This window comes from Rhineura floridana, chromosome 4, assembly GCF_030035675.1.
Source record: "Rhineura floridana isolate rRhiFlo1 chromosome 4, rRhiFlo1.hap2, whole genome shotgun sequence".
NCBI classification, from domain to species: domain Eukaryota; kingdom Metazoa; phylum Chordata; class Lepidosauria; order Squamata; family Rhineuridae; genus Rhineura; species Rhineura floridana.
In genome coordinates, this window is record NC_084483.1 from 92,402,994 (window position 1) to 92,547,172 (window position 144,179).

At 42.1% G+C, this 144,179-nt stretch overlaps 1 protein-coding gene and 1 pseudogene across 1 annotated transcript; one reads left to right on the forward strand and one right to left on the reverse strand.

The window, feature by feature from the left end:
- Nucleotides 1-6,605: 6,605 nt before the first annotated feature.
- RFX6 (regulatory factor X6) lies at nucleotides 6,606-84,961 on the forward strand. The gene is made up of 20 exons (XM_061626306.1): nucleotides 6,606-6,990; nucleotides 7,101-7,197; nucleotides 25,820-25,976; nucleotides 28,729-28,852; nucleotides 32,321-32,382; nucleotides 45,403-45,480; nucleotides 47,035-47,062; nucleotides 59,357-59,464; nucleotides 61,329-61,406; nucleotides 61,499-61,612; nucleotides 62,328-62,377; nucleotides 64,174-64,333; nucleotides 67,703-67,847; nucleotides 70,660-70,769; nucleotides 74,387-74,504; nucleotides 75,759-75,881; nucleotides 77,719-77,928; nucleotides 78,127-78,642; nucleotides 82,052-82,264; nucleotides 83,933-84,961. The coding sequence occupies exons 1-20, from the start codon at nucleotides 6,679-6,681 to the stop codon at nucleotides 84,106-84,108; spliced, it is 2,979 nt and encodes a 992-aa protein (XP_061482290.1). The 5' UTR covers nucleotides 6,606-6,678; the 3' UTR covers nucleotides 84,109-84,961.
- Nucleotides 84,962-114,440: 29,479 nt separating this feature from the next.
- LOC133384388 (keratin, type II cytoskeletal 8-like) lies at nucleotides 114,441-115,524 on the reverse strand (annotated as a pseudogene).
- Between the last annotated feature and the right edge of the window lie 28,655 nt (nucleotides 115,525-144,179).

Genomic DNA, 144,179 nt, shown 5'->3' on the forward strand with positions numbered 1-144,179 from the left:
GGGTTCTTGGCACAAGGCTTGCTTCAGTAGATCAAAAGCCTTCTGACATTCATCCGTCCATACCACACGCTCAGAACACTTCTTCTTTGTTAATTCATGCAAGGGGGTTGCTATTTCCCCAAAATTTCTCACAAACTTCCTATAAAATCCAGCCACACCCAGAAATGCCCTTACTTGTTTTTTGGTTAAGGGGATCGGCCATGCTTGTATTGCCTCCACCTTGCTCCATAAGGGGGTGATTTTCCCACTCCCCACCTTATGTCCTAAATAGATTACTTCCTTTAGTCCAAACTGGCATTTCTTAGCTTTTATTGTGAGGCCTGCTTTTCTTAAGGCCTCCAATACTGTTGTCAGGTGTTGGACATGCTCAGGCACCGACTTGCTAAAAATGGCCACATCATCGATATAGGCCACTGCAAAATCTGACATGCCTCGCAACACAGTATTGATTAGCCTCTGAAATGAACTTGGTGAGTTCCTTTGTCCCATGGGTAAGGTCACAAACTCATATAACCCATCTGGTGTACTGAAGGCAGTTTTGGCTCTGGATTGCTCATCTAGTTCCATTTGCCAAAATCCTTTACAGAGATCTAGTGTAGAGATAATGGTTGCTGCCCCCAATAGCTCTAACATTGCGTCTACCCTAGGCATAGGATACGCATCTGGGACAGTAATTTTATTGATTAGCCGATAATCAATGCAAAACCTTGTCGTTCCATCTTTTTTCGGAACCAGGACAATACTTGAGGCCCAGGGACTGATGGATTCCCTGATCACTCCTAATTCCAGCATATCTTCCACCTCCTTTTTGATCTCATTCAAAACTTTCCCATTCACACGGTACGAAACAGATCTGATTGGGGCATGATCTCCAGTATCAATGGAATGTCTGGCTATACTGGTTCGGCCAGGTTTGTTGCTAAAGAGATTCCTATAGGTTTTCAAAACTCTCAGAATCTCTTCTTTTACTTCCTCCTTTACCTCCTCTGACCATTCCACTTGATCTATCCCTCCTTTGTCTTTGCTTTCCTGTACCAAATCTGGAAGTTCAGGCCCACTTCCCTCAGGGAATAAGGTAACTTGCAACACCTGTGCATCCCTGGTATGGTAAGGCTTCAACATATTTACATGAACCACTTTGCTTTTGTTTAATTGGTCTGTGGTGATTACATATGTCACTGTGTCAAGCCTTTCTCTGATGGTATATGGTCCTTCCCAGTTAGCCTGTAATTTGTCATGTTTCCTGGGTATGAACGCCATAACCATATCTCCCACATCATACACACGTTCTCTGGCTGTTCTGTCATACCAGTAACTTTGCTTCTCCTGTGCATGACTCAAATTCTCTTTCACTATTTCCATCATTGATGTTAATTTATTGCGGAATTCCAATACAAAATCTACTACAGAAGTTTTGTACTCTCCCAGAGTTCCTTCCCATGAATTTTTTAGCAGTTCCAAAGGTCCCCTCACTTTTCTAGTGAACATGAGTTCAAAGGGTGAGAAGCCTGTTGACTCTTGAGGGACTTCTCTGTATGCAAACAAGAAGCATCCCATCATGCCCTTCAAAACTCCATTAAATCTGGTTCTGTATTTGCTAGGTACTATCAATTGCTTCTCTGGTTCACATTCATCCTTTCTCTCAGCAGGCATCCACAATCTATATAAAATCCCATTCTCATACACAACTTGATTCCTCAGTTTGTCAGTGAAAGGAATCTGTTGGGTCAGAGCTTGTTCCTTTATCTGCTTCAAACTTATATCTTTATGCAGCTCTTCCCTGAATTGCTCTGCTTCTTTCCCAGAGACCACTTGATACAGTCTGTCTCCTTCAGCAGGCCTGCTAGTGGTTGCTATGGTGACCTGAGGCTGGCTAACAGATTCCACCCTGTTTGTTTCAGCCCCCCTTAATATGGCTTCTTTTTCTCTGCCAATTTGCTGTCTGGTCACTACATAGATCTTTCCTTGGGCGCCCATTACATCCCTTCCCAGTATTACTGGTTCTTGTTGCTGGGCATTAATGCCTACTTTATATTGGCCCTCTCGGCCTCTCCAAGTCATTTCCACCAGGGCCACAGGCAAACTTTCTGGTTGACCCCTCACTCCTTGGATAGTCACAGTTTCCTGAGGTAATATTACCTCAGATTTTATTAAATCTGGCCTCAGTAATGTCTGAGCGGCACCACTATCAAGCAATGCCCAATAATTTGCCCCTTGTACACTCACTTCCTCTCTCAGACTTGAATCAAGGTCTGTTACTTCTGTCCAGTTTATCTGGCAAAACTGAACCTTTTTTGCTGTTTCTAAAGCCTTGGGCTCTGTTTTCACTGCCCTTGTCTGAGCAGGATTACTACTGGGGTTGGCAACCTCACATTGAAAACGTAGGTGCCCTGGTCTACCACATTTGTAGCATAATTTCTCCTCACTTTTAGGGTACACAGATCCACTCTGGGGTGTCCTGTGCCCTTCAGGTTTTAATGGAGGACTCACTCGCTGTGGTACCACATCCTTTCTGCCAGCATTATATGGTCTGGGTTTAAACTCTCTTGATGTTTTCCCCACCCAGCCAGTTCTATTGGAGGCGAAGTGATCCGCCATCTCTGCGGCCTCCTGCACAGATGTAGGGGAACAGTCTTTGACCAGGAGCCTTACTTCTGGTGGTAACTGATGGTATAATTGATCCAGTATCATGAGGCTTTTCACCTCTTCCACTGACTGAGCTTTGGCACTACTCATCCACTTTCCAAATATATCCATCAACTTTGCTCCCAGTTCCACAAAATACCTCCCTGTCTGTATCTGGCAATTTCTGAAAAGCTTTCTAAAATAATCAGGCCCCAGTCTGAATCTTTTAAACAGTGCTTCTTTGAATTCAGCATAGGTGATGGGCCTGTCCGAGGGGAAATATTGGTATACCTCAGCCAATTCCCCTTTAATCAGGTTTGATAAATACTGCATGTATTTATCTTCAGGTAGCCCCCACAACTGAGCTGCTTTTTCAAAGGTGCTGAGGTAAATTTGAGGATCTTGACCAGGCTCATAGACAGCAAAGTCCTTTGGAGTAATTTTTATTTTTGCTCCATCTCTGTCCTTTCTTGTTTCATCAGAATGAAACTTCTCTCTTTCAAATTTTAACTTTTCTACTTGTAATTCGGCATCCACTGCTCGTTGCTTCTCCTTCTCCTCAAACCCCATTCTCATTCTCTCAGTTTCCATCTTCAACTTCTCAGCTTCCATCCTCAATCTCTCAGCTTCCAACTCTCGCTGTTTATCTTTTTCCTCAGCCTCAAAGACCCGCTGCTTTTCTTTCTCATCAGCCTCCCTCCTCAATCTCTCAGCTTCCATCCTCAATCTCTCAGCTTCCAACTCCCTCTGCTTGTCTTTTTCCTCAGCCTCCCATCTTAACTTCTCTCTCAAGTACTCTATATAAGCGGGATTGCTTAAATATCCTTCTGGGGTCTCTTCCCTGACAGGTTGTTTTTGCTGGGCAGTTGCAAATCCTATAAGTGCTACCCTCAATTCATCTACCCCTTTACCCTCGTGAGGTAAATTGAATGTTACGCACTTCTCCACCAGCTCCTCTCTTTTCATTTTTATATATTCAGCCATGGTGTTTGAGTTCACTCACTCTTTGCCACACACTCTTTGCCAGTCACTCTCACAAGAAATCTTGTTTTGTTATTTCTGTTTGCCACACCACTGTATCTGGATTCTCTGTTGTTCGTATCCCACCGCTACTGACACCACATGTGATGCGTCCTTCCCTGGCTCTCCCTGTCAGGTTCCTACCTGCTCGTGGTTACTGCCTGTCTCTAGGCACCACCAGGGACTCCACCAGTCTGGACCGCACTCACTTCTGGTTTACCTATCCACTCTAGCACAGATCTCAACAGATCCCCCTGCTAGGCAACCACCAGTAACGTCCCAATACTAGTATTCCCAGAGACTCTGAATACTGGTATTGTTATTCTCTTCACCGCTGCCACCATTTGTTACAGTTCCCCTTCAGCCTTGGTCATTACCTTACCCTCCCTTCTGGTCTGTGAAACCCCAGCCAAGGATCAGGCCTTTGGTAAACCAAATTAAGTATTTATTACAGATAACAAAGCTAACAAGATTAACAAGATTTCTTCTTAAGGCACATAAGCATATGGTTTTACTCAATACTAATCCGAACTCTACCCCCCTCCTTCTCCACTCTCTCCTGGCAAACAACTCTCTCAAACCCCACCAAGCAATCCACTCTTTCTCTTCTCCCCCCCAGATTCCACTCTCACTCTTCCTTTTATACATTCAGCCATTTTAAACACTCAGCCAATCATCTCACATTCTACTGCCCATTCACTCCCCCTCTTTCACTCCACTTACCATGTATCTTCTAAACAACCAACACTTACCATATATACATTAATATAGGAACATCACAGTCTCCGGAGCACAGTCTGGTCATATTTTGTTGGATGAGTTTCAATTGGTACAGCTTGAGGACGTTGACAAGGTGCTTGGACTGGTGCGTGCAACCACTTCTGTGTTAGATCCTTGCCCCTCCTGGCTAATAAAAGCTAGCAGGGTGGGCACTGCCGGTTGGGCCAGGGAAGTGATTAATGCCTCACTAGGTGAGGGAGTGGTCCCGCACTGCCTTAAGGCGGCGGTGGTGAGACCGCTTTTGAAGAAATCTTCCCTGGACCCAGATAATTTGAATAACTATAGGCCGGTAGCAAATGTGCCATTCCTGGGCAAGATTCTGGAGAGGGTGGTTGCATCCCAGCTCCAGGCACTCTTGGATGAAACCGATTATCTGGATCCATTTCAATCGGGTTTCAGGCCCGGTTTTGGTACGGAGACAGCCTTGGTCACCCTGTATGATGACCTGTGTCGAGAGAAAGACAGAGGGAGTGTAACTCTGTTGATTCTCCTTGATCTCTCAGCGGCTTTTGATACCATCGACCATGGTATCCTTCTGGAGAGGCTTGCGGATTTGGGAGTTGGAGGTACTGCCTGGCAGTGGTTCCGCTCCTATCTGGCAGGCCGTCTCCAGAAAATAGTGCTTGGGGAGCATTACTCGATACCCTGGGCGCTCCAATATGGAGTCCCACAGGGATCAGTTCTGTCCCCCATGCTCTTTAACAGCTTACCTGAGGAGATACGCCTGGCGCCTACGGTACTTTCTTTTAGGCGCCAGGTTAAGACCTGGCTATACTCCCAGGCATTTTAATGTTTTTACGTTTAATTTTGTTAGTTAACTTGCTGCTATGTGTTATTGATTTTATTATATTATTGTATTTTAATCCAGTTTTGTACACCGCCCAGAGAGCTACTAGCTATGGGCGGTCTAGAAATGAAACGAAATAAATAAAATAAATAAAATAAATTTAACATCTATATGAAGCCGCTGGGTACGGTCATCAGGAGTTTTGGAGTACGTTCTCATCAGTATGCTGATGATACGCAGCTCTACTTCTCCTTTTCATCTTCTTCAGGTGAGGCTGTCAAGGTCCTAAACCGATGCTTGGCCACGATAATGGACTGGATGAGAGCGAACAAAGTGAAGCTCAATCCAGACAAGACTGAGATGCTGTTAGTAAATGGATCCCCTGACCAGTTGGATGTTCGACCTGTTCTGGATGAGGTTACACTCCCCCTGAAGGAGCAGGTGCGTAGCTTGGGAGTCCTTTTGGACCTGTCCTTGTCACTTGAGGCACAGGTGACCTCGGTGGCACGGAGTGCTTTTTACCAACTTAGGCTGGTGGCCCAGCTACGCCCGTATCTGGACAGGGAACATCTTACCTCAGTTATCCATGCTCTGGTAACCTCAAGATTGGACTACTGCAACGCACTATACATGGGGCTGCCCTTGAAGACGGTTCGGAAACTGCAGCTTGTGCAGAATGCAGCGGCCAGAGTAATAACCAGGTCCAAGCGGTCGGAACATGTGACACCAATTCTGGCCGGCTTGCACTGGCTGCCTATATGCATGAGCTGTAGTTTCCAAACCGTCTTCAAGGGCTGCCCCACGTAGAGTGCATTGCAGTAGTCTAATTTATTCAGAAGGAAGTCCCACTGGACTCAATGGGACTTATTCCCAGGTAAATTGGTAAAGGATCAGAGCATTAGTATATCAGTAAGACACACATGGTCTGGGAGGTGTAACAAAATAATTATTTCCTAGTGACTTTTGAAAACAAAGCAGCCATTGTTTAACTGCAGCTGGGTAAGATTTCTTCAATTTGGAGGGGAATTAAAATATCAAAGGTATGACATGTTGGTGCTAGGAGCAAATAAACTATCCTCAGCACCTTGGCATGAGTTTCCTACTCTGTTTGCTGTCTGAGAGATATATCAGAGTGCCATACAGTTCAAAATGACCAGACACTTGGTCATCATGTCTGAATGCTGAAGATGACAGACAGCTGCAGAGACAATTTGCTATAAAATGAAGCTGAAACTGAAATGAGGAAGATGGGTTGGGGAACCACTGAAACAGCCACAAGTTGTAGATCTGCAGAGCAGAAGCAAACAGTAAATGTCATGTATATAGCATCAACAGGCCCACATGACAGGAAGTACGTGCTACAGGCATTTTGGCCACATGTCTTGGATGCAACTGGCAAAATGTATGTATTATTCCCCAGCAAGAGAAGCAGCTGAAGTTTCCATCTGGTGTTTAATAAAGGAGCCATGGCATTTATGAGCTACGTGCGAGGAAAGGGTTATACCACCACCACCTCCCATCCTATCAATGGCTTGCATCCTAAAGGGCTGTTACTAATCTTTCTGGGACTTGCAGTGTTTGTGTCTTCTTGCCTTGCAGCAGTCTCTTTCTACTATGTTACTGCACTAAAATCCGAGCTAGCCATGCTGAACAGCAAGCTGAACTGCAGAGTCCAGGCAAGGACATCATTTCCACTGTCCTTGGGGTCTTTGGAAAAGAGCAAAGAGGCCAGCCCCTTCCTTCCCCACTTGAAGGTATCAGAAGCTGCTCCTAGTCAGGTAAGTTTTAGGGCTCTCTGAGAACCGGCTTGCCTTTGGGGGATATTAAAGGGACAGGAAAAAGCTAGAGACACAACCCTAATTTTGACTTTGTGCATCTGTTGTTGCAGGGAGTTGCTTCTGGACCACATCGAAGTAGTGAAGAGGTAATGTGGAGTGGAGACAAACACAGGGGGAAAAGGTCTCCCCAGCACACAGGTGAAGCAGGTAAGTGAGAGATTTGAACAGAGAAGACCAGAAGAATGTGCTGAGAATTGTGAAAGTCAGAGATGGCATGTATAGGGAACTAAACTTGCTGTTGCCACGATTGTGCCATGGAGCCAAAAATCTGGTTAATTATAATGTTACTGTGAAAAAGTATACATTTGTACTTATTTTTTCTGGGAGCAGCACACCTATGGTCTATACCGGGGGCTGAGTGGCTGATCTAGCCACACACTCTCTCTCCAGGCCGCACCCTCGCCCACTCTGATCTCTCCCTTCCTTGAGTGGTTTTGCCTGGCTACAGTATGCACTTGAGCTGTGATAATGCCACTTGCTTGCCCGACTGCCTTGATCTCCACACATGGAGAAGGGTGTGTGTGTGTGAACCTCTTTTGTGTGACTGGAGTGGAACCTAATGTATTAAGGTAAGAGTTGCATCTTTTGCTCCCTCCACCTTTGCCGCTGGCCCTCCCCACGCATGCCCTCCCAAAGATTGCCGGGAGGAAATGCAGCCCTTGGGCTGAAAAATGTGCCCCATCATTTATATGTTTAATTATGTTTAGGTATTTTTGGTATAATTTTTAAGTTTAATATATGTTTTTAAATTGTATATTGGATGTTATATGTTGTGAACCACCCAGAGAGCTTCGGCTATGGGGCGATATAGAAATATAATTAATAAATAAAATAAATAAATTTAAGAAACAATAAAATTTGTTCTTTCAAACAGAAACAGCAAAGAAAGGAATACAGCATTAAACATTGCCACCTACTGGTGATGTTTTCCTTCAGAATAGCACAGTGAATCCAATGCATGTCTACTCAGAAATAAATCCCATTAGGCTCAATGAAGCTTAATCCAGGTAAATGTGTGTAGGGTTACAGCCTAAGCAATCCACTTTCTATAACAGAATGTATTTTCAAAGTAGGACAATTGCCTGCAAAGTAGGAGAAGGGAAAGGCACAGTAGGCCAGAGTTTCTAGAGATACATTGATCATGAAATGGAAATGGATTGCCTTCAGGTCGATTTCAACTTATGGCGACCCTATGAATACGGTTGTCATGGTAAGTGATATTCAGAGGTGGTTTACCATTGCCTTCCTCTGAGGCTGACAGGCAGTGACTGGCCCAAGGTCACCCAGTGAGCTTCATGGCTGTGTGAGGATTTGAACCCTGGTCTCCCAGGTCGTAGTCCAACACCTTAACCACTACACCACACTGGCTGTCACATTGATCATGGTAGTGGCATTTTGTCCTTGAGCCCAATTCCTTATTCTCAGTAATAATTCCCTGAGAGATTGAACTGGTACTGCCATAAGGGCAAAGCTTTGGGGTCAGTCATCAGACTCAGAAAGGACCCCAAATGCAGCAAGGTTGGCTCACCACATTTTGCAGTAAGTGAAGCAGTACATCGAAAGAGCCCCCCTCCTCACCTGTAGAAGACCATTGTCCAAAACACCTAACTGCCCCAGCAGACTTAGCTGTCCTTTAATTTCCAAAATGATCGTGGTTGTGGGGAACAGGCTCAAAAACAGCATATTTATTTATTTATTTATTTATTTATTTTATTTGTTAAATTTTTATACTGCCCCACTAGCATAGCTCTCTGGGCGGTGTACAACAAGAATGCAAATACATAACAATAAAATTCCATAATATAATACAACAAAAACATAAATCAAAATAATAAATCAAAATCAATTACAGCAAACTTAAGAACTAAACTAAAATTAGATTAAAATGCCTTAGAAAAGAGGAAGGTTTTAACTTGGCGCCGAAAAGATAGCAATGTCGCATACTCTTTGACATGCTGAGACCAGATCCCCTTGCCCAGGGCTGGGGAACCTGATCTGGTCAGTGGGCCTTATCCTTATTCCCCATACCTCTTGTGGGCAAAATTTGACAGTGGGTGTAGCCGCTCATCTGCCAATCACCCAACATCACAATGTATGCTTTAATTTGGATTTCTGCATCGAGCAGGGGGTTGGACCCGATGGCCTTATAGGCCCCTTCCAACTCTACTACTCTGTGATTTAAAGTGTTGATCATAGAACTTCAAAGCACCGCACAGAGCTTTGAAAGAGCCCTGCTCAGTGCCTTGAAGTGCTACTGATCAGCAGGCTTGAAGTGACCATCTCTCAGCTGAGGGGTCAGCCTGCTTTCCAGGACACTTGGCCACGCAGCCAGCCCAGCCACATCTCTGCCTGCTTCACATCTGATATCATATATGGCATCAGACGTGGAGCCAAGTGGGCAGGGTGTTGGGTGAATGGCCTTGGGAGCCAAATGGATTCGCGCCGGGCCAAATTTGACTTTCAGGCAGGAGATTCCCCAACCCTGTCCTTGCCCCAAAGGTCACCTTAGGGATGAAGAGGTTGTGCCCTCCCTTTGCACCAGAAATGACCATGAATGGGGGTGGAAAGAGAGACTGAGCTCAGAGTCAACAAGGAGAAGGCAGGCAGGCAAAGGAATATAACAATTCCTTCTCTGTCTGTCTCTGTCTCTGTCTCTGTCTCTGTCTGTCTGTCTGTCTCTCTCTCTCTCCTTGCCTCCATAATTCCTTGCTGGTTCCCACATATACCATGTGTATGAAAGGCTCTAACAAAGATGATCAAATCAAGTACATATTAATTCTGGTAGGAAGGGCAGAATATTTGCCACCCTGGGCTCCTGCTGGGAGGAAGGGCGGGATATAAATCAAATAATAAATAAATACATAATAAATACATAATGCATGCAAGAGTGAAGTGCAAAGGAGAAAGGCTTCTTGAAAATAGGGAGGGTTATAAAAAAATTGTAATAAGCAGTAATATGGATAGCAGGGTGTGATTTATCCTGGGGTTCTTAAGAGAGTTCTAACCTTTTTCTGCACCTTAGCATCCCCTGGAAGACAAAATTAGCTGGGCATCTAAGAGACCAGTGTGATGTATTGGTTAGAGTGCCAGACTAGGACCTAGAACAGCATGGTTCAAATCCTAGTCATCCATGAAGTTCAATAGGTGACCTCAGGTCAGTCGGTCGCTTATCCTATCCTACCTCACAGGGTTGTTGTGGGGATAAAATGGGGAGGGGGAGAAGCATGTACGCCACCTTGAGCTTCTTGGAAGGTAAGGTGGATTTAAACATGACTAAATAAATGAATGTCACTATGGATTAGCTCAATGGATTATCAGTTGCCACCACCTACTCAGTTTAGAGCAGTAGGACTCTACAGAAGCTTGGCTGAAAGGTCCAAGGCAGGGATGTGGGTTAAAATACCCAAGGTTTTTCAGAATCTTAAAGGGATCAAACCACACCAGCTGTATTTGAACCAAACAATTCGATTTATTAACAAAATATACAAAGCATGGGATTGCAGTCAATTTCAATAAGCAAGAAAATGGGTGTTCTAACTTCTGAACGTGCCTGAACTACTAACATAGGCAGGCTCCTCCTCTTACAGGCTACAGCACTGCAAGACTGAGCCTGGAATCAGCTGTCATCCCTTTCTACTCTCCTGGCAGGTGAAGCACCAGCTTCATGGAACTTCTTCAGGACTTGACTAAGCATTTATAGATCTTTGCCTGTGAAATTGACACAGTGGCCCACAATGCATCAGGATGTTGGCAGGCAGCAATATAAAGGTCAACCTTGACTGCCCATTCAGGAAGGAAGGGAGAGAAAGGATGGCAGGAAGGGACACTGGGGCCTTGGGGTGCAACAAAAGGCCAAACTTATAATAATTTTAGGCGTATTGTATAATGTAACACTAAAGTCCCAACTGATTGTGACACAAGAGGGCACCTCTGTCCTCATCCTCTGCCATGACACAAAATTCATGAAGAAGCTTCCGCACAGGTCTCATTGAAATGAACCAAAGCTTAATGAGAGCACCAGGAGGCAAAACAATATGGCTGCCTTGGCAGTGCATTTTGGTGCCATTAAAGAGTAGGAGGAAGACATATTGGGCCCATGGGTCACAATTCATTGGAAAGTGCTGGTGCAGAAGCCTCATAGAATAGAATACCCTTAATGGAATCCACACTCTGTTCCTAAACACACTTACTAGGAAATTCACAAATTGCTGAAAATGTGGAGAATTGAATTTAAGATGGGGAAAAATGAGAATCTGAGTGAACTGAAATTGACAGATTCTTCCATCCCCACTTGTGAGTGAACAGAATGAAGAATGCTGCAGCACCATAACCACTGCTGACAGGAGTGAGATCTGCACTGGCTGTTGATTTGTTACTGGACCAAATTCAAGGTGTTACTATTAGTATCATTGGCAATCACTCGTGGCCAAGTAAGATTGTCTTCCAGGGTAAGGTCTTTAACAGTGGGTCCGTAAGTGACTGTGGAGGCCAATTCTGGATCCACACAGCCTCCCACAGTGAGGACATAGGTTTCCAGATGGAAGATGGTCACAATGAGGATTTGCTTCACGTGCCTTCTACTTAGCTCGTTTGTCCCTTTCGCCCTGTACTCATGCTTCTTCAAAGTCCATAGCACCTTTGATAATGGCCAACCTCCAATTGGGATGCTCATGGACCAAGGCTTCCTAGTTCTTGATGCTCATGTTACATTTTTTTAGATTAGCTTTGAGAACATCTTTAAACCTCTTTTGCTGTCCACTGATATTATGTTTTCCATCCTTAAGTTGGGAGTAAAGTAGCTGCTTTGGAAGACGGGTGATCAGGCACTCAAACAACATGGCCGGTCCAGCGAAGTTGATGTTGGAGGATCATTGTTCCAACACTGCTGGTCTTTGCTTCTTCCAATACGCTAACATTAGTCCGCCTATCTTCCTAAGTAATTTGCAGAATTTTCCGGAGGCAGCGTTGGTGGAATCTTTCAAGAAGTTGGGAGTGGCGTTTATAGATGGTCCATGTTTCACAGGCGTACAGTAAGGTCAGTAGTACAATGGCTTTGTAAATAAGCATTTTGGTCTCCCTGCGAATATCCCAATCCTGGAACACTCTATGCTTCATTCGGGAGAATGTGGCACTCGCAGAGCTCAGACAATGCTGAATTTCAGCATCGATGTCAGCTTTTACAGAGAGATGGCTGCCAAGATAAGAAAAGTGATCGACATTCTCCAGCGTCACACCATTAAGCTGGATTGATGGCACTACAGAGGTATATAAAGCGCTCAACCACTTGGGGCCAGTTTTACTTGAAGGATAGAAACCTTACTCCAAATAAATACATTTTGGTAGGCAGTTTTGACAAAGGTACACATTTTTGCAAGCCATTTCACATCACTTCATGCCTTTTTGCATGTTACTTTCACTCATGTATTCATTTTTATGCACACTTTCCGTTAATATATGCATTTTTGTAAATGTTTAGTTGGCGAACTGCATCCCAAAATTCTAATAAACGCAAATTTTGAAGGATGGCTGTGTTTCAGTTCTCATATTGTTTCAGAAAGTGTGAATTTGATAGATGTGGCTTGAAATGTGAACTGAATTGAAATTCTCACCCATCCCTGCTTGCTAGCAGTCCATCTTCCAGGAAGCATAGCTCATGGTCCCAGAATCTAAATCTTTCACGCCGGCACCACCTTCATAGCCAGTCATTCACCCAGAGTACTTTTTCTTTCCCTTCCTACTCTTCTTCTAAGTACTGGAAAGATGGATGAGAAAACTATTTGGCCCCAATGTCCTTGAGTTTCCTTCCTAGAGCTTCAAAGTCTAACATGATTTCTTTGTAGCTCTACTTGCCAGTATCATTTGTCCCCACATGGATGAGAAGAAAGGCATACGTGTCAGTGGGCTTTATAAGTGATGGCAACCCTTCCGTCATCTCTAATCCATCCTCCAGTGAGACAGCATACCTGGTGAGTCCATGGGTCTTCTCTGCATATTTGGGTTTCAATCCCACGCAGTAGGGAGTCTTCCACTACTTCTCCCCTTCTTCTTGACATGGGGTGTGGTTTCATTGCCTGTGCTTGACTGAGCTTTAGCCATGCTCGCTGTTGTGTGAGTTCTCCTTTGATTCTTCCTCTGGAGCCAGTCTTATCCTCAAGTGCCTGAAAGCGGTTCCATAGCTCCCCCAGTGAAGGGTGTCTTCTAGCTCTTCTGCTCCTTTCCCACAGAGATTCCTCCACTTCTTTGTTCCTATCCACAACAGTCTTCTGTTCTGCTTCAACATGCTGCTGGTCTTCTATCTCCTGTACTTCTCTTTGCTGCTGTTGTTCCAGTGTTCTGTAAAAGTACTCTTCATCTTCTCTTATCCTCTTCAGTGTGGCCACCTGCCACTCCAGGCCTCTCACTTTTTCTTCCAACAGTGTCACCAGCCGGTACTTGTTGCACATGTATGCCATGTTGTCCTCAGGCAAGAAAACAAACATTATACACACCTTGCAGGTCACCAGCACTGGAACGTCCTTCAGATCCATAGTCTCTACTACCTTTTGTTTCTTTCTTTCATCTTGTATTGGAATGGTGCATGCTTTGCCCTGTCCTACTTCAGGGTAAACAGGAAAGTCCCACTGGTATGTGGTGTGCGCTACAAGAAAAAAAAAGTTAGGGATCTTCCCCTTGACCTCCCCCACCAAACTCCTGTTAGCTCTCCCTGTTCACTCACTCACTCTCTCTCTCTCTCTCTCTCTCTCTCTCTCTCTCTCTCTCTGAGAACTGGCTTCTTTATATATCCATGCCCCTTCAGCCAACAGCTATCAGGTCAAACAGGAAATTAAAATATTTTGTCCTCCCCTTGCTGCTGACACAAAGTGGCTATATAAATTGGACCAGGATATGGAATGATACAGAAGTCCATTCCCAACATCACATTCCACTCTGACAGGTGAAAGGAGACCTTGAAGGTGCACCAAAAGCCAAATGAGATATGACACTTGTTGTGTAGGGTTTTATGTATTTGTTTGTTTTATTTTATTTTATTTATTATTTGATTTATATCCCGCCCTTCCTCCCAACAGGAGCTCAGGGGGGCAATTTTTAAAAAAATTAAAAAGCCTTCTGGGATGGGTTGGATTTAACCATTTGTCCACACTGTGATCTCAGTCAGAATTGCATCTCCACCCCCTCTCCCCAGTGGAAGGAAACCCTTCATTCTCTCCTTCCTGATAGTAGATACTGATTTGCAGAAGATGGGAAGCAGCTTTCCAGTTTTCCCCACAACCAAGAACTCTGTTCGGGAATAAGGAGAACCACTTGCTTATTGTTAAGCAACAATCTCAGGGCTCATCCAGACGACTGTAAAATGTGTGACATGATTGCTTTGTGTTTTCATTATTTTTCGGTCGTCCATATGACGCAGCGTGCTTTTGTGCATTTTCGTGCAGTTAAATCCGCTCCTGCAATACCGCAAATCATGCAATTTGGGGCTCATCCAAATGGAGTGGGATAATCCACATTTTCCATATCCAGTTCATCATCTGACAGTCCTCACTTTGCCTGTTTGTTCGCTCTTTCCCAATAAAAAAAAATTTTTTTTGCGCCCACACACGCAGTGAGAGGACCCGTACTTCTTCTCGCTTTTTCCCAGCTCCGCCCATAACACTCCCCCCTATCAGCCACTTGGTCCACAAAAATATGACGTATGCTCCTCTCCCCCTTTGCAACAAAGCACAACAAGGTGCATGCGCTTGAACGTATGAGCACAAAAGTTTGAATTTCCTGATGGTTTGGTAGTTGTGCCTGTAATGGAATTCCTTGTCGCTCACCACTCTGGAGCAGCGCCGGCCGGGGGTGTGTCTCCAGGTGCCCCTGACCATCCAGGGGGATTGTGGGCAGTGCAAGGGATCAGCGCTTGTAATTGCCGGGCAAATCCCCCCGTAACCCTTGAGCTCATTCACTGCAGGGTTCAGCCCCAGACCGTTATGCAGCTCGGCGGCAGGAATGCTGCCCCTGAGGGAAGCAAACAGCCCCCCCCATGGGTGGCCGCTCTTAGCTCAGGCAGGGAATGCGGGCAAACAGCCCCACGTGCTGCTGTGTCAATCTGCACTGAGCCATCCAGCACAGGCTTTGTGGTGTTCCCTCTGCTAAAAGAAACATGCAAACCACTTATATGCCTATAATTCCTGTATTTTTGTTTGTTTGTATTTGCAATATTTCGCAAAACCGACTGTATGCTTTTCTACCTTTATGCATATTAACGTTTCTGGAGATACACTTGATTGCAATTCCACTTATTTCTCCAGAACAGCAAGTAACAATGTGTTATGTCTAGGAAGGTAGACCACCAGTCTCTATGGTTGCGGGTGGCTGAGACGCTCTAGCAAACCACTTATATGCCAATAATTCCTGTGGGTTTTTTGCTTGTATTTGCGATATTTCGCAAAAGTCACTGTATGCTTTTCAGCTCAGCTGGGCTGCAGAGAACTTGCAGGCTGTGGTTGAAATTGACAAGACTCAAAGAGATTAGCCTTGCAGGCAGGAAAGCGAAATTGACTAACGGTGCATGAGTGTCTGTAATCCAAGAGGAAAGCCTCTATTTCTCTTCTCCCCCCCCCCTCCCTGGACTCTGGATGCCTGGAAGCAAAGGTCAATACGTTCAAGAAGGGCATTTGATGCAGGGGTGGTGGTGGTGAGGGATGGAAGGTGGAGGTTAGGCAAAGATAAATATTTTCTCCCTTGAAAAAGTTTACAAACAACCACAATTGCAGATCTCACCCTGAGCAGCTGCCCAGTTTGCAGGCTGGCTAAAAATTAACCGCTGTTGCTGCTTCTGCGCAAATGCGCTTTTTTACATCTGCGCAGTAGAAGTTGCGGGGGGGGGCCCAACACCACACCATTGCTCTGATAGGTTCCTTTTTCCCAGGCTTTCCCCAGACATTTGTGCACATGCACAACATTGGAAATACGTGATTGGCTGAGAATGAGGGAAGGAATATGGGGAACTGCCCAAGAACCGCCCATCAAACGCCCACAGCTGTATTGCATCCAAGCGCCTGAAGGTACAGTGGATGATTCCCAGTTTAAAAAAGCAAATCGCATGATTTGCGGTATTGCAGGAGCAGATTTAACCGCACGAAAATGCGCAAAAGCACGCGGCGTCATACGGACAACCGAAAAATAATGAAAACACAAAGCGATCATGTCACACATTTTACAGTCGTCTGGATGAGCCCTTGCTTTCTCTTTCAAGAGAACCAGGAATTTGAAAGTCATCTTAGTCAGAAGTGATTTCAAGGAAAATTCATATCCAAGCACAGAGGTCCTTCCAGGTACCACTGCACCTAGGGGTCACCACCCCTGTGGTCACTGTGTTTTTTGCAGATACACTTGTAAAATGATGGAATTTACCAATCCAGTCAATCACAAAAGACACACTCTGAATCACTTTTCAACTTGTAACACTGCAAGAATCATTTACGTGATACAGTGTGGCTGCTTAAAAATGCATGTGGGTCAGACTTCAAGAATGATTAAAAAACGCATAGGAGAGCATCTTAGCAACTTAAGGAATAAAAGGATGGGAGCCCCTCTAGTGGGCCACTATAGCCAATGCCCACATTCCACAGCTGATCTAAGATTTTGGGTTTTGGAGAAAGTGTACGGAGAGAACGAAGACATTCTATTGAGAAAAGAGTTATTTTGGATATTTACTTTAAAAACAATGGCCCCTAGTGGTTTAAATGAAGATTTTGAGCTTCTTCCCCTACTGTAAATTTTGAAAATTTCCCTTAGTCCCTCATTTGTTCCTTGCATCCAGGTGTAAGCTGTTCCTCATGCAAAAAGGAAACATTATTGCATTCACCTGTACTTCGCTTTCGACTACTTGTGTATATATACAGACAATCCATTGTATTACTCATTGAGACATTTGATATTAGCACAGTACAGAAAGCGATTTGCTTGTCTTATAATCTTATGCTATTATGTGAGTATTAGACTGTTCAAAAGACTTATATGTATTATGTATATATGTATGATTTTATATGTGTGTAGAGTTAATTTGTCCTTTTTGTTTGGTTTACTATAGCCCCTGATGAAGGCCTGTAGATAACAGGCTGAAACGCGTTGGGTTTTATTAAAAATAAAAGTTCCTTTCTTCAGCATCTTGGTCTTTGACCTCCTCTTTTTGATTTCTCATTTGGATGCTAGCCACCCTCTGCTTTTTTTCAATTTCAACCATAGCCTGCAGGTATGCAGGTATGCCTGTAGGTACCCCGGTCTACCACATTTATAGCATAATTTCTCCTCCATTTTAGGGTACACAGATCCACTCTGGGGTGTCCTGTGCCCTTCAGATTTTACTGGAGGACTCACTCACTGTGGTACTACATCCTTTCTGCCACCATTATATGGTCTGGGTTTAAACTCTCTTGATGTTTTCCCCACCCAGCCAGTTCTATTGGAGGCAAAGTGATCCGCCATCTCTGCGGCCTCCTGCACCGATGTAGGGGAACGGTCTTTGACAAGGAGCCTTATTTCTGGTGGTGACTGATGGAATAATTGATCCAGTATCATGAGGCTTTTCACCTCTTCCACTGACTGAGCTTTGGCACTACTCATCCACTTTCCAAATATATCCATCAACTTAGCTCCCAGTTCAACAAAAGACCTCCCTGCTTGGATCTGACAGTTTCGGAATAACTTTCTAAAATGGTCAGGTCCCAGTCTGAACCTTTTGTATACTGCCTCTTTAAACTCAGCATAGGTGACGGGCTTGTCTGAGGGGAAATATTGGTATACCTCAGCCAATTCCCCTTTGATCAGGTTTGATAAATATTGCATATATTTATCCTCTGGTAGCCCCCACAATTGAGCTGCCTTTTCAAAAGTGCTGAGGTAAATTTGTGGATCTTGTCCAGGCTCAAACACAGCAAAGTCTTTTGGTGTAACCTTTATCTTTGTTTCATTTCTGTCCTTTCTTGTTTCATCAGAATGAAACTTCTCTCGTTCAAATTTTAACTTTTCCACCTGTAATTCAGCATCCACTCTCATTCTCTCAAATTCCAACTCCCTCTGCTTACCTTTTTCCTCAGCCTCGCTCCTCAATCTCTCAGTTTCCATCCTCAACTTCTCAGTTTCTAATTCTCGCTGTTTATCTTTCCCATCAGCTTCCATCCTCAATCTCTCAGTTTCCAACTCATGCTCCCATCTTAACTTCTCTCTCAAATACTCTATATAAGCGGGATTGCTTGAGTATCCTTCTGGGGTCTCTTCTCTGACAGGTTGTTTTTGCTGGGCAGTTGCAAATCCTATTAGTGCTACCCTCAATTCATCTACCCCTTTACCCTCGTGAGGTAAATTGAATGTTATGCACTTCTCCACCAGCTCCTCTCTTTTCATCTTTATATATTCAGCCATGGTGTTTGAGTTCACTCACTCTTTGCCACACACTCTTTGCCAGTCACTCTCACAAGTAATCTTTATTTGTTATTTCTGTTTGCCACACCACTGTTTAGGGACTCTCTATTTCGTATCTGGACTCTCTTTTGTTCGTATTCTCTGTTGTTCGTATCCCAGCGCTACCACCACGTGTGACGCCCTTCCCTGGCTCTCCCTGTCAGGTTCCTACCTGCTCGTGGCTACTGCCTGTCACTAGGCACCACCAGGGACTCCACCAGTCCAGACTGTCCTTTTTATGGTTTCTCTCTCCGCTCTAGCATAGACCTCACCAGATCCCCCTGCTAGGCAGCACCACCAGTCACGTTCTATAACCAGTATCCCCAGGGACTCTGCCTGAGTCTCTCTCAATCAGGTTACCTCTGTGACTGCATGCTTAAGCTGTCCCAATCCCTTTGTATCAATGCAGATAATTCTGGTTTGCTCTGAATACTTGTGGTGTTATATTCTCCCCTTCACCGCTGCCACCAATTGTTACAGTTTCCCTTCAGCCTTGGTAAGTACCTTGCCCTCCCCTCTGGTCTGTATATTCCCCAGCCAAGGATCAGGCCTCCGGTAAACCAAAATAGTGTTTATTAAATATTAGAAATAACAAGATTACTTTATAAAGGCACATAAGCATATGGTTTCATCTATTCCTGTGATACTTGTCTTAGTATTAATCCGAACTCTACACTCTCCCCACATCCACCAACTCTCCGCACAATCTCCTCTCAAAAACCCCACCAAACCCCTCTCAAACAACCCACTAACGTCCACCAACGTCCACCAACGTCCACACACGTCCACACACGTCCACCCAGATTCAACTGTCATTCTTCCTTTTATACTTTCAGCCATTCAAACACTCAGCCAATCATCCAGCATTCTCCTGCTCATTTACTCCCCCCTCCTCTTTCACTCCACTTACCACATATCTTCTATACAAACAGCACTTACCATATTTACATTAATACAGGAACATCACACTCTGCAGCCCAGCTGAGCTGAAAAGCATACAGTCGCTTTTGCAAAATATGGCAAATACAAGCAAAAAACCCACAGGAATTATTGGCATATAAGTGGTTTGCTAGAGCGTTTCAGCCACCCACAACCATAGAGACTGGTGGTCTACCTTCCTAGACATAACACATTGTTACTTGCTGTTCTGGAGAAATAAGTGGAATTGCAGTCATGTGTATCTCCAGAAACGTTAATATGCATAAAGGTAGAAAAGCATACAGTCGGTTTTGCGAAATATCGCAAATACAAACAAACAAAAATACAGGAATTATAGGCATATAAGTGGTTTGCATGTTCTTTTAGCAGAGGGAACACCACAAAGCCTGTGCTGGATGATTCAGTGCAGATTGACACAGCAGCACGTGGGGCTGTTTGCCCGCATTCCCTGCCTGAGCCAAGAGCAGCCACCCATGGGGGGGGCTGTTTGCTTCCCTCAGGGGCAGCATTCCTGCCGCCGAGCTGCATAACGGTCCGGGGCTGAACCCTGCAGTGAATGAGCTCAAGGGTTACGGGGGGATTTGCCCGGCAATTACAAGCGCTGATCCCTTGCACTGCCCACAATCCCCCTGGATGGTCAGGGGCACCTGGAGACACACACCCCGGCCGGCGCTGCTCCAGAGTGGTGAGCAACAATGAACTCCATTACAGCCACTACTACCAAACCATCAGGAAATTCAAACTTTCGCGCTCATACGTTCAAGTGCATGCACCTTGTGCTTTGTTGCAAAGGGGGAGAGGAGCATACGTCATATTTTTGTGGACCAATTGGCTGATAGGGGGGAGTGTTATGGGCGGAGCTGGGAAAAAGCGAGAAGAAGTACGGGTCCTCTCACTGCGTGTGTGGGCGCAAAAAAATTTTTTTTTATTGGGAAAGAGTGAACAAACAGGCAAAGTGAGGACTGTCAGATGATGAACCGGATATGGAAAATGTGGATTATCCCGCTCCATTTGGATGAGCCCTCAGTGATAGATGGGAGGGTACGGAATGTACAGTAGAAAAGTGTAATGTAAATTTGTATAGATATTAGCAGAGATTGTCAATGGTTTGAGATGCGTGTGTGCCAGAGTGTGCGTTTACCTAAGAAAGCAGGCTTTTACCCTGCATTGAGATCACTGAGACTTAAGACTTAGTAAAATAAGAAAAGCTACTTTATTTATAGAAATACATAGTAGATAGGAAAGGCATACCTAGTTCTAACTAATTAAAGTTGGAGGTGCAATGCTCAGGTTTGGGAGTTGCCCTCATGGCTCAGGAGGGAGACAGCAGAGACAAAGGTGTCTCCTCTCTCTCGGACAATCGAAGAAGAGAAGAAAGGAAAGGGTGGAAGGAGGAGGGGCAGATAAGCTTCCCTAAGACATATCAGTCTGGACGGAAGGAAGATAGTCAGAGCATCACAGGTAAAGGTAGTCCAGCCTAGCTATCTGGAGGACCCTAACTCTATCTCCCTTCTGGAACATAAACAAAAGAACAAAACAGGAGTTGCTCTTGCCCCACTTCCAACAAAAAAAACCTGAGAACAAGCTGCCCTACACTGACTCGGACCATTGGTCCACCTACTTCAGTGCTGTCTGCATTTCATTGGCTGGCAGCAGGGTTTTGGAGAGTGGTCTTCCCTAGCTCTTTCTGGAGATGTCCAAGATGAGCCCTGGGACCTTCTGCATGCAACGCATGTGCTCTGCCACTGAGTTTCAGCACACCATAGCTCAACCATCCTTTGGGCTGGGAAAGGATGGGACTCTCCATCTTTTCCATACAAAGCAACAACAAAGGACACTTCTCATTTAATGATAGCAACAACTACTACAACAATGCCATATGAAAAAGAAAATGTATTGTTAATTTTTTGTTTTGTGTTTCCATATTTTAACACACTGTAGCTCCTTTTCAATGACTCTGTGTGCGCTTCCTTTCAGTTCCTTATATTACAGATTCAGATTATCACTAACGTTAGGATAGGGGAGTGAGATTCACAACCTTCTGAATAGTCTGTTTTTCATCATTTCTGTTCAGCAAAAGGAAAGGGCAATGCGCAGTTCATATTCACTTTTTAAAAACAACTTTTTTCATCATATTGAGAAGCTGAGCTTCTGTGTGATGCATGTTTTCATGTACTCATAGGCAGCTGCCTTATCCCAGACAGATCAGACTGCTTCCCCATCAAACCCAATATTGCCTATTCTAGCTTGGATTTCCAGGGCCTCTGGCTGAAGTTTGTTCCCATCACCTATCCGGTCCTTTTACCTAGAGAAACCAAATACTGGATCTGGAACCTTTTGTAAACGATGGAAAGGGCTGTAACTCAGTGGCATAGCATCTGCTTTGCATGCAGAAGGTCCCAGGTTCAATCCCTGGCTGGGAATGTACCCTGTCTGATACCCTGGAGAGCTACTGCCAGTCAGTGTAGACAATACTGAGCTAAATGGACCAAAGGTCTGACTCGGTAAAGGCAGCTTCCTGTGTTCCTAAAGCATTGTTTAGATGGGCCTGTTTCTTTGTTATCTGTTGCAAAAAAAAAAAAAGCATAGTTTTTGTACAATGCTAATAAAGCCACTGGTAAGTCTTTTACAACTTTATAAAGTGGAAAATAGGTGGATATTTATAATACACTATTCATAGGGCCTGCTTGCAGGCTTCCCATAGGCATCTAGATGGGGCTTTGGTCTGATCTGACAGGCTCTTCTTACGTTCTGATGACACAGACTGGGGCAGGGGGAGAGACCTTTTATAAGGAAGTATTTCTTCATTCAGTGCTTCGCTAACTTTTGGAATTCACTGCCACAGGACATGGTGATGGCCACTAGTTTAGATGGCTTTTAAAGGGGATGAGACAAATTCGGTGACTCCAAATTCAGGGACAGCATGCTTCTGAACACCCCGCTGCTGGGAAACTACAGCGGGCGTGTGCTATTGCTTTCATCCCCTGCTTGGGGAAGAGGCCATAACTCAGTAGCAGAGCATCTGTCTTTCATGAAGAAGGCTCCAGGTTCAATCCCTGGCATCTCCAGCTAGGTCTGGACAGAGTCCTTCCTGAAACCTTGGAGAGACACTGCTGTCAGTCAGCGTAGACAATACAGAGCTAGATGGACCAATGCCTGACTCAGTTTAGTGCAGCTGCCTATATTCCTACGCTTGTGGATTTCCCAGGGGCATCTGGTTGGCTACTGAGGAAGGTAGGATGCTGGACTACATCAGCCTTTGGTCTGATCCTGCAGGCCTTCCTTTCTGCAGTGGGCTTTCTTCCCCTTTGTTATCAGAACCTCAGTGTCTACCTAACGTAATATGTGGAGTCAGGATGCAAAGCCTCCTGGGCTCGCTAATGACCTTGTTGGTTTTTATTGCCTTCTCCTAAAGTCTGTGTGAAATTGATCGTTTGCACCTGAGCCTGCCTCTTCTCTGCATACCATCCAGCTTGGTGCACCTGCCCTCTCCTGGGAGTGCACAATGGCAGGGATTTATTCATCCTGTCTGGGCTGTACAGCTTCACAGACTGACGGCGAAGAGCTGCATGTTTGAATGTTACCTCGTTTAAAAAATGTCCACACACGCATATGAAAGTCTAGCACTAGTTAGATTTTCACAGGAAGGGGGGTATGGGTGTTGCTGTTGTTAATATTGGGGGACAGTCTACCAAATCAACCCCCCAAGCAGCAGACTGAAATGGTACATTCTGAGCTGGCTATACAATATTTTTTGGGGCGGGGTCTGAATGTGAATTGGTAGTAAACATCAGCTATAAAGTATACCTGGGGACCACCCCTCCCGTCCCCATTTTTAAATCAAAGATCCAGTAAACAACCCACTTTCATTCGTTGGAGGGCGCTGCTGAAAGGAGAACTGTCTGGCTCCTGCCAGTAAACTGTGCCCTGTGTTTTGGAAGACTGATCTTTTTAGTGTCGAGATAGATAGGCACCTACTACGGTGACTCAGCCGGTAAGAGCCCCACTCTGCACACGCTCAAACGAACAGTCATCTTTATTAGAACTGTCCCTCTTCTAGGGCTGAGCCCTGGAGTGCAAATGAGGGTTGGAGCTGAGCAAAGAGCACTTCCTGGGACCCTTCCAAGGGGAGAAAAAGAAAAAAGAGGGGGTGGGCAATCTGGTGTAGGGAGCGGGTGCAGAATTAGTGACAATGGGTGGGCAGGGCTTTCCTCTGTCCCCAGGCAGGCAGTGATCAAGGGGGGCGATCTTGATGGATCTCCTCCTCCCCCCAATAAAGGAGCTCGGGTGGAGCGCGCTTTAAAAGCCTCCCGTCCCTTGGCTTTACGTGTACCAACCAGATCTCGCACCCCTTCACCGCCGACAAGTCTGCCCTCGGATCGCGGTTCTTTCCCTCTCCCGTCAGATCTCCGCCTTGAAGCCTGGGGTGCGTGGGTGGGTGTGGCTGTCGCCCTCTCCTGGTCCTCCGGCCCGGACGTCTCATGGACGGGGAGGACGCCGAGCCGTGAGGATGGAGAAGCTGCCCAAGGCTCCTGCCAGGGGCGAAGGCGCCTTTGCGCCCGGCCAGCTGCCGCCGCCACCGCCGCCGGAGGAGGATTGCTACGCGGAGCTGCTGGCCGAAGGCTTGCTGGAGGCGTCGCCCGGGAGGGAGGCGCTGCCCCCGGCCGGCTTGCTACAAGGAGGCGCACTGCGAGGCGGGGACCAGGAGCCGGGGCTCCGCGCGGGGATCAAGGCAGGTGAGGGGGGCAGCTTCAGCCGAGCGACCCCAGGGGGGTTGGAGAACGTGCCGCTACTGCGGCGGCCGTTGTTGCGAGAGGGCAGAGGCTGCCTGGGGGCGCCCCCGGCAGCAGCAGGCGGGCTCCGTTAGAAGTCGCAGCTGGGGCGCCTTGGAGAACCCCTGCCCTACGGAGGGCTGTCTAGTCGGGGGCCGAGTGTTGCAGGGGCGGTGGGGGCATCCTCTGATCCAGAAGCCCTTCCTCCTCGTGCCTGATGTGTGGGGAACGCGCTCTATAAATATGGGGGGAAATGCACTCTGCACCACCTCCGGGGATTCCCCCCCCCATCTATTCCTATTGTATTGAAGTTTTGGCACTGCAGACAGAGGCCGGTGTTGAGCCCTGGTGAGTCGCGGCAACAACTTGAAGTCCTTTGGTGTAAATCTGCCGATGGGATGCTCCAATGTTAAACTCATTGGCTGGGCAGAGAGAGAAGGACAGAGAGATGCGACGCGACCGTGCCAATTGGCGTTTTTCTTGTTACAGGGCAAAAGTGACACATATGTAACTTCCCCCCTCCCCCAATTTGATGAAAAAAGTTTGGATCAGTTCAGTTTTACGGAATCCTGCAGTTTTCCGTATCCACTTAACTCAGTGGGACTGATTTCCAAACACAGGGTCTTCCTAGTTGTACAAGGACTTCCTAGAGTGACATCAGAGTTACACAGAATTTTGCATCAGGCACCTCTACCTATCTAATATATTGATGGCGTCCTTTCGTGGTGTAGTGTTTGAAGTCTGCTCCTTTGGAAGTGACCACAGAATTCATTCATCTGAGTGTCTACAGATTCAAAACTAGCCAGTTGACGTTTCCTGGAGTAATTTCCATTGGTGTAAGCAGGTTAAGGTGTTGGACTACAACCTGGGAGACCAGGGTTTGAATCCCCACATAACCCAGTCACTGCCTCTCAACCTCATGAAAACCCTATTCATAGGATCGCCATAAGTCGGAATCGACTTGAAGGCAGTACATTTGCATTTTAAGTAGGGTACCAAAATTCAACAGTCTGCCCACATCTGTGAGATATGAATAAAAGAGCTTAAACAGTGGCATAGATTGAACCAATTTATGCCGGCTACGGCAATATTTTTGTTTTCAGTATACTATCAGACATTTTTTTTCCCTTTCTCCCTCTCCTGTCTCCCACATACCTCCTCCTCTCTCACACATACAATTTAGGTGGAATAATCTTTAACTGGGTCAAGGTTTTTTTAATGCAGTGTTCAGAAGGATAGTAACAGTGATCTTTCCATGCCTTTTTAATCCCACATTTGTAAGATATGAAGGCAAAACTATGTGAAGTGACTGTTTCCTTAAAACAACAAAGCAAACCAAGCCAGAACAGCAGCCCTGGGGGTGGTGTTCATGTTGTCCTGTGACCATGTGTGTACAAGGGGTGGAGAGGGCACAGAGGTGGCTTTTTGCCTTTTGCCGTACTCCTGATCTACCCCATGTGGCTGTGCTTGGATCAAGAGAGAAGCCCCCATCCAGTAACCCAACCCTTACATTTTATGTAGTTTCCAGCAACCTAACAAAATGACACACAACCCAACTCTCCAGAGTTCGCTGTGATTCATTGTATTTTCTTTTTCTTCCCCCTTGCACTCAGAAATCCATTTCAGCAGCGAACCCCTTTCCTCGGAGGAGGAGGATGGAGAGACTCATGAAAGTAAGATAAAAACTCTGAACAAACACTTGCCGCTGAAGAAAACGATCACTCAGATTATGAAGGATAAAAAGAAGCAGACACAGCTCACCTTGCAGTGGTAAGCTTATTAGCCATTGAAGGGTTCAGGTTAAGGCTTCCAGCCAATGCACGCTTACCATCCATTGAACCCAGCGGGACTTGCTTTGGAGGAAGCATACACTGTTAGTGTGCCCTTTTCCTGCTACACCAGGAGTAGCCAGCATGGTGCTGTCCACATGTTATGGACTAAAACTCCCATCATCTTAGCCCATTGGCCATGTTGGATGGGGCTAATGGGAGTTGTAGTCCAAACTACCTGGACGCCACTACATTGGCTACCTCGTGCTATACAGTGCTATTTCATTTTCTTTATTTTCATGGGGGGAGAGAGGGAAGCATCACCCGCAAATTACTTCAAAGCATGAGCAAAATATCCATCCTGTTGTATAAAATGTGCCTTGTGCCAACTCAAACCAGCAGTCAAAACTGAGATTCCAAGATTAAAAGTTAGACTAATATATAAACAAAATATATACATTTTGTTAATATTTAGCCACTATATCTCTTAACTAGATTACAGGTTTTGTGGAATGAGTTGTAGGTACATTGATTTACCAGACCTTTTATTCAGCTGCCTCATTCAAACATCTAAAATGATACCAAAGTAAAAGTGCAAAGATCCCAAGATGCTCAGGAAGCTGGGAAGAGAAGATGGAAAGAATTCTTTTATCAGCTGAGCACCTGATTGATTGATTGATTGATTGATTGATTTTTATTTACAGTCATAGACCAAACTGAGCACCTGTTACCTTCAGTAAAATCCAATACAATTTCATACAATGGATGGTATTACATGTTAGTCCTACTCAGAGTAGACCCATTAAAGTTAATAGATACAATTAACTTAGCTTCACTAATTTCAGTGGGTCTTCTCTAAGTAGAACTTAGTAGAATACAATCTAATATAATTGCCCCTGAATTTTCAGCATTAATCTCCTATCATGTGGATGTGTGTAACTAGGACATATATTTGTGAAAGGATGTTTTTTAAATTATCATCCTGTGAATTTGGAGGTATCAACATGTAAGTAGATGTTGACTGCTATGCGCTAGGCATAAACAGCTAGTTACTGCTGGGCCGACTGTAGCCCATTGAGAGATACCATCTTCCTCCCTCCAACTGTTGTAAACCACCCAGAGTGCTTCGGCTATGGAGTGGTATATAAATGTAATAAATAATAATAATAATAATAACTGCTAACCTGAAGGCAAAAGATGTGTGACAAAGTGGCAAGTATGACACACACACTCATCCCAAGTTGATGGCAGGCCACTTCAGGAAACAGAAGTTGAGGTGCTGACTCATCAGCAGAGTGACCCTCTAGGTCTTTAAGCTGTTAGACATTTTGAAATCAGACCTTTAAACAAAACTGAGCTATAGTTCACACTTTCATGAAATAAATTCTGCAAAACTACATATACATACAACTGTAGGAACAGCATATGCTTATATTCTGATTAGGAAACCAGCTTGGAAAGGTTGAAGAATGGCACCCTGAAGCTAAACACATGACCCTAATTTGTATGGAACTCGATGCACATACAAGGAATAGTGTGCACACAACATGGGCTGTTTTCCTGCACATATGTTTCTGTATGTTTCCTCCTGGAAGGCACATAGCAGTTTCAGGGAGCAATTTAGATCAGGAAAATGGCAAAGGGGAAAGGAAGAGCCTTTCCTTCCTAAACGCTATAACCTCAATCCAATGTGGGGATTACTCTTAATTCTTTTCACTTTTAAAAAACTTGGGAGACCCCATCTTATTTAGTTTGGTCCTCAATTACTCTGCTTTCAGCAATGGGAGCTGTTGGAGGAAAATGTGGATGCTGGACCAGCTCTGGCACCACTATTTGGTGAAAATAAAATCCATCTACTTCCTGGGCAGAGCTCTACATAAGCCATCACCCATCCCACTTAACGTTGCAGCACCTCTTTAGCAAGCAGGGATGGCTGCCTACAAACTTTGGGATGGCTTTTTTGGATTGGTTATTTATGCTGTGCTATAGATGCTTTGGCGTGATTTTTAAAATATATTTTATGCTTGCAATGTCATGTTTCTTCATTTCATTTGTCCACTTTTCCTTAGACTGGCCTGGTTTGCATGTCCTGGTAAACCAAACTATGGCTTACTGGAACCATGTGAACCTGCTGGCTCCTGGAAAGGAGCTTGCACTCACTTTACTCCTTCCAAGTCCTTTCAGGTTACCATTTTGTCAGAATGTGGGATTGCAGTGATGTTCTTTCCTCCTTAACCATGATCTGTAGCCAAGAACAAACCAATCAGGATGACACATTAAGCCAAAGTTTGGGTGAGCTGCCTGCTGCACTGAGCTAAAAGGACAGCAAAGCAGCTCTGATTGCTTTCCTGGGAGCCAGCACATTTTTGCATTCTTGCTAAGCCATGGTTTGGCTTAGTGTTATGTGTGCACGTGGTGATCTAGTGGGGAGCAGGACTATTGACATTTAGGAAAAGCTGCTGTAAGACACCCTGAGCCCACAGGACAGAATGGCATAGAAACTGAATAAAGAAAAAGATAAGTGCCACCAATTCCAATGGGACTTATTTCTATATAAGGATTCTTAGGACCACAACCATGGATATTGAGCACTGAGGAATGATTGGAAGAAAGTGGTGGAGGTATTAACACAGTACAAAGGTCCAGGACCTTATTTCAAATTGTGAATGGGGCAGTAATTAAAATAGGTGAAGAAACTAAGATTAAGTATAGGACACAGCACTTTCTGTTATTGGCTCATTTTTCATCTGCAGGCTGGAAGAGAATTACATTGTATGTGAGGGGGTTTGTTTGCCAAGGTGCATCCTTTATGCACATTACCTGGACTTCTGCAGGAAGGAAAAACTTGAACCTGCCTGTGCTGCCACATTTGGGAAGGTAAAGAATGCATTTGATCCACCTGTTTTAATGTTATTTTCTTTTTTAATAAACAAGATCATTTATTACATTTTCCTCAAGAACCATACAGCTTGAATCTCTGCATTCTTCCTTGAAAACAGAGCTGAATAAAGCTAATGGTTTCAACTGAAAGGTTATTTTAAATCCAAGCACAAGTGGGTTATGCTCAAGGCTCTTTTTGTTTTCTTTTGTTCTGTAACATGGAATGGAGAGGGAACAGTAGTAAAAGCTGGAGATTTGAAACAGGAAGGATAGAATGCATCTTTTACCTTAGGGAGTGGTGAAGTCAGCAAAGTTGAAAGGAATGGAACTTTTGTAATAATTACTGTGAGAACAGGGTGCAGTTAATGAAAGAGTCTGAGAAGGATAAGGTTGCTTGTAGATCTTTCCTCCCCACCCCCCAAATTGACAACATCCACCCATGCTTTAATGCTGAAATCGTTTAATCAAAGTGAGAGGTGGGCTTTCCAAATTAAATCCAAACTGCTAGGAACTGGTGAAACTAAATACCAAGAAAGCTCCCGAGCTCAGCTTTTGAAAACACCCATGATCTCTCCCAATTGCCTTGAGGAGCTGAAACACATTAGTTTAATGAAATTTGGGGGTCCGCATCTCCCTATGATATTAAATGACTTCAGTACCAAGAAGAGTGAATTAACCTTAAATATTTCCCCCCCAACTGTATTATTTCCTCTTCCAAACTTTGGTAACAATGGGGTTATCTTTTTCTGTTAGATGCTGGGCTTTCTGGCTCCAGAGCATTTGCTCTGCTGTTGGCTGCTGGGTTGTGATGTCTAAAAATAGAGGCAGGGACTTTTGTCAGCTCATCTCACCCTCAGTTGCTTTGTTTCAGAAGTCAATTCCAAGGAGTGGCTTTCAAAACAAGATTAGCAATACTACTGAATTAAAAAAAACCCAGAATCATCCAGAGGTGTAGTTGTTCAGGGTCTTGGGAGGGCCTTAAACCCCTTACTCTTTTGGGAGCCAGGTCCCAGCAAGGTCCCTATGTCTCCAGCATCCTGTGATCCAATCAGCACAAAAGTGGAGCATGTTAGCCAATGAAAAGAGTCTTCTAACTTGCTTCCTTGTTGTTTCCTGCTGACTGGAGCCAATCAGATTGAAAGGAGTTCCTATTAGTTCCTACTTCAAAAGCCAAGTTGTGGAGAGTGAGAATTCTGTAATTGCAGAAGAGACAGTGAATCCTGATGATAGCACCCCACCTACATCATCAAGCAGTTTGGTAGCAGCAGGAGATAAATGTGTAGACACTGAATTCAGGAATTAAAGTATTATGTCTTGACAGTGAGAAAGGACAGTCAAATGATGCCAGTAAAAGAGAAGCGGAAAGCAGTATTCGGGCCTGGCCAGATTACTCTATAATCTTAGAAAGTTGTATAATTTAGAAGGGGGAGCGTGGCTGTGATTATCATGAAGGGACCCTGCACTTCTGAATTTGCCACTACACTACTGGGATCAACACATCCTTCGATTTCGGAGTCCCTTATCTCAATCAACATTGAAATATGGTTTCAACTTTGTTTTAAAACTGTACCCACGCGAATAACAGCTCAGCTGCTATTCATATGGTGTAATGGTGTTGCTGATGCTTCCAGGGCAGTTTCACACAAGATGCTAAAACTACCATTGGACTTTTCTTGTGCTGTGTGTGCAGTGTTGTTCGATCCCTTGTTCACGTGGCATAGAAAGTGGAAGAAGGCAAATATTATTAAATCAAATATGAATGTTAAGCCAAGTAGGTTTTACATTCAAGTTTCATAATGTGGGATTTTTTTTAAAAAAAAGCTAAACAATAACACAGTCTTTGCCAACCTGCTGCCCTCCAGATGTTTTGAACTGCAGCTCCCATCTCAACATTGGCTGGGGCTGATGGGAGTAGTATTCCAAAATATCTGGAGGTCATCAGGTTGATGAAGGTAACAATTCAAAAATCACGTGTGAAAATACCCCTGGAGTCTCTGGGTGCATCGGTACCAAAACTTTAAACTGGATTGATAGCCATTCCTTTTCTCCCTGGGAACTATAGTTCTGTGATAGAAGTCAGGGTTCTCCAACAGAGTATCCTGCAATTTCTAGGATTCTTTTGGGGAAGCTACAACAGTTAAACTGGCATAAAATTAAGATACACTTGGAATGCAGATATGTCCTGTTATTGCAAACCAGCCATCTTTTATCATTGCAACCCTGGTCCAAATGCCTGATCTCCCATCCTTCTTATCCCCCAAAGTATTGTGCAGTTGCAGGGGTACAGCCTATGAAGTTGTTTGTTGTTGTTGTTGTTGCTATTATTGTTATTACCTGCCTTTACCAGTAGGTCCCAGGGTGGGTCACAACAATATAAAATACATTTTTAAAGCAGTTTAAAACCAATTACACTTACAACTAGAGAAGGTCCAAAAATATACATCTCCAGTGTCAAAAGCCAAGGTGAAGAGGTGTGTCCTCACTTTCAGTTCTTGGAGAAGAAAGGAGGCATGGTTATGGATTATATGTTCTGTTTCTAATATTGAAGGACCCAGTCTTATTTATTTTAAAAAATTATATACCAACTACTCAACAGAAAACAACTAAGCAGTTAACAAAAAATACTCTGTTTTTATGAGCTTTATGAAAGTATTATTTTATGTATTTATTTGTTAGATTTATATCCCACCCTTCCTCCCAGTAAAAGCCCAGGAAAGTAGAGGGTGGAAGAAGTGATGTGTGATACAGACATCTGGGAGGCCAAGCAGACAATGTGAATTGTAACAGTTCACTGTTTTTGCCTTTTTAACGCTACACGTATGACCCCACTTGTTTGAGCAGCCTCGGAGGTATTCTATATATAAAGACCAAATTGAGTATGGATGATTGTGTAGCCAAAAAGCACTCTCCATGCACAAGAAGGAGGTATCACTAGATTTGGAGCTCCAAGGTTTTACAGAAGTATTTTTTAAAAAAAGAAAAAGGAAAAAAGGAAAAAGAGGTAGTTGGGTGGGGAAACCTATTCAACAAGCAGCTCAAAGAGGACCGAGCATACTGAAGGACCACAGAATGATGACTGACTATTGGGAGAGGCATTGGGAAAGTGAGTAAATTTAGAACACCCTCCAGCATGCCCCCAATAGGAGGGGTGTGTGGCCACTGTGTGAGTGATGGGGTGGGGCTAGGCTGGGTGGCCCTGTGACTCCCCTCCTTAAATTCTTTCAATATGTGTGTGGGTTGTATGAACCCCCTCGTGTGAAATCTGTAAAAGGGCTATGAAGGTGCCTAGGGAGAATCCAGATAACTAGACATCTCTTTATACTCAAGATACTAGTAATAATACAGTAAGGTTCCCTCATGTGTACAGTTATTAAAATTGTGTAGATATAAAGGTTTGTCCTTTGGTTGATATTGCTTTTTGAACTTACTGGTTCTAGATATTTAATATTTGGCATTTCACTCTAGACTATTCGTCAGAAATTTCCTCTTCTCACCACAAGGCGGCTGGGCACAAGAGGCCATTCAAAGTAAGGCATATTCCACATCTAGTTCTTAGGAGTTGTGATTTCTTAATCTGTACATGTCTATATTATGCTGTAAGAACTTGAATCAGACCATTGGAATTCTTGTATGTGATGAACTAAAAAAAAATATTCAGAACAGGGTGACCTGTTTCAGCCATACACTCTTTCAGGGCCAGCGTGACAGCGATGGGTGGGGCCCAGACACAAGTGGGTATGTTGAAAGCAGGCAGGGCCAAAGGTGCCACACACACAGAGAGAGACCCTCGTTTTCTTTCCCATAGCAATCAGGCTTGAAAAAAGTATGTTAGGTTTTAGAATTTTAGGGGGGTTTCCAAGGCTAATTGCCAGAGAGAGAAGCGATGTTCATGGGGATTATAATTAGGGAGAGCAGGATTAACCCTCCCCCCCCCCAGCTGTACTCTCACGAAGTGCCCTCCCAGGCTTGAAAAAAGCCTCCTACCCAATTGCAGAATTGGGAGTGATTGTCAAGGAAGAGGGATCACACTACAAAGGGTACAACAAATCTGGAGCCAACCAACAAGGGGAAAGCTATGAATTAAAAGGTCAGTAGCCCCCCAAAGCTTCAGTTGCACTTGACCAGTCCATACTTGACAGGTTGGTGCAGCAAATCTATTTTAAAATTTGAAAAATTCACTCATTAGATCTGAAGAAAAAAAGAAACTAGAACTTCAACATGGAAAATGCTGGGATGTTTTTTGTTATGTGCCTTCAAGTCAATTATGACTTATGGTGACCCTATGAATCAGCAACCTCCAGAGCATCTGTCATGAGCCACCCTGTTCAGATCTTGTAAGTTCAGGTCTGTGGCTTCCTTTATGGAATCAATCCATCTCTTAAAGTTTGGCCTTCCTCTTTTTCTACTCCCTTCTGTTTTTCCCAGCATTGTCGTCTTGTCTAGTGAATCAGGTCTTCTCATTATGTGTCCATTTGTAATGATGCCATCTGGATTCTCTGGGGAAAAGGTGAATGAAAGATATCCATTCCAGACTGAATGGCTAGTGTGGAAGTACGTAATAATGCTACTAGGATGGTTCATAAGTGCTCGGCACATGGATTTTCTCCTTTATTCTGCCTCCCTGTCATCCCCTGTCTTTACTTATTTCTGCATTGAATGACAGTGATCTCGTAATGGTGGCTGTGGGTTCACATGCTACCACCAGCACCCCTACTGTGTTGAGAGGACATCGTGTCTTGACTTGTGACAAGGAGGACAGGAGGAGAGGTTGTGTTGGAGTAATATTGGCACAGGAGTTGGATTCTTCCTGTTGCTGGAGGAAGCAATCATAGAATGAAGCTCAATGAAATGAAAGGGAAACATACTGTAGCATGTCATGTTTCTGCCGGTGGATAAAGGAAACCATTTGGGTACAGGCCTGTTCCTGCTTAACTTGCTTTTGGACCTCTGTAGAGATGGTCCAGGCATGGTAAGCACCGATTTGCACTGTTCATTTGCTCCCACACCCAAGGAATACTCAAGACACAGAAATGAGTTGATGTTATATTTTATTGAAATATAACATGTTTTTGAAGAACCTGCATTCCAATCCCATCAAATTAACTGAATTTAGCCAAAATCCAACTGTCAGGGCAGGTGAACTTAACTCCATCTCTGGGGGAACACCCTCCTCAACCCCTGGGCATGTTAGCAGCAATAGGCTATGGCTCCCTAACCAAGGATGAAGAGGAATTAACCCCCTCCTTGTTAAGCGAGCCTAGGGTGTGCACCCCACCCACGCACCCAGGCCCTGCTCTACTGGCATTCACCCAAAATGTGCAAGTAGGTCCACCAAGGGCAGCCCCCAGTTTGCCCTGAGACGTGAAGCCCTGGAAGATCCCTGGAGGGTGCCCCTGTCCCTGAAATGCCTCAGTATACCTAATTTAAGCCCCAACCTGTTCACCTACCCAGACTCCACACCAACCTGTGCGCAACACCACCACTCCCAAAGCCAAATGAATTAAGCCCTGCAGTATGGAGTAGGCAAAACAAGAGGGATGCCAAACCCAAATCCCCCCCCCAAGTTCCTACTCAGCCTCTATAGTGACTGGACAAGCCCATACAGAAAGGGTGGGAGGGTGGGTGCCGCCAAAGAGCAAAGAGGAGAAAACTGGGTGCAGAGCCGGCTTTTAAGCAGGGCTCCCACCCAACCCTGATTGGCCAGCAATGGCTACATGATCCACTCCCCTCCCCCAGGACCAAACCACCTCTTGTCTTCCTAATGATTGGGGGGGAGGTAGAAGCAAATCCACCCCCACTAAAAGCGGGAACAGCGTTCCCAGGTTTTGTAGTGGTTTTGCAAGAAACACCCCCACACCTCCTGAAACTGTAGTTTTTCATTTATTTTGCTTATATGCTGCCTTTTTGCCAAAGCGATTTACAATTTTAAAATACTAAAACAAATGAATGGGTATAACATCTGGAGCCACACAGTCTCCTCAGCCTGATTGATGGCCTTTTCAGTAGCTGGGCCACAAGCTTCCTGGCTTCCGTTTCCTTGCTTCTGCCTTCTCTCAGGTCTTTCTTAAGCAGCCCCAGGGAAGGTTTTTGAAATAATAATACATGGATCTCACTACTGGCCAGATCAATGTTCTCCAGAATCAATTTTTATAAATACACATGTCTGAGACCAGATGAGATTAATGGGATTTCCGCCACCGTCTCGGGTGATGGCAAGTACGTGCATGCAGAGTGGTGACTCAGCGACACAGCACCACAGGAAGTTGCGTGGCCAGCCTATTTATTTATTTATTTCCATTTATACCCCGCCTTTCTTTTCATGCTAAAAACCCAAGGTGGCTTAATATGGTACCCAGGTAGTCTCCCATCCAGGCACTGACCAGACCTGACCCTGCTTAGCTTCAGCAGGGTGCTGGCCTCATATGCCTTCAGCCTACATCGACAGCGGGGCGTGTTTCCTTGGCAGCGTTGCCCACTCCACAATCCATTCCAGCATTGGGTCACAGGGCACACACTCCACGACCCAATGCTAGCGCAGATCACAGAGCAAGAGCTACACCTGCCCAGTCCCAGCAGCAGAAGCCCCTCACAGTGCCAGGGGCCTCTCTCAGTGTCAGGGGTCCTCAGCCAGGGCCCAACCTGGCCACCTGCTGGTGCCAGGCCTGGCCATCCATGTTGGCTCATCATGGCTTCAGCATGGCTCTAATCTATGCATCCAGTTTTAACCTGCCTGCCATATGTGGGCCATATACAGGCCCAATACAGGCTCAGCTTTGACCAGATTAACACCTCATTTAATCTAATGTTTGGTGAAAATGCTGAATAAAGAAAGTGCTTTGTGAACAAGAGGGAGAGGGAGGGAATGCAGAGTGAGAGGGAAGAGGACAGAGTAAGGCTGCATACACACTAGGGATGGATAAGAAACTTTTGATTCAGTTTGCATTTAAAGGTGAATCTATCAAATCTGCACTTTCCAAAACAATATGAAAACTAAAACACAGCCATTCTTTGAAATTCCCACTTATTCAGATTTTGAAATGCAGATTGCCAACCAAACAACGTTTACAAAAACTCATATGTTGGGGGAAAGTGTGCATAGAAATGAATGTATGAGTGAAAACAACCTGCAAAATGCATTACATAATGAGAAATTGCTTGCAAAAACGTGTACACGAGTGAAAACTGAAAAATGTGTTTATCAGGAGAAATTCTTATTGGAGAATTTTCACAAAGATTTTTTTAAAAAATCACACATTGCTTCAGAATTGTGGAGAACTGAATTTAGGACTGGAAAAAGGAGAAACTCAGAGAACAGAAATTAACAGCTCTTTCCATCCCTAATACACACCATACATTTAAACCACATCTCCCCTGAAAAAATCCTGGGAATTGTAGTTTACCCCTAACGGAGCTACGATTCTTAGCACGCTTACCAAGCGACAGTTCCTAGGATCCTGGGGTAGGGGGGATTGGAAATGTGCTTTAAATCTGCTTTCAGTGATTGTATTCCTGCAGCTTAAGTGTAGTGGAGCAGCAAGAGTGATGGAAAGCCAAGGAAGAAGAGGTTCTTCCACATCCTGCTGCCTGTGAAATTCCATAGCAATTAACTTAGAAACTAGAAACCATTTTAAAAAATGGTCCCTGTGCAGAGAATGTTGGCTATACATAAACCCTACTGAAACCAATGTGACAAATAAATTAGTTGTGCCTAAATTAAATCACAGGATGTAGCCACACAACTAGCTTTCTCTGGATCAGGGCCAAGGTCTGCGGTGCAGCTGCATCTCCTGTTGAGAGATGACATGTGTATGTATCATGGAGTACACATGCCATGGGCTGTTTGAGCTCAAGTTACCGTTTAATTTCTTTGTAGACTTTGATCAATGCTCAATCTGAGCTTCCCTCCGCCATTTCTGAAAGGCATTATCTTATTTATTAAAAGTGATTTAGTGGGTTAATAAAACTGATATGGCAGCTGGCCTTGCGATAATGAGTTATTGCGAGTGCCTGAGCAGCTTAATCCTATCATTGCGCTTATCAGCCATCATTTGTGTCAGCATATGCTCAAGACAGGGCTACTTGCTGTACGGGAACATATGTCAATGCACATGAAAAAGGGAGGGTGAAAAATATATATAGCTTATTCTGTTTCTTCCTGTAAGTCCTGGTAGAGAAAAACAACAACCATCAACAAAGATTATCACAGCTTTTATTTATTTTCAGTACAAAACAAACAATTAGACACTAAACAAACAGATTCCATATATCCAGTCCATCCTATAAATCAATTGGCTCTATCAGCACACTGCAACCTGATCCTCTGTCTTTTATCATACTATATGTTATAATAATTTTATATTTTTATGTTACAGATAGCAACATAACATGTACAGGGTGCTATGTGTATTCAATAGCTAAACTTCACTATTTATATATCGGAGAACATGGTGTCAGAGAGAAAGGTGAGCTCACTTCTGCTTACCTTGGATTGGAAATGAGCTGAGTTTTGTTTTTAAAAAAATCAAAATAAATTGACTCATTTTCTGAACCAAATTGCTGTTCAGAAATCCTCCCACCCTTGCAGTCATCTCTCCCTGAACCCCAAAACACTTTCCACCCCCCCTCCCAAATCTTCCAAATACAATCTTCTTCCCCTGACTCACCTGGCAACAGCAAGAACAGTCATGGCATGTGGGCAAAGGGAAAGAGGAAGGTCTCTTCCTTTCCCCCTTTCCGCTGCACTGCTATGCAATGGACCAAGAAAAAAGCCTCCATGGCCCTTGGTGGATGTACTACAACAGTGAGGGAGAGGGGAAAAGGACAGACCTGCTTCTTCTCCTTTCCCAGTACATCATCATTGCTTCCCACATTACCTAGTAAGACTTTAAGGGGGGAGTTGTAGGGAATCAGGACATGGGGAGGCTGTTTTAGGATTGGAAGGACAGATGGGAATGGTGGAAGAGAAGTCGGGGGTTCTTCTCTGAGTTAGATTTTAATCTGAACCTGAGAAGAATTTCAGGGTGTGCCCTAAACCTTATCTTATCTTTGAGGCAAGCTTAATGAGCCCTGGATTTTTTATCTGAGCCTGCTCAGCAAGCTTTGCAGCATATCTGTTATGGTTTGATACAAACATTTGATCAAAAATTGAGAACCTGTGAAGTGCAAAGGAGCAATATGTATGATATACAGACATTGTGAAGGATATTGTTTCATTGAAATCTGCAAAACATGAAGCCCTACATTTGGTGGAATAGTGTTCTTCAACCTTGGGTTCCTAGATGTTGTTGGACTCAGTCTTCTCCCAAAAAAGGGTCTATGACCCTCCCGGGAAACACAAAGTAGAAGGGGCAGGATTGGAGCTTGAGATTGATAGACAAACAGTCAAGGAATACCTACTCACTTTGAACGAGTTCAAATCGGCAGGGCCCGATAAACTGTATCCTGGAGTATTGAAGGAACAGGCTGAAGAACTCTCAGAACCGCTGTTTATTATCTTTGCGAAATCGTGGAGAGCTAGTGAAGTGCCGGATTACTGGAGGAGAGCTAATGTTGTCCCTATCTTCAAAAAGGGCAAAAAGGAGGAACTGGGGAACAACAGACCAGTCAGCCTAACATCAATCCCTGGAAAAACTCTAGAGCAGATTATAAAGCAATCAATCTGTAAGCACCTTGAAAACAATGCAGTGACTACTAGGAGCCAACATGGATTTATGAAGAACAAATCCTGCCAAACTAATCTTATCTCATTTTTTGATCGGGTAACCGCCCTGGTAAACTGTGGGAATGCTATGGACACAATATATCTCGACTTCAGCAAAGCTTTGGACAAAGTGCCCCATGATATTCTGATTAGAAAGCTAGCTAAATGTGGGCTGGATGGAACAACTATCAGGTGGATCCACAGTTGGCTCCAGAATCGTACTCAAAGAGTGCATATCAATGGTTCCTTCTCAAACTGGGCAGAAGAAACGAGTGGGGTACCACAGGGCTTGCTCCATTAATGACTTGAATGAGGAGGTAGAGAGCACGCTTATCAAATTTGCAGATGATACAAAATTGGGGGGCACAACTAATACCATGGAAGCCAGAAACAAAATTCAAAGGGACCTTGATAAGCTGGAGCACTGGGCTGAAAACAACAGAATGAAATTCAACAGGGAGAAATGCAAAGTTCTACACTTAGGAAAAAGAAACCAAATGCACAATTATAAGATGGGGAATACTTGGCTCATACGACATGTGAGAAGGATCTTGGAATTGTCGTTGAACACAAGCTGAATATGAGCCAACAGTGCAATGTGGCTGCAAAAAAGGCAAATGCTATATTAGGCTGCATTAACAGAAGTATAGTTTCCAAATCATGTGAAGTACTAGTTCCCCTCTATTCAGCGCTGGTTAGGCCTCATCTTGAGTACTGCATCCAGTTCTGGTCTCCGCACTTCAAGAAGGATGCAGACAAACTGGAACAGGTTCAGAGGAGGGCAACAAGGATGATCAGGGGACTGGAAACAAAGTCCTATGAGGAGAGACTGAAAGAACTGGGCATGTTTAGCCTGGAAAAGAGCAGACTGAGGGGAGATATGATAGCACTCTTCAAGTACATTAAAGGTTATCACACAAAGGAGGGCCGGGATCTCTCTTCGATCATCCCAGAGTGCAGGACACAGAATAATGGGCTCAAGTTGCGGAAGCCAGATTTTGACTGGACATCAGGAAAAACTTCCTAACTATTAGAGCCATGACAATGGAACCAATTAGCTAGAAAGGTAGTGGGCTCTCTGACACTGGAGGCATTCAAGAGGCAGCTGGACAGCCATGTGTCGGGAATGCTTTGATTTGGATTCCTGCATTGCACAGGGGGTTGGACTTGATGGCCTTATAGGCCCCTTCCAACTCTACTATTCTATGATTCTATGGCTCCAACCCCCATCATCCCCAGCCAGCTTAGCCAGTGGTCAGGGATGATGGGAATTGTAGTCCAACAACATCTGGAGACCCAAGGTTGAAGTGAACAGTGAAGCAGAGCATAGAGGCAAGCCCTCTGTTACCATATATGGTGCCTTCAGTGAGATCCAGTGAAAGGGCTATGCATATAAATGCATAAACGTCTGAGATCAGATGAGATTAGGTGCTTTCAGGTGGTATAGCCATAGGCAAATGCATAAGCAAATAGGCCCTATATGTAACATCTGCCTGTCACAAAAAAGGTGTGGTGGGTATTATTATTATTATTATTATTATGCCAAAAAGTGGTTTCCAAGTAGTTTAAAAAGTATAAAAAAGTTACACAGATATTAACATATAAACATCTATAATTACAATACACAGTAAAACAATCCGTTAAAACAGGAGGAACTTGTGGTCCTCCAGATAATATTGAACTCCAGCTCTCATCAGCCCCAGTCTGCATGGTCGATGGTCAGGGATGATAATGAAGGGAGTTGTAGTCCCACAACATCTGGGAGGCCACATCTGCATTAAAACAACACAGCAATTAAAACAGGAGCCTCAGGGTGAGAGATCAAGGTAATGCATGTGTAAACAGGTGCATCTTCATAAAGGCTTAACTGGAGCTCACTCCAGTGGACATATATTAGGATCCAAAGTGTGAGCTGGACTTTCCTTCCAATGACATGGGCTTTACAACTGAAGCATTAAATAGTTAAAATGTCACTAGCACTTTAACCTGATTCAAATGTTAATTTCAAATGACTTGCTGACTTCAGTGGTATATCTGCTTGCAGTGACAGGATCCTTCTGAGGTCATTCCCTTTCTCATCAGAAGGCACAAACAGTAAACTTAACCTTACATATTCCAACACAGAATGTTATAAAAACCTAATCTATGGGTACTTTGGCTAATGAAGTTCTTCAGTTTTCATATAAAAAGGGACATTTCCAGATGTTAAAAGAAAAGCTGACAAATCATCTGGCAGCCGTTCACCAGCTCCCTGGGTCTCTGGCAGTGGTCTTTCCGATTACTTGCTCCTGACGTCTTTAACTGGAGATGTCAGGGATTGAACACGAGCCCTTCTGCATGCAAAGCTTCCCTCAGTTTCTCCCTTTTTCCATCTTAAGTACTTTTAATCTCCAGTTCTTCACATTTCTGAAGCAATTTGCATTTTTTTAAAAATAAATCCCTATAAAAATGTGTCATTTTGGTGTGACTTTCTCATAATAAACACATTTTTGTATGCAGTCCGCACATGTGAACTTAGGATTTGTTGTCCCAAGGTATACCTCCTCACGTTGAACTGCATTTGCCATTTTGAAACCTGTTTGCTCAGTTTGGAGAGATTCTTTCGGACAGCGGTAGCCAGCATGGTACCCTCCAGAAGGTTTGGGCTACAACTCCCATCAGCCCCAACCAGCATTGCTAGTCATCAGGGATGTTAATAATTGTAGTAGAAAAAATGTGGAGAGCACCTTGCTGGCTTTCCTTGCTTTTGAAGCTCTTCTCAGTCCCGTTTTGTTTTTATCATCCCTGAACAATGTTGTGTCATCAGCCAATCTGGCCACCTCACCGGTCATCTCTAACTCCAAACCACTTATGAACAAGTTTAAAACCACCAGTCCTGATACATATCTTTGGGGGACTTCTTACAGCCTTCTGTGGTGAAAACACTCAGTTTCGTCCTGCTCTCTGCTTTCCTCCTATTTAACAAGTTACTGATCTAAAGAGGGCCTGTCCTTTTATTCCATGAGTGCTAAGCTTGCTTTAGTGAGGGACTTGATTAAAAGTTTATTTTAAAGTCAAAGTACACCAGGTTCCTCGAGCCATAGCTAAGCAGGAGCCACAGCCTACAGGTTCAGTCCATGATGTTCAAGGATCTAAGTAGCAGAGTGCAGAAAAATTGTTTGAGAGACCCTAAAGAGACACTTTCAGTTTCAGCAAAGACTACTGTGCTAGAGGGATGAATGCAAGGGACCACAGCTCAGTGGCTGAGCGCATGCTTTGCTTGCAGAAAGTTCCAGTCTCAGATCTGGCCTTTGCAGTTTAATAAAATGACAAAGTAGGAGGTGATGTGAAAGATCTTTGCCTGACACCTTGGAGAGCCTTGCCAGTACCAAACTAGTTGGACAAAATGCCTGGCCTGGTATGAAGCAGCTTCCTAAGATCTGAGGACTGACTCAGTAAGGCAGGTTCTTAGGGCCATACTAGATAGCAGGATAACCATGGAGCTGTTACCCAAAGTGGAAGCTGTGTGCCTAGCCCATCCTCCTATTCCCTAATGTCCTAATGTTAAAACATCATTCATTTCCCCACCCTCTGCTTGTTATCTTTGGTTGTTGGCAGCTGGGCTTGGGAAAGGTAAAAAATAAGCTGGACCAGACATGATAGAGGGGAATATTCCCGTATGTTGTGGCTGACCTATGGGCACTAACGGTAGTCAAACAGGAGCTAGAAGACATAGCCTGGGATTTGGTAGCCAGGAGTGAGAGCAGGAAGCCAAGCCAAAACCAGTAACTTTATTTATTTAAAAATCATTTGTTGAAATATTTTTAAAAACTGCCCTTCATCCTTCTGGATACCAGGGTAGTATACAATAGTTATATTAAAATGTAACACCTCAACACTACAGAACTGCAATCAATAAAAACAGTTTAAAAGAGCAGTTAAAACAATAGAGCATGCCAACAGGATAACCAATGCTTATGATTATTTATTTATTTCATTTATGACTCTCTTCCCATGAGGCATCCTGAAGTGACTGATGATATAATAACATACAAAAACAGTTACATATATTATTGATTACTTTATTTATTTACTTACTGAATTTATATCATACCCTTCCTCCCGAAGTTAAGACAATTGCATCCAGAAAAATAAACAATTGTGTCGTATATGTTTTATACAAAATATAAACTACACACACAGAGAGGTTTTTGGCCCTTAATCTGAAGGGCTTTAGGTATCAATGGCTTCTTTTCATGTGGCAGGTCTTGCAAGACCTGCCTTTATTTCTGCTGATCTGTTAGGTTTTATTTATTTAATTATTATTTGATTTATATCCCACCCTTCCTCCCAGCAGGAGCCCAGGGCGGCAAGATTGTGTTGTATTCATTCTTTTAATTGGTTTGTTTGTCATCATTGGTTTTAAGCTTATTATTGCACATATATGTGTATATATATATGTGTATATATCATTTTCTCACATAAGTAAAATCTCTGCGCTCACTCTCTCTCTCTCTCTCTCTCTCTCTCTCTCTCACACACACACACACACACAGAGAGAGAGAGAGAGAGAGAGAGAGAGAGAGATTAAAATAACAACAGCACATATATAAAGTCAGTTCAGGTCCAATACAGCTACCAAGTGGGATAAAGAACTCCACTTAGAAGGCTTGTTGAACGCCGAAAATGCCTGGCCAAATAAAAAGCTTTCTTTCTGTTGCCAAAAGCAGTGTCAACACCAGTCATACCTCTATGGGGAGGGCATTCCCCAGTCATGACATCACCATAGGGAAGGTTCTCTCCCTTGTTGCTTACTAGTGCTGTGCCAAAACTAGTGCCTCCAATTGCTGAAACATTCTCTTCTGTGAAAGAGGCTTCCATTTTTTCTGCATAATTCTCAGGATACTTGAAAATTTCTCTAGAATTTTGGTGGGGATATGGGGTTGTGCTTCTTATTGTGAGGTGGCCGAGAATGGTATGTGTGTTTCCTTTCCATTAAACAATTCTGTGGCTTGCCCTGCTGCCTGTGTTTCCTGATTTGAAAATTACTGAAAATGATGTCTTCCCGTGAGTGTTAATTGATGCATGAGAAGCTGGGGAGGCTGACCTCCGAGCACCTGAACTTGGTGGGCTTGCTGGTTTTGTTTTTAAAGAAAGTCCTTCCTTTAACACTTTAAAAAAAGTATTCCAACACTAATTTATCTAAAACTGAAAATAAGACAAAACAACACTGAATACTTGTCAGTCAAACAGAGGGCAGCCTCCTCACCATCCTGTTCTTACAGGAAAGCCTAGCTGAGGATGCCATGGGGATTTCAGCAAGTGCAGGCATCTGGGAAAGCTGCAGAATATAGAACACTGGAGATATGAAGTGAATGCATAACCAGTGTAGCTCTTTTAGAATAGGGGTAATATGATTCCAATTGGCTGTGCCAATTAAAATTCTGGTCACCACATTCTGCACTAGTTGCAGCTTCTGGCTTCTCTTTAAGGGCAATCCCATGTATGTGCACTGCATTACAGTAATCCAACTGGGAGCTTACTAGTACATGGATCACTGTAGCCACACCTCAAGAGACAATGCTGGATCAAAGAGTTACACCCAAGCTACATATCCTTTTGGGAGAGATGAAATCCCATCTAGAAGTGGCTGTACAACTATTTCCCAGACAAAAGGACCACTTACCCACAGTGCATCCATCGTGTCAAGATTCAACTAGATTTTATTGGCCCTTGATCATTACAAAATCCAGACATCAATTCATCATTTGCACACCCTCTCCTGACTCATATGGCAGTGAGAAATAGAGCTGGGTGTCATCAGTTTACTCCAAACTCTCTGATGATCTCACCCCGTAGCTTCATAAACCCACTGGGATAAGATAGACTCTTGTGGTACCTCACAGCACAAGTACCATGTGGATGAACAGGACCCCCCCTCTACTTTCTGAAAATGACGCTGCATGTAGGAGTGGACTCACTGTGCTCCCAATCGACAGGGATGGACCAGCAAGAAATTATGGTCTTCCTCAAAATAGACCAGTTGAAGTTCCTGGAAATGACTAACAGGTTCATTAATTTCAGTGGGTCTACAACCCTATGGTTTCTGCTTAGTTTATGCTATCAAAAGTTGCTGAAATGTCAAGGACCACAACCTCTCTGCCTGTGTTCCAATAGAAGTCATCCATGAGGGCAGCCAAGGCTATTTTGGTGTCAAACGCAGACATAAGTCTAGACTGAAATGGATCTAAAGAATCCACTAAATCATCCAAAGGCTCCTGGAGATGAACCACCACCACCATTGTCTTGAGTATTTTGCCCAGTTAGACTACAGACTATAGTTGTCACTTCAGCATCTCAGTCTGAACAGAAAGTTTTTATTGTTCTGCTAGGTGAGTGAGCCAGTGGTCACTCTGGATGGGTAGATTCAAAATAATCTTTATTGCCCATGAAGTACTCTAATTGGTAGCTTGGTGGTTCACCATATAGGGCAGCAGTTTTCACACACCTGGATTCCTGTTTTAAATGTTGATTCCTCCTAACAAAATGACCACCATGATAGAAACTACTCTCTAGTTTTGCTTGCATTTGCTTATGGGCCTTAGGGAAAGACAAGTACTCCTTTCTCCAGAACTTGGGTAAATCTCTTATTGCACAATGTTTTGGGGTCGTTCATCGCATTGGCAAGTCATAGCCTTTAGTCTGAATCCTGACTTTTAAAAATGTAATGGCAAAAAAATTTCCTATGGATTATCTTGTGGGACAGGATTACTGAAACATGACTATATAATGAATAATAAAGAAATAAAACATTCTGGTTTAATAGCATGTTTAAATAATTTGTTGGGTTCCTCCCCTCCCCTTACAGATATCACTATTATGGAATTGGGATTAAAGAAAGCAGTGCATACTATCACTCTGTGTATTCGGGAAAAGGTTTGACAAGGTATGATAATAAGAACTTTTGAAATATAGCTGAGATATTGTTGGATGATGTTCAGAGAACAATTTCACTTAGGGCTAGTTCACACATGAACATACGTTTGATTTTTCATCACTTGATTACTATACTTTTGAGGCATTCACCTGAACATGCAGATACTCGAAGTGTGGACAGGGGCAGGGGAGTTAAAACAAAACATCTTTAAAATCTCCTTAAAAACATGTTTAAAAACAATTCCAACACAGATGCAGACTGGGATAAGGTCTCTACTTAGAAGGCTTGTTGATGAATATGATATAGAGATGACATGGAGATGACGCTCCCTGAAGACCTTCCCTGAACAATATGTAAAGGACAGAAGCTATGGAGGATGCAATATGTGTGAGGACATTGAGGATGTGGCTTGTGTCGAAGCTCCTGCCCCGTCTACACTTTGAACATTTGTGTGTTCAGGCAAATGTCTTTGTTTGCTGCTAGCTACTACTGACTCCACTGAAAAAATAATGTGATTAGCCATTCTGGGACTGAGTTAGGGTGTTTCAAGATAGAGGTTTATTGTGGAATCCATGCTGCTCATGCACAGTATGGTGGTGCTGTCATCAAAATGCCAGATCTTTCTGTCTGTCTGTCTGTCTGTCTTTTTACATTTAATCCAGATTTCCACTGAATGCAGAAAATCTGTTAAACAGAAAATAGGAAAAGTAGCCCTCAATAATCCACAGTCACCACCAGCATGGACGTTAGCTTGCACATTGGTTTTGGTGGGTGGTTTGTCATATGTGTGGTGATGTTTCAGTCTCTATCACTATACTGCTACTTCTCCTTCCTCTTCACTTGAGCACAGTATAGCTATTTTATTTTTGGCAGCCCAAACAATATGAGTGTGTATGTTTCAACCAACTGCTGCATACTGAAGGCGGCACCAGAATTTCAGCAACCCAGTTCAGAGGAGATATTCTCTCCAGTGCCCAATACATCTAGAAGATAACTTTGGAGACTGTCGTTGCAGGGCAGACAGTAGGACTTTTTTTAAAAAAGAGAGAGAGAGAGAGGTCTTGCATACAACCACTTCATCTGAATTTAGGTGTAGCTAAATATAATTCTTGTACAAGATCACTTAATTTTTTTTTAAAAAAGAACAAATGTAAATGGGTGTTGCCCCGCCCCCTGAAAAAACCACAAGCTTTCATTTTGTCCATTGTGAAACACAACTAGCTTCCCACAATTACTTCTGCTTGCCCTGCAAAGTCCAGCACACATTCAGCTCTATATAGACATTGTTATTTTTTTGGCATATTTTCCCCTAACCTTCCCTCTCACTCATCATTTTACCCCTTGGATTTCCATGTTTTCTTTCTTCTCCCTCCAGCCCTCTCACTTTCCCAAATCAGAGAAATCAGGCAGATGATCTGCATTTTATTTTTAAGAATGTTAACAATCTCTCTCTCTCTCTCTCTCTCTCTTTATATATAAATATTACTGTATTACTAGTACATTTATCAACATTTCCTAAATATTACTTCCTAATATAAAAATGAAGTATCTTGGTTTTCAAAGGTTTTCTGGAAGCAAGTTGAAGAATGAGGTGAGTAGTATGTCTTCTGTTTTCTTCGATCCGTTAGGTATGAATGCATTTGTAATGGTGGGAACAACAGTCTTTGAAATTTGTGCAGCGAAATCCCATGAAGTCCCGGTCATGTCTTTATACACCTTTTGAAAACTGGAAAATGCATTCTTTTGATCCAGAAGGGGGAATGAATCTAAAATAGAGATTTTTATGGTTTAATGCAGAAGTCAGTGATCTGCAATCTAATTTCAAATGTCCTCTGTAAGCAAATAGTTGAGATCACTGGCAAGTGATCTGTCCTTTTCCTGGTAATTTGCTGGACAGGAATGGAGAGAGAGGATGGGGATATCATAAGAACATAAGAACATAAGAAGAGCCTGCTGGATCAGGCCAGTGGCCCATCTAGTCCAGCATCCTGTTCTCACAGTGGCCAATCTGGTGCCTGGGGGAAGCCCGCAAGCAGGACCTGAGTGCAAGAACACTCTCCCCTCCTGAGGCTTCCGGCAACTGGTTTTCAGAAGCATGCTGCCTCTGACTAGGGTGGCACAGCACAGCCATCATGGCTAGTAGCCATTGATAGCCCTGTCCTCCATGAATTTGTCTAATCTTCTTTTAAAGCCGTCCAAGCTGGTGGCCATTACTGCATCTTGTGGGAGCAAGTTCCATAGTTTAACTATGCGCTGAGTAAAGAAGTACTTCCTTTTGTCTGTCCTGAATCTTCCAACATTCAGCTTCTTTGAATGTCCACGAGTTCTAGTATTATGAGAGAGGGAGAAGAACTTTTCTCTATCCACTTTCTCAATGCCATGCATAATTTTATACACTTCTATCATGTCTCCTCTGACCCGCCTTTTCTCTAAACTAAAAAGCCCCAAATGCTGCAACCTTTCCTCGTAAGGGAGTCGCTCCATCCCCTTGATCATTCTGGTTGCCCTCTTCTGAACCTTTTCCAACTCAAGAATATCCTTTTTGAGATGAGGCGACCAGAACTGTAGACAGTATTCCAAATGCGGCCGCACCATAGATTTATACAACGGCATTATGATATCGGCTGTTTTATTTTCAATACCTTTCCTAATTATCCCTAGCATGGAATTTGCCTTTTTCACAGCTGCCGCACACTGGGTCGACATTTTCATCGTGCTGTCCACTACAACCCCGAGGTCTCTCTCCTGGTCGGTCACCGCCAGTTCAGACCCCATGAGCGTATATGTGAAATTAAGATTTTTTGCTCCAATATGCATAATTTTACACTTGTTTATATTGAATTGCATTTGCCATTTTCCCGCCCATTCACTCAGTTTGGAGAGGTCTTTTTGGAGCTCTTCGCAATCCCTTTTTGTTTTAACAACCCTGAACAATTTAGTGTCGTCAGCAAACTTGGCCACTTCACTGCTCACTCCTAATTCTAGGTCATTAATGAACAAGTTGAAAAGTACAGGTCCCAATACCGATCCTTGAGGGACTCCACTTTCTACAGCCCTCCATTGGGAGAACTGTCCGTTTATTCCTACTCTCTGCTTTCTGCTTCTTAACCAATTCCTTATCCACAAGAGGACCTCTCCTCTTATTCCATGACTGCTAAGCTTCCTCAGAAGCCTTTGGTGAGGTACCTTGTCAAACGCTTTTTGAAAGTCTAAGTACACTATGTCCACTGGATCACCTCTATCTATATGCTTGTTGACACTCTCAAAGAATTCTAATAGGTTACTGAGACAGGACTTTCCCTTGCAGAAGCCATGCTGGCTCTGCTTCAGCAAGGCTTGTTCTTCTATGTGCTTAGTTAATCTAGCTTTAATCATACTTTCTACCAGTTTTCCAGGGACAGAAGTTAAGCTAACTGGCCTGTAATTTCCGGGATCCCCTCTGGATCCCTTTTTGAAGATTGGCGTTACATTTGCCACTTTCCAGTCCTCAGGCACGGAGGAGGACCCGAGGGACAAGTTACATATTTTAGTTAGCAGATCAGCAATTTCACCTTTGAGTTCTTTGAGAACTCTCGGGTGGATGCCATCCGGGCCCGGTGATTTGTCAGTTTTTATATTGTCCATTAAGCTTAGAACTTCCTCTCTCGTTACCACTATTTGTCTTAGTTCCTCAGAATCCCTTCCTGCAAATGTTAGTTCAGGTTCAGGGATCTGCCCTATATCTTCCACTGTGAAGACAGCTGCAAAGAATTTATTTAGCTTCTCTGCAATCTCCTTATCGTTCTTTAGTACACCTTTGACTCCCTTATCATCCAAGGGTCCAATTGTCTCCCTAGATGGTCTTCTGCTTTGAATGTATTTATAGAATTTTTTGTTGTTGGTTTTTATGTTCTTAGCAATGTGCTCCTCAAATTCTTTTTTAGCATCCCTTATTGTCTTCTTGCATTTCTTTTGCCAGAGTTTGTGTTCTTTTTTATTTTCTTCATTTGGACAAGACTTCCATTTTCTGAAGGAAGACTTTTTGCCTCTAAGAGCTTCCTTGACTTTGCTCGTTAACCATGCTGGCATCTTCTTGGCCCTGGCGGTACCTTTTCTGATCTGCGGTATGCACTCCAGTTGAGCTTCTAATATAGTGTTTTTAAACAACTTCCAAGCATTTTCGAGTGATGTGACCCTCTGGACTTTGTTTTTCAGCTTTCTTTTTACCAATCCCCTCATTTTTGTGAAGTTTCCTCTTTTGAAGTCAAATGTGACCGTGTTGGATTTTCTTGGCAATTGGCCAGTTACATGTATGTTTAATTTAATAGCACTGTGGTCACTGCTCCCAATCGGTTCAACAACACTTACATCTCGCACCAGGTCCCGGTCCCCACTGAGGATTAAGTCCAGGGTTGCCGTCCCTCTGGTCGGTTCCATGACCAACTGGTCTAGGGAATAGTCATTTAGAATATCTAGAAACTTTGCTTCTTTGTCATGACTGGAACACATATGCAGCCAGTCTATGTCCGGGTAGTTGAAGTCACCCATTACTACCACATTTCCTAGTTTGGATGCTTCCTCAATTTCATATCTCATCTCAAGGTCTCCCTGAGCACTTTGATCAGGGGGACGATAGATCGTTCCCAGTATTAAGTCCCTCCTGGGGCACGGTATCACCACCCACAACGATTCTGTGGAGGAGTCTGCCTCTTTTGGGGTTTCGAGCTTGCTGGATTCAATGCCTTCTTTCACGTATAGAGCGACTCCGCCACCAATACGTCCTTCGCTGTCCTTCCAATATAGTTTATATCCAGGGATAACCGTATCCCACTGGTTTTCTCCATTCCACCAGGTCTCGGTTATGCTCACTATATCAATGCTCTTCTCTAAGACCAAGCACTCCAGTTCTCCCATCTTGGTTCGGAGGCTCCTAGCATTAGCGTACAGGCACTTGTAAGCAGTGTCTCTCTTCAAGTGTCTTTGGCACTTGTGGTTAGGCCTGTGGTAATTTTGCTCTTCTGAATTTATATGCTGTGCCCCTGCTCTCACAATGCCTACTTCTAGGCCTACCCCTTTTAAAATTTCATCATTTCTTTGGTTTTTATCCCAGGGGGGAGGTTTATTCCGAACCGGACCTTTCTCAGCTCCTGTCGGGTTTCCTCCCTCAGTCAGTTTAAAAGCTGCTCTGCTACCTTTTTAATTTTAAGTGCCAGCAGTCTGGTTCCATTCTGGTTCAAGTGGAGCCCGTCCCTTTTGTACAGGCCTGGCTTGTCCCAAAATGTTCCCCAGTGCCTAACAAATCCGAACCCTTCCACCCGACACCATCGTCTCACCCACGCATTGAGACTGCGAAGCTGGGCCTGTCTGGCTGGTCCTGCGCGTGGAACCGGTAGCATTTCAGAGAAAGCCACCTTGGAGGTCCTGGCTTTCAGCATCCTACCTAGCAACCTAAATTTTGCTTCCAGGACCTCACGGCTGCATTTCCCCATGTCGTTGGTGCCAACGTGCACCACGACCACTGACTCCTTCCCAGCACTGTCTACCAAACTATCTAAACGACGGGCGATATCCGCAACCTTCGCACCAGGCAGGCAAAACACCTTGCGGTCTACACGCCCATCACACACCCCACTGTCTATGTTCCTAATGATCGAATCACCCACTACAAGGATCCCTCCAGCCCCTGGAGATATATCCTCAGCACGAGAGGATAGCTGCTCATCCCCCAAGGAATGGGTCCCTTCTAAGGGATCGTTTCCCTCTTCCTCAGCTGGATGCTCTCCTTCCCCGAGACCATCGTTGTCCATGATAGCAGGAGAGCTATCATCGTTGGAGTGGGACACAGCTATAACGTCCCTGAAGGCCTCCTCCACACACCTCTCTGCCTCTCTCAGCTTTTCCAGGTCCGCCACCTTGGCCTCAAGGAAATGAAGTCGTTCCCGGAGAGCCAGGAGCTCATTGCACCGAGAGCACACCCACAACTTCTGTCCAACAGGCAGATAGTCGTACATGCTGCAGGCGGTGCAAAACACTGGAAAGCCCCCACACCCCTGCTGGCTTCTTACCTGCATAGTTTTGTTTAAGGTTTATTACGTCAATGGGTTGGAGACTGCGGTTTAGTTGAGGTCAGGGAACAGACGGGCAGAGTGGGGGGCCCTGGCCTCCTTGCCCTGCTGCCGAACTCGCTCTGCTGCTTAACTCGCCTTGACGCTTTGTCAGCTGGGGCTCCCTCTAGCTCGTGGAGCAGGCTCCCTCGCTAGGGTGCTCTGACTTTATATGTGTGGCTGGTTCCTCCCAGCTACTGCTGCCAGCCAATGATGTGTTACTTGATGCTGATGGCTATCAGCTGGGGCTTAACTCTTTAGTATTCTCTCAGGCTTCCTTCCTTCCTGAGCGAAGGGCGGGGCTGTTTAAGCTTTTGGCTGCTTTTAATCTAATCAAGGGGCTGCGCCTTCCAGGCAAGTCTTTTGTGTTTGTTGTTTTCCCACCTAGAACAGCCTGACCTTTCTTTAACCTAGGGAAACAGAGCTTGTGGTTGTGTTTCAGGAAGGCTGAAGCTGCCCTTTTTAGCAAGGACTGAGCTGACTCTCTCTCTGTATGTGTCGGTGGAGTTTCCTTTCCCCCCTTCTCTCCGACTGGAATTTAGCCTTGTTTACAGTGTCCCCTGAAGCTTTCCTGCTAGGGTGGTGTTGAAAACTAGCTTTCTATGGGCTTCCTTCTCCTAGGATCTGTCTCCTAAGATATAGGTTCTTTCAGGATTTGGCTCCTAGCTCAGGGTGACCTTGGGCTGCCCTTATTACTTATTGCTCTGAGCTGTTTTACTTCAATTTAATAATGGAATAAATGGGAGCTACTTACCCTCTTTTCGCTCTGCTGCTTAACTCGCCTTGACGCTTTGTCAGCTGGGGCCTTGACGCTTCGTCAGCTGGGGCTCCCTCTAGCTTGTGGAGCCAGAAAGACAGAAAGAGAGAGAGAGTAATCCCACCCACATTTGGCTTTGACCTCACCTACTGCTGGTTACAGGCCCCACCTACAGTCAGCGTGCAGCTCCTCAGGGACAGAAAAAAGGTGCCCACCCCTGGTTTAATGCCTGCTGAGATGATCCTGTCATGCTTGTTTAACTGATTGATTGTTGTTTTATGATACATTTTGCTGTTTAGTTGTTTTGCTGTTCTGGAACATCATCTGAGAGATCTACTATATATTTTGGAAAGTTGTCTATTCTCTATGCATTTGGATGTCTCTTAAGATATTGAAACCAAAGTTTGCATGTTGGTTCCCGAGTTCAAGGAACAGGGTTTCATCTATGCTTGAATATAATTGAATGCCATTTTGAATCAAGATGGCAGACTGAACCTTTCAAAACAGCACATTTTTTGGTTTCTTAGAATTTCCAAGCAAGACTGGGTGAAAGGCTGCTAGTAAGCTATAAATATGAGAAACAATTATAAATAATAATCTTTATCCAGAAATAATTCCAATTGAATTTCAATGTGAAACTCGTGTTAGTATGGGCTATAGTGGCAGAGCATATCCTTTGAATGCAACAGATACCAGGTTCTGTCTCTGGCTTCTCCAGTAGGTCTAAAAAAGATTCTTCTTTGAAACCTCCAAAAATTGCAGCTATTCACGGCAGGTAATACAGATCAAGATGGACCAATGCTTTATGATGTGACTTGCATCCTTGTGATTTTCCTAGGACTGCAGACTTAAGTGAGATCTTGAAGCACTCTAGCACTGAGTTTGGTACTCTTAAATCGACTGAAATCAATAGTCATGCTAAGGCATTTGATTGTGCACGCAAACACTGTATTTGTGAATGGCAGGCAGGGGCACATGTGCAAGCCCTGCCCCTTATGTCCCCATACAACTGACCCTGTAAGCTCAGTCTCCAACTTTCCCTCCGTTAAGTGGGGTGGGTCTGTGGGACACTAATACTGAATATAGCTCTCCACATGATTGGGGATCCTGATAAGGATGGGGAGGCACATGAAGAGTTCTACTTACATTCAAACAAAAGTGGGTATAACCCCCCTGCAATTTTACCCCACTCAACACAATCCTCTCCCACTGGACACAATGAAGGTTGGGGACTGAGCATAAGAGGAGCACCCTCCTCGACAGGCAGTGGTGGCTGGTGACTCCATATCAGTGGGGCAGTGAAATCTGCTCCATGTTTTAGTCTGAACTTTGAAGGAGCTGTCCAAGGTGAAGGTGAACTTGCATTATCCAACTGTGAAAGCTGACAATCCCTCTAAATACCAAATCTTGCGCTTCTGTATTATTGCAGAATGTACATAGCTCTGCCCACAACCTCTTTTGCTACACTGTGGCACACAGGTTTGCTGCTGGTATTTTTTCTGAAAGCGGCAATATCAGCACACTCTTTTATCTAAGGCATTTAGCGCACCATTAGAGACTGTGTGATTAATTAGGCCAATACTATTGCAGTCATTGACTCTCACATTAAGTTGGCTTCCAACAAGTACTTTTGCAGTAAAAGATACTCATGGCAAACAGGGAGCTGAAACATAAGCCTCTAAACGGCTGTGTACACACCATATGTTTAAAGCACATGACTCTCCCAAAGAATCCTGGGAACAGTAGTGTGTTAAGGAGACTAGGAACTGTAGTTCTGTGAGGGATAAACTGCCATTCCCAGAATCTTTTGGGGGAAACTATGTGCTTTAAATGTATGGTGTGTACACAGCCATGAATTCATCATGAGACTGTTTCCTTTGCATTCGACATAAACTCACACACCACACTACCTCCCTCACTTAGCCCCCCATTGTCCTTATTTTCCTGAAAGGTTTATATATATATATATTTAATGGGTACTTGCATAATAATGGTTCACAGATTGCTCTTGTTATCATTTTTTAAAAACAACCACCAAATGCTAATAGGTAATTGTTCAACTGCAGCCATATTGACTTATGACAGTCTTTTAAACCATCTAATGTTTATGTCAATACAGAATGTGAACACACATCACTTCTTTCATTTAGCTCTTTATCTGTGTTTGGGTAGCCTGATATTTAGATGTAGTGCAGCCTCAATATCTATATTTATATCCTTGTTTTCTTTATTTTAAAAGAATGAACAATTGTTGAAAATCTAAAACATTAATTGAAAATTATCCATGAATCATGAAACTGGCCATGTATAGAACCAATTCAAAACTGTGATCATTGGAATAAACAAAAGATGTGATGCTGAGGCCAAACTGGAGTTTAATTTTGCATTGTCTTGTCTTTATTCAAATTATGTGCATCTTGATTCATGGTGTAACTGTGTGGTCTTAAACATGAGTTCCAAACACATTTATCTTTCAATAGTCGCCAACACATAGGTACCAACTCTTTATATGAACATAAGAAGAGCCTGCTGGATCAGGCCAGTGGCCCATCTAGTCTAGCATTGTCAGCTCTACACTGCATCAGCAGTGCCGGTGGGGGCTGGAAATTCCTGGGTGGTTGGCAGGGAAGCAAAGTCCTTAGCCAGCAGTCTGGCCATAAATCTGCCAGGTCTAGGAGGAGGGGAGCTGATAAGGGCCAGGCTTGTCCGAAGCATACTTGCCGAGTCAGGAGTCCAGAAGCGAGGTCAGTAGAGGTCCGGGATCAAGTGCCAAGGGGTCAGTCCAAAAGAGGTTGCACGGAAACTAGGAACACACAAGCCACGCCTGACGTTGCAGTCAGCAACAAGCTGCAGCCAAGGTGTGCCTTATAAAGAGCAGGGTTGACAGCAGGTGTGAGCCCTCAGCGTTTGGGCCTTAAGGAGACAGGCCTGCCTCTCTTCTGCCTGACCTTCTGCTGTCTACGTTCTGCAGGTGAGGGGGGAGTATCCTGTGCACTGTCTGTGTCTGGCTGCAGGGCCTCTGCTGTATCTGGGGTGCTCTGCAGCTGAGGGGCAGAAGGAGCTGGATTCTCAGGAGGCTCCTCCGTGTCTCCTTCTGAGTCTGCTGCTCCTGGGTCTGCTGCTGTTACTCCCAAGTCGTCCTCATCTGAGGAGTCCTCTGACGGGGCCATGACAAGCATCCTGTTCTCCCAGTGGCCAACCAGATGCCCATGGGATGCCCGCAAGCAGGACCTGAGTGGAAGAGCACTCTCTCCTGCTGTGGTTTCCAGCAACTGGAATTTAGAAGCATACCGGCTCTGACTATGGAGGCAGAGCATAGTCATCATGGCTAGTAGCCATCGATAGTCTTACCCTATGCAATATAACTATCCAATATGTGAAGAAGTATTTTCTTTTGACTGTCCTGAATCTGCCAACATTCACCTTTATTGAATGTCCACAAGTTCTAGTGTTTTAAGAGAGGGAGAAAAACATTTCTCTATCCACTTTCTCCATGCCATCCATAATTTTTCTATCATGTCACCTCTTACTTGCCTTTTCTCTCAACTAAAAAACCCCAAATGCTGCAACCTTTCCTCATAGCGGAGTTGCTCCATCCCCTTGATCATTCTGGTTGCCCTTTTCTGAATCTTTTCCAACTGTACAATATTTTGAGGTGAGGTGACCAGAACTGTACACAGCATTCCAAATGTGGCCGCACCATAGATTTATATGGCATTATGATATCGGGGTTTTTATTTTCAGTACCTTTCCTAATGATCCCTAGCATGGAATTTGCCTTTTTCACAGCTTCCACATGCTGGGTAAACATCTTCACCAAACTATTCACTACAACCCAAGATCTCATTCTAGTGAGTCGCTACCTGTTCAGACCCCAAGAGTATAGATTTGTTTGCTCCAATATGCATCACTTTACACTTGTTTAAAACTGAATTACGTTTTCCATTTTACTGTCCATTTGCTCCATTTGGAGATGTCCTTTTGGAGTTTTTCACAATACCTTCTTGTCTTAACAACCCTGAACAATTTAGTATCATCTGCGAACTTGGCCACCTCACTACTCACCCCTAACTCTATATTGTATATGAATAAGTTAAAAAGCACAGGTCCCAATACTGAGCCGTACATCCCTCAATTGAGAGAACTGTCCATTTATTCCTACTCTCTGATTTTTCCAGCCAGTTCCTGATCCAAAAGAGAACCTCTTCTCTTATGCCATGACTGCTAAGCTTAGTTAGGAGTCTTTGGTGAGGTACCTTGTCAAAAGCTTTTTGAAAGTCCAAGTACACTATGCACACTGGATCACCTCTGCGTATATGCTTGTTGACACTCTCAAAGAACTCTAATAGTTTAGTGAGACAGGACTTACCCTAGAGAAGCCATGCTGGTTTTGCTTCAACAAGGCTTGCTCTTCTATATGCTTGGTTATTTTATCTTTAACAATACTTTCCACTAGTTTTCTCAGGACAGAGGTTAAACTAACTAGCCTGTAATTTCCAGGATCCACCCTGGATCCCTTTTTAAAGACTGGCATTACATTAGCCACTTTCCAGTCCTCAGGTATGAAAGCAGGTCTGAGGAACAAGTAACACATTTTTGTTAGAAGACCAGCAATTTCACATTTGAGTTCTTTGAGAACTCTTGGGTGGATGCCATGTGGATCCAGTGATTTGTTAGTTTTTATTTTGTCTATTAACCCTGGAATTTCATCTCTCATCACCACAATTTGCCTCAGTTCCTCAGACTCCGTTCCTGCAAAAGTTAGTTCAGGTTCAGGGATCTGCCCTATATATTCCACTGTGAAGACAGATGCAAAGAATTCACCTGGAGTCTCCTTATCCTGCTTTAGCACACCTTTAACCCCCTTGTCATCCACCCTAGACGGCCTTCTGCTTTTAATGCATTTTAAAAAAAAATTGTTGGTTGTCTTTATGTTTTTAGTAGTGTGCTCCTCAAATTCTTTTTTAGCATCCTGCTTGCATTTCCTTTTGGCCAAAATTTGTGTTCCTTTTTATTTTCCTGATTTGGATAAATTTCCATTTTTTGAAGGAAGCCTTCTTTGACTCTGCTCATTAACCACACTGGCATCTTCTTGGCCCTGATGGTACCTTTCCTAACTGTGGTATACATTCCAGTTGAGCTTTTAATATTGTGTTTTTTTTTAAAAAAAGCCAAAGTTATTTATGGAGTTATTCCACCCTTTGGACTTTGCTTTTCACCTTCCCTTTTACCAATCCTCTCATTTTGGAGATGTTTCTACTTTTGAAGTCAAATGTAACAGTGTTGGATTTTCTTGGCAATTGGCCATTTACATGTATGTTTAATTTAATAGCACTGTGGTTTATAACAGATGCTATTGGAGGTTGCTGATTCATAGGGTTGCCATAAGTCGAAATCGACTTGAAGGCACATAACAACAACAAATGGTCACTGCTCACAATCAGTTCAACAACACGTACATCTTGCATCAGGTCCTGGGTGCTACTTAAGATTAAGTCCAAGGTTGCCATCCCTCTGGTTGATTCTATGACCAACTGTTCTAGGGCATGGTCGTTTAGTATATGTAGAAATTTTACGTCTTTGTCAAGACTGGAACACATATTGGCCAGTCTATGTCAGGGCAGCTGAAGTCACCCATTACTACAACATTTTCTTGCTTGAGTGTTTCCTTGATTTCATTTTTCATCTCAAGATCTCCCTAAGCATTTTGATCATATGTCCCAACATCTGGTGGGGGGGCGAGGAAACTGAAGGGAGCTTTTGATAGGATTACCAGTGATGGGGAATGTCACCCTTTTCCGTTCTAACTTCTAATCATGTCACTGATCCCACCAAAATCCCCCTTACAACAAAAAAGTCTTTAAAAGCTACAGAATTAATAATCTGTACATATCTTACAATCATATATTATAAATTATTCTGAGCAAGTTTCCTTGATGTGGAAAGTATTTTTTTTCAATTCCACAGCTGGTATAGCACAGTGGGGAGGAGAGCCTGGCTGGGAGTCCAGAGTCTGTGAGTTCAAATCCCTCTCATGTCTCCTGGGTTTCAAGGGCCAGCTAAAGATCACCCCAACAGTGAGTGGCTCAGGGGTTATGTGCCCTGCCAGCTGTGTAGCTGTGGGCGAGCTGCATAGTCCCAAGGAGCCCAGTTGCTCCCACAGCTGGCAGTTGCAGACAAGGAAGGGGCTGGCTTGTGCAGCTGTGGCAAGCTGAGCAGGCCATAGCCAGCTGGGGAGGACTAGCCTCAGAGGGAGGCAATGGTAAACCCCCTCTGGATACTGCTTACCATGAAAACCCTATTCATAGGGTAGCCATAAGTTGGGATCGACTTGAAGGCAGTCCTTTCCATTTTCAAAGTCTTTTTAAAAAATACCGCAGAAAGAAAAGCAAATTAAAATATAATGCATACATTTTAAAGGGTCGCTCTTAAAAAGAAAGCGAGGAGAAAGTGAAAGTGTTTCAGAAAGAAGCATCGAGGTTTCTCATCTTTTGTAGCCCCTCCCCCACCCTTCTTTCCTCTTAGCTGTTAGTGCTGGCAGAGAAACATTTGCAGGTGGGGAGGGGACTTAGGAGCTGTGTGGCCTGTCCAGAAAATGCTTGGGCAGATCTGATTATTATTCTGAGAAGTGATTTTGACAAATCATGTGTGTGTGTGTGTGTGTGCTAAAGCACCACCACCTACTTACCTGGGAGTAAGTCCCATTGAACCCAATGGAACTTACTTCTGAGTAGACATGATTGAATTGGTACCTTAGCCACTTCATATAAACAATCTCTAAGTGGTTAGCGAAGTAGAAACTGTACAATCACAAAGTTAAAATGCAAATAAATGAAAAAAATAGTGTTCTAAAAAATACAGAATGAAAATACTAAAACAAAACATTGAGCAACAACAAAAACAAGCACAAGCTTCATAACTCCGACTTCACAATGCTGACCAGTCATCAGTAGATTTTTGCAAATCGGTGTGGCCAACCTTGATCATGCTAAGATTGTGGCTGGTTATTGGCATGAAGTTGTAAAGTCTTTTTCCCATCTTATAGGGCGGATTTACTCGGAAATATTCCCTGAGCTCAAAAACTGGGACTCTCCTTCCAGAATTCCCCAGTGCTCAACATCTTGTATTGGATGGGTGCATTTCTAAAGAGAAGGTAAAATGTAAAGTGACAGCATATTGAACAAAATCAGCACTTTTTATTCTATCTCTGCTCTCAAAGGCGTCATAGAAGTCATGACATGAAACAGCTAGAAATGTTTGTAATCAAACAGACTTGACTGATTTATAGCAGGAGCAAACCACTACTATCACCTATTAACTGGCTCTCCATTGGAAAAGTGGTTAAATTATTTACATATTAACTTGCCTAATATTTTACAAACAGATGGTATTTGCCTTAAGAAGGGCAAAACAAAGAAATAGTTAGGAGTCCTATCCATTCCAAATACCAATGGATTAATTTTGCACTGATAAGATGGGAGCAAATGATTTAGGGCAAATTATGAAGTGGATTTTTCCTCCTGCTTTGTTTTGTCAATGAACAAAAGATAGTACTTTTGTATTTACTGATTATTTCTTTAAAAAACATGTGTATGTGGGGTTTACATGTCAGTAGAGAGTATTGCTGTTTCAATTACCAGTGTAGGGTCATGTCTGTGTAGAATTTTGGGAATAATCACAGGAAATGTTTAACATTTTTTGGAAAATCTAGGCTTTTGTGTTAAAATGAGAATCACATTAATCAACAATACATTCCGAAACATGTTTCCTCAAAGATGCAAGTTCACTGAATTCCACAGGAATTTCTCCCAATCACTGTGCATAAGACTAATGCCTCACAATTTTGCTTTTTAAAACATTAAATGTCAAACTTGGGAAATAATATAAGAAAATTCAATTTCCTTCCCCATTTTTGGTCATTTTTAATTCAAACTGCAGCTTTGTTTTCAGCCCTATTTTGGACTGAAAGAACAACAGCATACAGTTTAAACTTTGTTGTTTGCATTAGGAGTTAATGCTCTGGAAAGATTTACGCTTTTGAGAACCTGCTGTGAACAAGTTCAGACAAGGCTATCCATGTTAAATCTGCAAGCAAGGGATCGTGAAAGCCATAGCTGATCTTTATGGAATAAAAGAAACATAACCCTCCCCCTCCTCCCCAGGAAGTGGTAACTTAGCTCAGTGGTTGATGGCTTATTGTCCATTTGATCAATAGGGATCACTTTCCTGATTTTCACTAAAAAGTCTGAAATATAAGAGTCCATGATCATTGAAATGCTGTGGGAACAATTTAGCCTATTAAGCTATTAACTCTACCTTAAGCATACACATGGACTTGTTATACTAGATCCAGTCTATGTTTAACAGGCAAGTTAGCATTTAAAAAGTATTTTACAGCTTTGACAAAACCTTCACAATGCTATTTAGTTGTTTTTGCAACTGATGTTTTTGAGATCTGGACAAGAAATAGTTGCTTGATAGGGTTATACATATCAACAATTATAGCAGATGGTGTACAACATTTCATGTGTTGGACTTCAGATATCAATTATCAAAATATCCATTTTGGAGATCAAATGTGGGGCAGAAATCAGGATTTGATTTTCAACAGAAGTACCCAACATGGAACGTCCAGTTTTCAAATTCTAGTATCTTCCTGATCCTTTGATGGGGCACTTTATCTCAGTTAAAATATATTGCTGTATATGCTTAACTATATTAAGTGTTACATCAACAAGAAGAAGCAGAATACTTAAAAGTGTTAGCTATTACCTGTTGTTGCAGTGGGTAGTACTGGACTGAAATTACTGCTTAGCCATGAAAAATCACTCTTTAGCCCTCTTAAGCCGTTTATCTCCATGTGATCAAAATCAAGGAAAGACTTCTGCTGCCAGTCATCATTGACAATACTGAGCTAGATGAACCAATGGCCTGGCTTGGTATAAGAAAGTTTCCTATGACCCTGAATTTAAATTTTATTTAATTTATATTTTTATAATTTTTTATTGCTGAAATAGGTGGATACCCTTATCATGATGTATAAAACGCACTGTCAGTGCATCCTTGACAATGCTATTAACGGAAACTTTGAAGAGGTAATGCTGCTTTAAACATGTGCTTACCAGTTACATGCACAAGGGCATGGCATTATATAATTCATATGTGTGCTCTACTTGCTCCTTCCTAGATCCAACATTTCCTATTACATTTTTGGCAAGGAATGCCTGACCACCTTCTTCCCCTGCTTGAAAATCCTGTGATCATTGACATTTTCTGTGTTTGTGACTCAATACTATACAAGGTGCGTTCCATGTTAACTAAATTGCATAATGGAAATCTCTTCAAATGCCTAGTTCTCACTAACAGAAGAAAACAGTGTCTCGGCTGTGCCCCTTCAGACTGCATGTGGGGTTCACATGACTGAATAGTCTTCCATACAAAAACAACGCTGCACGTAGAAAACAGGAGTGTCAGGATTCCTTTCACTCAGACATCTAGTTTTCTATGTGGAACTAACTTTTTAGGGAGGAGCATTTGATCATGTGAGTCCCACCTGCAGTCTGAAGAAGAAACAGCCCAGATACAGTTTTTACTGACTCAGAAGGCCTGTTGTTTCGCTATATATCCAAGTAAAATGCTTCAAAGGGATGGAACAAGAATCAATTCCATCTCTAAATAGCATAAAGTTATAAAGAGATGGAACAAGAATTACTGCTCTTTGGACTCTTTTGATTGGTGCATTTCCTTGTGGCCTTTGAGCAAGTTGATGTAGCCTGGAGATAAGTTGATGGGCAGAGTGTTTGGAAAGTGAACAGCCCAAGCTTTTAAGTGAAGTGCTGTTAGTTTCTGCAAACTCTTCAGTCTATTACTTTAATGAATGTAAGTGATTGTTGAAATAATCTCTTAGGTGCCCACAAAGTAATTTTGGGAAACGTCCATAAGCATCAGTTTATTCCTCCTATGTTTGAATGTGTTGACATTAAAGAAATTTTCATTTTCCTGCTCTTTCATTCAAGGTCCTTACAGATGTACTCATCCCTGCAACTATGCAAGAAATGCCGGAAAGGTAAGTAATTACTTGCATATGGCATAGTTGATTGAATCATAAGGATGCACATCATGATAACTGACTTCTAAGAAAAAAATAATTCACCCATTATTTTAAATGGTGACCCTTAGACACCTAAAGATGTAAATACCTGTGCTTGCACAGAGAGCAGCTTGATGGACAGTAGAATTTCATTTGATAATTTCAGTTGCATTTATTTGTCTGTATCCAGCAAGGGCAATCAAGTCCTGTATGCACAAAAAAGCCACTATGTAAGTGGTTCCTTTTACTGAAACTTTACTATCAGCAGACAGGGCTGTATATACAAGTTTCTCCTTGCTGGATTTGGACTGTGCAAGTAGCACCGAACAGATGGCTAGCACTGTCAGTTTTGACAATGCTGATTACCAGCTAGGGAAAAATTGCATCTAGCCTTCCTTCCCTAAACAGCTGTTCCATTATTTATAGTTATATATACACAGTGAATGCACACACAGAACCTTTCTGTACACTGGTAACTTAGTGTTCATTTTGTTTTTAAATTCTATCTCTTGGCTGTACATCTCTGGCCTGAATCCTCTTTTAATTGGAAGGATTTGCCTTAATTCATGTTTTTCATGTTGTTTAATATCCTATCAGCTATGACCAAAGGCTTAATATAACTGCAGGATTGCAGTAGCAAGGACTGATTTCACTAAAGCCAAAATCCATTGCGCAATTCTGCTCTGCCATGCTGGACAATAGCAGTAACGTTGACCCTTGAACGTTGAATCATAACACCATCAGCTTTGATATTTGCCATTGTGGGAAGCCTTGTTCCCAGTCTTACACATTTATCTGCAAATGCAAGAGCTTTCTAGTTCTGTCCAACACATTTCTTTGCAAATACCTTTCCTGCTCTATGCAGGGACACATTTGCCTCCACCCTTCCCTATAGAGAGGAGAATCAGTGGTTCGTTCCACTGGGGAGGGGGAGGTTACATGGGCCCCCTGGCCAGCATTGGGAAGGGGGTGTGAGGTAGGGCTTAAAAGCTAGCCCCACCCCAAACTGTCTTCTTTGCCTTGTTTTGCTGTGCCTACCCTCCCACCCTTTCAGTATGAGCTTTGCTAGTCGCCATTTAGGGGCTGAGTAGGATTTTTGGGTGAGGATGCACAATTTGATCTCTCATTTTGTCTACTCCATACTGCGAGATTTAATTCAATTGGCTGAAAGAGGGTGTGGCCACTTGCGTGTTGGTGTGGAGCCCAGGCAGGTGATGAGGTTGGGGGGAGGGGTAAAAAGTAGGTATACTGAGACATTCTGGGTTTAGGGGCATCATTTAGGAATCTCCCACTGCTTGATGCCTAGGTGGACCGGGGGGGTGCCCCTTGTGGCTTGGTTTGTGCATTTGGGTGAACAACAGTACGGCAGAGCCTGGGTGCACAGGTTGGGTGCACACCCAAGGCTCGCCTAGCAAGGAAGGAGGTTTTCCTACTTATCCAGAGTTAGTAAAAATATCACCAGTCCGGAGGGCTTGAATTTGGTTAATTCGGTTCATTTGGCCTGCATATTCTCCAAAATATGTTATATTTAAATAAATATAACATTATTCCAAATGTCTGTGTCCTTCTTTTTCAGATGTGGGGACAATGCAATTGCTGTTGCATTCTGTCCACATGGCTTTTCAGACCTCAAGCAATGAGGTCTGTGTTGTGTTGGTTTATCAAGTATATGGATTGGGCTCTCCAACACATTTTTGTTTGGCCATGCCAGATGAGTATATCAAAGGTCAATCCATACATTGATTCCAGGCTGTTCTTTTTCTTTTCATTAGTTTATTGGCTGACATAAGAAATTTTGCAAAAAACTGGGAACACTGGATTGTTTCATCGCTAGAAAATCTACCAGAAGACCTTGCAACAAAGAAGTTACCAATAGCACGAAGATTTGTATCTTCGCTAAAGCGTCAGACATCCTTTTTGCACTTAGCCCAGGTAAAGCGGGAATAAAGATCGTAGTGTAGCATGCATAATAATGCAAATCCAGGGGATTGATAAAATTTTGTGCCTAGAAGTAAACACTCTTAAAATATGCTCAGGGCCAAGCAGCTAGCCCAGATAAAGTGAAATTAATGCTCACTTAATGGCCCAATCTCCACGTAATGCTAAACCAAACCATGTCTTAGTTCTGAGTAGCACAGCAGCAACAGGATCAAGGGAGGAGCAAAGCAGCCACAGTTTTTACTGTGAGTACTTGAATGCCCATGCTTAGCCATGACTTAGAGGATATCTTCAAATAGAGGCCTGTCCTCTGACAGCTCTTCAAGATAGAGGACTGTCCTCTATAAAGTAGGGCACATGGCGACCTGAGCCACATTGAACCTAGTCCTTGCTAGCTGTCCCCCGATTGGTTGCCCTTTCTTATCTTTAGAAAGGCCTTTTCTGCTTCTGGGTGCCACCATTGCAACCAGAGCTCAGACCTTTTCCAGAGGGAGAAAAGGCCCTTTTTTTAAAGAAGAAGAGGGCTTCCCTGCCCCTGTTTTTCCACCCCATCTTCTGCTGATTGCAAGGGAGTGCTGTCTGAATGTGTCTGCTCTATGTGTGGCAAGTCTGTGGTCTGTATATGCATTGGAGGCTGGTGGCTCTGATGTCAGTGGAGCAGTGAAACTGCTCTGGATTTTAGTCCAAGCTGAAAGCACTTTGGACAGCTCCTTGAAAGTTCAGACTAAAACCCGGAGTGGATTCACTGCCCCACTGACATCAGAGCAATCAGTTGCCACTAGTGTGTGTGTGTGTGTGTGTGTGTCTGTGTGTGTGTGTACATGTACAAGGCATGCAGATGTCAAAGGTTGGCCAACCCTCAACCCTTGCACTTAAAAAGGATAGCTACCCCTTCTATACATGTAGTACTTGCATGTGTTTAGATCAGAGCTTGGAAAAGTTACTTTTTTAAACTACAACTCCCATCAGCCCAATCCAGTGGCCATGCTGGCTGGGGCTGATGGGAGTTGTAGTTTAAAAAAGTAACTTTTCCAAGCTCTGGTTTAGATTCACAAAGCCTCAGATGAATATCTGTAGGTTGGGAGAATTCTCCCTCTCCATGCATTCACCGAATGTGTGACCATGGTTATACTGTTAGGGTGTAGAGAGGAAGGAACAGTTCTAGACAGAAAGGGTAACAAACCATCATTGCACTGATGCTGGGGCCCTCTTCCCTCAATGGAGCCCTCTATGCTCCTTCCTCTCTTAGTTGGTCCTGGGGTGTGTACCAGTCACAGCACACTGGCAATTTTGTATAACAGGATTTAAGAACACATCCCTGTCACCAATCCACTGCCTGTCCTAGGGCTGTAGATTTACATGCCAGAGATGGTTAGAACAGTTGCTGCCATTTATCAAGTGTTTTCAGGCAATCTGGACCTAGTCTGTGTTTGCTGATGGTGCAGCTTAACCCCAGCTAATTTCATTGCCTCTCAAACTCAGCTATAAATCTGACTAGTTATAAGAACTTGGCTTGCAATTTCAGTGTTAATTCCATTTCCACCATGTCACACAATATTAGGATTTAAGTGGGACAAAAAATATTAATACCATACAGTCTTCTGAACATAACCATCAAGGGAAACATTTTTTCAATGTTTACAAATTAGAAGTGCAACCTTAAGGTTACTAAGATAGTATGGACCCGTATAGAAAAAAGCTACTTTTGAATATCTAATGACTCAAAATGGAAAAAAAAATTAAGTAAGTAGTACAAGATTATTATACATGTGGATATGGCTAATAACACCTACCAAAGGAACTGGGAGAAAGATCTTGGGATGCAAATCCTAGCAAGAGTTTGGATATGGCAGCATATACCGCAACAAACAATCAGTATAAATATGAAAGAGGACTTTTATGTTCTGATGGTATTTGACACCTGTAAGGCTAAACTATATTTTGTTGTTATGTGCCTTCAAGTCGATTACGACTTATGGCGACCCTATGAATCAGTGACCTCCAAGAGCATCTGTTATAAACCACCCTGTTCAGATCTTGTAAGTTCAGGTCTGTGGCTTCCTTTATGGAATCAATCCATCTCTTATTTGGCCTTCCTCTTAACATAAGAACATAAGAAGAGCCTGCTGGATCAGGCCAGTGGCCCATCTAGTCCAGCATCCTGTTCTCACAGTGGCCAACCAGGTGCCTGGGGGAAGCCCGCAAGCTTTTTCTACTCTTTTTCTACTCCCTTCTGTTTTTCCCAGCATTATTGTCTTTTCTAGTGAATCATGTCTTCTCGTGATGTGTCCAAAGTACGATAACCTCAGTTTCATCATTTTAGCTTCTAGTGACAGTTCTGGTTTTATTTGTTCTAACACCCAATTATTTGTCTCTTTCGCAGTCCATGGTATGCGCAAAGCTCTCCTCCAACATCACATTTCAAATGAGTTGATTTTTCTCTTATCCGCCTTTTTCACTGTACAGCTTTCACATCCATACATAGAGGTTGGGAGTACCATGGTCTGAATTATCCTGACTTTGGTGTTCAGTGATTCATAAAACTATATTTATGGTAATGCTAATAACTTATGGTGGAGAATGTAAATTTGTAAACACAGATATGGCCCATATTTATTGGTCTTGCCCTAAAATAAATAACTTCTGGATAAATTATTAGACAAAATTGAAATAATAACAGGATACAGGCTTCCATACAACCCTTTGATTGCACTTTTTGGATTTGTAAAAGACTTAATACACCCTGTTGACAGAGAAATGGTAACAGAATTCCTAATGGCAGCTCAAATGCAGATTTCATTAAACTGGAAACAAGCAAGAGTTCCAGCTATAGAGGAATGGACTGTTATATTATGGGACATTGTGTATTTAGCTAAACTTAAGGGTTAGAGAAGGCAGAATAATTTGTTTGTAGAGAAACTGAGTTTCTTATGTGTTGGAGCAATAAGGTTCATGAAACTATATGGCCATTTACTTTATTTGACTTATTATTATGTATATATTATATTGTTTTATGGTTTTGACTTTTAAAAAATATGTGGTAATATTACTGTGTGGAAAAATAACAGTGTAAATAATAATGGTCCCAGTCGATGGTCTGAAGGCACATAAGGCCAGCTCCCTACTGAAGCTAAGCAGGGTCAGGTCTGGTCAGTGCCTGGATGGGAGACCACCTGGGAACCATATGTAAGCTGCCTTGGGTTTCTATCATGAAAAGAAAGGCAGGGTATGATGAAATAAAATAATAATAATAAAAATAATAAAATAACAACAACAACAACTGTAAAGGGAAACAGTGGTACCATCACCCCACCCATCTCCAATAGCAATTCTGGCATGTTTGTCTCTGTTGCCTATTCACAGATTGCTCGGCCAGCTCTTTTTGATCAACGTATAGTGAATGCCATGGTTACTGATATTGAGAAAGTAGATCTGCACAGCATTGGATCTCAGGCATTGCTCACAGTCTCGGGAAGCATGGACTCTGACGGGGAGGGCTACATTGAATGTAAGTCTGTGGTCAATTAAGAAAATATTGCTGTTCCACACTAGGGGAACTTCATTTAAAATGTGTTAAATTAAAAATCACATTTCAACCTCTCTCGTGCCTTTTCTATAATTTAAGAATTGCTTCACGGCTTAGAAATTTTGAAATATTAAGTGGCATATAAAAAATTTAAATAAATAAATAAGAAGAATGCTATTAATGAAAAATCAAATGAGCATCCAAGGCGATATAGGTTTAATTCTGCATTAGGCAACAGCTTAAACCAAATATGGTTTAACCCTCATGTATGAAAATAGGCCATAACCTGTAGATGCTTACTAAAGACATCTGAAACTCCATGCAAGCAGGAACTTCTCCGTTCACTTAAATGTTGGGAGAAGCTCCTTTTCCTTGCATGTATGTAGCTGTCACTGATACTGAAGTACCTAGTTTCTTGAGCTGAATGCTTATGCTTTGGAAAGTGATAGAGGTTTAGATCACAGCAGCTGATTGCATACAAATGAAAATATTATTTGAAAGTTTAGCTTCATTCAGTTCCCACCTCCACTCCCAAAAAAGACACATTGACATTTCAGACTTTTGGTGATATCATTACTATACTGTTGACCTTTCGATTTTCTCTCTGGTGATTGGCTGGCATGGTGACTTGGCTAATTTTTCCTTGTCTGCCTATACTCTTTGATTCTTTATGTGGCCATGAAAGTAATTAACCAAGGAATAATGAGTTTCAGGGTTTTTGAACTGGCTTTTGTTTCCTTTTTAAAGTAACATATTTATTCAAATATGCTCAAAGACATATTTATATCTTCACTGTGGTTTTCATCTTCCTCTTTGTTTGTTTTTTTACTCCATTCTTGTTTGTTGCTTGCATAGATTTCTCATTGTTATGAGACAGGCAAGGACTGACTAATCCACAGGAGAATAATTCTACAGGTTGCATGCTGTCCCACTGTTGACTGCTGAGGGAGATTACTCTACAGCAGGAGAGGGTAACCTTTTTTAATCTGAGGGCCACTTTAACCCTCTGGAAGCCACACAACAAAGTGGATTGGGCTGAAGTATAATATGGGTGGGGCAAAAACATAAAAGTGGGTGGGCTTTACAGTCTAAAGTCTACTTAGTCAGAATAACTGATATAAGACAGGCTAAACTACTAAGAGTTTATGGTATTTAACTCCTAAATTTCTCAAAACTGCTATAAGGGTGTGCACCAAGGAACAGGTAGAGATACTGGATTATATCCAACTAAATCAAACTTAGAGTAGACCCATTGAAATAATTGGACTTAAGTTAGCTATGCTCATTGATTTCAATGGGTCTACTCTGAATGTGACTTAGGTGGGATCAATCTATTCAGTTTGAACATATTTTAGCCAGAAGTATTTTAAGTCCTACTAATTTCAGTGGGAAAGTTTTGCATCTGCCTTAACTTCTCCCATTGAAATTAAGAGACTTTAAAATGCCCAAATTTCACTGGATCATCATACTTTTTTTCTTCAGTCAATCTTAGTAGAAAGAAATTTTATGAAAGGAGAAAGATTTGATGAAAACTAGCTAAGCAAAATCCAGATTTACTGTCAACTTGCAAAACATTTTCTATTTCTATTGCACTTGTTACTGAGTCACTTCTACCCCACAATCCCAGCTGCCTTCCAGTACAAGGGGAAGGCATGGAAACACCTCTGGCTATTTATTCACCCGTAAGTCTTTCCTCCAGCCTTTGCAATCAATCAGGACACATGGAGGATAGCTGGTAGAGCAATATTCTGACCTCTGTGTTCAGCCACTGCTTAGTTAAGTGGCAGACAATGCAATATCTTGGGGAGGCTTGCATATCCCTTACTGATCACTGTAACTAGTTCCTCTAGCCAAGGGCTTTATGTATGATCTTAACCTATGACAAAAAGTATTGGAAAAGAAATTATGAAGAGCTGATTTTGTTATAAGCCATTATATCAAAAAGCAAAGACAATCTTAAAGATACAGCGTCCAACTCTAATGGTCTTTATCTTCAGGAACAGCCAGTTCAGGATAGGGCCGTTTTGAGCAGAGAAGTGGTAGGAGGAAGGAAATGATGAACTCTCAGCTGCGTCTCTACTACAAATCCACCTGCCCCCAGCTCATTTTCTTGGGGCTGCTGAGGTTTAGTTATATGTCTTTCTGTGTAACATATAATGAGGCTCTGAGTTGGCATATTTGTCATAGTCCCAATGGCCAGTACCCCAATCCTAAACATATGGACTAGGATAAAAAGGAGGAAGGGAGGGGGGAACTGTAATATTTCAAAAGAAAGAATATGTGTAGTTTGATCAATGTTATACATTGCTTATACCCATACCAACCATTATAATTCCATTACAATACATAGCAGCACCAATCTTAAAAATAAATGGCATATTTGAAAAGATTAGGGCCCCAGTCTATAGTCTGGAGGCACATGAGGCCACCACCTTGCTGAACCTAAGCAGGTCTGGGTGGGTCAGTACCTGGCTGGGAGATCTCCCGAGAGCAACATCTACACCATGTTGGGTTAGATGAAAAAAGAATGGTGGGGTAGAAATGTAAATAAAATGAAAGAAAAACAATGAATTAATTAAAGGAAGTCTCATTTATTTATTTATTGTAAAATAAACCCAGCAGTTAGCTTGAACTCAAGAAACAATCTTCTCATCCCCCACCCGCAGCCCTGCTACTGTTCTAATTCTTCCTTTTCCTTTCCTTTACATGCTACAAAACTATCAATGACTGGTGAGTGGCTTTATCTCCTGTTCAGAATAGAATGCAACCACATATTTTCCTTTTTACATGGTAGATGACTCTATTACAGTGTTCCAAGAACTGAAGGACCTCTTAAAGAAGAATGCCACTGTGGAGTCATTTATTGAATGGCTGGATAATGTGGTTGAACAAAGGGTTATCAAGGTAAGCTTCAAAAATTCCACCTGAATTGAAGTCTGAAATCAAATTCTTCCAGATGAAGTTTATTCTCCTTGTGATCAGCACTCTTCCTCCTGATGGTACTCAACTGGCACCTTCTCTTCTTGTGGGGTGCCTCTTATATCCAAATGACTGAGCCTCCTTCCCATGTGTTTGCTTAATTCACAAACAATTCTCAATGGTTTGGGTGTGTATGTGTGATAAGGCCTCAGAAAGATCATAGCTTGGATTCCTGCATTGAGCAGGGGGTTGGACTTGATGGCCTTATAGGCCCCTTCCTGCTCTACTATTCTATGATTCTATGATTCTAGCTTCTGTTTTAGAAATGCTTGTTTCTGACATGCTATGTTTAGTCACAAAATTCTACACAGAGTTATAAATGAAGGGATCACCTCACTCTAGAGAATGAATGGGTATATCTCCATGCCACCCAAATCAATCCTCAGTAGTGTAAATACTAAAGCCTAGGAGATATATAAATTCATCACTGCACAATACTATAGTATACTACACTATTTTTTATTGTGATTTGTTTTGTCATTTTTTAAATTTACTGCTTTAGATGTGACCCTACTGGCAGAGAATGTGGTATAAACTTTTAAATACATACATACATACATACATATTTATTTCAAATATGAGTGACCTTAAATAAAGGGGTGGGGTGTTTATAGCAATTGGTATTTTCATGGGAGATACAGTGAGTTTTCAAATATAAGTACAGAAAAAATGTTCTGATATATGGTCTTACCTTGAAGGTGAAAAGCAATATAGTTGTTCTTCCATAATGGTATGTGAGAAAGCAGCTGGAATTGTTACATGATTTTAAAGTATTACTGAAACAACATGAGTCAAGATAATTTTGAGCCAGTAAGCTTATAGGTATAGGTATATAGATACTTATAGGTATTTTCATTCACTATGTACATAAAAGCTCGTTCATAATTATCCCAGAACCAAGACTTGTGTATGTGCACTCACTCCTCTTCAACTCTCACACATCTTAATTCAATACTTCCACGATTTCTAAAACTGACGTTTATTATCGTATCAAGACTGGGAAACTGTGGCTTAAGTGAGTGTGGTTTGATATCCTCGTTTGTAGGGATTCCTTAAAATCACACGTTTCCAGTCAAAGAAAACTGTGAATTAGCAAACCCTGGAAACGTTACAACATAGAGAACAAGTGTTTTGGACTGGGATTTTTACATCTGAACTGAGCAAAAATACAAAGTTTCTACTTTATAGAAAGAAGTACTTTGTGAAAGACATGAAGTACTGAAATCCATACAACCCCTATCTTTCCACTATTTCAAAGGATATTTAAGCCCTCAGTTTCAAGAATGAATTGAATTATAACAGAGTAAAATGGTATTCTCAATTCTGTTTAGCTAATCTTTAGATAATCACTATTAAACAGAGGAAGTGAGGAAGGGGGATCGCCCACCATTCAGCATCTGTTGCAGAACATTGTTCTAGGGCAAACAGGTATAGTTTCCAGTGTTTTCCTCCCACGTCTGGAAAAAAAATGCTGAACAATTTACTGTATGAATCAAGATCAGCCGAGTATGTGGTAATGATTTACAGAACACGTAATCCTTCCATTGCCCTCTACCTTCTGTTCAGTTAAAAGTGCAGGGCCTCTCTCTGTCACACCAAATGGTTTCCTTCTGTTTGCTGTTTGAAAAAGGAGCAGTTTATAATGTTACCTCAACCTGTTGATGAGCCCTGGCAAGGTAGTCAGTGTAAGGCCATCATCCAAAAAGAGACACAAGCAGGTACATGAGCATGATATCTTATGAACACTGACATCTATTAAGTGTCTCTGCAATCAGAGGCCTAATCTTCAACATCATGGTTACTGGATTAATTGATTGACTGACTGATGGATTATATAATGCAGTCAAGGTGCATGACACTTCACTGAATAAGCTAAATAAAAGATAGGTCCCTATTCCTCCATCTAAATTTCAACTTGGGGTGATGCTAGATGGGGGTAGAGGGAGGTGAAAGACAGGAAAGAGTATTCACCTATGTACGTATAGTAGGGATGTGCGAGAATGCCGCCCAATTTGGATTTGGTACTGAATTTTCCATTATTTTGCTTATTTGCTATAATCACAAATCGGATTTTTATGTAATGATTTTCTGCAGCTGTTTAAAGAAACAGGTTTTTTTTTTTAAAAAATAAAAATCTGCATCTATATTGATATTATTACCAATATATTAATTGAAATTTCCTTCAATTTATTGATATTTCTTTTAAAGTATTAATATTTCCTTTAAGAATATTGAGATTTCCTATTAAAAGTATTGATATTAATATCAATATTTTTTCCCAAGTGGCGGGGAACGGATCAGTAAAAGCAGCAGCTAGCAGACAAAGAATGAATTTGAATCAATATCAGCCTGTTAGGTCAAATGCTTTGCTTTTGAATTGGCAGTGGCCAATGGATGCCATCCCTAACATATAGTAAGGACTAAAGTACACTAAATGTATGCAAGCATTTAATATTTTTAATTCTGCAAATATCAACCATGGATATAGAGGGAGGGGCTGAATTGGAACTGTAGCACATGAGGAGTCGGGGTTAGTTCTTTTCCTGTTAATGAAACCCTGCCTAAAATTGTCCATCTGAAGTTGATTTTAGCCATAGGAGGGTAGCTTCCATTGGCACCAATAGAAATCTTTTCTCCGATAGCTAATATCAATTTGGGGTGCGCAATTTTAGGTGGGATTGTGGTGTACAGGGAAAGGGTTAAAAATCCCTCCCTATGCACTGGTAGCACAGTGCATGGGGGTTGATTTTAACCCTTTCCCTGTGCACCACAATCTTGCTTATTTCCCCCCACACACACACTCATATTTAAAGAATAAAACACATTTAAAGAATTAATGTCATGTGTACTTTTACCCATTCTTTAGGTTTCCCTAGTGGGTGAAGACTAAAGGTGTATGGCAAAGATCCCAATGATACCCTAAAATGAAAGAAGTTAATGACATATTTAGCAAAGCGAACACTCTCTTTTTATTAATTGCAGAATTGTACTGTTACCTGAACTGAGCCTGATGCTCTTCTGAGCCTGATGTTCTGTGAGCAAAATACATTTATGATGAACTGGCGGTGGGAACAATTTGGTTGCACAGGATGCCATTTTGAACACTACTGAAAATGTTTGTACTGATGAGTTCAGCCATAACTTGCAAAATGATAGTCTGTACCAGGTATAGCCAATGTGGTACTCTCCAGGCATTTTGGATTACAGCTCCCATAACCCCTGACCATTCACAACACTGGGTGGGGCTAATGGGAGTTGGAGTCCAAAACAACTGGAGGGCACCAGAAGGTTCCCCCGGGGACATAACTAATGATTACTGGTTACTATCTATCTGCTTTATCATAAGATAGATAGACAGATAGACAGACAGATGGGTAGACAGATAGACAGATAATACAGTCTTTAAGCAAGCTCACTACAAGCAAGAGACATGTGAACTAGCCTTCATAATTTTTTTCCAGAGACAGGGATGTTCCAATGTCCACTACATGTGGATTCTGCTCTCATTTCTTAATGTTTTTTTCCCCTGCCATTTTGTTTAGGCAAGTAAGCAGAATGGTCGATCGCTAAAGAAGAGGGCACAAGACTTCCTTCTCAAGTGGAGCTTTTTTGGAGCTCGAGTAATGCATACTCTCACTTTGAACAATGCATCAAGTTTTGGTATCTGGCTTTATTCAAATTTTCTCTTTTCCCATTTCAATCATGGCAAGATGTATCCAGAGCCCACACTAAATGAAAAGGGTGGGATCTCAATTTAGCCAGTCTGAAAGTCACACTAATCATCCCCATTTCCCCCAAACCAGGAAGGCATTCTCCCTACTCTCAGACATGTAGAGACTGTGATTACTCAATGTTGACTAGAAGTATTTTCTGCTCATGTATTTGATGTTTTTTGGTTTTGGCAATGGGTATGTAATTTTACAACATACAAACTTTCCATTAAAAAAGCCCATATAGAAAAACTTGTGCCATGTGATGTGCCATGTTTAATTTCTCAGTGAGAGGTAATGGGGCTACATTTGACTGGAAGTAATGCTCACAACCTCTCACATTGCAGTAATTCCCCCTATTCATATGTGTATGCATAGGAAGTTGCCTTATACAAGTCAGATCATTGGTCCATCTAGCACAGTATTGTCTGCACTGGCAGCAGCTCTCCAAGGTTTCAGGCAGGACTCTTTTCCTGTCCTACCTGGAGACACCAGGAATTGAACCTGGGGCCTTTTGCATGTAAAGTATGTGCCATGTTGTTCCTGTGTTCCTATATTATTCCCTATAAGTGTGTGAAGTGGTGATCAGTATAGAGACCATGATACTCTGCACATTTTTAAAAGCACTTTTCCCTTTATAAATCTTATACAAATCTTGGAGGGGGGTAGTTTTTCAAAAAAAATGACAGCTCTGGCATCTCAAAATGCCCCTAGCCACTACCAGAAAGTAGATCTTAAAAGTGAAGTTAAATCAATCTTTCATGGCAATTTAATCCATTTTCATCTGGCTTAATTTTATTCTGTAGAGGCATGCCAACAAGACTCTGCCAACCACGTTCTCATCATTTAGTATAAGGGCAAATGAAATACAGCAAACTCAGACTGTCTAGCAGAACTCAGCTTTATCTTACTCTAATGTATGCCCTCTTCAAATATAAAGCGTATCTCACTTTCATCAGTGTTGTACTTTGATGTCATTAGTGGCCAAATAACCTACAGGACAGTAAACATATTGAGCTAGGTGGGCCAGTGCAGAGCAAGATTAGAGTGAGAAGTTAAGCACTGCTTCTTGTTGGTCTTAGCAGGTCATTGAAAGTCCAACAATTATTTGTTTGTTTCACTTGCTTCTTGTAGAGTGTTGAGAGATGGTCACCAAGATAACTTTACGACATACTAACTCTCTCCACTTTTCTCCCCCTGCAAGGTTCATTTCATCTGATCCGCATGCTTTTAGATGAATACATCTTGCTTGCCATGGAGACCCAGTTCAACAATGACAAAGAACAAGAACTCCAGAATCTGTTGGACAAATATATGAAGAATCTGGGTAACCGGGATTGGTAGTTTATACCATTAGTGTTCTGAAATTTTGACAATGTACACACTTGTCTGAGGTTTTTCTTGTTTGAGGTAGAGATGGATGAATCTATCAATTTTGGGTCACTCAGTTTCTAACTTTTCCGCTCTTCTCCACATTTCCACAGCAAAATTCTTTAGCATTTTAGTGCCAATTTCTCCCAATAAACACGGTTTTGTATGCAGTTTTGACTGTGTAGATTTTCGCAAGCAATTTTCCCTTATATAATTCATTTTTGTATGTTATTTTCACTAGTATATGCATTTTCATGAACACTTTCCCTTACTATATGCCATTATATACACATTGTTTGGTTTTAGGACTGCCTTTCAAAATGCAGAGAAGTGTGAATTTTGAACAATAACTGTGCTTCAGTTCACAAGCTGCTTCAAGCAGTGTAAATGAGATATTTTCTCATTAAAATGAAATCAAAATTGAATTTCTACCCATCCTTAGGCACTGGTAGCCAAGATGATTGGTTGATTGGGCATACTTAAATATAGGTCTTTACTAGGTTTATCCATTCATATGTAATGTTGGCATGCTGATAGATTTATTTAAGTTTCTCATCGTTTCCATCTCAAAATATCAGGATGGATAAAAATCAATTAAGGCTCCAATCCTAAACACACTTATCGGAACATAAGCCTCACTGACCTCAATGGCCACACACATTTCTGAGCAAACATGCTTAGGAAAGTAGTGTTTAAAAAATGAAAATAAAATTGAAAGAGATTTGTCCCCTTTTGTCCCTGTTAATTCACCCTCAGTCACAAAATGCCAACCCTAACAAGTTCTTATAAAATTTCCTGTTGGTTCTCAAGTGGTGGCTTTGGTGAATCTCCGGGGCTGGGGTGGGGAAGAGGTCCATGCCGTACAGGTTGAGAACAACTTTTTACTCTCAGAGAAAATCCTAGCAGATCATAGAGAAGAAGGCAATCTCTTGGATATATTAAGCCCAGGTAATAGGTTCAACATAAACTCTAGACAATAAAAAGTACTACATGATTTTTAAAAGTGTACTTTTAAAAGACCTCAGCTATCAAAACATATGGTTCTTTTTAAGCATAGCTAATCAGTTTGTATTACCCAACAGCTCTGTTCATACTGATTGATTACTGGGCACAATCTTCTCTGGTGATATGCATGGGCTCCTACCGGGAGGAAGAGCATGATAGAAATCTAATAAATAAATAAATTAAATTAAATCAATAATAAATAAAGTAAATAATAAAATAAATAAATCATGTTCCAAGTACTTATGGTGCTCAAAGGAAAGTTATTGCTTCCCACTCTGCATTGGAAGTGTGTGCTGTGTCACAATCATTCAATCCATTCTTATATTTTCAAGTCATTCATATGTGTGTATAGTATGTGTCTATTGTGTTAGACAATATACACCAGACACAGACCACATTCACTCCGCACATTTATTTCACTATTATTCCACTTCAAAAAATCATGGCTTTCCCCAAGAATCCTGGGAAGTGTAGTTTGTGAAGAGTACTGAGAGTTGTTAGGAGACCCATATTCCCCTCATAGAGCTACAGTTCCCAGAGTTCTCGGGGAAGAGGGACTGACTTTTAACCACTTCGGCAATTGTAGCTGTGTGAAGGGGAAGGGGAATCTCCTAACCATTCTCAGCACCTTTCACAAACTACACTTCCCAGGATTCTTAGGGGATAACATGACTGTTTGAAATGGAGTAATAGTGGGATAAATGTATGGTGTGAGTGTGGCCACACACACAAATGTTGAGATGCATACTCTTAATTTATATATCATCAATCCTATCTTATGTTTTCAGATGCCAGTAAAGCTGCTTTTACAGCATCTCCAAGCTCGTGTTTCCTAGCAAACCGCAACAAGGCTGGTACAATTTCTAATGATGCTTCAGTGAAAAATGAATGCCTTGTGGAACAAGCCTATTTCCCTTTGTCAACCAATCAGCACAGTGGCATGTCCTCTGGCCTGAATCCATTCTCCACAGTGAACACTGAGAATATGCAGCTAACAGGTAGGAAATAAATTCCCATCACCCATACCTTATCCCTGTCTAATCTTTGTGTGTGGGTGTTTAGTAGGCAGTGTTATTGAAAGGAACATAGGAGAAAATAACACATCAACTTTCAGGGCTTTTTATTGTTGGTTGGATTGTGAAAAATGACTGTATTCAATGCAAACCAGTTCCCATCCCTGCTGTTTTTTCCACTAGGTCAAACAGAGCTCTCTCAGAGCACTGGCCATCTCATGACACCACCTGTTTCTCCAGCCATGGTCAGTCGAGGAAGTGTCATCAACCAGGGACCGATGGCTGGCAGGCCTCCAAGTGTAGGTCCACCACTGCCGCCACATTCCCACTGTGCTTCTTATTCAGAACCCCATTACCAGACTGTACCACAAACTAATCAAAACTTTTATGGAGTCAGTGCCAGTTACCCAGTCATGTTCAGGACCCATACTCACCCATCTTCTGCAGCCTATCAGCACAGGGCAGAGCCTGGCCACTTTACAGCCACCAATGAGCAGCAACGATTCTCCAGAGACTACTTCAGTAGCAGCTGTGCAGTATCTCCATACAGCGGGAGATCGCCACCCAACTACGGACCCTCTTCGACTATACAGGAGACAAATGGCATGCAATTTTTGAACAGTGGGAGCTACAGCTTCATGAACAATTCAGCACCAAGCTCCTGTCAAGGGTCATCATATTCCTCAAATGCTTCCAACGGTACTAAAACTTTTCTGAGATCTTTATGTCCTTTGATCTGCTGTTCCAGAGTTTGTATGTATTCTCTCTAATGCCAGAAAGAGTAATTCTGCTGCAGCATAAATAGCAGTGAGTCTTATAGCACCTTAAAGACTAATAGATTTATTGTAACATAAGCTTTCAAGGACAAGGTTTCATGTTACTCTTCACAAAACAAAGCAAAAATGAATAAAAGGTCCATGATTTCTATATAACAGCAGCTCACTGGGCATTTTTCTGGAGAAGACCCCTGTTTGCTGCTAAGTAAGAACATAAGAAAGTCATATGGATGAGACCAAAGGTCTATATAGTCCAGCATCCTTTTGCTCACAGTGGCCAACCAAAAGCTTCCAGGAAGCTGTTCTGCATATGCAGGGTGACTTGTTGTTTTGAGCTCTGGGTGCCACTGTGTGTATTTATCTAAGAAGCAGGCTTTTACTCTGCATTTAAATCACTGAGACTTTAGACTTAGTAAAATAAGAAAAAGCTACTTTATTTATAGAAATACATAGTAGATAAGAAAGGCATGTCTAGTTCTAACTAACTAAGTTGGAGGTGCAATGCCCAAACTTGACTTGGGTATTGCCCTCATGGTTCAGGAGAGAGAACAAAGACAAAGATGTATCTCTCACTCTCCTCAGAGAGTTGAAGAAGAAGACAAAGGGAGGAGGGGCAGGTCAGCTTCCCTGAGCATATCAGTTTACAGCAGAAGGAAGTTAGGCAGAGAAGAGCTCAGGTAAAGGTAGGCAAGCCTAGCCCCCTGGAGGACCCTAACTTTATCTTCCTTCTGGAATACAAACCCAAACAGGAGTTGCTCTTGCCCCACTTCCAAGAGAAGCCAACATCCTCTCCCAAGTAACTGATGCTAAGAGGCATCGTGCTTATGCCTTTGAGTGCCTGCACGGCACATGGTAGGTGGCCCTACGCGGCAACATGTGAGATGATGTGAAGAAGGCATGGGGTTGTTAACTCAGTGCAGTGCAGGCTTTTAGCTGCTGAGTGGCTAGCACAATTCAGAACAGCTCACAGTTACATACTCCACACTGGTAGCTCCACAGCAGCCGCACACCTCTGTGGAGTTGATTTTGCCCCGCATTCATCCTCTGCTACAATATGTCTGCCTCTGGTAAGGGTACCAGGTCTTCCTATGCAGACACTGGTATTCTTCAGCAAACCATCTCATGAGCCATAGCTGCTCTGGTATTGAGAATTTACTTGCACACATTTAGGATAACCTAAGACTGAGTTCTGAAAATCTCTTAAACTGGTATTTACTTCATCCATGTCCCACTGAAGCCAAATATATCTATCAGCCTACTACAACTATATATCAGTCTACTGCCTTTTTGGGCCTGGGAGCACATTTAGAAGTCTAAGAAATTGTTGTGGGCACCACAGAATACCTGTTTCACAGAAGAAAAACTGGTGTTACTCAGACTCACCCCCTCCTCACCTCCAAAACAGGCAAAACACCCCCTCACACCTAAAACAAACACTCATTGCTTAAGCAGCATACAAAAATAGTTCACAGACCTATCTTACTTCGTGTGCACCTGACCATAATCCTGTCAGACAAGCTTTATTCTAATGTACAGAGTCAAAAAAATGGTGTAGTGTGAAATAAGTTTTTGTGCAAGTGAATATATGGAATTTAATAAGGAGCTAGGTAGTTTCTAAAAAAGAAAGATGAGAAAAGATAAATGAAAATGAAAATAAACACTGGTACCTTTCAAATCTTCATAACGTTATATTAATAGTATATATGGGACTCATTACTTGACTAGTTTTGGGGCAGGCATTGCTTGTGCAGTAGGGGAAAAAAAGCTTAGAATAAACCCTGTTGTCAAACAGTTTAAGCTGAGTGACTGTGGCTTTTGGAACCTGCATTTTTCATTCCCAGACCATTCTGTCTACTAAACTCCATATAAGGACTGGAGGGTGAAACAAGTCATGGCCTTAAATCATTGCCATATAGTAAAGTATTTACTCTTTATCTGACTTAAAGGCCCCTAATGGTGAACTGTAGCTAACATGTATATCCCTTATATACCCAGTCAATCACTGCGCTCTGCAGGTGAGGGCCTCCTGCAGATACCACCTTATCAGGAGGTCTGTTCTGCACAACATAGGAAATGGACCTTTAGTGTAGTGACGCCTACCTTTTGGAATTCCCTCCCCTTAAATATTATGCAGGCGCCATCTCTGTATCTTTTCAGCGACTATTGAAGACCTTCCTCTTTCAAGGAGCCTTGTAAGTAGAAACCTTATCCCAGTCTGCATCTGTGTTGGAATTGCTTTTTAATATGTTTTTAAACCTTTTTTTTTTTAAAGATGGTTTTAAAACTTTTTTAAAAATGTTTTTAAAGATGTTCTGTTTCAATATGTTTTTAATGGTTGTTGTGTTTTAATATATTTTGAAGTCTGTTTTATGATGTTTTAAAGTGTTTTTAGTGCTTTTGTTTGCCGCACTGGGCTCTTATTGGGAGAAAGGGCGGGATATAAATAAATAAATGTGTGTGGAAAAGGTCTCCTGGGGCCAGAGAATCCAGTTAGCTATGCTTTGTAAGTACCAGAAGAACTGAAGTCATTTTCATTTCCTCTAGACCAGCAATTGCCCTTCTGTGGTCCATGGTTTGCATCTGAGCAGCACCATTCTCTGCTTTCCATCCAACTCACTGGCATTTCTCTCTGTCCTATGCTCATAGCATTCCTTTAATGATGCTAATATTGCAAAGAGTTGGGATTTCATGAGTTGCCAAGCATAACTCCTTGTCAGAAGAAAGAAATCTACCATAAGCTGTTGTCAATGGACCGTGCGCTAACCTATCTCCATTGATGGACACACTTACCTATAGAGCAGGAAGTGATGGTGAAACCTCATCAAGTCAATCTTATTGACTCAGGAAGTTTTCTACTTAGTAACCAAACCAAATACAGAAGCTGAATCTCATGAGCATCTCGCTACAGGTTGTTGTATAAAACGGTGTCTGTTGTGTAAAATGAGCAGTTTCCTGGCATGGTTACAATTGGTGCAAATCACAGGGGTGCCACCTCACATAAGTAGCTACCAAATAGAGAGATGAAGTTGTTTGGCTCCTGCAGCTTGTCTGTATTTCATATATCTATATATCTTGCTGCCCTGGTATCCTACTGGGAGAAGGGGCAGGATGTAAATCTAATAAATAAATAAATAAACAAACAAATAATCTACAAATCTATATCCATATCCATCTACACATACACACAAACATACACACTCATAAACACAGACTGCAGATGTGAAACTTTAAATTTATTTGGGGAATATAATGTAGAATTCTAAATCCTCATGCTTATATAGTTGTTGTCTATTATTACTAATACTTACCTATTGTCAAATTCCTGCCAACAGGGTTCTATGGAAACAATGTAAACTACCCAGAATCCCACAGACTTGGGTCAATGGTAGATCAGCACGTTTCTGTCATAAGCAGCATAAGCAGCATTCGCCCGTTGCCTCCATACAGTGACATTCATGATCCACTCAGCATCTTAGAGGACGCTGGAAGGAAGCAGGGAGCATCATATTATCCAGATGCCTCAATAGCCTGTCAGAACCCACTAAGTAAGTAGACCAGATGGCAGAACAAAAACTCTAAATCTTCTAACAGAAGTCCTATTCCCATTTTGGGCTCTAAGCCAACACCTGAGGGGAAACTGAATAGTGCTGCCATGCACAGTGGCCAAAAGTGAGAACATGTCCTGTGCATGTCCCGCTGTATGTGCATGGCTCTTGTAATACCTGCAATTGTGAATTCTAACTGCAGAGGGTTCTTAATGCATATAAACCCTGTGTGCGTACAAGTGCACATGAGTAGGGTCTATTCTCATGTTTGGCTGAATGCCAAATACCACATTGTGATATTTTATATGAAAGTGTGATTTATCTTTAAATAAATAAATGGTGAGGTGCAATGCAAGCAGATGAGCAGAGGTCAGGAGTGGGGCCAGTCAGCACAGTTTTGCTTCTCCTCCATACATTTGCTCCACACATGGATCCAAACATCAAAAGTGGGCTTAATTTGATTGGACAGCTCAGCTGCAAACCCTGAAGTCAGTGCCAGAACCCAAGGTTAGAAGGAGGGCTATATACATTTCCTCCACCAGCCTCATGTATCTCAGTATTAATCAGCCCAGAAGGCATAATGCAGGTGTAGGGAACCTTTGGCCCTCCAGATGCTGCTGAACTACAACTCCCATCAGGGATGATAGGAGTTGTAATTCAGCAACATCTGGAGGGCCAAAAGTTGCCCATGCCTGGCTGAAATACTGTCACAACTCACTGTAGAAATTAGTCACAACTAATTACACTTTTGATCATGAATGGTTCATTTTTTTCAGCTCTCAACAGAGTCCATTACATATGTGATATGGAAGTCTGCAATGTAGTTGCATGAATTAGTATATGTTGAGCATAATGGGTATCCTTAATCAGATTCATAATAATATGTTCCAAGTGTCTTACCAAGGTTCTTGGAAGAAGAATGAGATAAAGGTTATAAATTACTTTAGCATATTGAATGTGTGTAAGTACACACACACACATTAATGGTTTAAAACATTTGTATCTCATCTTTAATCTTTTTAATTACTGCTTGTTTTAATTACATGTTTTAGTTGTTTTATTGATAATTTTTAATATTTTTGTAAACTGCTTAGAGTTTTTTTGCAATCAAGCAGTATATTCATTTTGTTAAGTAAATAAATAAAATAAATCTTCCCACCAGATACAGCCCTCCTAGGCAGCTCACAAAAATAATTAAGGAAACAGTCTGTTACAATAAAACAAAATAAAAAAGAACTTTTGCTAGCATGCAAAATATTGCATAAAACCTAAACGCTAACATTAAAACTAAACAATACCAATCAAATGCCACCAAGGCAAATTGGGGAAATTGGCAGGTGTGGATGGAATTCATGGGTGCCTAAGCAATAACAGCTTAGATACCTCACAAATATGTCTATCTAATACCCTTCTGCAATGGTTCATAAACTCTTTCCCCCACAGACCACTTGAAAACTGCTGAGGGTCTTGGTGGACCACTTAATGATTTTTCTGCCTGTTTCTTGCTCCATTGAGTAATTAGAACAAGTCCTCCCATAAAAGGGTGTAAGAGAAAGGACTTGCAGATCAGAGGATGCTATTTCCAAGAAGACTAAAGCAGTGACATACGTATCTTTTTTTCTAGAAATTAAGCACCGGAAGGAGTAACTTCTGCCATTTTCTTTGTAGCTTCAGATATGCAGCCTGCTGTATCTGCATCCTCCTCCCAATGCATGTATGGACATTCTAGACAGTGCCCTTCCCAGGAAACAATGGACTCTTCTGGACAAGGCAACAGTGAGATGGTCTCCTCCTTGCCACCAATCAACACTGTCTTCATGGGAGCTGCTGCTGGAGGCACTTGACTTCCAAATGCAGCTGCACCTAATCTCCAGTCCCAGTACTTGATGGCTAATAGGAATGAAAAAATATTATACGTTATTTTTTAAGACTACCTAGAAGAATTTTGCAACAAACTAAAAAAGCAACTATGGCTGGATGCAGAGTCCATCCCATCTCACATTGTCTCTGGTCTTAAGTACATGAAGCGAAATTCCATATTCCCTTTTCTTCCCTTGTCACAATTTTAACTAATATTTTCTTCTTCCAGTATAACCAGCATGCCTTTCTTTCTTTGCTATCTCTCTCTCCTTGATGTATATATGGCCTACCTTAGGGAGCACCTTGTGGTTATAAAAGTGCAAATGTTCACATTTGACAATGGTGGCTATTCTGGAGTTAACAACCTTGTTGCACCATTATGATATTCTAGATTGTCTCACAACACCATCCCTGTGACACAGAGTTCAGGCATTGCTCTCAAGCAGCAACTGCTGCTCTTTTAACCTCAATAAGACATAATAAGGGTGAAATCTGTTGTTCCACTTAAGTGTCATGGTTTGGCTGCATCATATTCTGACTGGTTTTCTTTGCGTTGGCATCCGTTCCCTAATTCATTGTATACAGGTGTTTTGTAATCTGTATTTGCTACATGCATAGTTAAATGTCATTTTTGCACACATATACTTCACATCTGTGAGACCCACTAGCTTAATTTAAAGGGCCTAGATATTTTTAGCATGTACATATTGCTCACAGTTGCACAGTGTAACTGAAGAGAGAGGCACTAGCTCAGTGGCAGAGAACATGCTTTGGATGCAAAAGGTCCCTAGTTAAATCCCCAGCAGTTCTGGGCAGTAGTGGAAGGTGTGGTGGGGCCAGCTGCTCATCTGACCTCCCTCCAGCTGAGTTGCTACTGCAAGAGGGGTGAGCTGAGCTGGCGACGTGACGCAAACATGTTGGCAGGAGTGCCAGATTGGCTCCACCAGCACAACTGCACCATGCCAATCTCACTGTCAGCTTTGTAGAATAGTTGCCAGTTAGCACAGAGTAGATAATCCTGAGCTTGATGGATCAATGGTCTGATGCAGCAGAAGGCAGCTTTCTGTGTTCCTGTAGTATACCATAAAAGTCCATGAAGCAGTGTGAGTGTGACAGCTGTGTACTTGTGTGAAACATCCAGTGCCCTTGTAATGTGACAGCAGCCATGAATACAGTACTTGCCTGTGGAACACTCCACATGTGTATGAACACACCTACCATGTGGTTCAGCCTTCTAATCTTTAAAATCAGAATGCCAGTCAATTAATAGGCTTTTGTTATTTTAAAAGTATTGTTCCATAGAACATTAAAGGTTGGTTTGTTTGGTTTTGATGCTGAAGTCCCATAATTTTTGTATTTTTGCTCTGGCAATCCATTTCTTATGACACATCTTCAGAGCAAAGAAAAACCAATAATGAATTCTAATGAGTTGTGGGGGAAAAACATTCCTCTGACTTACTATTCTTCTAATTTATTAAAATGAGTTCTCCTGTACCTTCATATATACATTTTTATTTTGTAAAAGCAAAGAAACATTATTTAATACATCATTTTTCTTTTATTTATTGGAATTGCAGAGTTCTTTACTAGTTGCAATTATGTTTGGCAGATTGTCAAATGTATGTGTTCTACCTCCTATGGAAATGTTTACAAAGTCAGTTTTAATTACAGGGGTGGAGAACTTGTAGTCCTCGTGATGTTGGTGGGCTCCACTTCCCATCAGGCCCAGCAAACACTGGCCAATGCCCAGGGATGATGGGAGTTGTCCTCCAAGAACATCTACAGGGCCCCAAGTTTATCATCCCTGTTTTATTGCTTTAAACCAATCTAGACCAAACTTACATTTTCTAATCTTGTGGATTAAAGAGCTTGTTTCAAATGCTACTGAGTGGCAGCCTCATTTTGTTCTGTTGTTGTTCTCTGGTTGATTCTGACCTACAGCCTCCTACAACCTGCTGCCCTGCAGATGTTTTCGACTACAACTCTTATCAAGTCGATAAGTTGGACTTCAAAATATCTGAAGAACACCAGGTTGGGGGAGGCTGTTTGAACAGCTTTCATGTGGAAAAGTTACCATTATTTTTGCATGATGAATGTGGAATGTGGTTCCATGTGGTACCATCGGATTTGCCACGTGTTAAAAATCTACAGTTGTCTTGTCAGTTCCAGTGTATGATAAACCTCAGGTCTGCTTGATAAGTGAAAATGTTCCTCACTTACGTGTCTTTCAACTGGGCTACACAACATGAATGTTCATAATTTGGCTATATAGCATGAATAAAGGCATATAGGGTCTGTCCAAAGCTGACATTATATGTGGTGTGCACTGGGCTCTTTTCAAAACTATGATCATGGCCTGTATTGATAAACACAGTAGAATATGTGCTGACATTCAAGGGACAGAAGCTCCATTCACACCATTATGTGTGAGAAGTAGGTTCAAACAATGAAAGGGGCAGTGAGGCTGTACCACTGCCCCAATGACATACAGCTTCCCCTGCCCCCAATAACAATGTATTAGGCTCAATATGCCAGTTTTATTGTGATAATTGGCTTTTGCTGAGCTAATTCTCTGCCTCAAAACTTATGTATACCCAGTGCTTTTCTGTGTGTGTGATGGTACTCATCGGTACAGAGTACTGTCGCCTCTTTGTTTGCTACTCAAGGCAGCTATTTTGTGCTGTCACCTATGGCACTGTATATGAGTCAATATATGAGTATTGGCACCTCTTTCTTATTTTAACCAAAAAAAGCACTGTGTACCTTTTAAAGAAACCTTTTAATATTGTTTTCAGATACTGCAAAAGGCACTGTGTTAGAAGAGGGATTCCCCTCTGTGACAGAGAGCGGATGCGTTTCTTCTTGGATGGTTCCTGCCATGTGCAGTTTTTATAAGTATTAAAAATGCTTCATAAAAAAGTACTCATCTGCTCAGTTAAGTGGGGCTACAGCAGCCATGTATCCTACTTTACATATGAAAATCCTCTATTTGAAGGGCTATAAGACGACAGTTCTCTATTTAAAAGCATCCTCTGTTTGAAGGACTGTTCAGTCCAAGTCCAGTTCAAAGATAAAGATGTATAAGAAGGGAGAACAGGAGGAGCCAAAAAGTTGCCCATCATAAGATAGCACCTGGACCAGCAGAATGAATAGGCACACAGGTCATCTTGTCCCAATCTTCCCCACTATGATGAAATGTATTTTTCCACATTTAGATTATGGTAATTATTTTTAAATTTGCATCTATAAACATATATCAGCATATGCAAATTGGTGCCCTCCTTTTATCCTTTTTTATGATGATGCATTTCTCTCTCTCTCTCTTTGGCAGTGCATTGCCAACCTAATCGGGACACCTGCTTCCTCTATTTTTACTTCATTAAACACTGCAGCCCTGCTTCTTATGGGAGTCTGCTCAGCTCTGATACTGGAGTCCAACAGCCTCATTGTATGGTTCACCATGCTATCTCCGGAGCACATTGAACAGACTGAGGTCATTCTGCCAGTATTCTCTGTAGCCTTGCATCATGGTACCACCATCTTTTATGGTTGTGTTGTGTTCATACTCCCTTCTCTACCCAGAAAAGAAACAATATCCTGCTGGCACATGTATCTGCATATCTCTGACAGAAGAGAAAGACAAGTTCCCTACCTAGGTGGCAGTCTATGGTGGATGTGATCAGATGCTGCATTGTTGACTGCCACATTCTCAGATGTTCTGACCCATAGCACCACATCTGTTTATCCACAGTGTAAGGCTGCAAAGATAGATCCTTCTCTCCAAAGTTTTCAATTCAGTATTCCCAATACAAGGTTTTAAATGAAGTCCTGCATCTAGTGTATGTTCAGCACCATGCTCAGTTCTGTTTTTGACCCATCAGCATAAACAGGAGCTTCTGAAATTTATGTACAAGATAACATGTCGTCATCATGATGGTATGTGTGCCAGGTCAAAAGCATCCCAAACCCTGAGATTTCAGGGGTGAGCCCTAGTGATATCATGGGGGCATGCCCTAGTGATGTCATGGGTCATGCCCTTGTTATGTCATGGGGCAGGCCTAGTGATGTCATTAAGCATCAACCACAGGTGCTTGGAGCATACCAATCAAACAAACAAAAAATTCTCTGATTGGAAATTAAGATAGAAATCTTAGCTAAATGAGGGTGTTCCCAGGTCCAGCTGAAGTGAAGAGATCATTCCTTCCCACTTGCTTAGGGAACCTGGGTAGGGAACATTAAATCTAGCCTACTTGCTTCTGGCAAGAAGGGTTTAAGTTTCCCCAGGACAGGCCAGTCATCAGAAGGCCATTGTAGAAAGAAGGGAGCCTAGTGGTGTGGAGAGGTTAGATGGGAGCACTGAGGAGTAAAAATGGATGCCCCTGAAGGCTGCAATTCTAAACACATTTACTAAGGACCTAAGCCCCATAGAACAATTCCAGTGAGTAATAATTGACAGACAGAAAATATGCATGGTTTGGTCTACCTGCACAGGCAGTAGATTGGGAACAACGGCAACTGCAGCCACACTTCCCAGTATGTGAATTCTTTTTTACCACTACTGGGCAAGAAACAAACCATCATGCAAACAACAAAATGCATTATCAGTGGGTTTAAGGTGACTGAGATGAGCGAATGGAACCACTTTTGTTGTTTCTATGGATGCAAGGGAGTGAGGTCAGAGGTAAATGAAATGCAAATAGAAAAAGAAAAACAAAAGACAATGATGATTTCCTAATGCAATATCATACCAACCACAACAAGATTCCTACAAGTAAGACAGAAAACTCAGCATCCCACAACCAGACAGGGTTCCTAACCAAAACTAAAAAAATCCTGGCAGCCAGTCAGCCAAGTCACGGAAATCCCCATGCAGCACAAACTGCAGTTGTGCAGGATGCTGTGACACGATTGCTGACACAAATGAAACCCTATCAGCACATAATACCTCTGCTCTGAAATCTGCACTGGTTGCCGATTGGCTACTAGTCCATGTTCAAGGTGTGCTTTCTGTGTTATAGGTGCCACGTAGTACTTGTTCTGCCCTTGTAAGAAATTGATCTTTTACTGTGGCAGCACTGATGCTTTCGAATTCTCTTTCTATTGACATTAGGTAGGCGCCTTCATTGTATTCTTTTCAGCACCTGCTAAAAACATGTTTTGTTTAGGCAATCCTACCCAGACATGTAGAACCTATTATGTTTTTTAATCTGTTTTTAACTCATTGTTAGTATTATATTTAATGTTTTTAAATACCTGTCTTTAACTGTTTTTGCCAATATTATTGTTTTAATTCCTTCTGTAAACTGCTTTGAGGTTTTTTACAATAAAGAGGTATATAAATGTTGTAAATAAAATACATAAATAAAGTTTGGAGTCCTTGTGGCCCTTGGGTCTTTTTCCTCTTGTAGCAACAAAGAAATCAGCCTTATACTGACATAGGCCATTTGGTACCATCTAGCTCAGTACTGATGACATGGACTAGCATTGGCTATCCAGGATTCCAGGCGTTAATCTTTTCCAGGGATTGGATTTTGGACCTTTGCATGCAAAGCATGTGCCCTATCACTGAACTACTGCCCTTTCCCTGTTTAAAAAGTATCTTTCAAAATTGTTCTTTTCAGTTCACTAATAAATGCACAGCAAACCTATGGCAGGTCCACACCATTCATTTAAAGCACATTCAACACACATTTGAAGCCATGAATCCCACCACAGAATCATGGGAACTGCAGTTTGTTAACTATAACTGTAAGGGGGAAACTATACTTTCCAGGATTCTGTAGGGGAAGTCATGCACTTTAAATGTGAGTTGGATGTGCTTTAAATGTATTATGTTGACCTACTTCATAAACTTTGCCTGCATGAAAATCATTTTAATTATTTTTTTTAATGGAAATCAGCTACAAAGTTTATTGGGTAACCATGGGCTACTTACCATCTCTCAGCCTAATCTGCCCCTCAGAGTGAAAACAACAGAGGGGAATTATGACCACCCCAAAGAAGAAGGGCACACTTAAAATGTAAAGGAAACAATAATGTACAACCATAGGGTGAAATCAGATACTTATCAGGACATAGTATGAAGAAATATTTATATAAACATGACTGTCAAAAATGTTTATTATTTACACGACCTGTAAAGATATTTATAGTGCAATCCTATGCATGTTTACTAAGAAGCAAGTCCCAATGTATTCAATGGGGCTTACTCAAACAGGGTAGCATGAGCAGGACTGCAACCTTAAGTGACAAAGAACTTCACTCACTCAACCCAAAATTCAGAATCATGCCACTTTAAGTTGTTTCCAACTGTTTTATGGTTACTGGATTTTAAATGGATTTATTTCTTCTTGTGAACAGCCTTGGTGTCCAGGGTTGTGGGAAAGACTACACACACACACACTAAATATAATAGTTTATTGTCAAAACCAGTTGTTCATTGCAGAACATTTAAAAAAAAAATCAGTATTAGTTTTCTACAGAATAAAAGCAGTGACACCTTGGTAAGCCTTGCCTAATTGCTTTAAATATAGGATTGGAGGGGGAGAGAAAGATTTACAACACAAACACAATCCTTTGCTACATTCACATAAAAGTTCCATTGGTTTACAGCACAAGCCTAACCATGTCTACTCAAAAGTAAATCCTATTGAATGCAATGGAGTTTAATCCCAGTATGGGGGATTCACATCGCAGCGTTACTCCCAGAAAATTGAGTATAGGATTAAAGCTTCATGTTGGGAAGATTTTCAAAACAGGCTATGAATTAGACAAACGAACTGCCGTCTTCAACAGTCCAGGAAAATTTAAACTTGTTGGAATCCTCATAATTAGAAAAGTACGACACACTGTAATCATAAGCTGCATGTACACTTCTTTTAAATTTCTGTTCAAAAACTATTTGAAAGATAAAATGTATAATATGCTATTTGCAAGTGATTTCAAAACCCTGCATGACCACTTTTAATATAATCATAACTGAAATTATTTACAGTAAACAATTGCCTATCAAGATCCTGCTGTGATTTTTTATTCTACATCTCATGCACATACAGAAAAAGGGATTTTGCTACTGCTGAAAGCTATATACTTACTCAATTTATGAGATTTTCAGACAAGCAGGAAAAGACACAAATTTTCTAGCCTCGCAGTGGGTTCTATCCACTACCTGGAGGTCAACAAATCCCTTATCAATCACAACACTGACTTCACTTATTAGCTACAAACCTGAAAGGGCAGGGTTAGAGCAGCCAACGATGAGCTCATTTAACAGAAGCTGTGGGGGGCAGCCACTGACACTGTATATATCTATTGAACCAGACCATCTAGAAACTTTTTTTAAAAATGAAAGCTGAGAGTCCAGAGGTTGGGGTGACTCACCCAGGGACCCAGAGACCACCCCAAAAATCTGGAATCTCTGGGCAAAAACTGGAAACCTGACAACCCGAGAGAGAGAGAGAGAGAGAGAGAGAGAGAGAGAGAGAGAGAGAGAAAGTAGAAGAAGCCTGTTGAAAGAGGGTCTGTGTGTAGGGAGGAAGGCTTATGGGGGGGAGAGGGATTGTTTTGTGTAGGCAAGGCCTGAGTACATATTTGTGTAAGGAAGGGCTGTGGGCTGCACAGATTTCTGGGGGGCACAATGAGATGGATCACTGTGGATAGAGACTGAGTTTGCCAGTGTCAAACAAGCCTCCTGATGGCCAGGAGCTGCCCCAGCCATCGTGCTACCTGCCCTGGTCTCACCATGGCCCTCCAGCCTCCATCTGAGGCAGACGACTTGTGCCTCCTCTTCTAGCTTCACCAGCCTTATTCCAATAATAACAATATCCCAACAATATTAAGGATGGAATAAGCTTGCTGGGATAGTGGCAGTATTACAGAGGCCAGGAGCAGGAATAGAAAGATCTGTCAGTTTCTGTTCTCTCAGTTTCTAATTTTTCCAGTCTTAAATTCAGTTCTCCTCATTTCTGCAGCAATCTGTGATATTAAAAAAAAATCCTCATAAAAATTCTCTAGCATGTTAGTGCAAATTTCTCCTAATAAACACATTCTTGTATGCAGTTTTCACTAACGTACACATTTTTGCAAGCAATGCCTTATCATATAATGCATTTTTGTATGTTATTTTCACTCATATATTTATTTTTATGTACCCTTTCCCCTAACATAAGCATTTTCGTGAACATTATCTGTTTGGTGAAGTGCATTACAAAATTTGAATAAGTGTGAATTTTGAAGGATGGCTGTGTTTTGGTTCTCATATTGTTTGGGAAAGTACAGATTTGATAGACAGGGCTTGAAATGCACACTGAATTGAATTTCTCCCCCATCCCTAGCCAAGAGAGATGAAGTGTCAGACAGCTGCTCCACTGGGCATTGGAGGAGAATTGGGAGATCAGGGCAGGTCTCACACTCTCAGTGCAAAATAAGGACACTTATGGGAAATACTGAGGAAAATATAAGATTTTAGCAAGCTGCTATAGACCTTACTTCTAAAATTCAAGTCATTTAATGTCCTAATGCTTTTTTAGAATGATCTTGCATAGACAGATGACTGGAAATGCCAGAAAGATTCTAGTAAGCTGTTAGAATAAGGGGGGGAAACAACTTACCTTAGTTGATTATTATCCTTGATCAAATAAAAGGCCACATGTTCAGACTGCCCTGGTGCCCTGGTTACTATAGCAAAGATAGATACTCAGTTAAATTCTGTATTTAAAAAGAGATTGATATTGAGAGTCTTTTTGTCTCCTTCGTGTACCATTAATCTGCATAGCAGTAGCCAGTTAATAGGGGTATTTCTTCCATTGTATGAGGAGCTTTACTCATGAGGTTTACTCTACAAGAGGCTCACCTCCTTGTCAGCTCATAAGGTAGAGGAGGAAAAATACAACAACAAATAGGCGTACAAATACATGTGTATGTCCAACATAGTGCAGTTGCAAAACAAACAGCAGGTGAAGCCAACATGGAGACTATTTTCACACATGAAATTGAAATGCAAAATGTGTGTTTGGTATTGTATTTTATGTTCTTTTATTGTATTTTTTATTATTGAAAGCTATCTTGGGAATCTTCCATAGAAAGATGGAGTAGAAATATTTGTAATAAAATATCACAGAATCATCCCTATCCAATGCTAATCATAATTCTGTCAGGAACAAACAACATATGAAAATCCCAATAAATTAGCAGCAGCAGCAGCAGTAGTGCCAAGGTGGTAGTAGTCAGAATGTCGGACTAGGACCTGGGGAACTAGGGTTAAAATCCCCACTCACTCATGAAGTTCACTGGGTAACCTTGGGCCAGTCATCAGCTTAACTTACCCCACAGGGCTGTTGTAAGGATAAAATGAGGGGAGAACCATGTGCGCCTCCTTGAGCCCTAAAGAAGAAAGAAAGAAAGAAAGAAAGAAAGAAAGAAAGAAAGAAAGAAAGAAAGAAAGAAAGAAAGAAAGAAAGAAAGAAAGAAAGAAAGATTACTGCAGACCTTTAATGGATTCCCACCCTACCTTTTCGGGTACATACCCTCTCACAGAGGGCTACAACAAATTCAGTTAAAACTGCAAGATTTAAAATAGCAATTAACAAATAACTTTAAAAATAATAGCAGCAGATGAAACCATTCTTAAATACAACCACAAAAACACCCAAATGCGGACTGGAATTTTAGGGTTTCCCAAAGGACAACGGGGATGGGGGGAACCTTACAAATTTCCCTAGGAAGATCATTCCAGATATATGGGGCCACCACAGAGAACGCCCTGTCCCTGGTATTCATAATCAAATCACTTTCACCAGTGGACCCACACCTTGGATGCCATTCTTAAAGCTTGGGCAGGTACATATGGGTCTGGGAGATCATTCAGATAGCCACATCCCAAAGAGTGTAGGGCTGTAAAGGCCCAAACCAGCACCTTAAATTAGGCCCAGCAGCAAACAAGCAGCCACAGTAACTGGTGCAGTATAAGTGTAATACTAATAGGTCCTACAAGTGTTCTTGCTGCTGTGTTCTGCTCCAGCTGAAGCTTCTGGACCATCTTTCAGGACAGCCTCATGTAGAGTACATCACAGTGATTCAGCCAATGCATGTGTCCTTGACACAATATCATTTAGTTGAACCAACTAAATGAGGGACATTTACATAGTACACATCTAGGGTCCAATGCACTTTCTTTTTGTTAGATAAACCACTCTTACAACAGTCCAGCAAAATAGGTGTGTTTAATTGACATAGCAATTGTGGCAGGGGGGTACGAAGCTGAAAGATTAAATCCACTTAGTGATTTTGCAGCTGAAATTTGTACAGGAGATTTCTTGGATCACACTTTTACTCACTGTCTCCATCAGCTTGTTGATGTTGGTGTATTTTTCTGGGAAGGACTTGGAAGAGCAACAATTGTCATTCCACATCTTCCCTGCCCCCCTTCCATGTCAAGTTCCTTCTCAAGATATAGTTCAGCAAAGTTTTGGGCCAAAAGCATTTATTTGTTTGTTCTTTAGCAGAATTTTTAGACTGCTAAACATTAAAATACCAAAGCAGTGTACAAAAAGAAAAAAAGAAATGCATCATATAACAGTACCAATGCTAAGCTGAGAAAAGAGAGGGTTTTCAGCATATGCAAGCTCATAGGAGCTGGCCTTATTTCAATAGAAAGGGTGTTCCAAAGGGGCAGGTGCCACTACACTGAAGGCCCTGTCCTGTGCAAAGACAAGCTGAACCACCAAGGCAGGAGACATTATCAACAGGGCCTCTTTGGCAGACTGTAGTGACCAGGCAGAAGTGTAGGGGAAGAGGCAGTTTCTCAGATAAGCTGGCCTTGAGCTGTATAGGACCTTATATATCAGTGATAAAACCTTAAACTTGGCCAATAGCATATTGGCAATCAGTGTGCTTTGATGACTGTGATACAACTATAATGTTTGTATTGCATCAGGAATTATGGCACCTGGATTTCAAGAAAGCAAATAGAAGTGAAGATAACAATCTTTAGTATTCATGCAAAGGAAGAATAAGGTTCCCATATTTATAGTACAATCCTATATATCAGGCGTAGCCAATGTGGTGCCCTCCAGATATGCTTGGACTACAACTCCCATAATCCGGACATTGGACTAGGATTGATGGGAGTTGTAGTCTAAGAAAATCTGGAGGGTCCCACATTGGCTACATCCGCTATGCATATCTGCTTGGCAGTAAGCCCCATCAAATTCAGTGAGTTTACTTCCAGTTAAGTGTATACAGGATTGCAACCTCAGTATACTACAGGGATGGTTTCATTCACAGATTTTTGGTGCTTCCGCCCTAGGCGTTTACTTTGGAATTTGTATACTCACTTTTTACAGGCCGACATGACATCATAATCACAATAATTATAAGTGATGAATCACCTTTTACAAGGTAATTTTCAAACATCTTAAAAACAGCTAAAATCGTTCTCAAAAAACAGTACAAAACCCCAACAACAACTAAAGATTCAAAATGAACACCTAAGGCAGAGACCTTTCCAGCCAGAAATATACATCTCAGGTGTCGAAGGCCAGGGTAAAGAGGTGCGTCTTCAGCATTCACTGAAAGTTGTACAATTAAGTTACCAGATACATCTCAGTGGGAAAGGAGTTCCACAGCTTAGGGTCTGCCTCAGAGAATGCCCTCTCCTGGCCATCACCACCCAAACGTCTGAGCGCAGTGGAACTACCAAGATGCCCCCCTCTTCCAATCTCAACATCCAAGAGGGTCTATAGGGAAGGAGGTGTTCACTCAGAAATTTCAAACCTGTCACTTAGGGCTTTAAACAGCAACATGAGCACCTTGAATTAGGCCCAGAAATGAATTGGAAAACAATACAGCTGTTTTAAAATAGTGGCTATGTGAAATCTAAATGGACCCTGCATTTTGGACAAATTGAAGTTTCCAAGTTGTCTTCAAAGGCAGCCCCACACGAAGCGCATACTAATACTCCAGACAAGAAATTACCAAAGGATGGAGTACAGTGGTCAAGTCATTTCTGTCCAAATCATCAAATTGCTGTTCTCCTGACTTTTTCTTGAGCTCCCATTTCTTTTGAAAGCTATCAAAATCTAACTTTTTTTTGAAGGAATGGAACAACAGCACAATCTCCACAGGTACAGTTTGCCTTAGCACTACTGGGAACACAGGTCACTGCCTTTCACTAAATGAGACCATTGGTCCACCTAGCTCAGTATTGTCTACACTGACTGGCAGCAGCTTCCCAGGCTTTTAGACAGGGAGTCTTTCCCAGCCCTAACTGGAAATACTAGGAATTGAACCTGGGACTTTCTCCATGCAGAACACATGCTCCATCACCAAGCTACTTCTTCATCCTCTGGTGTCTTTTTAAAGATGTGTGACTTTGACATAGGCAATGATGTTTCAAGCAGTTGAGGCAGGTGTGGGTGGTCGGGTGGGGTGGAGCGGCTATACTAGCTTCCTGGCATGTGGGTCGCTGTGGCTTACCAGGAGGGTGAGGGTAGAAGTGGCAGGGAAGTCGTCAGGATGCATATTGACCAGCAGGGGCACCTTATTGGCTGGACCACTGTGTTTGCACTGCACAGCCCTCCCCACCCCTTCACCCCTCTCCCCCTACTTCCTGGTAAGCAACAGCAGCCCACCTGCCAGGAAGCTAGTGTAGCAGCTCAGTCCACATGGCAAGCCACTTCTGAGTTAAGGTCTATCACTCCACTATACCTTCACCATTATTTTATTTATTTATTTAACCCGACCTTCCTCCCAAAGGACACCTTTCCCATCACGGTCATGTTAGCAGTGTGTGTGTGTCCTACTTTTTTAAAAAATCAATATATCCACACAAATGAAAAAGTACCAATACCAATAATGTCTATTTACAGTCATAGACCCAATAATCTAAAGGCCATCCTTCATTTTTTTCCTCGTAAAGGGCGGTCAGTATATTCCAGCTGCTCTTCAAATTTTTAAAACTAAAATACTTCCGCAACTCTTATATGGAATTCCAATTTGGGTACCGTGTTTTAATGCCAAGATCGAATCGGTACTTTCGGGCTTCCTGAGATCAATATTTAGAATGCCACGCTGTGTTTCCGCGGCTGGTTTGCGTCTTGAAGCGGGATTTACCTCAATTGAGTGTTCTGCCTGGCTCCAGGCTTTTAGATTTTGTACCAAAATAACCTATGTAAACCCTCCTTCAGGACTCCCAAACTTAATCTGGAGTGACTCATATACCAGCTCCTGGTCTAAAAGCTTCAATGAGAAAATAAAGATTCTTGGCCTTTCAATGGATCTTCTATCCACTATGGATATTGGCAAAGCTAACCATATTATTGCCCAGCTTATTAAGGACATTGACCTTCAATATTCTATGGCCAACGCTCGTAAAACCTGCTCTCCATCCTATTTTGGCTTAAATTTCCTTTTTCCCAACCGTGCGGCCTATTTGGATGATTTGTTTATTCCTCGCTATCGGAACTTATACGCCAAGGCAAGATTTAATTGCCTTCCGTCGGCGATGTTAGAAGGCCGCTTTGATGGTGTTCCATATGAAAGCCGTTTTTGTATTTGTACATTGAGAGAGATTGAAACAATTGCACATATTCTTTTCACCTGTGATATGTATAAGGATGCCCGAACTAGACTTATTTTACCAATTATTAAAACTTTTCCTGGTAGATCTACCGACTGGCTTTTAAAGCATTTTCTATCTGATACAGATAAAGCCACTACTAAATCTGTTGCAAAATTTTTATATGGAGCTCAGTCCATACGTAAAAGGATATCTGATATTAGTTTGCCTGTTTTAGAAGGACTGACAAATTGCTAATACTGTATCGGATTGTTTTTAGCTGCTTCTTTCTGTTTTTAAATCTGACTGTCTAACCAACTGTATATTGGGTCTATGACTGTAAATAAGTAAATGAAAACATGTTTCAAGACACACATTTTAAATATTGATAAAAACATACACAGATAAAATGCCACACTCAAGTGCCTTGGTCCGTCTGCCCACACGGCAATGTTATGCCCACTAGCTTGGATGCAACCTTGCAAGCAATACACCAACGAAACAAGTATGAAATCACTTGCAATTCTTCAGGTCATTTACAGAGGAGAGCTGTGACTTGGCAGTGCTAAAAACCCCTTGGGCTCTATAGTACTGCACCTTCCATGTGCTGTGCTCGGGCTTCTAACCTTGTGCACCTGCCTGCCTACCTCATGAGCCCCATCTGCACTATACATTTAAAGCAGTATCATGCCACTTTTAAAAAGTCATGTTTTTATCAGGAGAAATTCACACTAAAATGCTGTCAAACCTCCATGTGGATATGTTGTTATTGTTTTTAAGTGCAAATTGCTGCAAAAAGGTGACAAACTGGATTTAAGATTTGAAAAAAAGGAGAGAGAGAAACTAAGAGAAACTGAAATGAACAGATTTTGTCTATCCTAGAGAGAAGTAGACACCAGTTGGGGTACATGTGTGGAGAGGGGGTGAAGTGATGCCCGTGAGGAGGATTGTTGGAGAGGAGACAGTGTGGCAGGAGGATCATTGTATCTTGTAGCAGTGAGCCATAAGTTTAAGACCATCTATCCCATCTTTGTCTAAAGTACTGCGGCCTCCCCTCAGTGAAAATCTCCTCAGGTTGAAGGAGGGTTTGTATGGTTCCTACTGTCAGAGGGTCCCTTTTTGTCCACAATGTGATGTTTTCACATTGAAAAGAAGCACCCTGCCATTATCCTTTTACAAAATTGAACCTCCATTGATTTTTAATGAAAGCTCAGGGGGCAGTTTGTGCATTAAAATATATTGAGCCATGCACAGGCCACACATAATGGAGCAGTCTTGTTGGATTGTATAAGACTAAACCACTGCAGTGGTTCATGAGAGATAGATTCACAGCAGATTCACACCTGTGGAAAGCAAGAAGGGGACAATCCAACTACCACCCCCTTTTGTATTTCAGGCCACGTGTGCTATTTATCAGGAACACAAGCTGCATTTTAAAAGGTAGGCACAAAAACTTTCTTGAAACATGCTGCTTTTTTGAGGTTTAATTCAAAACTTCAAATTTGTTTCCCTCTATTTGAACATTGTTTCCCTCCTCCCAGAAACCCAAAATGGCACCCCTGTGGTTCATGAGGAATTGGACTTAGGCGTTTATTTGGATGGAATTTCTAACAGCGTGCTTTTGGGTTACACTGCTTAGCTCTTCCTCAGCTTCCAAAAGTTTTGTTTGCATATTTGTCTGCATTCTGTAAAGTGGATCTGAGCATGAAGCAGCCTGAGTGAGATCTAACAGTGATGTGTGTATACCTCCATGAGCAAGCAAGAATGTCTAGGATTTCTAGTTCAACGCCTACATTGTCTACCCAGGAAAAGCCTGTCTCTCTTAAGCACCACTTTATCTGCTCTTCTCAAGAAGAACTCCAAAGACTCAAAAGCCAAACAAGTAGTGGAGGAAAAGATCAAAGCAGAGTTCTCTTGTGTTGTATGTGACTATGACATCAGTGGGGAGGGCTATTAGATACCTGATATCCATGTACACACACCATCGGCCATATCTGATTCCCCCAATTTTATCCGTACTGATAGGAACTGCTTCTGTACGAAACAATGCAAAATGATAAACACAGGAGCGAGGATGTGTTAAAGTGCAACCACAAAAGAATGCTTGGCATTCAGCTCTCAGCACATTTCAGAATCTTTTAAAAATGCACATCTTTTGTGAGGGACAAATGATGTGCAACATGCAGATGCTCGCATCCCTTCTCTGACATTTTCTGGTTTTAAACAGAAAACAGCCTCTGAAGCTGCACGTTGCAGCCTAGGAATGGTGGCTGGCTGGCCGGCTAGCTGCTGCATGCCCTTATTTTCTTCCTCTGCAAAGCCAAAAACAAAAACAAAAACCCACAGCTGTGGGAGAGACATTTTGAGCATAAAGGCAGACAGAAAGGAAAATGTATGTCAAGGGTGATGAACTGGATCTGGCCAGAGAGTCATTTTGACAGGTGAGCAGGGCCATTAAGTCATTTTCCTTTCCCAAACATCTCCACCACCTCTTCCAATTCCTTCATAGAAATATGGATTGAGTAGGGTTGCCAGGCTTAGGGCCTAAGACTGATCCTGTATCTTTAGGAGAAGAGAAAGTCAGCCAAGTGCAGGTATTCTTGTAACACAGTAATGGGAAAACCACAAGGTGGAATTCTCCCTTCTCCCTGCACAACTTTTAAAGATACAGAAGACCTCTTGGTTGCTCTAAGCAGTCTTCTGTATCTTTAAAAGTTGTGCAGGGGGCAGGGAGAATTCCACCTTGTGGTTTTCCCATTACTGTGTTGCAAGAACACCTGCACTTGGCTGACTTTCTCTTCTCCTAAATATACAGGATCAGTCTGAGGCCCTGAACCTGGCAACCCTAATTGACAGAGATGCTTTCAGTGAAGGGGGGCGGGGGAAATGAAGAAGAAAAGAAAACATCTAAGAGTAAATGCTTGTAAATGTGTATAAATGTGCCCTTACTAATCACTGAGAAAATGACTAGGGTGAATAGATAGCTCTACAGACACAGATACAGATATATAGAAATAGAGAGAGAGAGCATCTTCCCTACCAGTACAAAGATGGCTGTGCTATAATCAATGAACTTTTACTCAGAGTAGACCCACTGAAATTAATGGACCTAAGTTAGTTGTGTCCATTAATTTCAATAAGTCTATTCTGGGTAGAACTTAATTGGCTACAACCCATAATTTCCATATTGGCAGAAGCAGTTCAACCACCCTTGCACTAGGAGAAAAGATGGTCCATCTGCAATATAACAGATCATTGTACTGATCTTGCAGGAGGCTATGTGCATTAGATATACTTCATTCATGCTAACCGTGATGTCTTGAGACCACAACAGGGATGATTAACAAACATAAACTGGGAAATCAGTTGATCTTCAGGAAAACTGCCCTGCAGTAGCTAATGCAAAGTTCTGGTTAAACATTGCCTTACCGTTTGCACTAGGCCGTCTGTTGTTTTTATGCTAAAGGCTTAGTAGAGGTTGGCTGCAATATTGACTTTGCAATTAAACTATTTTAACTTCAGGATTTAGTAATCACCATATTTAAACCATCTGGACTATAGTTGAGGGGTGACTTTCTCCTTTCAAAGGATAAAGAAACCCTGCATTGTTTTTTAACCAGCAGCACTGGAAACTTCACAGTCTCTCTCCTTAGGCATGTAGTACTCAGCTAATGACCGGACAAATGAGAATGACTTCCTGTTCCTATTACAAGGAAGAGTTTAGTCCATCAGAAAAGAATGTGCATGAACCAAAATGGCTGTGTGATAATAAGGACAGCGGTTAATAACAATGCACAAATGTTTAAAAATACCCAAGAAATAGACCCACCTGAAGCACGGTCTTTATTTAGGGGAAAGGCTATAACTGAGTCGTACAGCACATTTTTCATATGCAGAAGATCCTATTCAGCCTTTGGCATCTTCATTTAAAAGAACATTAGACAACAGAGCTGGGAGAGATGCAGTGGTGGCCAGTGGCTCCACATCAATTGGGGAGTAGAATCGTCTCAGGATTTGAACTTTCAATGAGCTTTCTGCTGAAATGAACTAAAACCCAGAGCGGATTCCACTGCTCCACTGACATGGTGCCCCAGCTGCCACTGAAGACACTCTTACTGGAAACACTGGAGTGGTGCTGCCAGACAGTAGTGGTGTGTGTGGTGGACCAGAGCCATGGAGCTGCCCTCTCAACACCGGCCTTGCTGCCACTTACCTGGACAGGACTGGGGTGGCAGCAGCAAGGTCAGAGCTGTATAGATGTACTCCTGCCGGTATGCCCATGAGGTCAGTGGCTCCATCCCACCACATGCACCACTTACAGTTGCCAGATGCTCAGTTAGCATAGGATCCCTTTCTGGGTTACAACCATTATATTGTATAGTAGGAGCAAGAAACTTTATCTAGCATCCCACTTGTGGGGCTTATCTGTTCAGTCTGGGCCTGGCAGCAGACATATAAGTAAAGCTGATGGTACCACAACAAAAGCTCATGCTGATGGGTGCTGACACTACTTGCCTGGTCCTCAAACTAATTCCTTGGTCACGAATATGTGCTCCAATCCTGCTCTGGATTAGAACAGAAGACCATAAACTTGACTTGCCACGTGTATATGATCAGTACAAAATACAATGGGCATGAAATTAATGTTAATTTGATTGGCATTCTTGGTAATTAATTGTTAATATTAAACAACATTAACTAATGAATATTATTTCATTAACTGAATAAGGGCCAATTCCTGGCATCTCCAGGGAGGGCTGAAACCCTGCAGAGCCACCACCAATCAGTTCAAACAATACTGGGCTAGAAGGTCAGTGGTCTTACTCAGTATGAGGCAGCTTCCCATTGAATTAATATTGCTATGTGAGATTTTTTTTTAAAAGGGAATAACACTTTTACACCCAATACTTGTTAACCATCTTTAGATTCTGAAATGCTTTCTGAAAGTCTTATTAATTATTATTATTAATTTAGTATCCTTGTCAGACTTGATTATTTTTGGTCTTCTTGTAGGGGGAATAACCACATCATCCATCCACTCCATGCAGTTGCTACCCTGTGACATTGCCAGTACAGTGTGGGACCCAATCACTATGTAATGGTAACATACAAATTATGGAATTTGACTAAAGCAAGAGAACCAGATTTGCTGGGGAACTGCTGTATGGTGTATTTAGCCTATGTGAAAAGGATCGTTCTTATTTTTCCTTTTATCCACAGACACTTACTCTGAAACAAGCCATGACCTGTTGCATGTTTAAACCATTAGAAAGTGCTAAATGTAGTGAGATACGACCGCAGAGGCTTCATAATTCTATTTTAAAAGCCTTTGGTTTGCAAAGCTTTCCGCTAATGTTGGCAACAAAACTATTGAAGCCTGCAATAAAGCATTCTCTTAACAAATGCACTTTCTCATGGCCAATATTAAACTTTATATCTGTTTTTAAATTAAACATGTTGGGTTCTTTAATGTTTCCTTTCCTCTCCAAATTTCTTTGTCGAGAAGAGACACCGGAGGAAATGTGCTAGCAACAGTAAGATGTAAAGAATAGCTTGGAGGACATTAAGCAGATGTCAACAGGGCCATTATCACAGGTTGTTTTAGATATTGCCACCTGTCCTATGTCCCATGAACTATTTCTTTAGCACTTCAAAACATTGTGTAGCAGAGATATTGCATTTCTATTAAATCTTTACTACTGCATTAGAGAGAAGCCAAAGTGCATACCTTTGTATTGTGACTATTATTGTAGAAAAACAGACATGGGCACGAAAGTGGCTGACAGTGCCGCTCTGAACCAGTTCCCCACACAAATTCATTGACGCTTAGTGGCAGAGTATCTGCTTTGCATGCAGAAGGTCCCAGGTTCAATCCCTGGCATCTCCAGGTAGGGCTGGGAGATACCCAAGCCTGAAACCCTGGAGAGCTGCTGCCAGTCAGTGCAGACAATACTGACCTAGGCCAATGATTTGGTTCAGTAGAAGGCAGCTTCCTGTGTCCCTATATAATAAGATAGCCAGTGTGGCGTAGCGGCTACAGCATTGGACTAGGACCTGGGAGACCAAGATTCACATCCTGCTCAGCCATGAAGTTCACTGGGTAACCTTGAGTTAGTCTCTGTCTCTCAGCCTAACCTACCTCACAGGGTTGGTAAACTGTATTAAAATACAGAAAGTCAGAGGGTTACTACAGCTGCAGAAATCCCTTTCAACCTCCCTACATGTTGGGAAAGATTTTCTCCTCTCTGCCACAATGGCATCATCTTTATTAGGAGTGATGATGACATCTGTCTATTTCCGTTTCTCCAGGTTTCTAATTTTTCCAAATTTAAATGCAGTTCACTCCATTTCTGTGTCAATTTGAATTTTAAAAAAAAGTATGCACAAAAATTCATATACATTTTTGTGCAGATTTATCCTAATATGTACAGTTTTGTATGTAATTTTGCCCAATATATGGTTTACAAGCAATTTCCTCTAATATAATGTAGTTTTGTACATTTTCAGAGATATATGCATTCTTGTGCACACTTTTGCGTTGGAAAACTGAATGACAACATTTGGAGAACTACAGATTTTGAAGGATAGCTGTGTTTTGGTTGGCTTATTGGTTTGGGACATATGAATTAAGTAGGTTCACATTAAAATGTGAACCAAACCCATTTCTCCTTCATCCCTAGTTGCTAGTAGTAATTATGAGGAATGGAAAAGCAAATGAAGGGGATGTGTTCCTCTTTTTTAGTCACCTACACCAGGACTGTCTTGCTGTGCTGGTGTTATGACCATCTGTTTTGTGTGATGTTGTGTTATCTGCGCAGCTGTTATGACCATCCTCAAAGAGACTACCTTTATCCTGTGAAGCTAGCGCTAATGGACTTTTCCTGATGATTGCAACATGTTGTACAGGTCTAATGAGTGCTCTTGTATATCCAGCTATCAAAAATCATCAGATGCCAAATGCTCATATGAAATATGTAGCATTTTTTTAAGTCCGAAAATGGCCCGCGTAAAAAAGACTATGACAATTGGGAAACCTTTTTTAGAAGATTGGTGGAGTTGCTTAAGGATTCAAAACTTTTGCCAGCAAGTCTGTAAAACTTAAGCATGTATGTGCACACAACACACCTAATCATCAGGTTGCAAATACTCAAAAATTGTTACTGCCCAATACAGTGCATGACCATAATATCTTCACAAGGTATGGAGATTTATTGTCATTCCTTATCTCAACATTAAAAAACAGAGCTTTCAAAAAAAAAGTCTTGATAAAACTCCACTGGTGAATCAATGGTTTTGCATGTAGGAGCCTCTCATCATGGAAAAGCTCTCACATCAAACCAAAGGAACAATGGGCTATGCTAGGGATAGCCAACATGGCATTCTCCAGATGTAGCGGGACACTATTAGCCCCAGCCAGCATGGCCAGTTGTCAGGGATGATGGAAGCTGTAGACCTACAACATCAGGAGGGCATCATACTGGCCAGCCCAGGGCTAGGCTACTCCTGAAGATGCCCTTTTGAAGTGAAACAGAAGCCTTTCTTAGTTTATGCAGAAACTAATCTGACACTTGCTCACAAACTTTCAAATCCAATCTTTATTTCTTTTTTTAATATATATGAGAATTCCTACTATATTCTTGTAATGCATATGGATCACTCAGAGTGACTTACAACCATTACAATTACAATGGGTTTTATTCAGCTATACCATACTCAGAGTTAAACCCATAAAAATTAATGGACCTCAGTTAGTTTTGTCCATTAAGTTCAATGGGTTTATTTTAGTTTAGTTGGATGCAACCCAATATTATTACAAAACCACAATATCAAATAAAATACAGTGGAGACAGGGAAAAGAGATAATTGAAACCTCATTAAATTGGTTGGTTGGTTGGTTGGATGGTTGGTTGGTTGGTTGGTTGGTTGGTTGGTTGGTTGGTTGGTTGGTTGGTTGGTTGGTTGGTTGGTTGGTTGGTTTAAAAGATTCCTAGGCTGTTTTTCAGCAGAAGCTTCCGAGGTGACCAACAAAGCAGTACAATGGCTGGGAGGTAAAACACCCCAACAATTTAACATCAAAACCAATGAAAATTCATATCAACAGTAAAAACAGCAGCTATAAACATAAGTAAAAACAGCAATAAAGCAATTAAAAGCAAGAGACTGCAGAAATAAAATTATCCATTAAAAGCCTGGGAAAATAAAGCTGTCTCTTACTTTACCATAAAGATTGTTGTCACGTTAAGGTTGGTTCTAAATTGGAAACAGAAAGATATGGTGTAGGAAGAGTTAAGCATGTTTCGATACATCTAAAATGTTTTAATATTGCTTTAAATTTTGTTCTGTAAATTGTTATTACTTTACATGTTAATTATAAATTGTTTTATAAGTTAAAATTAATAAAAATGATGGTTATACAAATATTCATAGAACACCCACTAAATTTTCAACATCAAAATTTTCACAGGAGCATTGAGGATCTTGGGGGGAACACATTTTGTTCAGTTCTCCTTACGGCTTTGCCCCTGTAAATACCTAAGCAAGCCTTTGTCTCTCAGTCTCTATTCTCACTCCAAAGCCCATCATCTTTGCTGCTACCATCATGATGCCTGTCTTCAAAAGCAGCTGGCACAACTGTAGAAGCTGACAGCCACTTGACTGACAATCAGGAGCCAGTTGACTGAAGCCAAGAGATCAGCCGAAGTGCCACATACATCTTGTGGTCCTTCCAGAAATAACGTTTGAAGACAATGTCTTAAGAATTCAGCATCCGTCTCTTTTCTGGATAGAGTTCAATGCAGGTCTTCTTGTAGAACACCATAATGGTAGTCTAATACATATTGGCTGAGAAGAATTCCTTACCTATTCTTGGAAAGAAGTTCCTTTCTCCATGCTGTAAGAACATTGGAAGTTGCCTTATTCCTAGACAGACCATTGGTCCATCTAGCTCATGATTGTTCATACTGACAGGCAGCAGCTCCCCCAGGCTGCAGGGTCCTTCCCAGCCCTGCAGATGCTGGAAATTGAACCTGGGACCTTCTGCGTGCAAAACAGATGCTCTACCACTGAGTTATGGCCCTTGTTATAGTTAATTCTGGGATGAGCTTCAGCTGTAGTTCTACATTACAATTTTATGATTCTTTGAACTGATGGATGTTCTTAGGCCATACAATATTGGATGATCAGTCCGTATGCTCAATAGAAAAAAACCTGATGACCCTTAATGCTTCAATTATAATTGAATTTTTTCAATGCATTTTTTTAACTGGAACCTATTGCCATATTGGGGGGGGGGAGTAAGCTATGATGCTGACTATAATCTATCTACCAAATATTGAAAATACACATGCTACATAAAAGAAATCTCTCTGATTTCCTTCCAAAATATTCTATTCAAGGCCTTATATTACTGGATTTTGGTCAAGATCTGATAAAGGACATTTTTAATTAAAATATGGCAGTCACTTTATTAGTTTTTGAGAGGATTTCTGTTCTTCAAGTCCCCAGATGTTGTTGGACTACAACTCCCATCATCTCCAGATAGCATGGTCAATGGTCAGGGATTATAGGAGTTGTAGTCCATCAACATCTGGGGACCCAAGTTTGAAGAACACTGGCTTAACAGGTAACTACACATATTTCAATCAAAAGGAAGTTACTGAAAAACTGAGCTGGGCCAGCATTATTCAAAATACGGCAAACTATTCAATGGTGCGTGTGTGTGTGTGTGTGTGTGTGTGTGTGCATGAGTGCGCACACATGCACGGATTTATTCGCTAGACTTTCCTTGGAAGAGAGCAAAGCAATACTTGGGCTCCCTCTACTGATATGGAGCCCAACCCACGATCTATCATTATTAGTTGTATTGGAAATTATTGCCCAGCTGAACTAGTTTTATAAATACAGCAGTCTTTCTTTATAAGTTTACAGCATTTATATTTTAGAAATACATCTCCCAAATTCTTACAAAGAAGCATTCTTCAACAGAGGGAGAGGAAGTGTTTTGTCCTCTCATAGACAATATGACAAGAGATAATTTCCTGATCTGATGATGACAAGCTTTATTGGGACAAGGTTTCTACATAGATTAGCAGTAGCAAGAAGGCCTATTCAGAAATCTTATCTGTGCAAACTGGCACATGTGTCAAGGAAGCAGTTGTAATCTTCCTCACCTGCCCAAGACTGGAGTAACAGTACAAAAGGGAGTCCTCTGGCCAGTGCCCAGTAGCTCTCAGGGCAGTGCCCAGAGCAGAAGGAACTGGGTGGGCACCATGTGGAAAAGAAAAGACACATTCTAAATGTGGTTTAAGAAATTTGAACACATAGTTTCCAACACGAAGCCATGTCTGCCAGAGACTTCTCCAATTCCTTTCAAAGTCCCCAGAAAGCAACACGAGGAAAGATTTCCCAGCTACCAACTGTCTAAGTCAGCAGTCCCCAAACTTTTTTCCCCATGGACCACATGAAGAGGGTCTTGGTGGTTAATATTTTTTCTACTTGTTGGAGCAACTGTAATGTGCTATAGCAGATGCTGCATAATTTTTAATTGTATTTTTACAGACATGCCACAGTCCAGCTGTATGAAACTTCCAGACCACCAGTGGTCTACGGACCACAGTTTGGGAACTCCTGATCTAAATATATGCCCTGCTGAACCAAGGCAGTGATTCATAGGGTCTGGCGCAGGGAGGCGAACACTGAGTCAGAGCAAACCCAGCCGATGGGCAGATTGATCAGGAGATAATTCACTGGTGGGAAACATCTTTAATTCTTGAGGCTCAGAATTATATATATATGCTCTGGACTGGTAGTTGAAACCGAAAATTAATTCATCATTTCTTTAGATATATATCTGGCCCTTCCTCCAAAAAGAGGGGTATGTGTGGTTCTTCTCCACTTTTAGGCTGCAATCCCATACACCAGGGTGGTTAACCCACAGTGCAGGGGCCTGATTTCCTCCTCCCCCGACCCATTTTTCTGGCCCTCAAGAAGACACTTATTTTGGCAGTAGAAAGAAAGTAGACATAGCACTGGGGTTATCAGAGCCCAGTGCCCCAATGGGGATGCAAATCTTCCCCTTCTCTGACTCATGAGATCAATTTGAGCAAAGAGGGGGTGCTAATCCCCCTTTCTCTGCAAGATCAGCTGAGGAGGGGCACTGAATAGTTGTGTGTGTGTGTGCGTGCGTGTGTGCATGCATGCGTGCGTGCGCATGCATGGAAGAGTGGGTGGGCCACACCCACTACTGGCATGTGGCTCCCAGAAGGTTGGCCAAGGGTGAATGTGGCCCTCAGGCCAAAAAGGGTTAGCCCCCCCCTACAATACACAGTTACCTGGGAGTAAATCCCACTGACCCTAATGGGGCTTCCCTTGCCTAGCTTGCCCTTCACATCACCAAATTCATTTTTCTGCACTTCCCTCTATTTAGTGGGATAGTTTTTTTGACAATACTGCTTATTATGTGCATTTGTATTGCTCTAGGATAGATTTTAGTTTTATGCAATTGTGATGTTTTATGCTTGGATTTCTTTACATAATTTTGTATACATTTTATGGCAATTTTGACCTGAAGAAAAATCCGTTCTGCACCATGAATGTGGTGCTTGGTGCAGAAAGGTATTGCTTTGCTCATCATTCAGAGCAGTAATACAATTTGCTTCCAAGAGTGACATGAAATTATGAACTGTAAATGGCTCAAGACTCCCATTTAGGCCAGACAGGAAAGGAAGTTCAAACTATTTGAAATGCATCTAGCCCTTCACTAGTCTATTACAGATGCTATCCCTGTTGGCAACATATTAAATACCATCCACACTGGTAATGTAAGTTATGTCCTACTGTCTGTAATGCTAGACATATCATGTGGTTTCATCTCAACTTTCTTTTACTGAATTGGTTACAGAACGATTGGACAATAATGTGTTCGTGCAGGCCTTTGCCACAGTTCATTAATGGCTAGGATACCAAAAAAATGGAGGAAATCATTTAGAAAGTAGTCACCACACCACTAGATGGCAGTACTACCTTTGTAGTATAAAATTCATTGAAGCAGACATCTCCATCATCAATCAATGACATTCAGAGGCACAAATTTCTATTTAATACAGTGAAATAAGGCCTTGTAATTTGACAAAGATGATGTGTGTGAGTGGAAGAGAAACTTCTGTGTTGCATTTTACCATATGCTTCTTTATATTAAGGACAACAGTTATACATGTCTTAACACACATCCATATTGCACTTTACATGGAGCTGTCCTTGAAAAATGTTCAAAACCTACAACTGGTACAGAATGCCGCAGCCAGAATAATTTCTGCTGCTCATTTTTCTGACCATGCTATGCTTTATTAAAATTGAGCTCGCTTTCTATTTGTTTCAGAGGACAATTCAAGGTGCTGATTATTACCTATGAAGTCCAAAAATGACCATCTGAAGAACATGGAATATTAGAAGGACCACCTCGCCCCCTCATAGGCCTGTCTGTCAATCATAATAATCTTCAGAGGCCCTGCTATACATCCTGCCACCCAAGGGTAGTATTTTCAAAATGTCATGTTCACCAGGAGTTGGGAGGACTGAAAAAAGGGCACTTTTACACATGCAAAGAGTCATTTTCACCTATTATAAAAACACAAATACATCAACAAAGCTATATGTAATTTAATATTAAATGTGATTTGAAGAAAGTTAGCTCTTACTTTTACCTAATGTCCAGATTACTGAGAAAAAATTCTTACAAAATTCCACTCCTTTGTTTGAGGTGCCTCACTCATATAATAATCATGCCCTTTTTCATAAAGGCACCAAATTTACACTATTTGTAGACTAATAAATTATGATCATGTTCATATATGGAAGCATGTGGTATTGCACATGTGTGCACATGCGCAGCCAGTTGAACATGGTACAACTAACAGTGGCTCACACATTTGCATGCATTTTTACAAAAGCCCCAAACATATGAACTAATACATAGTGGTTATTTTCAGATATTGACCTGTGGTAATTCACATATCTGTGTATGGTAGCCAACTGAACATGATATAACACAGTAACTCATAATTATCTTATTCTGTTTTTCCAAAAATATTCTCCTGAGAATACTTCCTGAAAAGATTTTCCCCCTGCAAAAACAGGTGCTGATTTCCTTTGGGATGGGGAGATAATTTCTCCAAGATTTTTAGGAGAGGGTTGCAAAGCCTAAAACAAAACAGGTGAAGTGTTCCATCATCACATTTCATCTCTATACTAGGAAAATCTTCTCCTGATGAATTTCTGTCATGCATTTGTTAAAGTCAATCATTTCTATCTGAAATCATTGAAAGCACATCATTCCCCCCAAAGAATCTTGGGAACTGTAGGTTTTTTAAGGGTGCTGGTAATTGTAGCTCTGTTAGGGGTATACTACAGTTCTCAGGATTCTCTGAGGAAAGCCATGTGTTTTAAATGCATGGTGTGGATGTGAGCTCACTGAATCCCATTATATAAGACAGATCAGGAACGCTTCCTACCAACATTCATTGCTCAGGAGTGGAGAAACTTTTCATCTTTCACAACACCCACACACTTGCAACTGGGGATGGATGAATCTATCAATTTTGATTTCTCTCAGTTTTTCATTTTTCCCTTCTTAAGTTCAGTTCACATTTCCACAGTTTGTGAATTTTGTTTAAGTCCTTTTGAAAATTCATTAGCAAATTTCTCCTAATATACACATTTTTGAATGTCATTTTGCCTAAGATACACATTTGGCAAAGCAATTTCCCCAATATCATGCATTTTTATATATCATTTTCACTAATATGTGCATATTTATGCACACATTAATGTAGTTTTGTACACTTTACTTGACTGGAGAACTGCATTGCACAATTACGGAAGTGCAAATTTCAAAGAAGGCCTGTGTTTCAGTTCATGTATTGTTTTGGAAAGTGCAAATTCGGTAGGTTTGCCTATAAATGCAAACTGAATTGCATTTTTCCCCATTTCTACTTACAACTAAACAAAATAAGAGAATCTTAAATTAGAATGTTAAATTAAAATTAAGGAAAGCTGCATAGTAAACAAAATCAGCTGGATGTAAATTTTATTGCAATTGATATAATTTGCTTTGGAGTAGATAATAATACTGAGATCTTTCTGTTTGGGAAGCGAAGGTTTAATATGTGAGACAGGATATGACTCTCAGGATCTGCTTTACTCCTAGTTTGCCCTCTTCAAATAGGTTTTCCCAGTGTTGTCAGTGCTTGGTAGGCCCAGTTTAGTCCCTCCCAGGGTTTTGATTCAATGTGACATTCCTTACTTCCTGACCTAAATTGCTGTGCCATTCTGCTGCACATTGTTGAAGAGGTGCCACAGTTCATGGTGAGGTGGTTACACATTTCAGTGACGAGTTAAGTGATTCTTAACATAGATGAACACACACACACACAGCCGAGTGTACATGGTTGGCAAAGCACTTGGATCATGGTCAGGAAACGAATTGCAGACATATGTAAACAAATGGATGGATGTTGTTTTTCATGTGTATCAGTATACAATGAATTGTCCAAGCAGGAAATGAATCTTAAATTATATCCTCCTCTCTGAAGTTGCCCTGAAATAGGATCTCCACCAGGCCAATTTTTGGTCAAAGCCCCTAACCTATCAACAAATCCAGGAAACAACTGGGAAGATGAAGGTGAAAACAGGGTAAGAATATCCATGGGCAAAGCTTTTGAGTGGTAGAATGAGATCTAGAGTGCATCCAGCATAGCATTTCTTGAAAAGCAGCTGCAACACATTGCATCCCCACTCTCCAGGTGCTTAAGCCTGTACCAGCCTCCAGTCTGACCTCTTGGCTTATGGTAGATGGTATCAATGGAACTAATGTGGGCTGTCCAGTGTGGATTGCTTTTCTAGTGCAGCTAACCTGTGGGTCTCCAGATGGTGCTGGACTACAACCCTCATCATCTCTGACCATTGGCAGTGCTGGATGGGACTGATGGGAGCTGGAGACCAACAACATTCGGAGAGCCACAGGTTAGCCACCCCTCATTTACAGGAATAGAGAAGGGGCTACCTTTTCCTGGTAGATATATACACTTCTGGCTGTGCACTGAGGCTCTAAACCACTGGGACAGGATCCTGCATTATGAACTTGTCCCCAAATTTCAGAAAGGCCCATCATAATTAGTGCCTTCGAGCCCTACTCCATCCTTTATCTGGCCTTGTTAGTAAAAGTTGTGTAACACATTTAGACTATCCGATTCAGCTGCTTTAAAAGCCAGTGCTGTGAAGTCTTCCAAAGATCCTGAAACGGAGTGGAGCACACAGAGCTGTTAATAGCTTTTATCTTCATCCTTTCCCAGTATACTAATAATCACCTGCTACATCCTCATTCTAACTTTATCTGATCATGGAACCAATTTTGTCATTTCAACTGGTTGCCTGAGAGGGAGAGAGAGAGAGAGAGAGAGAGAGATGGCAGCGAATGTATGGCTCTTTTAGCCATAGGAATGTAAGCTTGGGATAGAAAACAATTCCAACATTCCCAGCCTGGAATCCTGCCCTTAGCAAACACATCTGATGATCATACATGGTCTTTTGGCAGGCTCTGCTCATGGCCATCTGTTAAGGATGGCCTTGTGCCTGCTCAGATGAGGGCATGCCAGATTCAACAGGACATACAATAGATGCCAAGCAAAACCCGCCTGCTCTTCCTCCTATTATTTTAATTTCAAATTGCACAGTAATACTTATCTGTATTTTAAGATAATTGCAATTTAAAGGAATTAACACTCGGTTTCAACTAGATTATAACATGTGCATTAGTGTAGGGCACCACCTGAGTGAACGAGGTGCTGTTAAGTAGATGGAGGACAGGACATGCAAAATACCTGGAAGAGTAAGAAGAAGCAACCTAAGAGCTTTAGTTTTACCAGCTTTAAGGAGCTTTCCATCCTTGGGCACTTGTAACTAGCCTAGTGCCCACTGTGATGTTAAAATGTGTGTTTAAAAACTTATACAGCTTTTGAAGCAAACATAAATGTTTGCTGGACAAGTACAATCTAAGGGCACTTGCCAGATGACCTGTTTGTTGAGCATTCATCCTAATTTGTTTGCAGGGAGATTAGGTGACATTGGCTATTTAAGAAGATTCATTCTGATTTGTTTTCAGGGAAGTTAGATGACATCACATCACAACAAGTTTTATCCAACACTTTCCAATGTATTTTCTCATCACATTTCTTATCGCAAAGAGTTAGATATTTGGGATAAGCGAGTTTGTTGCACGAGACCACCCAATTATCTATAATTACTCAACCTGGATTTGCTGTTATGTGATTTAATCCCACCAGAAAATAGCAACAGTCCAGAAGCACCCTAAAACACTTCCAGTTATTTCCTTTTTCCCTCCAATTAAAGGCACGTATATATTATTATACTATTAGGTTTTCACACTCTGTAGAAGGTTGGCAGTGAAACTTTCATTACTTTTGCTAAAGCTGCCATGGCTTTGATTTAAGACAGCTAGTGTGAGCATTACATAGAGATGGATGGATCAATTCTGGTTTGTGTCAGTTCCACAGATGTTCATGCACAACTTTATTCCATCCTATTTCTGCACTAATCTGTGTTGTTTTTTAAAGTACAAAATTCAGTACAAACATTTTTATTTATTTATTTATTTAATTAATTTATATACCGCCCTAAGCCCAAGGGCTCTCTGGGCGGTGTACATAATAATAAAGCAATCAGAGAATATATAAATACAATAATACAATGGAATCAAACAAAAATAATCAAAATAGCAGCAAAATACATCAATAAATATTAATAGTACACATTAAAATGTACTATTTATATGTAAAACGAAGAATGAGTGGCGACTCTCACCAACCCAGCCCAGCCCTCATCACCCAGTAGTAAACCAGGTGTATGTGTGCAGGGGGTGGTGGCTCACCTTGATCTGGTACATGCTCTCTGCTTCAGCCCGGCTCTTGGCAGCAATGTCTTCATACTGTGCTTTGACCTCGGCAATGATGCCATCCAAGTCCAGGCTGCGGTTGTTATCCATGGACAAGACCACAGAAGTGTCATTGATCTGAGACTGCATTACACGCAGCTCCTCATCATACAGCTGCCTCAGGAAGTTGATCTCGTCAGTCAGGCATTCCAGACGGGACTCCAGCTCAATCTCGTTCATGTAGGCCTCATCCACATCCTTCTTCAAAAGGACAAAATCATTCTCCTTCTCAGTACGATGGTTGATTTCATCTTCATACTTAGTCTTGAATTCTTCTACAAGGCCTTGCATGTTGGCCAACTCAGCATCCAGCCTTGCTCTCTCCTGCCCCAAGCCGTCCAGCTGCCGGCGCAGGTTGTTGATGTAGGCCTCAAACATACTGTCCATGTTGCTTCGGGTGGTTTTCTGATTCTGCAGGAGACTCCATTTGGTATCCAGTATTTTATTCTGCTGCTCTAGGAAGCGAACCTTGTCAATCAAGTTGGCGAACTTGTTGTTGAGAGTCTTGATCTCCTCTTTTTCTTTGGTACTCACTTGCTGGATGGTGGGGTCGATCTCCAAGTTGAGCGGCGCCAGCAGGCTCTTGTTCACACTGACGGCCGTGATACCCCCCCATGCCGCCGCCGACGGAGGACCCTCGGAAGCTGCTGGCGCTGCCGCCGCCTCCAAACCTGCTGCCCCCATAGCCGGAGGAGGCGTAAGAGGTGCTGACTCGAGAGGCGGTGACGGGGCCCGCCGTATAGGAGCGGCTGCTGAAGGTGCGGACGGGGCCTGAAGAAGTGGTTCGGAAGGAGGATTTCTTCATCATGTTACTTTAGGGGGGGGTTTCGCCCTCTCTACGGGAGACAAGGCCGGGCGGACACTGCAGAAAGTGTACATTCAGTACAACAGACATTAAATATATTTTTAATCACGACTTCCGGGAAGGGTTGCTTTGCCTGTGCTGCCTCTGAGACGAGCTCTTGTCTCAGAAGAAGCTTTTTCAGCTTTAAAATCAGTCACAACGCTCTTTTTGACTGGTAAAGATTTTCTCCCGGTCAGGGAGAAATGTAGAGATCAACCACAAAGCCTGTTTTTGTGGGGAGGACTGGATTTCATTTATTTATGAGAGAAGGTTCAAACTGCAATGCCGGACGGACTTTCATCAAGCTCTTGCTGATTACAACGACACGTTTATCTTTTCTTTAAAGAAAAACGGACTTCAACAGGCAGATAAGCATCCTTTCTATTTTCTTTTTTTACTTGGTTTAAATTGGTGTAGCAAAAAAGAGATTTGTCAATGAATCAGCTGTGAAGAATTTCTAGGTGAGTTTATGGCTTTTCTCTTTCACTAACGAAATTAAGGAGGAAAGAAATTGAAAAAGCTTATCTTTGTTTTTATCGCAAAAAGCTGTCCTGGAGGTGCATTCTAAAGATACCAACGGAAGAGGGATTTCTATTTCGAGGAGTGGGGAACAAAAACTTTTTTTTTGTCTATTTCATTTTGACGAATGACATCACGGGGCGGGCCCTAGTGATGTCATTAAGCATGATACATTGTATCAACCACAGTTGCTTGGAGCATGCCATTCAAAAAAAATCTCTGGAGATTAAAATAGAAATCTTACCTAAAACAGGGTGTTCCTAGGTCCATCTGAAGTGACAAGGTCATTCTTCCTCACAAGCTTAGGGTGATGCAAAATGGAAATGGACTGCCTTCAAGTTGGTCCCAGATAGGGTCTTCATGGTAAGCGGTATTCAGACAGAGGTGGTTTACTATTGCCTTCCTCTGAGTCTGAGAGGCAGTGACTGGCCCAAGGTCACCCAGGGAGCTTCATGGCTGTGTGGGGATTCGAACCCTGGTCTCCCAGGTTTTAGTCCAATACTCTAACCACTACACCATACTGGCTCTCAATCCATAATACAAAGTTCTAATATTTAATTCCTCAATAGCCATGTTACTATATAAGCTTTTTTTCTGGATCCCTTAATTATAGGGTGTGATAATGAAAAATCCACCCTCAGTCAGGGAAAAGTCTTGAATGAGCATAGTTTGGGGGGCTCTTCTAGATGAAGCTTTTGTTGTGCACTCGCTCTACCTTATTCACTGAATTTTTCAGAGGGTCCTATTCTTAAATTGCTCCTGTTCTTAAAACAAGCTGTCATTATTTAAATGGAGACTGTCATGTCACAAATTAAAAACACATTTTTTTTAAAAAAATGGGGTGGGGGTGGGGAGAAAAACACAGCTCTAGGGGAGGGCAGTGCACCCATTTGCCCCACGCTAGCTACAGGGCAGGACCAAGTGGGCAGAAAGTAGATTGGGATGAATCTCTTGGGTGCTTTGCTGAAGTTTCTGGCTCTGTAGTTGGATGCAAGGAGGCAATCTCTGCCACACTGTAAATTGCCAGGTGACATTCACCGGCTCCAACGAGTTCAAGGACCAGTGGCAAAAGATCAGCTAAGAATCAGGTTTCCATAATAAACTCAGTTTTGCAAAAGCTGTTGTGTATCCTTAGCAGTTCTCTACAGTTCAGTAACTTGACATGGCCTTTATTAGGGAAGGACAGACAAATGAGAGGTGATAAAGAAAAGAGGGTGAGAGAAAGAATGAAAAGAAGGGTGTCCAGCATGCTTTTGGCTTTATGTTCACCTACTGCCAGCTCTGTCAGAAGTGACAGTAGGAAGAAAGAAGTGTGCATGTGTGTGCCCACACCACAGCAAGCGAAATCTCTCTCTCAAGCCACCTCCTGTTTTAAAAAGGACTGTTTATGTTCAAGCACAGTGGATTTTATTTCCATAACGAGAGGCGCCAAGGTTTTGAGCATGTTGGAAAGCTTATACCCTCTGACCAGGATGCCCTTTGGCCTAGTTCTTAATGTATGGCTGAGGGTGGCTATAATCACTTAGCAGCAAAAGAAATGCACTCTGCACACCCTCAGAGGTACTTTGCTTCACTACTGCCATAGCTGAGCACTGTCATGGAAAAGTGGTTTAGGGGTTGAGCACTGACTCAGATTAAGCCCCGGTCTAAGGAGGGCTAATGTATCTGGACAAGAACACACCCACCCCGCACACTAACCAGTTAACCACTCTATATGAGATTCAGTGAGGTTGGAACACCCCAGGATCAAATCCCTGCTGGGCCATGAAGCTCTCAGCCTAGCCTACCTCACAGGGTTGGTATGAAGATGTGTGGAGGTCTTTTCTTTTTAAAGAATATGTTTATTCAAGATTTTCTTCTGTCTGTCCTGAAGTTCTGCTAGTTAATTTCATTGAATGTCTGAAGTTCTAGTACTGTGAGAGAGGGAAATGAACTTCCCCACATCATGCATAATCTTTATTATGCCCCCCTCCCTTGCACACACACACTTAGTTGACTTTTTTGTACACTAAAAAGATCCAAACACTTTGCCCTTTATGAAGGATGGCTAGATCAGTCTATTTCTGGCCTAAGCCAGTTTCACATACCTTCATTCCTAAATATTTTCTGTCCTGTTTCCATATAAATTTGTGATTTTTTTAATGCACAGAATGCATTTCATTTTTGTATTTTTTTAAATAGGCATGTTGTGGGCATTTTGCCTTATTTATTACCTTATTGTGGGCATTGTTCATTTAATGACATTTGTGTACTGCTTAATCATAAGAAACTTCTAAATACTTTACATCAAATACTAATTGGTGTATGCATGCATTTTTAGCCTAAAATATGCCATTTTTTCCCGACACACTTTCAGTAAAATACAGATTTTATATGCTTTTTGGTACATTTTTGGGATGGCCCCCCCCAGCCAGAGGGAGGATGTGTGAAGCCGCCGGCTGTCCTTTGCAGAGCAGGAGCTCCGAGGCTAAGAAGGAGCTGGCCCGGCCTGCCCTCCACGGCTCCTGCTGAGGCTGCTAGGCCGCGTGGGCCCCGTCTCGGCAGCGGTTGTTAGGAGACGGGGCCCACACGGCCGGGCAGCCTCAGCAGGAGTGGAGGCCGGCCAGGGCTGGCTCCTTCTTAGCCCCAGAGCCGGTTCCCCTGCTCAGGAAAGGACGGCCGGCGGCTTCACCCCTCCTGCTGTGGGTGCTGCTGGGCGGCAGCGGTCGCGATGGGCCCCCCCAGCCAGAGGGAGGAGGGGTGAAGCCGTCGGCCGTCCTTTCCGGAGCAGGAGCTCCGGGGCTAAGAAGGAGCCAGCCTGGCCTGCCCTCCACGGCTCCTGCTGAGGCTGCTAGGCCGCGTGGGCCCCGTTTCGGCAGCAGTTGCTAGGAGACGGGGCTCACGCGGCCGGGCAGCCTCAGCAGGAGTGGAGGCCGGCCAGGGCCGGCTCCTTCTTAGCCCCGGAGCCGGTTCCCCAGCCAGAGTCTGCTGAGCCCCATCGCGGCCGCTGCCACCCAGCGGCACCCACAGCAGGAGGGGTGAAGCGGCCGGCCGTCCTTTCCCCCAGCCAGAGACTGCTGAGCCCCTGGGGAACTGGCTCCAGACTGGGGCTAAGAAGCAGCCGGCCCAGCCTGGCCTCCACTGCCACTGCTCGCCTCCACCCATCACCCTCACCTGTACTTCTGTGGGTGGCGGGAGCGGGCAGGGGCTGCTGCTGGGGGTCCCTGCAGGGGCGGCGGCGCTCAGTCCTCCTCGTCTCTAGTCCCTGCCTGCGACTGCCTGACTGAAAGAGGGCGGGAAAGCGGCCAGCCACAGCCAAACGTATGCGTGTGTCAATCACGCATGCGTGGCTGAGGGGGCCAATAAAAAGCCGGAGATCCACCTTTTAAATTGAAGTATAGCCGGAGGCCGGAGACGGCCCCCTTTTGCTGGAGTCTCCGGCAGAAAACCGGAGACCTGGCAACCCTATTCAAGATGTACTTTATCTCACTGTATGAATTTCTAAATATTTTTATTTTAAAAAAAACCCTCCACATTTTAACACATTTTGTTATGTTTTGGGAGCTAAGAACTCTGTCACAAAATTTGGGGAAGAGCAAAATCCAAAGGATAATCACATTCAGGTCCATGTATTATACATGCACAGGAGTGTGTGTATTAGTGTGGGAGGTGCAGATTAGGCAGGTTTACTTGAAAAGGAGAAATGAATGAAATTCTTCTCCATCCCTAGCATGTTGCTAGTTCAAATGCTTCCTCAAAGCTCATCCCATTCAGACAACTTCCTGTTCTATTTCTAAAATGGCTGGCAAGCCTTGTAGTAGTCCTATGTCTTCTTAAAACCTTCACACTATGGGCAGCTACCTAGTTCTATGAACTAGCTTCTGCTGTCACAGTGCAAGCATCTGTCAAGAGGGGCTTTTAAACTCTATTACTGCTAGGAATACAGGCCTAGGGATGGACCCAGGGGAGGAAGATAGGGGCTTTGATTCAGCTTGTGTTTAAAGGCAACCTACTAATTTACACTTTCCGGAATAACACAGAAACCGAAACACAGCCGTCCTTCCAAACTTCACTTTGCACTTGCAGTGCAGTTCTCCAGCCACATAATATGTAGAAAAATGTATTTACAAAAGTGTGCATAAAAATGCATATAAATGTACAGTAAAAATAACATTCAAAATGCTTTATTTTGGAGGGTATTGTTTTGCAAAACTGTGCATAATAAGCAAAATTGCATACAAAGATATGTATATGAGGAGCTTTGCACTAACATGGCGATGATTTTCATGAGAACTTTTTTTTAAAAAAAATTGCAAACTGAGGTGGAAAAATGGAGAAGCAAATTTTAAGACTGGAAAAACTAGAAACAGAGAAATCGAAATTGGCAGATTCACTCATCCCATTTGTCCATGTTTTATTCTAAGTTGTAAAGAACTATTACATAGTGACTATTTCAACACACATGGCTTTGATTTAAAACCCTATCTTTGGCTTCAGGGAGACTCTAGACCAATTCACGCAGCCCTTTGACCTGATCCTGAGCTCCATGTGACCTGACATCTTGCCTTGATGGGCTGCCCAATCCATTGAAATGTGCTCATAGGTCTGATATCTCTCTGCTGAAGTGAATGGATTGTTCCTTATGAGTGGAGAGTAGGGTTGCCAGGTTCTTGGCCTGAGACTGATCCTGTATCTTTAGGAGATGAGAAAGTTGGCCACGTGCAGTTGTTCTTGCAACCCTGTAATAGGAAAAACCACAAGGTGGAATTCTCCCTCCCCCCTGCACAACTTTTAAAGATACAGAAGACCTCTTAGAGGCCAGGCCTGGCAACCAAGAGGTCTTCTGTATCTTTAAAAGTTGTGCAGAGGGAAGGGAGAATTCCACCTTGTGGTTTTTCCCATTACAGCATTGCAAGAACACCAGTACTTGGCTGACTTTCTCTTCTTTTAAAGATACAGGATCAGTCTCAGGCCATGAACCTGGCAACCCTAGTGGAGAGCCCTGTGAAAACATGGCAGGTCCCATGCTTGTAAGACATCACTGGCTTGGGGCTTGTTGTTCTGTGTGAAGTAAAAGTAAAATTGAAAGAATAATTCCTTGCCAGGGTTGCCACTGTGCAATCAGGACAACTGGTGAAAACTTTTACGTCTCCGATTAAAGTAGCTGCTGCTTCTCCTGTTCCTTCTGCCCCCTTTGCTATTGTCTGCCTCTTTCCCCCACATGCTGTGGGGCACACCTGGAGACCTCCTTGTCACAACAGGCGAGGGGGGTCAGATGACAAGATCAGGGAGAAACAAACAAACAGAAGAATATATAATTGTCATCTTCTGGCTCAATGGGAGATTTACAGATCAATCCACATCTACTCAGAATTAAGTCACACTGAGTTCAATGTGATTTACTTCAAGGTAAGATAAACAGCCACAGTTCAGTGACAGAACATCTGGTTTAATTAAGGAGGATTAATTTTATGATGTTTTAATTGGAAATTGGTTTTAAATTGTTTAGGACTGTGGTTTGTTTTTGTATATGTATATTATGTATAGCTTTTTGTTATTGTAAGTTGCCTAGAGTGTCCACTAACCTGGACAGATAGGCAACTAATAAATAAAATATTATTATTATTATTATTTGCATGCAGAAGGTCCCAGGGGTCCTCAAGTAGGGCCAGGGAAAGGCCTGCCTGAAACCTTGGAGAGCTGCTGCCAGTCAGTGTAGAAGACAGTTCTCAGCTAGATGCACCATTGGTCTGACTCTGTAAGGTGGCTTCTTATGCACCTGTTTTTAAGTGGGTAGAAAGGACTACAGGCTTACATTTTTTAGGTCTATGTGTGGTGTTCTTGATGCAATATGTTAATCTTATATTAAATGCTTATTTTTTCAGAATGATTAAAACAGTTCCTGAACCCTTTGATATTCTTCCCTCCCCCCCCCCAAGCCAGTTGTGCTATATAAGTGTTGGTGTGTTAGTATTTGCTTTTTATGAAATAATCAGCCATCAAAAATATAGTTTAGCAATTCATGCAATAAATCCGCTTTAACTACTGATACAGTCCTAAATTCCCATGAATGAGAAAGCAGGATCTTTCCTGGATTTGTAAACATGGGTAATATATGGCCTATGCTTTGGCATTCATGCTTGTTGCAAGGTTTGCTTAAAAATATCTGGTGCAGATGACTTGCACTGAATAGCAGTTGAATGTACTGTAATTTATCTCTAAAACATAGCTGGCTACAAGATTTACCGTGCCAAAAAATGCAGAGAGTGATTTCCCAGATATTTACCACTGATGAGAGAAATGCTGACAATGTCTGCTGGGGTACTCCACACAGAGAATTAGTGACCTACAGCACATTTCAGGTTAAAAAGCAGACACTTGTGGAATTCTATGCCGCTGCAACAGTTAGGACCCATAAATTGATGGGCAGGGCCAACTTTCTACCAATATGATGGTGTGGCTTATCCTGAATAGGGAAGATTTAGAGAGTGTAAAAAAATGAGAGCCAACAAGATGGACAGAAAGCTATACAAGCTTACTCAACATTTGACAAATTGTTATTCATGAGGAATGCCAAGCTCCTCCATCCAAGCGGATTATTTCTAAATCAGAATTTCTTTTCAGCCCAAGAGCCACATTCCCTTATGGGCAACCTTTCAAGGATCTCATGGCAGTGGTGGGCGATGCCAGAAGCAAGAGTGAATGGAGCAAAAGTGGGACCTTTACCTTTGTGCATTACTTTCCCGTCATGCAAAAGTGAGACAGCCAGACATCATGCCATCCTCCATACAGACGAGCAATGGGAGATCCAGCTGATCAAGGGCACATTCCAGCCAGGAAAAAGCACTCAAGGAGGGGGCCGAGCAGGACCAGGGAGGGGTCAGGTAGAGAGGCCTGGAGGGCCACATGTGACCCCTGGCGTTCCCCATCCCTGGCATATGCTAAATTTATCTTTTGGATCTTGAATGAGAAAGTAAGAATGTGGAAGGTCTTTGAAAATCAGAGACAATATGGCACGGAACAACCCCTCACCAACATGTGGAATTGAAACTTATGCATCCAGCTAAAATTCAACATGGAGAAGTTCATGGGAAATTATTGCAAGTAATTTTATATGAAGGGGTTCATCTGATTTTCAAATGGGACTTTAATGATGCAGGAAACTCTTGCATATCCAAATCAAGAATTACTGAATCCCACCTAGCTTCTTGTATATTGTCCCACCATCATTACCCAATAATTTCCTTCTATAAAGAAGTGATACTGCATCATGAGTTCTACTGCAAAATATTACAAGGTTCAGTATGATGTGTGCAGTTTTTAATCCTGCTATTCTAAAAAGGTCAGTTTTCAGAATAGCAGGATAATGCATAATCTCAAATAAAAAGAATATAATTCAACCAAGTTAAGCGATTTCACATCCCACTGAATTCAGTGAGGGATTGACACATTCCTACTTGAAACTGATTGGACATAAAACAGTTTAATTTGCAATTGTTTATACAATCTATATCACATTGTGCCTGTGAAGTCCCTGGCACTGATTGGCTGAGCTGCTGTGGTGAGCACAGAATGTTCACTTGCTTGGGGAAGTGATCTGCTTTGTTCTCCAGCTTTTGCGAGGGAAATGCTACTAGGATTAAAGTTCCCATGATTCCACCATTTGGAAGTTTGAATCCCAGCCAAAGTGGGATTTGGCTGGGGTTAAAGGAAGATGGGATTAGCTCATCTAGGAACAAAGGGGGTAAATAAAATACAGAAAAAGCAATGGACTGGGAAAGGCTTGGTGAAGAATGAGGCTTGAGGAAAGGGGCAGAAGTGGCAGGGAACTGAGACAAGAAGAGACAAATCAGGGAAGGGGCCCTGAAGACACCCCTCCTGCTTACGGTCAGGGTGGAGGGGTTACATGCTCTTGGAAGCAGGGAAGGTGGGAACGTTAGGGAGCAGAGTCCCAAAGCCAGGTGGCTGATCCTATACCTGTCTCTTCAGAAATAAGTCCTATAGGCTTTGAGAGGCTTCTTCCCAGGTAAGTAAGTTAGTATATAGGTTTGTATGGGGAAGTACAGCAAAGGAGGAATGGCCTGAAGAACAGGGATTTCAGGAAACTATGCAGCAGGATAGACACAAAAGGAGAAGAGAGGAGGAATCAAGGAAAAAGTAGGACTGGAATCAAACTGGAAAGCAGGACTGGGACTGTGCACTGTTGGGAGGAAGGAAGCTGGCAAGCAAGGAAGGTTGGGAGGATGGGGGACTACATGGAAGCCAGGAAGCCAAGTGAGTGTAGGCTGCTAGGTCTAGAGCAGGGGGTGGTCAACCTGTGTCCCTCCAGAAGCTATTGGACTCCAACTCCCATTATCTTCAGCCAGCAAGGCCAGTGATAAGGGATTATGGGAGCTGGAGTCCAGCATCTTCTGGAGGGCCACAGGTTGCCTACCCCTCGTGTAGAGTGGCATTATGCCAGTTATATCTTCTGCTCTCCCTGCAGCATTGTGACCTGGCAACCTTAAGGGAATAATGAGGACCAAAAGACTGTGTGGTGACAAGAAGGATTGAATTGATTTGAATGAACCAGTCCATTCTCTGGCTGCAGGCTTCCAGCAGTGTTTTTCTTTTATATGATTTTGTGCATCTGCACCTATAAAAGGGTATATTGGCAATTTCTCTCTTCCTGTATTTTCATGTGACAAAGACTGAACTTCAGCCTTCAACTGAGAGTTTCTCTCAATAGTGGTCTGAAAATATAAACACATTCAACCTGTTCTTCTTTGAAAAAGCTTTGTTTTTGTGATAATTCTCTTTCCTTTGACATTCATAAAAGAAAATTCATGTTCTTACATAGAAACGCAAAGAGATCCCCCCCCTTGTGTATGGCAACTTCATATCTTTGTTTTGATAGTGATAGTCATGCATAACACAAATGCCTTTGTCCAAATTCTCCCGCTTGTGACAATAACCCCCAGTAATTAATTAAGTGAAGAGGCTGCCAATTAAACACTGATACTAATCTAGGCATAAAAGCTCCCTTAAGAAAGACTATTTTAGAACATATTTTATGCCATTGTCAATGTTGGCTTTGTTCAATCCAATTTCCAAACAACTGAGTGCTCCACATAGTAGAAGCCATCCAGGCAACACTTGTAAATGTGAATTACTCTTGCTATAGATACAGCCCTTGCAAAGAATGCTTGGAGGATAAAATGTCTATTGTGCAAGGAAGGCATAATGGATAAAAATAATGGCATTACATCATTAATTAATGCCAGTATCTATAATGAAAAGATTGCCAAGGACAATTAAGAAAATGATTTTAAGTGTCCTTGGAAACTAGAATGCAGTTCCGTTTTACTTTTATTAAGTGTAGCTTAAAGGTAAGTTTCTTTGAAGTGTGAAGATTTGGGCATTATTGATAAGATGTCATTATATGCCAATCATTAGGGAAGGAGAACATCTATCTCACTATCTCTGTATCTATCTAGCTATCCCTGAGTAGTCAATGAATGAATATACAAAACGTTTGTTGAAAAATTAAGGCAAAATATGTTGAATGACAAGGAGTTTTAATTGATGTAGTTTTGTCATTATATCTTTCTGTTAGAGAAGGGTAGTTCAGTGGTAGAGCACATACTTTCTGTGCAAAAGGTCGTAGGCAGTAGTAGGCACTGTGGTGGAGCAGCATTGTATACCTGACCTCCCACCGGTTGCATCACTGCTGCTCTCCAGTAGGTAGAGTGGGAGGAGTGAGGCAGCGACAAGGTCAGCCCAGTGCCAATGCACTAGCAAGAACGGTGTATTGGCTCAGCTGGTGCTTTTTCACAGCACTGACTTCACTGCTGCCTCACCCCTCTGCCTCCCATTAAGCAGCAACAAGACCTCTGGTGCCGCCACCCCACTATGCTATCTACTACTGGTCCCAGGTTCAATTTCTATCTCTTCAAGGTAGGGCTGGGAAAGATTCTTTTCTGAAACCCTGTATATCAGTGGTAGCTAAATATGGTACCCTCCAGTGTTGCTGGACTACAATCCCTGTCATCGTGACTGTTGGCCATGTTGGTGGGCTATAATGGGGGTTAGGGTCAAACAGTGCCTGGAGGGCCACAGATTCCTTACTCCTAGCTTATATGATCACCGTAAATATCTAAATAGGCCTTGAATTAGTCTTTCCGACTGAAATTCAGAAAACACGTATTTGAGATAGTGGTCACATCCACCACCAAATATTTAAAGCAGTACTTTAATAGTCATGGCTCCCTCCCCCCACCCCCCCAAAAAAGGATCCTGGTAACTGTAGTTTGTTAAGGGTGCTGCAAACACAGTAGCTCTGTGAGGCATAAACTACAGTTCTCAGTATTCTTGGAGGAAGCCATGACGGTTAAAGTGGTATAAGTGTTCTTTAAATTTATGCTGTGGATGCGACATGTCTTGGATGCATCATTTTTTATTTTTGACGTGTGACTTTAACAGCTCCCTTTTTGTTAGCAGCCGCTTGGAGCGAGGATCAGAAATGAGCTGCCATGGTGCTGGCTCCCCACCAGCCACAAAGGCTATGGATCAGGGTAACCAACATAGTGCTGTGCACATGTGGTTAGATTACAACTCCCATCAGCCCCAGCAAGTGTGGCCAGTGATCAGGACGGATAGTTATAGGGCACTACACTAGCTACTATGGAGACTGTGCAGAGAGACAAAGAAATAGAAGGGTAGTTAATAGATGGACTTTCCTTTCTAAGGACTGCACAACCCTAACACTGATTCTCTACTAAGTAAAAAACCACAGTGCAGCACATAAAGCCAGCATTATACAACTATAAGGTTTGGAGTGTATTTGAGCAAGATTTCTTCTCACACCTTTTAAAAACATCAGGGCTGCAATCCTGAACATATTTATGAGGAACAATAGTGAGTTTACAAGATCAAATTGCTATATGAATTTGTTTCTCTCAAATGTATCTCATGTGGTTCATAATATGTTCACATCACAGATGGAAATGCTTTTTACTACATTTTGGAGTACTTGCTCCTGAAGTTCCTTTCATGGACAGTTTGTTTTGGCTTTCTCCTGTGGTTGCTAGATAGTAAAAAGTAAATGCAGTCTTCTCACCAAGAACCTCGTTTTGTCCTCCCTATTTCAGAAGAAAGAACAGATTGCTTTCAAAGGACGTCTTGCCTAATGCTCTAGTTATGCAAAACAGCAGTATAGTGCCACTTACTGATGATTTATAAGCACTACAAGTATGACACCATAACTAATTTAAAACAGCAGCCAAATAAGACAGAAAGGAAGGAAGCATTCACGCAGGAGGATGCATGTTTAACCTCATTTCTGTTGTATAGTAGTACAAGGAAGGGGCCACAACATATACAGATAATGTGAAGTTAATGGGAGTTTCTTTCACATACTGCATTCAGCATCAGACCATTCTGACATAAAAATAAGAATCTACTGTACATTAATTACTATGAGATCACTCCACTTTATTTGAAAAGCACCATAACATGGGATTGTGAAGACATCACACAGGTAAATGAAATTTGGAGTTGGTGTAGCAAACAGATCAGAAGCAGTGAGAAACCATCCAAACGGCAGAGGTTTCTCTAGGTAAAAATATGATGAGGTCTGTTTTTGTTGTCCTGGTTTATTATTTCCACTTAGAATAACACATGCCCAGAATATTATCAGTTGAGGCACATGTTGTCAGTCCTTAAATTATTGCTGGGCGCTGTGCTGTTTCTTCCACTCTTGTTTTTGCTTTGGACTAGCGAAGTCCAGTCATGCATTCAAAAAGGCCCAGGAAGTGAGAGCTTACCCCCATTCATTCCTTCTGTTTACCAAACATGCTGTTTGTGTGATGCCACAGAGTAATGGTGCTGCCTTTTGGAAAACTGTCTACTTTACAAGAATCCAAAGAGCTGTAAAAGGGGCTGGAAGCCCCTCCATTTAAGTAAACAATCCTGCTCCAACTCATCTTTGAAATAATAGATTTTTATTGTGACTTTGTTGTGAAATGGCCATCTCTAAAGCAGTTCTTTCAATACTCTTCCAAATGGAGGTATATCAATATTATTCAGGCCAAAATGTTACATTGAACCTAAAATAAGAACATTCGTATATAATATTTCTCATTTGAACAGCCAACATACACAACATCAACAGCCTATTTGCTGTTATTGGGCTCTACCTAGTGCTCTCTAGTGCTGTTGTTGGACTCTACCTAGGGTGGCCATGTGTTCAAAAAGGACTGTCCCCGTTTGAAGGAGCCCTCTGTTTGAAGAGCTACCCAGTCTAAGTCCAGGTTAAAGACAAAGAACCATAAGAAAGGACGGCAGAGGTCCTGAAGTTGCACATCAACTGATAGCACCTGGACAGCAGACTCAGCAGGCACATGAGTCAACTGGTCACATTCTTCCCCACTATGGTGAGATGTACTGTATTTACATCTTAAATTATAATTATAGCAATGATATGTGAATAGAAACCTTATCCCAGTCCATGCCAGTGTTGGAATTGCTTTTTAAGATGTTTTTAAAGCTTTTTTTTAAAAAAAAGATGGTTTGTTTTAATGTTTTTAAAGATGTTTTGTTGTAATATATTTTAAAATGTTTTTATGATGTTTTAGAGTGTTTTTAGTGCTTTTCTTTGCCACCCTGGGCTCCTACTGGGAGGAAGGGTGGGATATAAATCTAATAAATCAATAAATAATGTTAGAGATGGAGGAGAAATTCAATACAGTTCTCATTTAAAGCTCAATCTATCAAATTTGCACTTTCCAAAACACAGCCATCCTTTGAAATTTACACTTGTCCAAATTTCCAATGCAGTTCTCCAACCAATGTTTAGGAGAAATTACTTGCAAAAATGTGTTCATTAGTCAAAACTGCTTACAAGAATGTGTTTATTAGTAGAAATTTGCACTAAAATACTACAGAATTTTCATGAGATTTTTTTTAAAGAAGCATATTGCTGCAGAAATGTGGATAAAGGAATGAAAGATTAGAAAAATGAAAAACTGAGAGAACTGAAACTGATAGAAGATTCCATCCCTAGCATATGTAAATTTTATGCAAATTGGCATCCCCTTTTGTCCTCTTTTTTGGTGATGTAGTTCTTTTTTGTCCTTATTTCTAAATTTACATCTATACATATATATTAGCATATCTTATGGAAATACATGCCCTCTCTGTTTTGGGTGATGCATTCCCTCTTTTTTGTGGCCACTCTGTCTCTACCACTTTAGACTGTAGTGAAGAACGAAATGTTTGATTGCTGCCTCATCTGTTAAGAACCCTTAAAAACGGTAATGTCAAAGAAGTGGCTGCAATCTATACATTTTCTTCCTCATATGTCAGTTTTGTATGTGCAAGGAATCTACGTGTGTGTTGAGGAGGGAAGCATTATTCAAACACTCAATACCCAACTTGTAGTCTGGCACAATCCAGCTACAGACACATCATAGTCTGATTGCTGACTGAGTGTTTTGTCTCCAATGACTAAGGAACATAACATTTGGGTGTGGGATACAGTAGGGCCCCGCTCATACAGCGGGTTACGTACCGGTCCCCTGCTGTAAAGCGAAAACCACTGTAAAGTGGATCCCATTGACTTACATTGACCAAAATGGCGCCTGGTGGCAAAAAACCGCCGTAAAAGCGGAACAAGCGCTGTAAAGCGGGGCCTCTCTACAATTCACAACCGCTGTATTAGCGGAACGCTGTAAAGCGAAGCATTGTAAAGCGGGGCCCTACTGTACTGTATTGCCCAGGCCAAGTTGTAAGGCAAGGTTCTTTGTAGATTTTGATACAATAACAACATAGATGGGGCAAAAAGTCACAAGCTTATTTACTAAGCAATGTACAGAGATACAGAAAGTGGTCGACCTTATGTTCCTTCTGAGAATGACAATGAATGGAGCCTTGTAGGAGCTTTGCTTCGCAGCCCACTGTCCCAGGATCTTGGGCCTACACTGAGTTCCAACCTGGGACAGTTTTGCAGAGCTTTTTATGCTCTTAAATGCTAGTGAGCCACACCTCCTGTTTGGGTTATTGTGACCATGTTTATGTTAACTTGTGGGAAGTAGCTAAGATCTATAGCTCTCTAGTCATTCTCTCCACTTCCAAACAACAGGTGCAGAGCATGAGATAATGAGCATATCTCCAAAAGAATCAAGTGGTCTACATCAAAGGGAGACACTCCCTAGTTGTATACCTTTTTCTCCCAACTCTCACACTGCTGTAGTAGGGTTGCCAGGTTCCTGGCCTGAGACTGATCCTGTATCTTTAGAAGAGAAAGTCAGCCAAGTGCAAGTGTTCTTGCAACACTATAATGGGAAAAGCCACAAGGTGGAATTCTCCCTTCCCCCTGCACAACTTTTAAACATACAGAGGTCTTCTTGGTTGCCAGGCCTAGCCTCCAAGAGGTCTTCTGTATCTTTAAAAGTTGTGTGGGGGGGAGGGAAAATTCCAAGTGGTGGTTTTTCCCATTACAGTGTTGCAAAAACACCTGCACTTGGCTGACTTTCTCTTCTCCTAAAGATACAGGATCAGTCTCAGGCCAGAACCCTGGCAACCCTAAGCTGTAGTCATAACAGCTGATAAGACACCTGCTATCTGGCAGTGTTTCTTGTGCAGAGTGCTGAGCTTGCAACTCACAGCGTAGCATTGTGAAGAGCTCCAGAAAACTGATTTAGCTCCTGAAGGAAGGCATTCTGCTTACTAGCACTGGTTAACAATATAAGCCTCATATAATGGCTTCTAATAAGCATGGGTTCAAGCCCTTAAATACACTAGAAATGCTATAGGGAACATTGCATACATCACTTATAAGGCCATACAGCCTGTCAGAGAATGTTAGACATAAACCAATTATATGCCTTCTGGCCCAGAAAGGACCTTTAGGCATGAAGGAGCAAATGTGGTGCACCAACCTAAACCTCCTGGAAGTACAATGATCTTCCAGATTTATGGCCCTACAGATACCTCTAAGGATTTTTTATTTTCTAAGTACAGGGGCTAGGATGCTTCCAGGGTCCTAATGGTTTCAATTACCAACATACTGTGTCCTAAAATTTACCACTTAGGTTAGGCCCCTGGCAAAGTAACATATCTTAAAATTCAAATCATTTGGATTTGTTTTAGGTTTGCCATTGAAACAAGTGAGGCACTCTGGATCACTTGGACCACATTCACAGCACACATTTATTCTACTATTATTCCAGTTTAAAAGGCATGGCTTCCCCCAAAGAAGCCTGGGAAGTGGTAGTTTGTGAAGGGTTCTGAGAGTTGTTAGGAGATCCCTGTTTCTCTCATGGAGCTACAATTCCCAGAGTTCTCTGGTAAGAGGGAATGACTGTTAAACCATTCTTGCAACTGTAACTCTGTGAGGAGAATAGGTATCTCCTAACAGCTCTCGGCACACTTCACAAACTACACTATCCAGCACTTTTGGGGGGAAGCAATGAGTGTTTAAAGTGGAATAATAGTAGAATAAATGTATGATGTGAATGTGGCCCTAGTCACCCAATGCTGTTCTGTGAAATGAACCCTGGAGATAAGGCCAGAGCCACTGAAAACAGTCCCCCCAAAACCCATCCCACACATAAACCATCTAACACTTACAGTACTGCATTTCAAGGGATTAAAGTAACTCTTCATGAAAAAATTGCATCACACTCCATCTTCCTGTATGGTTTTAGAGAAAATCTAAACATGCCACAGAAGGTAGTGAAGGATGAAGGATGAAGAAGGTATACCTAAGACTTATAGATAGATAGATAGATAGATAGATAGATAGATAGATAGATAGATAGATAGATAGATAGATAGATAGATAGATAGATAGATAGATAGATAGATAGATAGATAGATAGATAGATAGATAGATAGATAGATAGATAGATAGATAGATAGATAGATATAGATATATGGGAGTATTTTGTATAAGTGACATCAATTATAGTGCCCATGGAAGAATAACAGGCTAATGTGAGAATTCAGCCTTAGTTGAATTTATTATTATTTATTATTATTTATTTATTATATTTATACCCCGTCTTTCTTTTCATGATAGAAACCCAAGACGGCTTACATATGGTTCCCAGTCAGTCTCCCATCCAGACCTGACTCCGCTAGCTTCAGCAGGGTGCTGGCCTCATGTGCCTTCAGGCCATTGCCTGGGAACTGAGAAGTTTCTGATAAGTAGACCTCCTTCTTGCCATCTCCCCCATTGCTGCTGGTACTGAGCAGAGTTAGAAAACACCAAAAAGAGGTTTGCTAATATAATATCTACATTAGACCCCCAGAGTTGCTGGGGCTGAATTAATTGCTGAAATTCTTCATTGGTGCCTATCATATACAAACAAAAACTACTAAACACAACTTTAAGGAACCAATAGTAATTTTCTTGCAGATGAATGAGATAGGAGGTTGTTGTATTATACAGCCATGAGAGTGGCTGTATACTATAGTCAGTGTGGATTTTTTGCATTCCGCAATGTTAAATTGAAAATACCCCCATGCCATTCTGATGCTTTCCACGAGCTCATTTCAAAACAAAACCTTACAAAACTTATAGTCCTGAACTCAGAAATGTTTGCTTAACAACCCTCTAAATTTTCATGGTGACACACAAAACAGAGAGAATTGAGAGCTCAAAGGGTAAAAAGAGAGAGAAAGAAACCAGAGCCCTTTTGGATTTTTTTCTCATAATCTGTTGAAATTCATTAAAAATCAGCCATGTTCACAGAGTACCTGTAATCCTATTACTGGCCTTGCCCCATATCCTGACCTTCATCTTCTGCAATTAAAAAGTTTTAAAAATGCCTGGCTGATTTTCAATTAATTTAAGAAACTTTGCATTGAACTCAATGATAATGTCGGGCATGCTCAGTAAGAGCAAACTGTCAGTGTTCTAAAAGCCAGACTCACAGCTGCTGGGCTTGCCTAATCAGGGGGCCAGACCCACAGACCTTTATTTCCCTTGAGACAGTCATGGAACAGGAGACTCTGATTCCTCTAACAGAGCTCCAGTGGCCAGAGTGGTTTAACAGTCAGCCGCTCTGATTGAAGCTCTCTGAGGGAAACAGGGTGTCTCCTAGCAACTCTCAGCACCCTTCACTAGCTACACTTCCCAGGATTCTTTGCAAGAAGCCATGACTGTCTAAAGTGAAATAAAGTTCTGGTGTGGATGTGGCCAGGGACAGTTTTGGTTTCAATTTAGGTGGGAGGCTACATTTGCCTGCTGTAGACTAAAAAGCTGGGGGAAATGCTGAAAAGCAATTATACTGTTCACAATGTTTTCCTTTCGGAAAGGAAAGGGGCTTCCCCTCTGCCCAGTGCCCAACCACCCATTCTCCTCCAATCCCCTCCCCCTTCCTCCCTCCCCCTTCCCTTTCTGACCACCTCCCCTCCCCTCCCCCATGTCAGTTTCACCTGTCCTAAGCATGATTGCACAGGAGTAAATCCCACTGAAGTAAAAAAACATGCAAATGATCAAAACTGCCCTCCCCTCTTCCTCCCCCCTGTCCCCTCCCTCTTGCCCCTTCCCTCCCTGTTCCTTCATCCCTTCCCTCCCCATCCCTTCCAAATCAACTTCTTCCCCCTCCTCCTACCACTCCCCCCTCCTCCTCCTCATCGCCCTCCCCTTCGCCCTCTGCCCTCCCCCTCCTCCTCCCCCATGGTCAGTTTTAACTATCCTAAGACTATGACCTGGGAGACCAGGGCTTGAATCCCCACACAGTCATGAAGCTGACTGGGTGACCTTGGGCAAGTCACTGCCTCTCAGCCTCAGGGGAAGGCAATGGTAAAGTACCTCTAAATACTGCTTACCATGAAAACCCTATGCATAGGGTCACCATAAGTCAGAATCAACTTGAAGGCAGTCCAATTCATTTTCAACCATGATTGCACAGGAGTAAATCCCACTAAACTCAATAAGCATGCAAATGTTCAAACCTGCCATCCCCTCCTCCTCTCTCCCATCACCTCCCTTTTGCCCCTTCCCTCCCCTTCCTTCACCCCTCCCCTCCTCTTCCAGTCCCTTCCTTCCCCCTCCCACTCCTCATGCTCCCCTCTCCCCTTTCTTCATTCCCTCTACTCTCCCCTCCCCCTCTTCTTCCCCCATGGTCAGTTTTACCTATCCTAGTCATGATTGCGTGGGAGTAAATCCCATTGAACTCCATAAGCATGCAAATGATCAAACCTGCCTTTCCCCTCCTTCCCCTCTCCTCTCCCTTTCTCTTTTTTTTTTTTACAATAATTTTTATTCAAATTTTCATAAAACATAGAAAACAAAATCATAAAACATTCAAAGACAAAAAACAAAACAAAACAAAAATGATTAAACAAAAAAATAAAATAAAATAAAATGTTGACTTCCCATTTGTCACATATCAAATCAGTTATAGGTCTACAATATATAACAATCCTGTCTCTTAAATCATATTATAAAATCACTTTCCTCCAGTAGTTATCTTAATTAATCATCAAATCTCATAAACATTACTTTATTCTTTCCACAAAAAGTCAAAGAGAGGTTTCAATTCTTTAAGAAATATATCTATCAATTTTTCTCCAAATAAACATGTCAATTAATCCATCTCGTTAATAATTATAATAATCTTATTGTCATAACCATAGTCCAAATAAACATTTCGATTAATCCATCTCATCAGAATCTGTTAGGTCCAATAATTTCAATAGCCATTATTCCATTATCCCTATTAGTTCCATCTTCCATCTTCAATAGTCCTGTTAAGTCCAGTAATTTCAGTGTCCAATCTTCCATTATCAGTATTCCATAATAATCTTGCTGTTGTAGCCATAGTCATATAATAAGAGTCTGATGGGAATTTCCTCTATCCCAAATATTTTCTTGCCATCCATTCTGAATAAGTTGCTGAAATACTGTTGTAAAGTCATATCTGTGTTCTTCTTTTTTACAAAATGCACTGGCTCATCTCTTAAGAGTTTTTCCATTGTCACATGGCTGCAGTTAATTCCATAGATTTTCTCTATATCAAGCTCCATCACATCATTCCAGTCCAGAAGATTATCCAAGCCATTGATAACTTTATCTCTAATATCTTCATTAATTTCTTCAGAGATAACGTTAAATTCCAAACAGTAGATTTTATTTCTAAAATCCATAAACTCCAGATCTTTTTCCAATTCCACATTTGTTCCAATCTCCAGGGCTTGTATCTTCCCTTTATTTTTTCTTTTCTCATCTCTGATCTCATTCTCCTTTCTCACAGGGTCCCCTATTTCTTTAAGCTCCTGCGTCATTTTGCTCAGTTCAATTTTCAGCTCCTTACTACCCTGTCGCAGGGTTTGTTTCGTTATCTCAATCTCATCCATTATTTTCTGAAACATAATTACTTCCAGATTCTCAGCCACTTTCTTGATTGCCATTTTTAAAACCACGAAAACAAAGCAAAACAAAAATAAAGAAGAACCACTTCTTATTTCAGCAACAATTGGGTTAATATTCCAGGCTTGATGACATCACAGTATAAACAGAGCAACCTGCCTTATCTCTCATGTGCAAGAATGCAAAACAAATTTAGTTCCCAGCATCAAAACAGTTAGTGGCGTCGTGAAGAAGCAGATTCGTCAAAATAAAATAGACCAAAAAAAGAATAGTCCCAGACAATATAATATTCCTCGGAATAGAAATCAGGAATAGAAATCCCTCTTCTGTTTATTATCTTTAGAATGCACTTCCAGGACAGCTTTTTGCGACAGAAACAGAGATAAGCTGTTAATTTCGTGAATAACAGAGAAGATCTATATCTCACCCAGAAGTTGTCCAAAGCCGATCAATCTGACAAATCTCCTTTTGCTGCAACAATTTAAACCAAGTAAAAAAAATAATAGAAAGAAGGGTGCTTGCCTGTTAGTCCATTCTCTCTTTGAAGAAAAGATAAACGTATCACTTAAGCAGATAGAGCTTGTTAGAAAGTCCGTCCGGCATTGTTGGCTGGACCTTATCTCATAAATTAATGAAATCCAGTCCTCCCAACAAAAACAGGCTTTGAGGTTGATCTCTACGTTTCTCCCTGCCCGGGAGAAATTTCATCAGTCAAAAAAAAAAATGTTCTGACTGATTTATATCTGAATAAGCTTCTTTTGAGGCGGGAGCCCGTCCCAAAAGCAGGCACAAGCGAAGTCACCCTTCCCGGAAGTCCCTCCTCTCCTCTCCCTTTCTCCTTCCTCCTTCCTCCTTCCTCTCCTCAACTCTTCTTCCTCCTCCCCTGCCCACTCCAGGCTTCCCTCTCCATGGTCAGTTTTACCTATCCTAAGCATGATTGCATAGGAGTAAATCCCACTGAATTCAATAAGCATGCAAATGATCAATCCATTCTCAGCAAACTTGCACGGATCCCATTTCTTACCTCCTGGATTAAAAAGCAGAGAAATTCACTAATAGGCAAAAAACCTTGCGGTTTAAGAACATACCTATAGTCCACATCTATTTCTATCAAATGTTTAAAAGCAGGGAGATTGGGCAGCTATAGTGAATGCACCAGGGGAGCAGGAGACCTGACCTCCGCTCTGAGATATTGGACTGCCCTACAAATTTGTCAAAATGCTAACACAATTTGGGTTGATCTTTCACAGTCAAATCCATGGAATCATAGAATCATACAATAGTAGAGTTGGAAGAGGCCTATAAGGCCATCAAGTCCAACCCCCTGTGCAATGCAGGAATCCAAATCAAAGCATTCCCAACAGATGGCTGTCCAGCTGCCTCTTGAATGCCTCCAGTGTCGGAGAGCCCACTACCTCTCTAGGTAATTGATTCCATTGTCATATGGCTCTAACAGTTAGGAAGTTTTTCCTGATGTCCAGTTGAAATCTTGCTTCCTGCAACTTGAGCTCATTATTCCGTGTCCTGCACTCTGAGATGATCGAGAAGAGATCCCGGCCCTCCTCTATGTGACAACCTTTCATGTACTTGAAGAGTGCTATCATATCTCTTCTCTTCTCCAAGCTAAACATGCCCAGTTCTTTCAGTCTCTCCTCATAGGGCTTTGTTTCCAGTCCCCTGATAATCTTTGTTGCCCTCCTTGGAACCCGTTCCAGTTTGTCTGCATCCTTCTTGAAGTGCGGAGACCAGAACTAGATGCAGTATTCAAGATGAGGCCTAACCACCGCTGAATAGAGGGGAACTAATACTTCACACGATTTGGAAACTATACTTCTGTTAATGCAGCCTAATATAGCATTTGCCTTTTTTGCAGCCACATTGCACTGTTGGCTCATATTCAGCTTGTGTTCAATGACAATTCCAAGATCCTTCTCACATGTCATATTGCTGTGCCAAGTATCCCCCATCTTATAACTGTGCATTTGGTTTCTTTTTCCTAAGTGTAGAACTTTGCATTTATCCCTGTTGAATTTCATTCTTTTATTTTCAGCCCAATGCTCCAGCCTATCAAGGTCCCTGTGAATTTTGTTTCTGTCTTCCATGGTATTAGGGATGCCCGCCCCCAAGTTTGTATCATCTGCAAATTTGATAAGCATGCTCTGTACCTCCTCATCCAAGTCGTTAATAAAAATGTTGAAGAGCACTGGGCCCAAGACCGAGCTCTGTGGTACCCCATCCAGCCCACATTTAGCTAGCTTGCTAATCAGAATATCATGGGGCACTTTATCAAAAGCTTTGCTGAAGTCAAGGTATATTATGTCCACAGCATTCCCACAGTCTACAAGGAAGGTTACCCAGTCAAAAAATGAGATAAGATTAGTTTGGCAGGATTTGTTCTTCATAAATCCATGTTGGCTCCTAGTAATCACTGCATTGTTTTCAAGGTGCTTACAGATTGACTGCTTTATAATCTGCTCCATAGTTTTTCCAGGGATTGGTGTTAGGCTGACTGGTCTGTAGTTCCCTGGTTCCTCCTTCTTCCCTTTTTTGAAGATAGGGACAACATTAGCTCTCCTCCAATCATCCAGCACGTATTGCCACCACACACCATATGCTCAGAGGCACATGTTACCAAATTCTTCCAAGCTACATAGGAAGTGACCACTCACCATATGCTCAGAGGCATATGTTGCCAAATCCTTCCAAGCAACACAGGAAGTAGATTGGACTGTGAAAGACCAACCCAAATTGTGTTTGCATTTTGACAAATTTGTAAATTTGCAGTTCAGGAGACATGACCTCCTCTCTGAGATATTATACTGCAAATTTACAAATTTGTCAAAATGCAAACACAGTTTGCTCCCCTGCTGCATTCACTATAGCTGCCCAATTTCCCTGCTTTTCAAAGTTTGATTGAAAATATCTGTTGGCTATAAGTACGTTCTTAAACCACAAGATTTTTGCCTATTAGTGAATTGTATCAATGATAGTTTCAGCAATCACACAGGCTGCAATCCAATGCATGTCTACTCAGAAGTAAGTTCCATTGGGTTCAATGGGACTTACTTCCAGGTAAATGTGTATTGGATTGCAGCTTAAGCTGCATAAACTGGTTGCCTCTTCACAGTAGCTGGTAAGGGGCATTGCATGTCTGTGGAGACCAGCACAGACATTGCCTGAGATCCATAGCAGCAGCTTTCATTACTAGTAGTTCCTGTTCATTTCAAGAAGATGGATGTTAGAAAATGTCCTGGTGGATTGCGCTTTCTTTAAGTGAGTGTGTGGATGCCATTTGGAATTTCCAATTAAACAAAATGTTTTAGTAATAATTAGTACTCTTGGAGTTTACTTTATAGGTCTTGAGTTAGGCTTTATTATTTGTTTTAGTGGATTTCATTATGATACTTTTATCATGCTGTTGGTTTAATGCAGAGGTGGCTCCCCTGTGTGTGTGGCCTTCCAGTGCTCATTGGACTACAATTATCAGCATCCTGACCATTGGCCATGCTGGCTTGGACTGATGGAAGTTGGAGTCTGACAACATCTGGAGGGCCACAGGATAATCACCCCTTTTTAATGTCTGTGTTTTTATTGTTCCCCAGTTTGAGAGCTTGGCTACTGAAGCAACAAACAATAAATAAATAGCTTGGAACAACCCTGCTTGGAATGCAGGAGCAGGGGCTAACATGTTTGAAGGATTCCCACAAATTAAAATGCCTCCTTGCAGGTCACCTCATGCATCAGGGAGAAGATTAGGCCAGGATCTTTCTCCCTGACATGCTGCTTTTCCACAGAGAGGGTGCTTTTGTCATAGGACAGCATTCAAACAAGCAAACCTGAAATACAGCAGGGCCCCGCTCAGGGTCGGCTCGAGGCATGTGGGGGCCCTTGGGCATCAGCTTGCCCTGGCCCCCTGGTCGGTGGGTTGGTGGGTGGGTGTGCACATGCATACGTGTGCGTGCGTGGCCCCCCCACATGCCCCCCACAGCCCCCCTACCTGTCTAGTCTTTACCATTGCCCTTAATGAAGATGGCTGCCGCAGTTTCCCTAAGGGGAATGAAGCCTCCGCCACCATCTTTGTTGATGGCACACGTGCGTGCTATGCGCGCCCATCTCTGCCATCAACTAAGATGGCAGCAGAAGCTTCAGTACCTTAGGGAAGCTGCGGCCGCCATCTTCATTAAGGGCAATGCTAAAAAGCCGGCTGACAGGTAAGTGGGGGGCATGGGGCGTGGATCGTGGAAGGGGAGTGGAGGACCCCTCAGGGGCTCCTGTAGCTTCGGGGCCCACGGGCCAGTGCCCAATGTGGCCACCCTTTAGAACCGGCCCTGGCCCCGCTTTACAGTGCTTCGCTTTACAGCTCTTCGCTAATGTGGCGGTCTCAAGTAGATGCAATTAGACTAAAGCCCCACGCATACGGCTCTTGTTCCACTTTTATGGCAGTTTTCGGGCATCATGCACCATTCTATTCAATGAGTTCTGCTTTTCAGTGGTTTTCGGCAGGGTCTGGAACATAATCCACCGTATGAGTGGGGCCCTACTGTACTTCAATCCCCAAAAGAGTGTTATACATGCTTTTCTGAATGTGTAGCTCAGATCTGAAGGCCCGTATTGGGATTTTGACAGCTGCTCTAATAGTGTTCAAAGCTCCGAAGTGAGTTAAAGCTTCAAGACTAGCTCATTTGGCTTCAAACCTCTTTGGGGATGACCCATTTCATTTTGGTTGAAGCCATGTGGCTCGTTTTGATTTGGGCTTTGTCTGAAGCAGATACACACTTTTGATGTTTGCATGGCCATGAAGGGCTCAGGAGGCCCATGTAGCAGTGGTTAATATCACTTTGTTTAACAGCAACTGCCTCCACAACCTTTTCAAGAGGGATTCGGATGAATAGCTGAGTTGATGACTGATGTAACGAAGCTACCAGGAGATCAACAGGCATTTAAATACACAAGTACAGTTATGTGTTTTCTGGCTCTAGAGCATTCTTGCTATGCAGCTGTGACATGAGTCATGATGATGACACGGCATGACCGATCACAATGTTAAAAAGAGAAATCACTACAACAGCCATTGACTCAATAGTTCATCATGTGAATTCACTTTCTGTAGCCGGGACTTGCAGATAAAGTTCATAAGATAGAGGCTTCCAGGTGGGCCTGGCCCAGGGTATTTTGCTGCCTGAGGGAAAGATGGTGCTCCCTGCTTATTCCATATACAAGACTCATCCAGACTGACACTGAAACATAATTTCACCACCAGTGATGGCACAGCACCTATCACCATACCTAAGGACAGTGATTCAGTTTAGGGGCCACGTGGCATACACAGCTGTGTCCTCCAATACCTTACCACTGTCCCTTTTTATCTGCTGCCTGAGACATCCATCCAACCCTACATAATGATGCAGCTCCCCCCCCCCAACTTCTGGAGTGTTATTTATTTATTACATTTATATACCGCCCCATAGCCGAAGCTCTCTGGGCAGTTTACAGCAATTAAAAACATTAAAAACAAATATACAAGTTTTAAAACACAAAAAACAATTTAAAAACACAATTTTAAAAAATTTAAAAACAACTTATTATCTAACATTTAAAGGGAGGAGGGCAAAAGCATAGACATGGAAAGCAGACAGGGTATTCCATCACATTCTGTTCTGGTCTTGTGCAAGACCTGTTGAAATTACTGCATTATTCAGTACCAGTTTTTTCAGGATCACATCCCCACAGAGCTTTCTACTGGGCAAATTCATCAATGAACAATGTGAATGGAGTGGAACTAGGTCCACATGGAATTAAATCAATTTTGCACCATCACATTTCAATATAATACATTTGTTTGGTACCGTGTGTGTGTGTGTGAGTACTTGTTTCTTCCCACCACACATATCCAAATGGGGGATTTCTAAACATTCCTGGTAATATAAGATATGCTCCTGTAAAACTATTTAAAATAAGATAATATAAAAAGCACTTTGGTATAGTTTATTTCAATATGAAAGATACATGTGAACTGGCTGAATCATGTCTTTGCTCTTAGATTCCCTACCTCAAAAAGGCTGCAATTCAAACATGCTATAGCACAAAGCATACAAAAACCTGATTCTACTCATAGGTTCCTCTGCATTTCCACCAGTTATTGTTAACAAAACCCATCAGTCTTTGCTTGGGAAAGCCTGGTTGTCTGAAGCCAGTCTAGGATAGCTCTATACGCAGATGAAGATGTCAGAAGGAGGGGATAATGTACTTCTACTGCACTAGAGCAGCTGATGTAACAGGCATGAAATTTATGTGGCTGAGAGTCTGGGATTGCCACCTTTCATGCCCAACAAAGTTACATGAAAGGTCAAGGCCACTATGTCTTTCTGCTAACATCTGAGCAGAAACTGGCGTTTGGAGTTTCTCATCCGCACGTATATATAGCAAGATAGATTAAACTTATACAGAACAGCTGTGGTTGGACTTACTTATAATGCTTAGCAAAAGGGCAGAAAGATTAGAGGCCATGTTAATAAGACATGACATCTATTAATGGGGAGGGGAAAAAGAGAAAGAGCCCCATCAAAACTGCATCAATTAAAAAAAATCATTACTCTACATTGTATAGAATGTGGCAAGAAGAAAACCAAAATAGCAAGTTTATGCCTTAAGTGGATTGTAGAATGTAAACCTCAGTTTGTTGTGGCAGCCATGCATCTGCCTATCATATTGTTTAAATTGTATCAGTTGTTGCAGGCTTGTTCACTTTGAACCATTTGGAATTCCAGTGCTATGAATTACATTCCATTGGAATTTCTGGGCCACACAGACCAAGTTGGTCTCCACAACAGAAGAATAAAAATAGCTCCTTTTAGCTTCTGTTCACTGTATAACCCAGCATCCACTCCACTCCACCCAACTTTAAATATACTGTTAAATCCAGATATTCTCAAGTCTGACCCACTGGTATTACTGAAAAATAGGGCAACTTACTAAACTGCTGCCTTATTATCCCTTTGCTAAGAGGAAAAGTATTTCCTGCAACCCTCATATCATTTGTTATGAAGCTGACATGGGTGTCACCAATCTTGATTAAGTTGTTTTGTGATCCCAATCTTTGTAAAAATTATAGTGCACGAATACCCAATAAAATGCGCTTCACTGGAAACAATATACCAGGCCCCTAGCAAAGGGTAGGGAAAGACCACTGCAACTACACAAGAGTGCAGCAAGACACACTCAACCAGTCGTGTAGGTCATGTAGTGCCAAATTCAGAAGTGCAGGGTCCCTTCATGATAATTACAGCCACACACCCTCCCCCCTTTTTTCTTATGCTGCTGGGTTCAGAATGAGATCCTGGTTAATACCTTCCCCCACAATAGATGTCCCTAGGAGCCAATCAGCATGAAAAGTGTCTTCTCAGTGGCTGACTTTCCTCCTTTCACTGTGATTTAGTTATTTATCTACTTATTTATTTATTAGATTTGTATCCCATGCCTCATCCCAGAAGGAGCCCAGGGTGGCAAACAAAAGCACCAAAAACACTTTAAAACATCATAAAACAGATGTTAAAATATATTAAAACAAAACATTCTTAAAAACATATTAAAACAAAACATCTTTAAAAACATGTAAAAAAGAAAGCTTTAAAAAGATCTTTTTTTAAAAAAACTTAGCAAGAAAGGACAAAGACAAGTATGAAAACTCTTCTCAGTGGCTAGCATGTTCCCCTTTCACTCTGACTGCCTGGTAGGACACTGGAGTCTTAGGGACCCAGCTGGGACCCAGCTCCCAAAAAAGTATAGGGTCTAAGACTCCTTGAGACCCTGGACAACTACACCCCTGTCCACAACAGTAAGATATACACCACAATCCACCACTGTTATGTGCTCTTAAATTTTATTTTTGCGACCTCAATATTGATGTTATGCTAGACTTTCTCCAAGCTGGTGTCCTCCAAATGTTTTGACTACTGCAGCCATCATTCTTGATCATTGGTGATGCCAGCTGTGACTGATGGGGATTGTAGTCCAAAACAGCTGGAGGGCACAAATATTTTGCCCTAGATGAAATGGTGCACTATGGTTTCGCCCTCCCATTTTTCTCTGTCCTTTTTGTTCATCTCCTTTTCTGTATCACTGTGTGTCTGTCCACGTGGCAGAACAAGTATACTGGTCACTACTACAGATAAAGGAACCTGCACGTGTGTGTGTAAGTAATGGGCAGGAGAATCGTGTAGGCTGAGCCTCCCACACTATCAAGTTATCTAAAGACAAAGCATCAATCTCTAGGCAGCAGACCTTGAGGCACATTGGCCATAGGATATCATTCATCACATGCAAGAAGAAACCAGTGGTGGCTGGTGCCTATTAAGACAGGTGGGAGGGAAGGTAAAATGCCGAACAGTAGATAGAGGCAGAGCCAATGACAGGCAGAGCCCAGTAATGCTAGTTTAGCTCTCATCCGTCTCCCTGCTGAGTTACATAATGGCAGGACTGAGGCTGGGTATAAATAAAAAGGGGGCTGACCAAGGCAGTGCCCCATTTGCCTAATGGTCCAGCCACCACTGGTAGAACCTCTACATGCAGTGAAGGCTCTGACTGAAGTTTCCACAGCAGGAGCTCCAACAGCTGAAGAAAGTAGCTGCTTTTAAATCTGGGGTCACACAAGTTTTCTGCTGCTTTCTTTAAAATCATGTAACGGGGAATAACACTTCATCACTACTTACTGTTTTTTTAAAAGAGTGATTTGTTCTATATGTCTGATGAATTATGCACAACTTCTTCTGATATTGCCATATTGCCTTCATTCAT

Coding starts and splice junctions, on each gene's coding strand:
- RFX6 (XM_061626306.1), top strand. CDS start 6,679: ATGGCATTTATGAGCTACGTGCGAGGAAAGGGTTATACCACCACCACC. Junction 59,465..61,328: donor GGTGCATTTCTAAAGAGAAG/GTAAAATGTAAA, acceptor TTGCTGAAATAG/GTGGATACCCTTATCATGAT. Junction 61,407..61,498: donor TTAACGGAAACTTTGAAGAG/GTAATGCTGCTT, acceptor GCTCCTTCCTAG/ATCCAACATTTCCTATTACA.